Source organism: Argopecten irradians, chromosome 14, assembly GCF_041381155.1.
Source record: "Argopecten irradians isolate NY chromosome 14, Ai_NY, whole genome shotgun sequence".
Taxonomy (NCBI): Eukaryota; Metazoa; Mollusca; class Bivalvia; order Pectinida; family Pectinidae; genus Argopecten; species Argopecten irradians.
Window position 1 is genome coordinate 25,758,693 of NC_091147.1, and position 143,856 is coordinate 25,902,548.

Here is a 143,856-nt window from a genome sequence, read left to right on the forward strand (position 1 = left end):
CATGAAAAGTAGGTTTAAATTGCGGTTACGATCTCCCGTTGTTCATGCGGCCGCCTTAGCGCAGTTGGTTAGCCAGCCGCTCAGTGACACGAGGGTCCCCAGTTCGAAGCACATCTTGTGGGGACGAAATTTATTATTTTTTTATATAATGCATTTTAACAAAATGAATATAAAACAGATAACTACGGTGGCTGATTTGTGCCATTTCGTCTTTTCGTCTTTTCGTCTTTTCGCCCCGAAAAGACGAGAATTAAGAAACCTTAATTTTCGTCTTTTCGTCTTTTCGCCCCGAAAAGACGAAATTTAACAACTTTAAATTTCGTCTTTTCGCCGCGAAAAGACGAAAAGACGAAAAGTCAAACACGAAAAGACGAAAGTGATACACGCTAATTAGCGACTTTGATTCTCGTCTTTTCGCCTTCAAAATTCTCGTCTTTTCGTCTTTTCGTCTTTTCGCCCCGAAAAGACGAAATTTAACAAACCTTAAATTTCGTCTTTTCGTCTTTTCGCCCCGAAAAGACGAAAATTAACAAACCTTAATTTCCGTCTTTTCGTCTTTTCGTCTTTTCGCCCCAAAAAGACGAAATTTAACAAACCTTAATTTTCGTCTTTTCGTCTTTTCGCCCCGAAAAGACGAAAATTAACAAACCTTAAATTTCGTCTTTTCGTCTTTTCGCCCCGAAAAGACGAAAATTAACAAACCTTAATTTTCGTCTTTTCGTCTTTTCGTCTTTTCGCCCCGAAAAGACGAAATTTAACAAACCTTAATTTTCGTCTTTTCGTCTTTTCGCCTTCCGGTCTGGTGTGGAAGTCATTTTGAAATCTTTTTATCTTAATATTGACTTAATTGTTCAATATAGAAGCATCAGTATGTTTATGATAACAATCGATTTATTACATTGATAGTATTACAAGTATCTTCATCAATAACTAAGATTAGAAGTTTTAAAACAGAAGTCAACATGTTTGTTTACAGCAGTTACGTAGATTTCTCACACGTGGCATATGCCACGTGCCACTAACAGATTCATCATTCCGCAAATCCTTAAGCGTGATTGATACATTTTTTTAAAATTCATTAATATCTTATTTTTTGTGTTCTAATCGCCCTCTTTAGCAATTACGCTTATCAAAACATTGCCTATATGTAAGGACCATAATGAACTTAAGATGCTAAACATAGCACTTACAGGAGTTGCCTCCCCTACACAACTTGGAAAAAAAAAGTTGTCGGCGGGTATTATTTGAAAGCGTTTGAACCACGGATAAACTTGTTAACAAAATAATTTATGAAAGACAACTCGTGAAGACTTTGAGTTAAAGGAAGGACTTATACCAAGAAATTGCTCAAATACAGTTAATTATAACAGTCAATCAGTAGGTACAAGGTACTGTGTATTATTTGAAAAGACATTTTGACTACATACATGACATGGTCTTCATCATAATTTTACATTAGAAATTACATTATAATCTCCGTCGTATATGATAGATGACAAAGTATATCTGTAATTTGTATTTTTTCGGGGCGAAAAGACGAAAAGACGAAAATTAAGGTTTGTTAATTTTCGTCTTTTCGCCCCGAAAAGACGAAAAGACGAAATTTTAGGTTTGTTAATTTTCGTCTTTTCGCCCCGAAAAGACGAAAAGACGAAATTTAAGGTTTGTTAATTTTCGTCTTTTCGCCCCGAAAAGACGAAAAGACGAAATTTAAGGTTTGTAATTTTCGTCTTTTCGAGGCGAAAAGACGAAAAGGCGAAAAGACGAGATTTTTGAAGGCGAAAAGACGAAAATTAAAGGCGCTAATTAGCGCGCTTCACTTTCGTCTTTTCGTGTTTGACTTTTCGTCTTTTCGTCTTTTCGCCGCGAAAAGACGAAATTTAAATTTGTTAATTTTCGTCTTTTCGGGGCGAAAAGACGAAAAGACAAGAATTAAGATATTTAATTTTCGTCTTTTCGGGGCGAAAAGACGAAAAGACGAAATGGCATAAATCAGCCACCGTAGATAACCGATTTATCGGTGCACAATTTGGACTTGTCACACTACAATATACATATAAAATATGAGTACAGTCGATACTACCAGTATGGACACCTATTATTGGTTAGTTAGCGATCTTGTGTCCAATGTACAGTGAGTATGTCATGCAAGTGACTAATAGAATAGATCACACTCTTTGGGGTGACACAGGAAAATCTAATTCGGGGGGGGGGGGTGGGGTGGGGGGGGGGTTAGATCATCGTGAGTTGTCAAACACGAGACTGTACACCGAGTGCTTTGCAGAGTTGAGGTTTCCTGTCGTAGGCCTACACAAAAGAGGGTGAAAGATACTTTTTCTCTTACGCCACGCTGTCTCTAATAGGAACGGGTCAGCAGTGCAAGCAATGATGTCCTAACGTGACCTGAATAAATCGTCGTCGTCATTGTGACGTCATTGAATTTGTGTCGAGACGTAATGCAACTGTTACCGCTACGTTGGGATAGTTGTATCGCGACGTTATATTTTTTTTATCCGAAGGCGAGATAGAAAAATCGATAAAATTAATATCATATTATAAAAAAAGAAAATCCCAGCCAAGGCATTAGCTGATCACTTACAGGTAACAGATTTTATTAAGCTTTCCTTTAGCAACCATGGAATATCCTTGAATGATTTAATTTCATTTGTTACGCTCATTTCTATTGCTTAGATCTTTGACATTATTTTTCCATAGACCGAGAGAACTGTATGACGTCAAGTATACAAAATGGTTTCGCGGGGAATTTTAAAAGCGGCAGTCATTGGTCAAATTGAATTATTGGATAAGATATCACTGTGCCATATCTCAGTTTGTTTTACTGTAAAAGTAAGTAAATTCACAGAATTTATGTCTAATTGAGATATCCTCAATTGTTGAGATATGTGTTGCTCCTGCTGTATGGCGACAGCTTCTCTTCAATTTATTGACACAGAAGTAAAATAAAAGTAGAAGTATGATTGATTTTTGGTTTGTTACGTTAGTTACGTATCCGTGTAAATGTGTGTGTATGGGTTTTTTTCCTAAATTTAATTTGTATTACTTCTTCTGACTGCCGTAGATGGATTCATAAATTATGTAAGTAAACGAAAAAAAAATTGACGTGGCTCTATTATATTATTACACTATAACGTATAAATTTACATTGATGATTTGTCAATACGTGTAAAACGTATTAGTTTTAACAATTGAAATGAGGTTGGGATAGGACACATACAGACATATATCAAACTTTATATCACACGATTAACTTTTGAGACGACCCCCGTCAGAGTTCACATTCACAGCTCATTCTCACATTCGCTAAGTTGGTGGAAATGTCTACTAAACTGTATCTGATACGGCTAAAATAAACTATCTTTCAACGCCTTGGGGTGTGACAAATAAAAAAAATTCACCCTCTTTGGGATGAGACAGGAGAATCTCAACCCGATGAGTAAGATTCTTCAGTTGGCAAACACGAGGCTTTGCCGAATCAGCTTGAGAATCTTATCCCGAGGGAAGGAGATTTCCTGTCTCACTCCAAAGAGGGTGAATGCTTCTTTTTCTCTGACCATATGTGAGTACGTACAAAGATCTCGTGTAGCTTGTCTTTAGCCAAGGTGTAATAGAAAAAACCCACCCCGATATATTTACGCATATTCCTCTCCGGTGTAAGAGAAAGGAGAATGTCAATCCGAGGGAGATAAGACTTCTTCAGTTGTCAAGATCGAGGCTTGCCGATTATTTGAATGCTTAGGAATCTTAATCACAGGGTTTAGAATTATCTTATATCACTTTAAAAGATGTGAAATAATTTATTTTCTTAATCTGTTTGCTTTGTTTTCATTGCATAAATACCATCCTCGATACTTCAGGGGTTACTATTGCTACCGTTATATACCGACAGTAGTAGTAAGTCATGGGGTATCGAGGATGCATAAACAAAAGGCAATCTTGACATGACACATTCGATTTCATTGGCATGGCGTCAATACAGTTTTGGTCGTGACGTTATGGTAAGCTCTCGACAAGCTTCTTTTTGCCCCTCGTGTTGAGATTTTCTTGTCTCACTCTCAAAAGTATGAACAGTTGGACTAAAAATTACTCATGTAGCAATTGATTGCAGTACCTAGTCCTGAGATATGTTTAATATTTATGTATGAAGAAATACATTTGTACCTCAAAATAATGCAGAAGTCTTACATTTGTCAATATCCTGGCGTTTTACCGGAAATTAAAGAAGCCATTGAAGTCTTCTTATATTTATGCATGACAATACAGGTGTTCTGTAACTGTCCGTTCTAGCAGCTGTGAGTTAGCTGGACTACAACCTAAACACAGTATTTACAACTACGTCTACAGATCATGGTTTTGCTATTCACTATGGTATTCATGGCTTGCTGGTGTGATCCCTGCTTTGAATCGGAGGTAGGTTTCTCGTATCATATCATACATTTACAAAGTAAAGAGATATTTAACCTTGCAGTTAGGTACTGATTGTGACGTCACTTGTTTGCGAGCGAAACATACACCTACCACCACTGGGACATGGCACGAAAATTTTTAACCAACAGTATACAAATATATATTATAGTATCAAGGGTATGAACTCGGCGGTCGAGTAAAACGAACCTATTTTTTTAAAACCTTGATTATTTTAATAGATTGGCTCTATACACCATTGACGTATATCTAACCTTAAAGAGAAATAATTTATCTTTCCATTGAGTGCTTGATGAACAAAATTGGCCAAGTATTGACGAAGTTATGGCTTGATGAAATGGGAAATTTACGAAAAATATGCTAGGTAGACATTTCCCTGTCCGGTCGAAATGTCGTCTCGCCTCTAATGGGTACCTTAAAAACCAAGCCAAAATTACAAAATCTACGCCTGTAGGGGTAAACAGTACCTATAACTGTGTTCATCCACACTCTCCTTTGGAGGTGTCATGACCCGTACTTTGTAGAAGCTCTATTTTAAACATCGTGTGGCTCACTTACTTTAACCATCACCGCCATGTTCATTTGTTCTTCGGAACGCTTCTCGATTTTACACACAAGCACAACACTACATAATTTGCATAATGCAGTCACGATATGTAAGCTATTTTAATAATACAGTAATAAATTTCAGCAAACTTTCTACACTGTGGTCTTTGTAAAATTATTTAGTTGCTTAGTCTCTACTGTATGGCCGGTTATTTTCGCTGAAGTGATATTTTCGCTACTTGCAATGGTAGCAACAATGTGATCCCGAAAAAAATTCAAAATGACGGATTTTCATATAAGCTTATAAAATTAAACTTGGTCGCGACAATTCGATCAAAAGCGCTTTAATTTAATTTTCTTGTTTTTAATTCATTTCGCGAAAATATCTGGCTGTAATATTATCGTTTGTGGTAACATGAATGGCATTACTGTGAAATAGTCAATAACATTATAATTTACCTTTGTTTGATTGTTAGGTGATTCATCATCTGGTGTCCACGGCAAGACTAATATATTTTGAATACTTTGGATGCAGTTGTATACCTCTCTGATTTCCGACAGTAGATAAACATCATAGTAAAACTGAAGGCAGCTCCAGGGAACAAATCTGAACCGATCACAGGCCTGCAAAACAAATTCTATGAAGACTATAGCGAGAGCGACGCCCAACTTCGAAGCCACACAGTCAACTACAGTGTACCGTTGCACAGCTCTTTTGATTTACATCAAATGACTAAGATACCTGTTCTGTTTTGTTGCCTCCAGTTTTACTATGAGATTGTAAAGGGATGTAGATATCGTGTGTGAACGAAACCCCTAGATTATCGAGGATGCCCTCGAACATGTACATTTACTTCGTACAAGAAGAAAATCAGCAATAGTTCATTTTAAATTGTATTTGTCTTTGTAACCATGAAATAAACTTAAAATAACTCAACTGTCTTGTGTAATAAGTGTACATTATTGGATACACCAGTATAATGATTTTTTTATTTGTTTTCATCCTAAATCCGAAGCCAATATTGTATAATTCCTTGATGTTAAGAAAATAAGAAATAGCAAACATCATGTTAATAGTTAATTTTACTCTATAGAATTACAATTTAGTAATAATATTTATTTCTCTAAGTTGTAAATAGAGGTTACCCAATGAGTGGTTGTTGAATATTGAATTCATTCCACACGGGTGAGACTGCAGAACCAAATGATTTCCCTATATACGATATGTTAACGTTTGCCATTGTCCAGGTTAAATGAAGCTTTCAAGTCTGGTCACCTGTCAATAATTTTGAAGAGTGGCATCTCGCATACCTGTGAATAAAAAGAAATTAAGATTTACCATCTTGCTAATCTTTTATGTGGGGGGAGCCATCTTATGTTGAATTCCGCACCAAAAAATGACCAAAATATTGATGAAATTCCAATATTGATTACTTCCCCCCTGTCAGAAACATACTTGACAGAATTTTCAAATTTCTTAACATATTTTACATCTACATGTATTGCCCAACCACACATTAAACATTTGAAACTGATGCGCCCTGAATACCCAATCAGCAGGCTCCGATCAGGCACAAACTTGTGCCCAAAAGGGGATTACCAGGAATATGTCCCTTTTGATATTTGTTCGTGATTATGAATTGTTGGATGTAACTATTAGGACAGTTATATCATCCTTGATACTCCAGTGGTTACTGCCACTGTCGTTATATGACACCGGTGAACTAAGTCACAGTAAAACTGAAGACAATTCGGAGGAGAAAAACCTATTAAGTCACTATGCCAACGACATTGATAGTAACCTCTGAAATATCGAGAATGTCGTTATACGCACCCTACAGTAAGAATTCCATAGACAAACTGAAGCTTCTGTGAGTAACAACAGATTGCAGATGTAGTTTTGTTCTTTGATATAAAAATGTACATCAATAAAATCGAATATCAGTAAATTTTATGGCTTTGATGTTTGGCGTCACTTTCTGTAATCTTCAAAGAAAGTATCGGTAGACCTGTGATTGGTCAGGAATTTTTCTAAGAAATGTCTTCAGTTGTTTTGCAATGACATAGTCCAGTGTGGATTTAACGACAGTGAGAGTGAGTAATCCCTGGAATATTTGTGTTATTTCCCCCCTTTTTTTTTTTGGGGGGGGGGGGGTAGGAAAATTTGTTGCAGTAAGAAGAGTTCTACTGAAGAATAGCTAATGAACCTAAACTCCTCTAGACAGGGTAATGATATATTGAAATATTAAAGATAGAACATAATAGAGGTAATAGTACATGCTTAGGTTATTTTCAATCAATAATGATTGACATAACAGATTGCAATTTTCGTGCTTTCGAAGAATGATTTAAAATCTTATAAGGTTATTAAAAAGAAATGCTCCAAAGATCTTTAAAGTATTGTGTGAGAAATAAATATGAATAATGAATAATGATATATAGAATAAAAATGATGCAAGACTAATGTAAATTCCTTTTGAAAGTTTGTGTTGGTTTTTACATTGTCAGTTTAAGGATGTACTCCTCTGAGAAGACAAAATCTTCTTGTATTTTTTCTCATATAGATTTTTGGAAAAAGGGGTTCATGCCATAAAAGAAAACAGAAGAAAAAACATATGTCCGTGTGCTTGTTTTCGAGCTATTGTCACTCAAAGATACCTAGTTGAGAAAATATTGGATTTTATGGGAATTTTGCCGTTTTGACCATATACACAAGAGATTAAAGTCATAATTTCTTAATGAGGTGTTTGATATGTATGGATGTTTGTAGAATTTATATTCCAGTAGTCTTCTTTAATAATATACCAGTTTTGATTAATAAGACTAATATTTGTTCTCAGAATAAGAACATATGCTACCCCTACCCCTTAATTTTGAGCTACAAAATGCACCATTTTCAGCCATTTTTGCCAAATTTAACCTTGTATAGAAAAAGTTCCGGTATTAAACTTTTGTTAATATTTTGCATATCAACAGGGAAAGGGTTGTTCTTTCTAAATCAGGCAGAAAAATGGGGGGTCCGTGTGCTTACAAAATTTTGCTCCAATTGCATATTTGTTATTTTTCAGTATTTTAGAGTAAAAAATGAAAGTGCTCAAATTACAATTAAATGTCAAAATAAAGAGACAAAAGTGTATCATTTCACACATTAATGCTCAATATTTTGATAACCACGAACCCAGTAAAGATTTACAGCAAAAATTAGCTCGATACAGCTAAAAATACAGGCGCAGTGAGGAATTTAGCAAAAACAATTTCAGTAAAAAATGGTAAAACTGTGGCTCTACTCAAGGCGAAAAAAGACACATTTTCAAAATGGCCGCCAAATGGGCCATTTCTTAAATTCTCCGTATAAAAAAAATCTACTTAAAATAGAAATGTGATTTTTTGACAAAATTTGCAATTGGCAACTTGCTACAGATATTGATATATTTTAATTGAAAATCTCATAACTTCTTTGATCTATGTCGAAACGAGACTTCAACGGGACTGATACCTCAGAAGAATACAACCTTAATGTGACCAGGAGTGTTGCGATACTTGGATATCTTCAGCGGCATGTTCCAGTGATATCATTATACATGTAGCACAAAGAAAGGGCAAGAGTTCCACTATACAAGAACACCCAACAAATACAGCGCAGTCTCTGCATGCTACACATAACATACATTGGAGGCCGTTTTTGCCATTAATTAATCCAACAATCAAATATTGCCAAATCCAGTGTCAATCTGTCAATGTTAACAACATAAGGTGAAGTTGAAATAAATGTTCAACAATTTTCTCTCAAGGGATATTCCATTAAAACATCTAACCCAACTCAGGATATAAGGTAAAAATATCAATACCCCTAATTTCAATTTACAGACGTTAAAACTGGATTGGAATATTACATTTTGTTGCAATGGAAATACTAGTTAATATTTTAACGGAATATCCCTTTGTATAGAATATACAATATCTGCAGATAAACAAGAGATTGTCTTCACAGATTTACAGATCAAGTGACTCTTTTAGACAGATAAAACTTTTAACTTATCATTTAACATTCAAGTATACCATGCATCTACATCAACTATCAAGTGAACAAATCTACAGACAAACAAGTGACTGTCTTCACAGATTTACAGGCGAGTGACTCTTGAGTCGGATAAACTTTTAATTGATCATATAACATTGAAGCATATCATGTATTTTTCCATCAACTATCAAGTGAACACATCTGCAGATAAATAAGTCGTTGTCTTTACAGATTTAAAGGTCAAGTGACTCCGGCCGGGTACGAATTGGTCCCTTTGTGTCGTAGTGGAGCACTGCCTCCGAAAATCACTCGGGCATAATTTTCTATACTTTTTTGTAGGTTTCCAATTATTTTTTGCGTATTCATGCATTTACATATTATTTTTATCCAAAACAATCATAACTATCATTCTTAATATCTACCGTACCGCTCACAAGACGTCAAATTCACAATTTGTGGACATGCCATATAAATTCCCTCCAGAAAGACTTTCATATGTATTGTGTAAAAAAAATAATGCCTCGATGAGAATTTGATATTTTATGTGGTTCAGTTTTGTTACCTAGTAGGTAAGTGATAACAAACAAGTAAAAATGCAAAGAAATGTTTTATAATGGTTTGCATAATCATTTCTATGCTCCATTGGCAGTAATAGGCACCAATTAGTCTCTAAAGACGACACTATTTTCTGTCAAAAAGTCTTTTGAGCTACAATATTGCAACTAATCAGCAGATAACCCTTTACCACATACAAACTAGTAGACTGCATCATCATGCTTCCATTGGGAAAGTATACAATGTTCAACGCGAACATTGTTGCAACATCTGTCAAGTGTAAGCACCATCTCAATGGCACTTTGTGAGGTTCTCAGTCTGGATTGATAAGGTTTTTAAAGTTGGATTTGTTTAATTTCATGTTAAAGTTGCTTTAGAATGAATCAAACTACACCTTGATGCTATCATTTCCGATTATTATTCGACATGAGGACTTCAAAAATTAATAAAAACGTCCCTCTCTCTCTCTCTCTCTCTCTCTCTCTCTCTCTCTCTCTCTCTCTCTCTCTCTCTCTCTCTCTCTCTCTCCCTCTCTCTCTCTCTCTCTCTCGTCAGTCTCTCTCCCTTCCTTCTATCCTTTCCTTCCCTTCTCCCCCTCTCTCAATTTCTCTATCTTCATCTTTTATCCATCCATTCACTTTCTGGCTTGACAATTGAACGCCATCCTGTATATATTATGTCTATAGCTTTATACCCCAATAAAATATAACTTCAGGTGGCACATATATGTAACTGCGCTTACTGTAGCTTTTCATAGATGTTTCCTTTTTGTGTACGACATGCACATGTACATGTATTGTGTGACAAGTTTTGATATAAATTATTAAATTCTATCTCGTTTTAAATTACCGTACTGCCGCTTATTTTGGCGGGGATGATATAAAACCTAAGATTACTACTCATTGTCGTTGGCAGTCAACATCAACAGTGATAAATATACGTGAGGTCAAATGTCATACAAACTAGTCCTCATGGTTGTATGATCTCATCCTCGATACTCCAGGGGTTCCGATCACTTACGATCTCTACATCCCTGAACTATCTAATAGTAAAACTGGAGGCAACAGAGGAGTATGGAGGATGGTGTACGACATGTACATGTTTTGTATGACAAATTTTGATAAAAAATATTAAATTCTCGTTTTAAATAACAGTATAGTCGGTTATTTTCGCGGGGATGTTATTTTCGGATCACTCTTCCAATTGCCATGATCGCGAAAGTTTCATCCGCGAAATACATTGTATTAAGAATTTTTTAGAAATTGTTGCAATACCTAATCTATAAATATGGCTACAATTTCAAGCTTGGAATAAAATATTTGATCTGTTAAAAGATTTAAAATAGGGAAGATTTCGACCCGCGAAAATAGCCGGTGATACCGTAATGAAAAGATAATCAATATGACGTTTCCATGGAAACCATTGATTCAGACCTTGTATGTTACCTCTGTAGGACGTAAACCGTGCATGTATCATGAAATCTGGTTTCATATTAATTGATGTAAAAATGTCTCAACTGCAAGTAGATATCCAACTAAATCTTAAGTTAAATCTCAACTTAAACATTCATCTACATCTGGGCCCGGCACCATAAAACTTTCTCAGACATATTTTTTACTCAAGTCTATGTTAAATCATATACTTGAGTAAAAAATCTGTCTGAGAATAGTTTTATGGTGCCGGGCCCTAATATATAATATTAACTTGCTAAAATGGGGAAGTAATCACCTCAGGCATGAGTTAAATTCTGCAATGTGTGCATACATTCAGAAATACATTGAATCAACAGGTAGACTTTAAAGCTATTATTAATTTTAATTTTGAAGTAATTTAATATATTGATAATTGAATTGCACTTAAACTGCATTGAGACTATATTTACTTCTACTTTACCCTTTACTGTATCATATATTTTGATGAGACTTGCATTGGCTTTATGACAGATGAAAACGTGAATGTGAAAAACTGATTAATCCCTTTTCTTTATGAATTGAATGTAAACTGAATATACATGCATATATATATAATTGTTTACTCCCTCAATGTTGCTCATACTCCGTATATTTGTGACTGGTTAGGCACTTAGTGGTAAAACACTATGGACATTTTAGTGCTCCCCAGTTACAATGAGTGTCCGGAGTGAGAGTGACATTGGGAGATTAAGTTTTGAGTTTTAAGTTATAAGCTATAATCATAATCAAAGTCCAGTTAAGCTAAAATCAGAATATGTTGATTAAGCAAATACTAATCAATTAATACCACTATTAATTGAAGTTTAATATAACAGGAAGATATGCATGTTATTCAACGCTATAGGTAATATCTTCTAATTATATATGTAAATAACTATCTATTAGTATTTTCAGTAATACGTATGATTTGTTTTAATCCTAAAAATGATTTGATATCATTTTATAGATGTAGTCCAGTGCAAATATGCTTTAAAAGATGTAATATGTTTCTTAATTGTATATATACATTTTGTAATTCATGCATGCAATCATGTGGAAAGGGTATATATAGGCTATGCCTGCTGTCCGATCCAGAATTAAATCTTTTGATTTAATTAAAATATTTTGAAATGAAATGTAAAAAAGACAAACACTACAAGGCTAGTTGAGTTATCGCCCCTTTTCTGAAGAATAAGAGTTTTATCTTTTACTGGAAAAGCAATTATAATAGGATTATAAAACATTTATTGTACAAAATAATTCTGATGTTTTAATGACCACCATCCCTTTATAAGCACATGTAGGTAAATTATCGAAATTTGATTTGAAATGGATTTTCGTAGTGCAATGCGCACTTTATTTCCTCATAGGTTTGTCATACATGCTACGATAAGTGTACTTAATGTGAATTTCCGTTTTCCGCCTCTTGTACATTGTAGCACTCAGAATTTGAAATTGGATAATCGATATCAGGCTGACATATTCTCATATATCATGCACAATATCTCTGTTTTATAGTAAATATCCCGATTTTTTTAAATAATTTTTTAAATTTCGTATTTTTCGAAAAAAAATCAAATGACAGTCATATATACTCATCAGTCCATCCACAAAATACAAAAAAAAATGTATGACAACATCTATTTTCATTGAGGTGGCCCCCTGTGATATCAGGACGTTTTTATATACCTCGCCCTGTCCCAGCGTATTGTCACCAACACATTTAAAGTGTTAAGATAACATGTTTTACTGGGGTAATCACCAAAGAAGTCTTGGCATGAAATTCATGATATTGGCTATTCTGCTCGTTTCGGGTAAATTTAAGGTCATATTTTTAACCCGAAATTCTCATCCTCTTCTGGTTAATTTCAGGTTAGAAAATTGTGTCTGTGAAGTTATTTTTTTGAAAATCATACTTGATCATTTCCTTTGCCGATGTATTGCCTTCAGTTGGTAGTTTGATAAAATTTTATAAAATGTATAAAATCTCTATCCCTTTATCAAAAGTTTATTTCAACAATGTACAAAACCCGATAATGATATAAATTATACATGTATACTGTATATTAATGTCGCTTTTTATGTTTAGCAGTTTAAAATTGTTGGAGGAAAAACGGAAGGTTACCATGAATCACTGCCATCTGTAAAGAAATAGCGGATGATAAATAAGGTGTCCCAGTAAAATAAGTTCGTGTTAACTGGGTTTGAAATGTATAAGTCATTAGATTTTTTTGTAACACCTCTCTCTCTCCTACCCAATAAATGGAAGGTTTCAGTGAATTATTGTCATCTTTAAGGAAACAACGGATGGTAACTATTGTGTGCCAGTAAAATAAGTTCGAGTGTACAGGGTTCAACTGTATTAATCATTGAATTCTTCGTTGTAGCATCTTTTTCTCCTATCCAATACTTATTGGTTCAAGCTGCAGACACGAAAATGAAAACAATTGGAATTCGTTTAACATCATAGTGCAAATGTACTTATTTTTACGGTGACAAATTTTAGCGCAAATACGTTCTTTTACAGTTGAGCGAAAATATTAATTGGCGAAATCAATCACCAACCAGCAGACTCCAAAACATTCACCTCTCTATGAAAACCTCTGCCCAAAATAGATATCTATATATTTTTTTTAAATTTGACATTGTGGTCCATGGTCACATGAAAGCGTTAAAATAAAAGGACCGCTAAAACAGGTACGTCTATAGTGGGCTAATTGTTGATGTTTACTTAATATCATTGGAAGTATATCTGAAATGAAAACATCCATAGAATTCGATAATTTATTTGTTTTATGTATATACCTATTGTAAAATTATATCTGCGTCATTTGTATTTTGTGCAATCAACAATAAAATAAGAATTCATATTAAATAACCTTTTTTAGTCTCCGTATTTATTTTCTACTGACAAATAGATATAAAAAAATGAGGAAAAAAATATTGGAAACATAATTTCTACGCATTATATCTCGTGTCAAAGTTTACAAATAACATATATATGTACGAGACAATCGGAAACATAGAATAAAACAAATATATTTTTGAATGACTTATTGTTATTTAACATGAATAAAATAACTAAAATATGAGAACTATTTTTGTGACGTCATGGAAAAAAGGGCGGGATTAAGCTGTCATTTAACGGCTTGAATAACACACGGTAAACGACTGTATCATAATGTAAACAGATGATAAACCCAATTGAGCAGTTCCCCGTAAACGCTTTGCGTTTACGCAATTTACCTCGTTCGCAGGTATTCGGCCTCGTTGAAAGTCAGGGGACTTGCTAAGAGGTAGTAATGAGACTCCGTGCTAGCGATGTCCGATAGGGATCTTTTAAGCCCTCCTTACACCGATTAGAATTTGAATTCCGGTTGCACGTGCTTCATTGGGTTCATCATCATATAAACTAAAAAAAGTAAGAGGTAATTACTTAAATAACCATATCGACAATGTGTGTCGTGTTGTTAGGTATGGGTATCCATAATGTGTGTCTTGTTGTTATATATGAGTATCCACAATGTGTGTTGTGTTGTTATATATGAGTATCCACAATGTGTGTCGTGTTGTTATATATGAGTATCCACAATGTGTGTTGTGTTGTTATATATGAGTATCCACAATGTGTGTCGTGTTGTTATATATGAGTATCCACAATGTGTGTCGTGTTGTTATATATGAGTATCCACAATGTGTGTCGTGTTGTTATATATGAGTATCCACAATGTGTGTCGTGTTGTTATATATGAGTATCCACAATGTGTGTCGTGTTGTTATATATGAGTATCCACAATGTGTGTCGTGTTGTTATATATGAGTATCCACAATGTGTGTCGTGTTGTTATGTATGAGTATCCACAATGTGTGTCGTGTTGTTATATATGAGTATCCACAATGTGTGTTGTGTTGTTATATATGAGTATCCACAATGTATGTCGTGTTGTTATTTATGAGTGTCCACAATGTGTGTCGTGTGGTTAGATGTGAGTGTCCACAATGTGTGTCGTGTTGTTATATATGAGTGTCCACAATGTGTGCCGTGTTGTTATAGATGGGTATCCACAATGTGTGTCGTGTTGTTATATATGAGTATTCACAATGTGTGTCATGTTGTTATATATGAGTATCCACAATGTGTGTCGTGTTGTTATATATGGGTATCCACAATGTGTGTTGTGTTGTTTATATATGGATACCCCACAATGTGTGTCGTGTTGTTATATATGAGTATCCACAATGTGTGTCGTGTTGTTATATATGGATACCCACAATGTGTGTCGTGTTGTTTATATGAGTATCCACAATGTGTGTGTGTTGTTTTATTATGGATACCCACAATGTGTGTTGTGTTGTTATATATGAGTATCCACAATGTATGTGTGTTGTTATTTATGAGTGTCCACAATGGGTGTCGTGTGGTTAGATGTATGAGTGTCCACAATGTGTGTCGTGTTGTTATATATGAGTGTCCACAATGTGTGCCGTGTTGTTATAGATGGGTATCCACAATGTGTGTCGTGTTGTTATATATGAGTATCCATAATGTGTGTCTTGTTGTTATATATGAGTATCCACAATGTGTGTTGTGTTGTTATATATGTATCCACATGTGTTCGTGTTGTTATATATGTATCCACAATGTGTGTTGTGTTGTTATATATGAGTATCCACAATGTGTGTCGTGTTGTTATATATGAGTATCCACAATGTGTGTTGTGTTGTTATATATGGGTATCCACAATGTGTGTTGTGTTGTTATATATGAGTATCCACAATGTGTGTCGTGTTGTTATATATGAGTATCCACAATGTGTGTTGTGTTGTTATATATGAGTATCCACAATGTATGTCGTGTTGTTATTTATGAGTGTCCACAATGTGTGTCGTGTTGTTAGATGTGAGTTCCACAATGTGTGTCGTGTTGTTATATATGAGTATCCACAATGTGTGTCATGTTGTTATATATGAGTATCCACAATGTGTGTCGTGTTGTTATATATGGGTATCCACAATTGTGTGTCGTGTTGTTATTATATGGGTATCCACAATGTGTGTTGTGTTGTTATATATGGGTATCCACAATGTGTGTTGTGTTGTTATATATGAGTATCCACAATGTGTGTCGTGTTGTTATATATGAGTATCCACAATGTGTGTCGTGTTGTTATATATGAGTATCCACAATGTGTGTCGTGTTGTTATATATGGGTATCCACAATGTGTGTCGTGTTGTTATATATGGGTATCCACAATGTGTCTCGTGTTGTTATATATGGGTATCCACAATGTGTGTCGTGTTGTTATATATGGGTATCCACAATGTGTGTTGTGTTGTTATATATGAGTATCCACAATGTATGTCGTGTTGTTATTTATGAGTGTCCACAATGTGTGTGTGTGGTTATATGTGAGTGTCCACAATGTGTGTCGTGTTGTTATATATGGGTGTCCACAATGTGTGTCGTGTTGTTATATATGGGTATCCACAATGTGTGTCGTGTTGTTATATATGAGTATCCACAATGTGTGTCATGTTGTTATATATGAGTATCCACAATGTGTGTCGTTGTTATATATGAGTATCCACAATGTGTGTCGTGTTGTTATATATGGGTATCCACAATGTGTGTCGTGTTGTTATATATGGGTATCCACAATGTGTGTCGTGTTGTTATATATGAGTATCCACATTGTGTGTCGTGTTGTTATGTATGGGTATCCACAATGTGTGTTGTGTTGTTATATATGAGTATCCACAATGTGTGTTGTGTTGTTATATATGGGTATCCACAATGTGTGTTGTGTTGTTATATATGAGTATCCACAATGTGTGTCGTGTTGTTATATATGAGTATCCACAATGTGTGTTGTGTTGTTATATATGAGTATCCACAATGTGTGTCGTGTTGTTATATATGAGTATCCACAATGTGTGTTGTGTTGTTATATATGGGTATCCACAATGTGTGTTGTGTTGTTATATATGGGTATCCACAATGTGTGTTGTGTTGTTATATATGAGTATCCACAATGTGTGTTGTGTTGTTATATATGAGTATCCACAATGTGTGTCGTGTTGTTATATATGAGTATCCACAATGTGTGTTGTGTTGTTATGTATGGGTATCCACAATGTGTGTCGTGTTGTTATATATGAGTATCCACAATGTGTGTTGTGTTGTTATATATGAGTATCCACAATGTGTGTTGTGTTGTTATATATGAGTATCCACAATGTGTGTTGTGTTGTTATGTATGGGTATCCACAATGTGTGTTGTGTTGTTATATATGGGTATCCACAATGTGTGTCGTGTTGTTATATATGGGTATCCACAATGTGTGTTGTGTTGTTGTGTATGGTATCCACAATGTGTGTCGTGTTGTTATATATGGGTATCCACAATGTGTGTCGTGTTGTTATATATGAGTATCCACAATGTGTGTCGTGTTGTTATATATGAGTATCCACAATGTGTGTTGTGTTGTTATATATGAGTATCCACAATGTGTGTTGTGTTGTTATATATGAGTATCCACAATGTGTGTTGTGTTGTTATATATGGGTATCCACAATGTGTGTCGTGTTGTTATATATGAGTATCCACAATATGTGTCGTGTTGTTACATTTGTGACAATGTGTGTCGTGTTTTATAGATGAATATCCACAATGTGTGTCATGTTGTTATATATGGGTATCCAAAGTGTGTATTGCGTTTTTATATGAGTGTCCACAATGTTATATATGAGTATCCGCAATGTTATATATGACTATCCGCAATGTCTGTCGTGTTGTTTCTGCCACCACTCGGTGCTGCGACAGTTATATCCTCTTCTATGACATATTCTCTTATTAGCGCTTTCTTGTTAAATCTTGTTTGTAGCGCCATCTGAAAGCAGAAACAATTTTTTTTTATTTTTCTAAACGTTTACTGGTACAACTAAATACTATAAACATGGACATTTTCAGTTTTCAAATGGTTTGCGGTATGACATATTCGTATTCTGTCTTTATACATGAAAGAGTTAGCTCTCTGGCAGGTAGTTATCCATTGTGACGTCCCTGTTTTGTGGGCGCAATTCACGTCCTTTTCTCCGAAAAGTATGACACAACGCTTGTAAACGCATGACGTCACAACCAATGCCTAACCGCAAGTGCGGTTAATTCTATAAATATAGACATGTAGGATTGTTACTGCCCGATGACTTACATATTTAGATTTGTATGCATGTACTTGTTGCGAAATAATTTATTTGCAGAGATATATTGAAAGCGAAATAAACTGTTTTTTACCACACGAATATACCCACTTTGACATTATACAGTCAGCGTTAATACACAGATAATACACCACAACATCTCTGAATAACATTATTTGAGCGATGCACTATTAAAGCATTTCCGATTTACAAGAAAAAATTACAAAACTTGAATTTCCATTTACGTTCATTCACCTGTCGTCCAAATTGTATATATATTCTTAACATGAAGTTTACCATTTAAAAAGGTATGCTGCTGTCATTGGAAATGGGTATTAGCTTATCTGAAAATCAACATGGCCACAAGCTATCGGTCCTTAGTAAGTATAGGGGAGTAATCTCCCTTGTTTCAAAAGTTGGCTACATATTGTTCCGGAGAAAATAATAATATACCTAATTTATTGAAATGCTACAACAAATCTGACCTTTATACCAGGTATTGTAAGTTGACCCATAGTCTCCTTGTCAGCGCCAAATATCATGGCATTTAAAGCCCCTGTAATATATAAAATTTGATTAAGTTCATCACATTCTTTTATTGTTTCACATTAACTAGTAAATAATATTGACAAAAGGCGAGTTAAGATACTTAAAGATAATCCACCGCTGACAAATAGTTTTTTTAAACAGGATCAGAAAAAAAATATTAATAGAAGCTGATGTAAAGTAAGAAACTTTTGTAACTGAAGAAAAACACTAATTCGTCTGCTCATGCTTCTTGCGATGGAGCATCTTTAATTTATGTATACCCCAAAAACCAAATTTAAAACAGCTAACTCGTTTTCTTGTTTATATTTAAAATCGCTTTTTTATTATTTGAACCGCGTTTATAATAATAAATACAGCTATACTAAAATTAGGTGTGTTACGACCCCAATCGAAAATCAAATAATGAAATATAAGGATAACTGAACTTATAATTAGAACGTATATTCTTCTAAACACTTGACAATAGAGAGTTATTTATCATAGAATACTCCTGATAACCAGTAACTTCGTTTGATGTGCTATCTTTGCCTACGTAATAAAACCTGGAGCGATATCCATTGGGTTGAAATTCATTGTGACGTCATGAGATGACGTCAATAAACAATGACGCGACTTCAGGATTCGGAGATGCCGTGACAAAATAGCGATCTCCGATAATTTTTTTCAACACATTTTGACGTTGAAATTAATCGAAATGTAGATTGTTGTAGCTATATGATAAAAAATATCTTATTTGGGTTTATTTCATATGATATTCTACCAAACATCAAGTTAAAATAAAATATGAAATTAACACTCATTGAATATCCATATTTTCAAGTCTGCATAAGCATAATCACTGTTTTAGTTAATTTTCATATGCGCTATATTTTTTTTAGATTTTACTTAAGCATTATCTCAAATAATTAACATCATCTGTCCCTGACCAAAATTATCTTCCTTATTATGATCGCAAAAATTTAGTTACGGGTTTTTTTTTCCATAAAATCCCATTTGAAATGAACACTTGCTTTTAAATGTTCCGATATATATTAGTCTATACAATGTTCATCATGGTATTCCGTCTTTTTATACTCAAGAGCTACATTTTGTACCCCCCTTGTGTGTAAGTGTATATCCATTGTGACGTCATTTTTTGTGAGCGAAACTCTCGTCGTTTTCCCTAAAAGTATGACGTTACGCTCGCGAACACATGACGTCTTGATCAATACCTACACAGCAGGGCAGATAGTTCTGTAATATACAAATAGAAAATAAGTAACTAAAAGTGGTAGAAAAATAGGATAATATACCTTGTAGGGGAGCTGTTATACACTGTCCCAGGATTAATCCAAATACAGGTTCGCCTTCGTGTGTGACGTTTTGTATCCTGGTATAGAATTACACTTCATTTAAGCATTGAACTGCATTCAGTTGGCAATTATTGGCGTATGAATGGCAACTGAACAGTGACGAATTTAATGAAGCGCACTATTAACGTACAATAGTTTCTCCATTCTATTTCGTCTCTTCTAAAAACCTTTAAAAGACATCTTGTATATATTATGTATGTTGTAAAACTAAGGGCTTTATACAACCTTGTGCCAAATAATTAGATATAATAAAACTATGTTTAAAATTTAACTATCGTTCTTTTCTAGTATCTTTATTACATAAATAGTATCGAACTACTCCGAACTAGTACTCACTATTACTATGAATATCTAATTATATAATAATGTATATAAAAACGGAAAGACAATGCAGATTGAAATCACAGTTTAAATACTTTTTGACCAGAAGACACTCTTCCAGGTGAGAAAGTGAGTGAGAACGTTATGCATTTTATAATCTGTCTTTGGACAGCTATATATGAAGTTAAATTGTTTCAAATGAAAAAAAAACTGTTGATTTACCTATTTATAAGTGGTATTATATTGATGAGTAAAAAGACCAGAGGATAAAAACGTAAAGCTGATATATCATTGCGCATCTGTGACTTTTTCTGTTCTATATCCGGGTCATACGTTCCATGCCAAGTCGACGCCTGGTGATCGAAACAACACAAAAATTAAGTTAACTCATTCATTCCTGAAAGACACATTTAGGCTCTTCTACATCAAAGGCTAGAACAAACCATTATTAATTTGCAGGGGTGAATATATTGATTGTGTACGTATTAGTAGCAGTCAATTATGTAGGGTTCACGTTATAATGTATAATATAAACTCATGTTGCCGTTTGCAACACTACTTCTCATTGGTTAAAACAGTTGCGTAGTAATTTATGAAAATAAAGGTCCACCAATCGATGATTATATCGGTGATCTACGTTTACTGTAAACCAAACGTTTTTTTCACGTGCGATTATGTTTCTCGTATATCCGGATGTCGAGAAAATGACGCGAAAAGATTACAAACACATATACAGTAGAACCTTAAGAGTTGAAATCACCAAATTAAAAATCGAAGTGAAAAATCACTGCAAAATAATTTGTTTAACAGTAAATCTTAAAGATGCTCCACTGCAAACAGAGCATAAACGACTCTCATCATTTGATCAATAATTTTACTCGTGCAAATATTTAAGCATTAATATATCTTCCTATGGAATCTATGTTCTATATAACAGCCTTGACGACAATAGTATTGTCTGTAAAGCTGGCATCTATATAGACCATAGATTCCATAGAAAGATGGTTTTATAATATATTTACATTATTAACTCATTCTGGGGTTTGTGCACTAACATTATCAAAGTTAAACCAGGAAAACGGTTTATCAACGACGCTTTAATCTACAAGATTGAACAGTCATTTTGACGGTGACCAGGCAGTTGACGTCACAACGTCAACATTAATGACGTCATAATGGCCATGTTTTGGGTGTCAGTTATACCCCCATAAACTTCACTTTGCCTTGGTAAATTTATATAGTAGAAGTGGCAAGTGAATGTAAATATGTGTCTAATTCACCCAAAATATGATATAAAATCCATTCATTTTGTTTTTGGTTCATGTGCAATAATTACTCTATTCCATAAATGACATAGTGCCGTGGACTTTTATTTGGCAATTTTTTTTTTATGTAAAATAGGAAGCTCGCATTTTTCAATGTTAGTAATGGCGTAGTGGAAGTAACATTTGTAACTGAACAAAAATACTAATTCGTCTGCCCCTGTTTTTTTGATAGAAAAATACCATTCGTCGGTGGATCTCCTTTAATAGGGATAATACAATGTCTTGAGAATAATATCTTAAAGATGCTCCACCACAGACAAATGGTATTTTTTCACTATCAAAAACAGGAGCAGACGATTGAGTATTTTTCTTCAGTTACAAAAGTTACGTATTTACACCATTAACACCTTTGAAAAGTTTGAGGTTCTAATTGTACTTCAATGTAAAGATATGAAAAATAATTAATTGCATCCCGAAAAAATTCCGTGGCACTATATCCTATATGGAATGAAGTACTGATTGCGCATGCACCAAAGGCAAAATAAATTATTTTATATTAGTTTTTGTGTTAATTAGACAGATATATACACGATTACACACCAATTATTGTTCAAATGATGAATATCATTTATCTCTGTCGGCGATGGAGCATCTTTAACAATGTCAAAAGGTAGAGTAACTATGAAGAGGTTTGTTCTTACCTTTTTGTTTAGCGTGTAGACTATATACAGGTATGCTATTATCATGAAGAAGATACCAAGGAAAAGCGGAATATACCACCTAAAACAAAGAAACTGGACAAAATACCGATGGAATACACAACAGATTAATATAATGTCAATACTGGAACTAATTTTACAACCGAGTTGTTAATAGAGAATACGGAAGACAATCATTTGATAAATTCATGAACATTGATTATTTCAAATCAACTATACATGTGTATTTTTTTCTTATGTCTTTGGAACTAATTCCTGTGCCATGTGATACCTGATGACTTTTATGCTGAACTTTTCCGTCTTTCCATATTACAGAGTTATCTCCCTGGCGGGTCGGTATCACTACTTTTCCGAAAAGGTTGTTAATTTTTAAAATGGAAATATATGTAACAATGTATAAAATTTTGTAGAGTTGAAAATGTTGTCAGTTTACTGTTGATAATACATTTATTATACTTCTGAACAGTTCAATCAAAATAAATTACATGTTAAATTTTATAACGCGTTAGGTTTCCCACCGTCGATCTAAATCATCGCGTGCTAATTGACTTCCACTGCGCCAGACGGCAAAACAGTGAATTGAATTTTCTGCTAACATAGTTTACGCAGGAAAACTTGCATTTATTTGGTGTTGTAACTTCATCTTATGGGTTTATCGATATACACTTCTGAATTTATGCTTGTTCTTAAGAAACATCATGTCTTTAACATATCTTAGATATTAAAAGTATCGATCGATTGAAAATATGCAGTCGGTACTTTTTTAGGACACGATGTTTGCGCGATTTCACTCGGCGCCGCTGTAGTTTCAAAACTTTGATCTGCAAAGTAAGAAGTCAGTGATTGGTGCATCACACAATTACACATTCTAATCTTATCGTGAAATTTGAAGAACTTTAAATCGCGATTTTTACCTGCAAGAATTACCGTATTGCCGGCTAATTTCGCAAGTCAAAATTTTCGTGATTTGCATGAAAAACGGAAAGAATCAAATTTTTACAAATCATATTTTCGCGATATCGCAATATCAGGATATTTAATATTCGTGTTCTCACTACATGTCCCCGATGTCAAATTATCATCAGCTGAATACCTACAGGAAGACGGAACACTTAAATAAAAACTGAAGACTTACAGGAAGAATAAACACTTACAGAAAGAGTCTTACCAAATCCCACGCATCAGCGATCCAGCTGTCAACAAAGGTCATCAAAGAAATACATTTATATCAGTTTCCTTCATAACAAAAAACAAATAAACAAACAATCAAATAAATAAAATGAAAAGACTAATTAAAACTGAAGGTTCAAATCCTCGCAATATCCTGATAGGATAAAGCATATTTCTAGGTCAGCACATCTTTATTTCTCTCTCATATAATGTCAACTTAAAATTTTATACGTCGTTTGAAATATTTAAACGATGTTTATTTTTTAGATAGAAGGTTTATGGATATAATGGATATATTATCACCAATCTTTATAAAAAAAATGTTGCAAACGATTTCTTGCTTTTATCTATTTGGTGATACCCGTCCAAGTGCTAATTTTGATATAGCTAAATGAGAGAAAATGAAGGTGAAGGATGGAACTGTGTCAAGTAACAAACCAAAATACAAATGAAATGTTAACCCTAGACATGCTTATCAATTTTACTCAATAAAACTAAGTATCGGAATACATGTATCTAAATAGCGCTTGACATAATGACTTTTTTTTTTTTGAAAAAAAAAAAAAATATATTCAAAATATGCGTGTAAATAACAATGTTTTTCCTTTCACAGAAGGACTTCCATACCAATTTCCACATTTTAATTAATTGTTTCAATTATGCACTTCCACCACTTTCACATTAATTACATATACAATCATTGTTTGTACACATTTATTCAAAAAAAAAAAAAAAAAAGAGAAAAAAAGTTACTTAAGTGGAGGGGAGTTCTTAATTATAATAAAATTTTAATATTCGTTTACAGTAATGACATAATGACTTAGTCCATAGACTATGTACGTCTGTGAGGGCTTTGTCAAACCTGTCTGAAAATAATATATAACATAAAAGATCTGTCATTAATTAAAAAAATCGAACGACTTGATCCAACCAGTCAAACAGAACATAGTGGTACAATACATTGTATAATGAATAAAACCATGTCTAAGAAAGTACGATGCATCCTATTGGTATTTATTCAATTTAATATGTACATTGGACATACTCTAAATTCATTCTTACGTCGCCGTGACCGAAAGTACTGGACAGAGGTTTTCAAAATGGCTTTAAATGGTACATAGATAAAAAACTATTTATCATTATAAAGTGTCTGTTCATACATACCACCAAGCACCTGCAGGCCCATACCGTCCGGCAAAGAGAGGAACGAGGGCAATCAATAATGGTATTCCCCAGCAATTAATGCAGAATATTCTTTATGGAAACAGAGAGTAGGAAAATGGTATGATAAAGAATATTCTATTTAAGCATTGGTGTCGCCTTTTATTAATTTCATCGGGGTATGAAAGAAAATTTGTATGCAAACTGTTATTTTGAGCATAGAAGCATATAGTCATGTTTTAATTATGCATACATAAATTCGCGTATTTACATAATATCGCGAACAAATGTTCTTACTAATTATCTTATTTATAAATTCATTTATATAAATAAGCGTTTATAAATTATTCGCGACATATGTAAACTCGCAGTCGAGCTTACTCGCGACATTGCGTGAAAATTCGTATGTCGCATTAAAAGTAAAAAAAAATACATACAATGAAACTCGGTTAATCCGAACTTTAAGCCAGCTCGACAAAACTTTCGAGAAATCTGAGCGTTCGGTGCATATTTTTGACATTATATATATCATAAAAATACTATGCCAGTTGTACACTACTTCAGTTTTGTATACTATAAAGTTAGCTTTGGCTTACTTTTCAAACTTCTCCAATGATTCCATCTTAACGACATTCCAGAAAAGATTACATGTTATGTGCACATCCCATAGTAACACTGCCCAATCTGCAAATACAGAACTTTGGTAATTATGCTTTGGATAGGTTATGCATATTTAAAGATGCAGGCCTGTGACTAATCATTTGCTTTCCTGAGCTATCAATTTTCAAATTAAAACAAAAATGTCTTCCACTTAGTCACCCAGCACCAACAGCACATTCAGTCATCAACAGGACGAACGGGCTCCAGCAAGACAATTCTGTATGGTTTACAGAAAAACATGGTCAGACGAATCCTGGGGGCTAACCAAACCTTAAGTTCCAGGGGTTACGATCAGTTACGACCAATACGACCTGGAATATTGCATAACATCACTGATGGCTCTGTGTGCGTTACGGAGTGAGCAGGTAGTTCGTTGTTTGGTGGACATTAAAATAATTGTATAACGGTACAATATGACCACGCGGCTTTGAATTTAGTTCTGCTGTCTCTGTAATCTTCAAAGGAAGTCTCTGCAGGCCTGTGACTAGTCATTTGCTTTCCTGAGCTATCTTTTTTCACTTTTATTATGACATGTTCTAGAGGTGCAGAGATCGAAAGTGATTATAACCCCTGGAAGTCGAGGAAGTAGGAATATCGACAATGATGAAAAGTAAAATGTTGTTATCATGAAATCGATATAAGCATGTTTGTGACAAACATTTTATACTGTATCGTTAATCAATCACAACGATGGCAATGTCAAAAGACTGAAGAATATCTTCTTCATCATTTTTGCACACATACATTTTATAAAATAGATTACAAACATTGATAGCATCTGTGAACCCGTACCATTTCAAATAATGTAAAACAAAATGGTATATAGAAAATAGGACAAAATGATACCGGCCTGCTGATTGGATAAAAATGAGTTGATGGGAGTGATCTTCCAATCAAATTTACTTTTATGTTAAAGTTAAATGAACCATATTTTGTATAGTCATGAGTATATTAATAAGTTAGAGTTTTTAATGTATTATTCACCACCGTAAATCATCAGCATTTTGAGAATAACAATACTTAAAATACATACATGTAGGTCTTAATTTAACAAGTACAGAGAAGAGCTCAAAATGATGTTTGGCAGTATTATATTAATATTAATAATAACCTCCAGTGCAATGAAATGAATATGTACGGTTAGACTATAAGCCAGGTTGTGGTCTACAATTTCATGTCACATTTTAACAGTATTGTTATTCATTGATTTAAGTGATTTACGCATCATTTTCAATCTAAACATACATGGGGTATATTTTTTTTAGAAAATCACAGTGCATATTTTTTTTTCTGTGTTGCATATTTTGTAACTAGTGTGTATAGGGCATCGCATATGTTCGCCTGTCAATTTCAATGATTGAATTCAAACAGGTGCAATTAATCAAACTTTGTCGGTTTCAATAGATACCTATATGGAAAATAGGATGTCAAATGTTCAGCCCAGTTATGGCACATATATCTTTAAATAATTAAAAAAGACATGCGTAAATATCACCATAACATATCTATAATAAATGTACTTACGGAAGTAAGTGACCCAGAAACCTTTAAACACACAGGCAGGTCCCAGTGGGTAAATGCCCCCCTACAAGAATGAAAACAAAATCTAATCAAATTGGAGTCACATAAAATTACGACAATAAGAGTTTACGACAGTTCACGGCTGTCTTAAATTGGTCCCTTTGCGTATTATAGAGTTGCGGGTAGGTATCAATTGTGACGTCATTGCTTTGTGAGTGAAAACCATGTCGTTTTCTCCGAAAGCTATGACATTACACTCACACTAACATGACGTGATAATCAATACTTACATACAAAGACAGATCAATTTGTAATAGGCAAATACGGAATATGGATGAGGAAATGTATGTTTAAAAAATGCATACGTTAAAAGGAGAAACAAATAAGAAGGCATCAATCAGGATGTGAAATAGGGACGAAAACAGCCATAAACATAATTGGATTGACGTTATACAGTGAAGTATATTTGATTTATTAACACTAACATTGTTCTTAATCATACAATGTACGTCGATAAGAAGAACAATTATTTGTGACGAGTTCGAATCCAATGTTCTCATCGATGCACTGACCGCTTGTCAGGTTTTTCTAAGAGTACTCCGACTTTTCACCACGTCCTGTACATGGTACGTCCTTAAATAACTCTGAATGTCCATGGAATTTTAAAACGTTCAAATCGAGTCGAACCAAACGCAGTTACTGTAAATTAAAGTTTTATGATATAGCTGGCTTAGTGTGTTTATGATATCTTATGGAAAAAATAAAACTAATATGTTATTGTTGCTATCACATATTATTCTGTATTTGCATATTACTGAGTGTTCTGCCCTTGAAGGCAGGTGTACATATGTAGATTATGACGTCACGTGTTTACGAGCTTAACATCATACGACGTGATTTTCGCTTACAAAATAATAATGTCACAATGAATGCCTTAGTGCAAGGGAGATAACAATGTGATATGCAAATATGAAATAGTTGATTAAGCGAAAATTTTGTAAATACAGACCATTATACAACAAAAAAGTATTTACCATCATAAATGAAATGGCGTGGAAGAAAGCAGACACGCTGAGATATACAATCATCCTCTGAAATAAAAATGAAGATATTAAAGCGTTAACCTTCCAACTAAATTACTTCTGTAACCCAACTTATTTTTGCGCCGAATTATTTTCGCGTTTTTCTGTCCTACGGCTTATTCGTGGTGACTTAATTTCGCGTGTTTCTGTCCAACGGCCTATTCGCGACTACCTAATTTCGCTATCTAGACTCTTGTTATTCTACTTTAAATTTGATATAATATCGCGGTGATTTATTTTTCGCGATCTCCGATCACTGGTGACATAGGCGAAAATTACTCGAACGCAAAATAACTTTGTATACAATAAATTTACTTAAAGTGTACTTAAATTAGCGTACTTGCATTTTAGCAATTTGAAGTGGTGTTGTCTATAATTGTTACCTGGCGAAAACACGTTTCACGTGTTTATTACTAGGTGTATCGTGTATTTAGAATGACAGCCCGGAAATAAGTTACTGTTGTTATTTAAATTTATACAAGTAAGCTTGATAGGTGCGGTGATTTTCGTACTCACGAATCAAGAAGAGCTTTTAACATTAACACCTAAATAACCAAAAATAATGGGAGTTTCAATGCTTAGTATGTATTGGTTTTGATTTAAGAAGTACAAATAAGAGCTGAACATGAATTTGGCAGTACTGCCAAAAATCATCGTGTTTACCTATACAGTGCAGTGAAATGAGTGCATACTGTCCGACCATAAAGCCATATTGGTGTCTAAAATTTCGTTTCACATTTTACTATTATTATTATAAGTAATTGTAAAGTGCAGGTATGTTCCCATTTTAACCTACAGAGGGCATAAAAACAAGAATTTAACAGACTAGAATTTCTGTGTTTTAATTATGTTCATAAGGCATCATAAATATTTGTCTGTCCGCTTTTTACAGCTAATGCATCAACCTTGATAGTTTTCAATAGTTTACTGAAGAAAAAAAAGCATGTCAAATTTTTCATGTGAATCTTACTAACCCAAGATAAGTATAGATGTATAGATTGGCTACTGTGTTGTGGTGGGGGTATATATACAAACACCTGCTTACAAATTTAATGTCAGGAAGAATATATTTTTGTTTTGTGTGTGATTGTGTAGGCACAGACACAGGTAGTATTCTCAGGTATAACATACTTAACCTCCCCTTTGGCCATCAATATTTATTTCTGATGTAATTATAGTTTTACGAAACTTAATGGGTTTTTTTCTCGGACCTTTAAGGGTAGGGGAGAGGGTTCTTTCATGCCAGCTTATTACCTGTACGAAGGCCGCATATCGCCGGAACAGCCATGTCATGGTCAGAACAAATGAACTGTAATATAAAGGAAAGTGGATAATGAGCGAAAACTGATTTCAACAAATAGAAAGGTGGTGTTCAAGCTGATTTTAAAAATCCGATAGGATTGCCCACCGCCCAATTTCCTTTAAACGTTGCATATCGATAATACTACTACATGTATTTACATCCTTAAAATAAGACCACTTTTTCCTTTTTTCTTATTTTAAAAAGGTCCAAAGGGCCTGAAACATTCGTGTTCATTTCCAATATAACTGCATTCACAAATATGTCATCCTTTCTAAATTCCTTTCTAATCTATACATTCTAAATTTGTTATACATAAATAATTTGAGTAGATCGTATGCGTTTTTAACGGAGTCGTTTTTTTAGATTTTGAACAGAATATTTAGTTTTTAATAATTATTTTAACAAAAAAAACAAAAAAAAACAAAAAAAAAACTTTTTTAGGAAAATATTGTTCATTTTCACCTCATTTCACCATTTTAAAGGGAGTGTCCCCAATTTTTCCCTGCATTAAAATACTCGTAGGACATTCTTTGTCTATGTGTAAATTGGTTTCAAAATTAAATCCGGGAAAACAGTTTTTGGGTGATTTATATATAGCGAGTGTTGGTAGCAACAGAACTCTGTTTTCGTTAATATACATAGCTATGCATCTCTAGATTAAGATTGTAGCCTTTGAGGTGTTGGTATTCTTCTTAGTTTAAACATATTTTATTTGAAAATCAAATGTAATTCTGTTTCGCTCTTTAATCTACATAAATTTTATTTCGAACAGTTTTTATCTAATTAAGAGGGAAAGATAATCACAAGTTGTATCCTTTGAGTTTGGGTTATGAATGAAAATACATATCTTTTTAATTATCATTTGATTTCTGATATTAAAGACCCACTACATTTCCGGAGCAAAACATTTAAGGTTTGTTAAAAAACGTTAACAATGTCAGAAAATATATACCGATGGCTTAAGATGACGTTACAACACCAAACATATGCAAGATTATCTGCGTGACATATGGAAACCGTGGAGTGTCATTTTGCTGTTTCGCCGTCTGGCGCAGTGATAGTCAACTACCGCGCAGTATTTAGGACGACGGCGGGAAACATAAGACGACCCGCGTTATGAAAATTAACATTTTATTTATTTCAATGAAATTGTTCAGAAGGTGATGATATTTGTAGTATTAACGGTAACTTTTGCGACTCTACGAAATTATCGATCTCATTTTACATTCCCATTTTAAAAATTAAAGCTGTTTCGGAAAGGTAGTGGGCCTTTTAAAGAGAAACCATTTGTTTCACCCAAGAGCATATCTAGTTGTTAGGCTTTTTTGTACTGTTAGGGAAAATGCAAGAATAAAAATACACTAATTTGATGGAATAAATGTGAGTGTACAAAATTCTATTGCTAATTATTGTTTTATTTCGGTACCTATGGTCAATTTGGAATTTGCTGTCACCTATGACAGATTTTATTTATTTAGAAAAACCTCTCTGGCTACATTTCAGCCTTTGAAATGCTATCTTCCCCGGATTTTAATTTTTTTCATGGCATGTTTCTAAAATGATTTAAAACTGTGAACAAAATCGATAACATGCCAAATATTTGGTGCAAACCCAATACCCTTAATTTTTATTCTGTCAAAAATTTGACATATTGTTCTTAAAAAATCTATTTGTATTCAAAATAATTTAAAAAAAGTATATATCGTTATAAATGGGTATACAATAAAGATTGAAGTATCTTTCATTAACAAAACTGATAATGAAGATAAAAATATGTTCAAAAGGTGGCCACAAGGGGTCCCCTTGATACATCAGGCAAATTAGATAAAACACATATAAAAGAGTTATGTACCTAGACCTATAACACTGCAAATTTTGCAGAAAAAGTCGGAGCGTGGGTAGATTTTTTAACCTTGCCTTTGAATTTGATTTTCCTTTTGATGTATGTTGATATAAAAGGCAATCATGATAGATTAATAGAATATATATATACGCCTTTTGGCGTGTGGGACAGAATCTTCAGTTGTCAAGCACGAGGTTTGTTGAGTGTTTGACAGATAAAACAGATAAAAAACTATTGTCTTACTCCAAAGTTAATTAATGTTAATTTCTCCCTTTCCTGTTTACTATATTACAAAGATATCGAATCGTTGTCGTGACGTCATTATTATCGGTTCCCTGACGTCATGAATAGTTTGACACTTATCTTTAATCTATAGTGATGTATGATAATCGCACAACGGTGAAAATCCCTGGTCAGGGTAAGGAAAATATGATGGTAATTAATGACTTCAGCGAACACAATAACTAAAAAATGTTGGAAATGCAGATCATGATATTGTAATTTGTAAAACGTGAATACATGATGAACTTTTACACTATGATATATATTTTTTTACATTTCATCCATACTGGGGTTAATAAGGAATAAGAATGATGATGTTTATGATATGGTGATAGATTTCTGTCATTTCGTCTATTCGCCTTTTATCTTCGTTATTTACTTACGCGACAACTTCGGTTGTCACCTTAAATTATCTACGCGAAAACATGAAAAACCGAAAAGGTGAAATGGTAAGAAATTAGCCACCATATGATATATGATATATTTACCTTCCGATAAGAGACAACACACCGGAAATTCCTCGAGTGTAGATTAGAATGTCCTGTGAGCAGAGAAAACAAAGTTTATATAAGGTTAACAACTAGAAAACAAAATAATCGCAAATGGTGAGACATAGCAAAATTAAAAGTGGAATATACATATATATCATACATACATATATGCCTGCGTAACGAGAAGAAAATGGTACAATACTGTAAACCTCTGTATTTGTGCGTTTACAATATTCCGCCTCTTTATTATTTTCCATAAATCGCGATCAATGGTTCTTACTGACTGCACTCAGATCTACGTTGGTTTTGGTTTTTTTTTTTTTTTATTATTATATAATTTTATTGTCATTTTTTTCATTATTATTATATTTTGCGCGTGTGCGTCTGCGTGTGTGTGTGGGTTTTTTTTTCGCGAAACATTTGAATTCGCGTTGCACTTTTTTCATGAAATAACGCGAAAATAGGTATCTCGAGAAAATTATGTTGTTCACAGTATTGAATCTACCGATGTACCTAAAAAGGGCATAAAACTAACGAATTGATAGATATTTAAATCGTACGGGAAAATATTTGATAGAGGTCAAAATGGTATAAAAAATGAATGGTATGAAATGGTATGTTCTATTATTAAAAAAAAGGATTTAGATAACAGCTATATTGTCAATAACTTCATAGTAGCAAACACCATAGAGATAATAATAAACATAGAAAATATGTCAGAATTACTAGAAGTAGAAAGTATCAGTGAGCCACTGAGGTCATGACTATTTATAGAGAAATAACGGCAGCCATCATCATCTCGTTTTTGATTTGTTTGGTATAGTTTTCGATTGTGAAATATCCTATCAAACTTCATATTAGTTTATGTAGGCCTATGTTTAATCAGGAATAAAAACTACTGTATCTGTGTTTATATTGATGCTGAATCATTTTGACCAGAACATCCTGACAGGGAGTGAGCATGTAACTCAAGACTTTCAGTTATGTAACGGATAATAAAACACGTCTGTATCCCTTTATAAATGAAGAAGAAATGTTATATGTTAAGGTACAAGTAAGTCATTCCTTAAGACTAATAACAGAGATATTACGTATCATTATGCACCTAGTGCAATAATTGTAGTGTAAGTAAAAAATAGTTTATTATTCATCTGGCTGGGTAGGTATCTCTTCCCGGTTTGAAATCGTTATCACCCACAAAAATAACCTGACTCTACCTTACATTAATCCATTCGTCGATCCGCCTTAATTAATACGTGTGTATGCACATGAAATCAAATATAGATCAAGGTCGATTTGTTTTTATTCCAACAGTTTGTTCTCTCATGCTTTGGACAATTGATGTTAAATTAATAAGATCCAAACAAACATATAATAATTCCATTATTTTTTCAATACACCGTCAAGAACAAAGAGTCATATTTATAAACAGTTGTCATTCTACACACACATATGTGTTTAAATACTCACACAGTACTGCGGCGTCCGTGGAAACAGCAGACAATAGTCAGAGGAATTTCCAATGGAACTGTTACCCGCCATATTTGTTTACACTGTCGGCTGCTTCTGGAATCCGAAAACGGGCGTAAAAGGCTCAAACAAATCTTCCGGGTTTGGCCATTATTTTAACCTTATCAAATCGGATTTTGTTGTGGTTGAATGGACACACCATGTTGGTTATGTGTAGTTAGGTATATTTCACACACATGAGTACATGTGTTTGTGCGTGAGGTATATAACACAGGTGTGCTGCAAACATTCATTAGTAGTACAGCAGGTAAAAATAACACTAGGGATACACAGCGGATTATCGATTTTCCTCTTACTCCTCTGATACCATAGAAACAATTGCTATTACGTTGTTTTTATCGCAGATTTAAAATCAGAAATTATTTTATGTAAACAAACATATTTTATTAGTATTATACGCTCTAATATTTCTTTTTAAATACAATATAACAAACTGCAGTCGTTTGACTTAACGTATATCTCGTCGTTTGTTTACAACATTATAACCACTTGTCAACTATATGTAGCTGGCACTGACCGCCGTATGTTTTCGGGAATCTCCACCTCATCAACCAGCTAGCAGATATGTCCTTAAATGACTATTAATATGAACCCTTTAAAGATGCTCCACCTCTGACAGAACATAAATGACATTCATCATTTGAACAATAATTGGTGTTGACTCGTGTATATATATGTCTAATTAACACAACAAATAATATAAAAATAATTTATTTCGCCTTTGGTGCATGCGCAATCAGTACTTCATTCCATATAGGATATAAACTTGAAGAAAAATTAGAAGTTCAAACTTTTCAATGGTGGTAATGGTGTAAAGTAAGTAACTTTTGTAACTGAAGAAAAATACTAAATCGTCTGCCCCTGTTTTTGATAGTGAAAAAATACCATTTGTCACCGGTGGAGCATCTTTAAACAAACTAAGCCAAGTCCAGTTGCATTCTACTATGGTCATGTCCGCATGATCATGAAGATTTTAGATACTGTATAATTGAATTTATTCTTGAATAAAAAGTGTATATAAATGTCTTCGTCTATACGTGGACGAAGATGAAAAAAAATATATATATAAACCTTCAGTATTACTATGAGATAGTCCGGATATGGATATAACGTCATTGATAGTAACCCCTGGAGTATCGAGGATGAACATAATCAGATGCCTTGGCAAGTGAAGATGTCGATTTAAAGTTATTGTTATATCGCAGACTCCTTACAGAGCAATGTGTATTTTGGTTTCTTATATTCTATAATCAATTATATTGATTTAATTCATTTTTTTTTTATCTTTGGATAAAGACTGACCGAAAATGCCTGACTCCGACCAGGTTACTCGCCTCAGATCCCAGTGTAAGTGTGAAGATTCTCCACCATCTTCAGCGCATAGACGATACCCAGCATTTGAACAATAACGACTATGATGTATAAGCGTGTCTTAGTAACACAAACATTGCATATTCAATGATTTATTGTGCTTTTGGTGCATGTACAATCAGTACTTAATTCAATATACATGTACGACATAGTGCCATGAATTTTTTTCGGGATGCAATTAATTGTTTTTTGATATTTCTATCTTGAATTCAAATAGAAAGCTAAGATTTTTAAATGGTGGTAATGATGTTAAGTAAGTAACTTTTGTAAATAAAGAAATATACTATTTCGTCTGCCCCTGTCTTTTATACAAAAATACCATTCGTCGGCGGTGGAGCATCTTTAACTTGAGGAAACCCATTTACTTAAAATTCTTAAAAGAAAACGTGTCTAAGTTATGGGGGAAACTTCAGTTAAGACATGTTCGAGTAACTGAGCCTAGTCTCATCAATATTCCTTACTTCAGAAAAATCGCTTCCCTTAATATCCTACATATTAAAACATCATAGAAGTTAAGGAGTAACTTAAAAACCCTTCCTTGATTTATCCTCAATACTTCATGGGATAATACTACTCTCGTTACATCCACCCCAATGCAATTGAAATACCGGGTATGTTTGGTATTAATCAACAAAAGTTTATTTGTTTCGAAACAAAATCTGTGTTTGAATAAATGTGAATTTGAGTGAAAAAAAAATTGACTAAAAGTTTACAATATAATAATGTTTATTCCTGTCAATATGAATGTATTACATGTTTGTTCTTGTTTTCGTCGTATTGTTGTGAGGGCCATATGTAAGATTAGTACTGTACTAAATATGTAACCCTCGTGAAATAAAGTTTTTTTTTATTATTATTATTATATGTCATAAAGTTCTTTGATGAAAACCAAAAGAATGGAAAGACGGTACATTTTGGTTGATTGTATGGCTTTGCAGTTGGTTGTCGCTCTCTACATGATCTTCAAAATAAGACTTTGTAGGCATGTGATTGGTCAGTATTTTTCTCGCAATGACATAGTCCAGGGATGGATATAGCGTGAGTGATAATAACCCCTGGAGTATCGAGAATGCGTTGAAAATGGATAATATATCATGTGAAAATCAAACTCTATCTGAATTAGTAAGATATGATGTTTTCGACACTTTTGGCACTTGACTAACAACATATCTTGATGCAAAAATCCGACGGAAGTACAAAAACACAATATTAACAAATTTAAATAAGAGGGAAATATTTATTTATACAAGAAAAAATATATAACAAAATGTGCTGTTTAGAAGAAACAGTAACAAATGCAATGTAATGTTATTAGCTCTGTCATAGTCGAAAATGATGAAATAATATAAATGCATATGATCACGCCGTGTTGTCACCTCAGCACTACATACGCTGACGGCATTGCGTCTATTCGTAAATATATTTATTATTTCACTTTCATCAACCGTTCCAGACGTGTAGTACAGTAAAAACAGTCTGTAAAGGACACCAAAGGGACATCACAAAACGCTCTAGATTTTTTTCTGTTGAAATTTGACATAACATCATTTAAAATATTGTATTTAATATTATATTGATTTTGACAATATTATTTAATATACGTGTGATTAAAGTTACAGACTTCATCAATGTCAATGATAATAGATCTTTATTTTATTGTTTTTAACAAAATGAGCGACTTCTATTTGTAAAATTATATATATAATTAAATCCGTAATGTATTTGTGCCTTTTTGTGTACTTTATTATTATGAAAATTCTGCATTGCAATAACATATTTGTATTTTTTAAGTTGTTATTCTTCAGTTGATGTTTTAATGATAATTACTTTGAGTATTTCGAATAACTTTGATGTTCAAATTCTACTGTATAGAAAATAGTTCATTTTCCTTGACAGCGATAACATGTATCATGGTTGCCGTAGTAAATATCATCATTTAAAGTTAAATGGAAAATGTTCTTTGTGGTTTTGCTACGCTTTTAAACAATTTTGTAAAACCACTACTAACTATAAATGAATTGATTTTCAGAATTTTGTTAGGTTACTTACAATACGAGCATTTTAATTATGTTTTTGGTTTAAACGCGCTTTCATATGAAAATATTGAGGTAGATTCAGATATTTTCTATATAGTCAAATATTTGTAAAAAGCATTTCTAAGAGTGCTCTACCTAAGTGTGTCCTACATGTAATTGTGTAAAGAAAACTACATAAAGTAAAGATGCAATTTTGTTCCTAACAGACATTGGAGACGTTGTAAGTAAGTATATGTTTGATTTCGAAATACAAGAAAATGCGTTGTTAGTTTAATAAGATAAAATTTTACACGACACAATGACAAGATTGTATTTGTAGATATCATGTGCAAAATATAAAGTTTCCATTCTAATAATAATCACGTTAAGGAATATAATATATCATAATATGTCGGTTAAATTGTTGATGGTGGTAAACAATAACTAAATCAAAGCTTATAACGGACGGATAAAGCAACAATATATACCTTGAATATGACACGAAAGGAGCATTCGACAAACCTCGGCCGATTCCGGAACCCCGAGTCTAATTTGTAGGGTACCGGAAACGGCCGAGATTTACCGAATGACAAAAAAAGAGATGAACTATAATCATCAAAGACTCAGTATTTTTCATAAGTAAGCATTCTGCTCTACAGAAATACATAACTCGTTACCATTTTTGCGTGGACTACAAAATGTAAAAGCAGAGCCTTTCAGATAAAATACAAAATTCAATTTACATAATAATAAACACAATATTTAGATCTATTATTTCCAAAGGCTACTAAGAATTTCAAAATCATCAGACACTGTAAAATTACTTTGGCAGTGATTTATTTTATCTCATAGAAATTGTGTCATTATACAAGTTGTATTTCTTAGGCCATTTTTGTTTTTTTAATCAAGCGTCCTTTAACAAACCATATTGAACCTTGGGTAAAAATTCAACCACCACCAGAAGTAATTCTTACAATTGTCTATGACGATTTTACGATCTAAATAAAGAAGTGAGATAAAGTTATAGCACTGTTACGTCTACATGTCTTATACATAATATTTGAAAATACAAAATAAATTATAAAAAATAGTATTTGAGAGTATCTCATTTCAATAGGTCATGGTAAAAAAAATATAACGTCCACGCCTGCCAAAGATCAAAGGTCAAGGTCATGAAATAGCTATATAAATTGATTGTAAAAGAGATAGGAGTACATAAGTACATACATATATATCATAAATCCTATAAATCTCTAAACACCTACTCTTTAGGTACATGTATATGGCTATTTATACAACTAAGTGGCGTAATTCGCCTCAGACATCGCATATCGATTGGCATAATTAAAATTTAATAATGAAACAATTAAGGCTACATGTCTCTACAAGATGTGGATAACCCATTGACCACAATTCAAGAAATATAACAAATAGATATATTTCCTTGAGCTCCCAGGAGGATATGGTGCATGCTGCACGAAAAATTGAATTTCGAGGTTAATATCTTACCATTCAAAATAACTACAAAATTGTGACCATTTGGATGAATAATGTTCCAATTTCGAAAGAACTTGATCATACTCAGTACTTCACTGTTGAACAATGATATGGTACCGTGGGTGTAGATTTTGGTGAATTGTTCTCATTTAATTCAACTTATTGAATATATGCAAATTCCATATTTTCAGAAACTTTTATTTTCCAGAAACTCGAATAAAAATGTCCTCTTTCATATGGAAAAGTTCCGGGAACATCACTTGTTTCATAACATGACAAATGGCTGAAATTGGAGTCAATGCGTTTGACCACCATCAAGTAAAGACACAGAATGTCGTTAGTCTTAAAGCTGTAAGAACATGTTGGCAGAAGTCTTTAGTACCGATAAGTTTTGTAAGCCCAGGGTGTCGACACGTTCGAGATGACAGGTTCGACTTTGTAGCTGATTTTTGTGTTTGTAATAGGATCAAGCTTCAGTCGAGTAGCGTCAGCCTCGATTTGGTGAAGGCGATCATCCAGATCAGTCAACAACCGCGCGTTGTGGTAGAGTTTGGCTTGATCTCGGACGTTGTTCTCCAGCGCGCTCTTCATTTCAAGTTCTTCTCGCTTCAAGTCGGCAAGGGCCTTTGTTGCCCCGACGCGTTTCGCCTGAAGTGTTTTGTGAACCTCCTCCACGTGACGGGGAACCCTCGCGAGATCGTCATACGGATACCGGTCATGGTAGACAACGGTTTGTCGAGAGGGTGCGTAGAACTCAGAGGAGACAATCTGTGATGTCAGATAAGGAGAGGAAACTCTTGCCGGAAGAGACGGAATATAGGAACGATAAGGAAGCAGATCTGTGTCAGAGATGTATGGTTTTGTTAAAGCGTATTTTTCGACAAGGTCAACCTCATGCCTCTTAGGTAAACTGGGAATAGCATCACGTTTGCAGACATAGGCATCTGCCAAGCCGGTAATGTCCAAAGAAACAGGCTGATCAACATATGCCCGCATGTTTGTTTCTTTACCATGAGTTCTTCTGATTCCTTTTCCCCACGCTTCCTGAATAGGCGTATTGAGGAGGGAGTCTGCTATCCATCCATCATTACACTGTCGAAGGATAGAGATGAACTTCCGAAACGTTACCAGACTTTTCGTGCGCAGGATGGCCATTAAAGAAGTAACTTGTAGGTAATCAGACTGACCCTGCAAAAGTGAAAAAGAGTCAAGGTCATATTGCTGCTGGTTTTATATTCATTATTGATACTGAGTTGCGATTTAGACCAAGGATAGACAATACTACTTATTCCGTCTTAGCATATTACATATATACCTCACTTGTGGCTAGGTATCGATTGTGACGTCATTATTTTATGAGCACAATGCATGTCGTTTTCTCTGAAAATTATGATATAACAATCAATACCTACTCTCAAGGGGAGATGACTTTATAATACGCAAATACGTAATATCTATATTTCTCAGTATTCCGGGGGTTACTATTAATGTTGTCGGTTGTGAAAGTTGGCCCTGGAGTATTGAGAATAAACCTTCCCATGCTGTGACGAAATGTCGTGTTCATTCGGTAAAGCCAATTGGACCCAGATTGGGTGTGCGTCAGTAAGATATCACTATAAAAAGGACAAGACTTCGACTATTGCATGGAGACACAACACGATCATACCGCAGCCTCCCAAAACATCTAGACACATGGGAGGTCACATATAAATGAAGTACACAAGGAACATAAAGCCATCTAGATCCTTGATGAAGCAATAGCGGATCCAGAGGGGTTTTGAAGCTTCAGAAATCTCCACCCACATCACGAGAAAAGCCTTAAAATCACGTATTTTAATTTCACTATTTTTCTCGTGGAATTAGGAACGCCTTATAATAGTTATCTTGGTCCCCATTGTAAAAGATCCCAGAGCGTGATCCTTAATGGGGTGTTATCATATCCCTATAAAAGGAAGTGGCAATTGGCAATTATAATATGCACTTTAAAGTTATATGTGCCATAACTGGGCAAACATTTCGTCATGTTATTTTGTCTCCAGCAAATGGAAAATAATTGCAATAGACAAACAAACAAGCATATAAGGTGCTTTATAAGCAGTAGTTACACCACAGAATTTATGCACTGTAAAATCCTTTCTTATCAGTTATGTACTGTACAATGCATGTTTAAATGGAAACATACCTACAGAAATCACTTAACACTGTTAAAAAGATGAAAAAATGTAGACCACAAGATGGCTTCATGGTCTGACCATACATGTATGTAGTCATTTCACTGCACTGTAGATGTAAATATAATGTTTTTGGCATCATTTTCAGCTCTTATTTGAATCAAATGTACGGTAAGTATTTGGAAAACTCGCACAGTCAAAAAATTTTGTGTTGAATAAATTGTAAAAAGATTTCGAATTTTTGATTCGCGAGTATGACAATTACGGCACATGTAACTTACGATTAGCGACTGTCTTGTATAATCGTTTATGATCCCAGCCTCATAGAGCCTGTCCACCATCATAACTGTCACCACCAGGTGGCGCTTCAGGAACTCGATGTTCCTGTCAAGCACTAGCTTCACGCGCGGATCTTCCATGGTGGAGAAACAAGAGTAGGTTAACTTCTTTACGGATGAATATTGCACTCAATGATCCTGCAGGGCCTTTCTGTTGCTTAGTTGTCACTCCTTTCTGCAAAACAATCAATAAATTTTGATAACTATTTCAAAGATTTAATGTGTGATCATTGCAGTTACAAGATTATGTAGATTAGTAGCATATTATTATTCTATCTGTTTAAATATGTTTACTCCTACAATTATGTATGTTGAACACCCCGTTCACGTATGTGGACATAGAACGTATCAGCAAGTTCCATTCAAATTATTCTAACTGTTTCTTATTGTCATTTTACAGAAATAAAATTTGTAAATCGTGATTGTTTTGCAAGTTTTGAGGCTAGACTTTTCGCATAATATGTAGACGGGAAAAAAATATTCTGACGCAGGATTATATAGTTACTTTCCACCATATTGGATATTGCATGGTCATACTACCGCACTTTACATATTGGATATTGCATGGTCATAACCGATCTTTCCTAGAGTTCATTGCGGTCATTTGAATGAGGGGCGCAATGAACCCTGGGAGAAATTGGGTGCACTATCTATTGTACCATTTAGCGAACCCGTTTCATGTTAGAATAGCCAGAACGTTCAACTAAATGAAATACGTGTACGCTGGCTGATTACGATTGTCATATTTTTTAACTTATAAAACATCGATATTTCCGCCAATCTCTGGAAATTATACGGAAATTTCTCGAGAGTTTGCAATTGACCCGATTGTATTATCACGTGCTACCATATTGCTTATCGTCCTCAGTTCTATAGAAAAGACACAAAAGGGTGTACCATTAATCTTTCTTTGAATAAATAATTGAAGCTCAAGTGAAATTTGTTTGGAAGCAATGGTGTATTAAATGTATATGCCATTCAGTGATTTTAATGATCCCTACAGCCACAGACGCCCGGTTTCTTTAAGATTTACATGTGTGAATTACTTGTACGTAGAACCCGTGTTCTTACAGCGTTAATCTATATGAGCTTTATTCCTTGTCTTATTCTATATAATTCCCAATCCATAAGCTAAATTTAGCGCTGTTTGGTTTTGTTTTTCAAAGACACATACAACATATACTTTCATGTATGCAACACAATTTTTGAAGACGATATGAAACAATGCTCTATAAACTTGCTAACGAAACTGAATCAACAGCTCTCGGTCCACAGGGATCTGAGAATTAGTTACAGATTATCATTACCCATCAGAGTGCCTATTGATTTTTATCATTTTTATCTAGAGCTCTAAAACGTCTAAAATGGTCTTAGGGGCATGATTATGTAATCTGTAACTAATTCTCAGATCCCTGTGTCTCGGTCTACTAGTTATGTATCCTCGATACTCCAAACTTTACTGTCTCCGTTCTATCCACCCCTGTACTTGGTCATAGCAAAACTGGAGGCAACAGAACACCATATAATTTGGTTCATTTATATACAGGAAAAGAATCAAATAACGATACACCACGTTTGACTGTGTGGCTTTGAAGTTAGACGTCACTTTCCCTGTAATAATCTTTTAAGTTTTTGCAGAACTGCAATTGGTCAGGTATTTTTCCTGAACTGTCTCCAGTTTTACTAATACAATATGTATATAGTCCAGGGGCGGATACCGGTATAACGTCAGTGATAGTAACCCCTGGGGCATTGAAGATGCTAGTAATGTCGGTATGATCTTTCTAAAGCGTGGAATTTGGCACGGTGTAAATCGAGCCATCATTTATGTCGAATAGTATTTTTTCCCTTTATATTATACAAATGTACTACCTATTATTTCCTTTATAACAGGGTTATCTCCCGTCTTTGTATATTACAGAGTTACCCCCTTGTGCGTAGGTTATGTGACGTCATTACTTTCGCTTGAAAAGTCAATCGGATCCCCTCGGAGAAATTTCCGGTAATCTTCGGAAATATAAAACTTCCGAAGATTCACGGAAATTACTCCGAGATGTCGCCATTGTGGAAAAGTATGACTTATGACATGTGCATTTGCACAAGTAATTGCTTATGTAAAAGGTTTCAGAATGCAAGTTTGGTTTTAGGCCTATATTGTTCTAAGAGGTACTTCACTTTAACAAATCTCTAGTTCATTTTTTATAGAATGAAATTAGTTTTACTTAAATATTTTCATTTTTCAAATGAATGGCTGAATACTAACTCGAATATATTTACTTTTTAGTGGTCTATACCTATATTGAATACATATGACCTTGCCACATATTTCAATAATCTTAATAACTGACAGTTATTTGAATAAAGAATTTGACCTAGATATACATGCATTATCCATTATAAGAGAGTCAAATAGTTATATATATATATTTAAATCACCTGGCCTTTCAATGCCAAATATATTCCTAACAATGTCGACGTGACGAAATCTCAACGATCAATGGCTTTTGTCTTTTCAAGGTCTGACAGCCTTAAATCTTGACATACAAACTAGTACCTGTACATAAATCTACATGGTATACCTGCAATCATGACAGTGTAGGTACATGTATATACGGTGTGTATACAATGTATATATGTACGTACGGTGTAAATAGCAATCGGATTGCAAAGTCATTTTATAACCAATTACTATTTTATAAGGCTTTGAGGTTGACTGGATTATGAATAAATGTCGAAATTTAGATAAAAATATATTTATTTTTAGCCAGAAATATGCCACGTTATCTTGATATATTTTTACTTGAATGTTTAAACTCAACAAAATAAACACAGCGCTAGTATTGTTCAGGCAGGTGGTGACAAAATTATCACAATACGAAATTATCTCATAGAAAAGGAAATACATAAAATGTTTCCATAGTAACGGTTGTGTATACGTAAATAATTCACTGTATGAACGTGTGTGTACATGTTTACGTCACAGGAATATACAATGTCTGATAAACTACCCTGCAGTCGCTGAAAGCAATTTAATTTAACATACATATTCGAAACGGGCGAAGAAATATATTTCACAATACATTTCAAAATACACCATGATTTACATACATGTACTATACGTAAACATGAAACCTTGTATTCGCGCCGGATTCAGCTCCATTACTAGATAGTCTAGAACAATACCTGTACATCAATTGCACCTGCTATCGGTATATACCTAGTCGCTTATAGTACCTTACCTCGATTTTAGTAGCAAACTCCTATTTACATGTATATTCCGGGTAATTTCACATCCTATTTTGCTCGTTGTCACCAAACATTCCAAAGAAACTGTCACGTAGTCATTGATCAGTAACCTACTAGAGTCAATAGACCTTGGCCCAGGGAAAATCAATAGCTTATATCAATACACAACTCGGGTCTACCCCTATACGGCATTGTCAACTTAACGCAGCGTTTGAATACAGAACATAATATCATACAACATAGAGCATTGTCAGCTTAACGCTTGGTTATAGTTTTCAGTTTAAAAAGCCTCGCAAGGACAGTATTGTCAACTTAACGCTGATTGAAATAGACTGAATAATATATACACTTCAAAAGTAATGTTAGCTTAATTAAAGACGGATAGTATACGTATATGGCACAGAAATATCTGTATGATTTTCCATGCGTTTGATAGTTTCAATACTCAACATACTGTAAGTACTAAAATATGAAAGAAGACTTAAAACAGTACGTGTACAATATTTATTCTGTTTCTACTTACTTTTCATAAGAAACAAAATTTGTGCAAGATCTATTGGTCCTAATAAAGGTCATCTAAACACATGCGTTTGGCTCTATGGATATTTATCCCCACCTCTCTCTCTCTATACATATATGCAATACTGTGACATAGTGTTACATATATCTAGAGGAAAATATCTATAGAGCCAAACGCCTATGATCTAACTACTCCAGGTATATAAGTATATTTCTACATATTCATTGTACATTCATACAAAAGTAGACTATCACAGGAAAACTTTATCCTTACAAAACGTCTGTATGATGGTAACAAAAGCTAACTTTAATATACCCCTTTACTTAAGAACGTTAAGATAAGCTGTATGTTATAACGATGAGTAATTCACAAGTAAAGAAAGTAATATTGAAGAAAAGATATACAACTCAATACCGTACACTTTAAACATCAATTGAAGGTTAGCCAAGTGGCACCGTGGGTATATACTCGCCTTATAGCTTTTTAAAACAAGTACAATCCTATTTAAAGACCCCTCGTTATCTATAGATGGTTCCATATAGATAAGTGATATATCAGTTTAGATATTGAGGCTCTCTAAAAAATATGTTCAATAATGTTATGACGTATCCAAGTTTAGGTGGTGAGAAAAGGGCAGAGTACCGGGAGAAAAACCACCGACAAACGGTCATACTGAAATATCAAATGTTTGCAAATGTGTGTGTGAAATCGGTATGATCATACTCTACATAGTAAACGTCTAAAAATGGTCTTAGGGCACTATGGTGGGTCCATAATTATATAAACTGATATGTTAGAGTTACTTCCCTTCGTTTCACTCCAATCGCATTATCTCGGAGAAATCCGACAATCTCCGGAAATGTATCCAAAGCAGAAACATTGTTATTGTATGTTTCTGTCCAAAGATAGCCGGAAATTTCTCAGAAATGTACAAATGCACTCGGAATGAAACAAAGAGAAAAAAAAATTATATATAGATCACAATCAATCAATTGTAATACTGAATTTTATTAAGATACCGGTTTTACTGTTGAGATCATTTGAATCTAAAGGCAACATTTATATGGAGTATTACTATGACTCCATGAATACATTAGTCCTTGCGTTTCGGAAGAATAAACGTCCTGTGTTAGGCACCAGTAATATTAATCAAGTGAAAAACGGGATAAAGTCAATTCTAAAAAATGATCCTAAGGCGAAACTGAGTTATATTACAGAAAATGAGATGTTGATCAAAAACTGAAGGCTATATTTTACAATACGGTACATTGTAAATATCGAGTAAATTAGCGGTAACCTTATGTTGTTGACTTAATAAATGATTTAAAGAAATGTAGTAACCATGTAGCGGTCACTGATCATGAAATTCCTATAACATTATTTCTTTAAATGATCGCGAGAAATATGTATATGAGACAGGTTTCCTTTAAATATTATATACGCTACATGTAGAATTTCCGCCGGCAAAAAATGTAAGTTTTCAATGTTAAATACGTTGTGATAATATTAAAATATAGGTAATGTGCCATTTATGATTCTAAACCGCTTTGACGTTTTGTGTCAGGGTGTCTTGTATACACATGTATTATGGATAGGGATTAGTCATTTTGTTTGGCTACTCAATAAGTGGAGGTCAAGGCCATCTCGTTTACATGACGGAAAGTACCGAACGTTCCCGATTAATTCTTAGCTTTAAATAGCGTTACACGGTTTATAGTATTCAATGTGTATATTACCACAATAAGTTACATATATAAAAAATACATTATGATATTCTAATTCTATACTGTACAATTACAACAATTAAGTTCGGTACTGTTCGGAACCTCCTAGATATTCCAGAGGTTACTATCACTGTCGTTATATCCACCCTGACCCACCCTCGATATTCTAGGGGTTACTATCACTGTCGTTATATCCACCCTCCCACCTCCCAGGGGTTACTATCACTGTCGATATTATATCAGGTTACTATCACTGTCGTTATATCCACACTGACCCCACCTCTATATTTCATGGGTTACCATCACTGTCGTTATATCCACACCTCAACCAACCCTCGATATTCCACGTTTTAATATCACTGTCGTTATATCCACACTGACCCATCCTCGATATTCCAGAGGTTACATCACTGTCGTTATATCCACCCCAATCCACCCTTGATATTCTATGGGTTATGCATCATTGTCGTTATATCTACTTCAGCCCACCTCGATGTTTCATTTCGCCGTTGTATCCATCAAAGTCATTTTTCCTGGACTGATAACGATATTTTAAGCAAATGAAAATGCTTGTTACAGATAAGATTGAAATACATGTACTGTACATGTGTTCTACATATATATCAGTTAACCTCAAATAAAAAAGAACTTATGATGCATGTGAAACGTTGCGGATGAAATTACAATCAGCGAATGATTCGAGAAAATGATTAACCGTAATGAGAGAAAAAAAGGGCTACAATGTACCTTTAAAGTACATATGCACAAACCTTGACAGGTATTGAACGTAATTGGAATAACCTTATCCAAATACAGATATAAATGGGCAATCGGCCAGAATCAATACAATACCGACTTAGGTTAAACAGCCAAAGTCAATTTGTATTGTATTAAGACTTACTTCAAATAATACCGGTGCTTCTATTATAATATTGGGGAAAGTGTATACGTCCTTGTGAAATATAGTCTAACTTAAATCGAACAATAACAATGTGTATAATTCACATGGTGGACATCAGGTTGAAAACATATATACCGATCTGTCGACTAATATGTACTTTAAAACCATCACCCTCTTCTAGAACTGTGGAACAGAGAGAGCTATCTCTTACGGATCACCTGGTCTGAGTTATCTCCCTTTTTAAATTTCAGTATTATTTCTGTCGATATCAGCAGCATATTTTACTTTATATAGATGCTCTGATTTTCCACTATTCTCGCTGGCCACTAATAGTCATATACTCGATCGGGGTTTCCATTTTTAGAAGAAAAAACAAACAGAATCGATATTAATTTGCGCTTGTGGAATTAATTGCCTAAATGTTGATTTCGTCAGGGTGGTGTCCTATGTTCATCGTTCTTCTTGCAATCAACACGCACATATAATCTTTTAAATATTTATCATTAAAAAAACTACATATCTACAATATGATATAAAAATAAGGACATTCCATTCGGTCCATATCATGTTATACTGTCCTGGTAGAATAGATAATGACCGAGTGCGAAAATTAATTGATAAATCTGCGATCACCGTTGAAGTGCTAGGCGAATTGAACAGCTGTCTGTGACAGTCTTTTTCAAAAATGTAAACTATATTTATTAATGTTTATTGTGTAACGTTTGTTTGTTTGATTGATTAACACATTTAACAGCTAGGGTGTGATTTCAAGTTCAATGGTTAGAGCACATAGTTAGCGAGCCTTAAACAAATACAATTGGGCTTATTTTTAATGGCTTTACTTATATATAAATAGAATGACAATTTTAAGTGAACAAATTATGCATTTTTATACTTTAAACTTATCTTCATCTAAGGGTTGATCATCTTCGATATTCTAGGGATTACTATATATACAGTCGTCATAGCAAAACTGAAGTTCTCGTCTGTGACAATGGATGAACAGTTAATTTGGTCCTTTGGTATACACCAAAGAATCAAAAACCGATACATTGCAGCTGACTTTATGGCTTTGAAGTTGGGCGTCGTCCTCTGTTAACGTCTTAGAAAGTTTCAGCTAGCCTGTGATTTCTCATGAACTGCCTTCAGTTTTGTTATTATATCCCAGGGGTGGACATGACGATAGTGGTAGTAACCCAAGGGGAGTAACGGAGATGAGGCTAGGGCTGGCCAGGTCATTATGAAATTACATAGTATATATGAAGTTCTTTGACAGACATATATTTAGAAATAGATTTTTTAGAATAGATTGTTCTGTTTTGAAAACAGGATTATATAAATATAAACCAGACCGGTTTTACAAGATCCGGCTGAAGTATTGACAGACGATTTCGTACGATTTCCTGAATTTCCTGCTTTTCTTGTGTGTCATATTACATATTGACATCGACTGCTACAGTATATATATGACAGACTGATTTTTAATATGCTTGCACACATGGGTAAATACATTGCACATCAATATGAAACCGGGTATCATTTCATGTTCGAAACAAACTGGGTTCTTTTTCGTAATTTTATTAAAAATGTCAAAATTACATAATTTAAAATTTAATGATAGTGACTAGTTGACTAAGAGCTGTAGTTTTCTCCGCGTGGATATGAAATATTCTATAAAATACATGTCACAAAAACGTTATTTTATAGTTGATATAAAAAAAATAAAAAGTTTATTATCATGGACATGATAAAATCATAATTTGAAATATATTTTCTTAAAATAACGTACTTCTACTAGCCAAGGTCATGTAAAGACGGCCTCCGATATATGAGGTATGATGCGTGTCATCCTCGATATTCCAGGAGTTCCGATCACTTACGATCTCAACACCCAAGGACTCGTAAGTGATCGGAACCCCTGGGGTATCGATGATGGATGCGTGTATGAAGTGCGTGATTTAGGAGACTGCAGTATTTTCGACATAAAATTCATCAGAATGACATTCTGCATCGATATGTAAAAAGAAATTTCGCAAAATCTAAAAAAAAATAAATAAAAATTCGTGAACTTTGACCCCATAACGAACTTTTTTGTTTGACCACATGGTGAAAAGCCCTAATAAGAAGATTCATATCGATGACCTAAGATGAGGTTACAACACCAATCAAATGCCAGATTCCTTGCGTTATCTATGTTGTCAGTGAAGATTCATTTCGCTGTTTTGCCGTCTGGTGCAGTGATAGTCAACTAATTATATAACGAGTGGTGATTAGTACGACGGCGGGAAACACAAGACGACCCGCGTTATGAAAATTAAAGATGCTCCACCGCCGACAAATGTTATTTTATCACTATCAAAAACAAGAGCAGACGATTTTGTATTTTTCTTCAGTCACAAAAGTTACTTACTTTACACCATTACCACCATTGGAAAGTTTGAGCTTCTATTTTTTTTTCAAGTATAAAATATGAAAAATAATTAATTTCATCCCGAAAAAATTCCGTGGTACTATATCCTATATGGAATGAAATACTGATTGCGCATGCACCAAATGCAAAACGAATTATTTTATATTATTTTTTTGTGTTAGTTAGACATATATATACACGATTTAACACCAATTATTGTTCAAATAATGAATATCATTTATGCTCTGTCGGCGGTGGAGCATCTTTAACATTAATCTTTTTAAATTTGATTGTTCAGAATGTGGTAATAAGTGTATAATCAACGGAATGCTAATTTTTGCGATTCTACAAAATCATAAATCCCGATTTTCATTCCCGTTTTAAAAATTAAACTCATTTCTGAAAGTTAGTGAGGTTTTAATGAAAATATTTATTCACGATTTTTTTTTTGAAATCATAGAAGGGAATGATCTAAAATATTGAATTATAATGTTATGGTGTCTCATCGGTTACCGTCTTATCACAGACGTCTTGATATCCGTCTTTGGAACAAGTAATCAATAATCAGCATGTCCGGATCCCTTATCCCCCCTTCCACCACCTCCTCCCTCAACTCCCAACCCATATCTTACTGTATTAAGTCAAGTGTATGTGTCTGTTACCCTTCAGCATGAAAGAAAGTATAAAAGAGAGTAAAATGAGAAATTATAATAGATAAAACGTTGACTTGTGTGAATGTGTGCGTGTGTGAATGTTGATGTTAATCATGTTTTAATAGCATGTACATTTTGAAAATCTTTGAATCAAAAATTAAAAAAAAATACTCTAGCCTACCTCTATTTTACTATATTTGTCGATGTGAAGAGGTAGAGTTGTTTTTTTCCAAATCCAGAAGCAGACGCCTGTCCTTGGGTTTAATACAGCAGTTTCTCATATTTTATATAAATTATGTGATATTTGACATCTTTGACAAGATTCCTTATAAAATTTTGCGTTGTATTTCTTGGCTCATTATATATAGCTTTAAATTGATTCGAAAAAAAAGCTAAATTTTACTTTTAGTACTGAAATTACTTTTGCTCCCAACAAATAAATGCACTTAATCTTGGTCCATTTCTACAATATTTATGACATATGTGCTGTGGTCCAAACGCTATAAAGGAAACTCAGCATATATCAAAAGTGCAACGGTCGACGCATGTAATACTTTGTGTTACCCTTCGTCCAATCCGGATCTTGAGTTCCGTTCCCGGCATTTGCTCCGCCCATTAGTTGACTACTAGAAATGTCAATAAGCTTCGGTCATGTCGGTGTATTTGAGGCTTGTGTATCGGAGCTAGCACAACAAAAATGTCCTCTCAGTGTTTTTACCTCGGATGTATCGTCGTTTTTGGATTAATGACTTGTCCTGCCGCATATTTCAACATGTATCTGGACTCGGCGGAGACATTCAGACTTCTAGGTAAGTTGTGAACACAAGTTTGCTGCAGATGCAAAACATCATGTCGGGCATTTTGTTTTAGAGATGAGAGTAGATGTGTGTGTGTGTGTAACATTGTTTACGACGGTTTCATACTATTCATGCCTTCTAAGATATCACTACAATTTAATGATAATACCACAGTTTCCACTTTGATGGTGCTTCATTTCCCTTTGTTTTCCTTATGGGTTTTATCCATATTTAATCCAAATGAAGCGACGGCTATCATGAAAGTTCTCCAATACACAATCATGTGTATTGCCCTAGATTCTCATGGCAGCTTACGTTTTTCTATCTATTAGTCACACTAGAAAACCCCACACATACAAACTTCCTCTGTTTTCTGGTTCTTAGATACGTTCAACATTTGAAAACAGTTACATAAAATAAAAATTAAGGAATTTTCCGGATGAATGGGAAGTAGAAGTAATTTTAATTAGGCTGAACACACGCAAATGGAATACACATGTGGTACTACACGTGTGGTACAAATGCACGTGGTGCATTTAGTATCATGTTAATAGTTCTAATTTGGATGTCATTTTCGTTTTTTGTACTGTATAATAGTTATTTTTTATATACCAATTAATATAAAAATGCATTTAGTATATTGTATAACAATGTATGGTTTAAAGTATTGAGCAACATTTTAATACAATGTTTAAAATGTCTCAATACCCAAATTACAATATACTTGAAGAATGTATATGTATACATATGTAACGACTTGTTTTGCTTGTTTATTATCATTAGCATAGAGTAGAATGATAAAATTAATTTGTTTTGCTCTGGGTTCGACTGTGTTAACTTGCAGATTCCTATGTCTCGCTATAATATTGAGTATGGACAATGGACGACATCAAATTCATTTTACAGTTTATTAACATTTAACATATGAAAAGTTGACAACAAGAAAATACCCGCGTGGCTCAGTCGGAAGTAGTGTGTAATGGACACTTTTGTTGCTAGTATTCTCACGTTTTCGCTATCAGAATTAACTCCTACCCATCAATGAAAGACCGAGCACGTGGCGCTACACACCGGGCCGATTATCGATAGTTTAACCTTCAATTTCACAAACACCGTTCTCCAGCGAAGATTCTCAAAATATCTCCTTAACGGCTAACCCCGAAACTCACTAACAGAGGCTCCCACTCTTTTCCAGCCTACCAACGGTTCTCAACACAAGAGTGAAAACTTTTAATTACTATCGAAACCCGTCTAAAAGCGAGACATGCCAAGTCCAACATTGCACAATTTCACAAGTATTTCAAACTCAAAAATATAGCAAAAATATCGACTGACAGCGAAAAATACACACACAGTAATGTTGATGCATTTCCATACTATACGATAACAGCGAATTAGGGAAAGGATGAAAATTGGCGCAGTCCCGAGATCTCGTGCCCAGCAAATTCCTGCCAAAGTCTCGGTTAACGTAATTTCCGGAAAATATAGCAACGAAGCGCACCACAGCTTCGTTACACATAGATAGTGTATTGCAAAGTGTATATAAAGGAAAGTGATGGTATCAAATGATAAATTAGGTAACTGAAATATATTGCATTCTTTCTTTATAAATACTGTATTTCACACTTGTCTTAGGCAAAATGCTTTTATTAAACTGATGAGTATATATGCTATTTTCAGAGCATCATTTGTTGTGACAGATGTACTTGTATAGATATATTAGATAATTTTGAAAGGTCCCTATTGAAATTTTTACCAATTTATGGATACCAAAATGTCATATGATAACTTTGATTGTTTGCAAATGTTAACACTTGCTTTGTTTTGAATGATTGGTTCAGAATTTAATGAATTCTGGGGCAACTTCATTTGTCAAACAAATATATCAGTAACTATTCTGTGGAATTTCTGATTGACTATTTGAGAATTTTTTATGTTAGAGTGTAGTCTATAAATCTTTTTAACCATGGATGATGATTATCATCAATTTATCATAATGATAATTATTTAAAGATGCTCCATCGCTCTGACAGATATGGTATTTTTCTATATTGAAAGAGCTGATCCGCGAGGATTTAGTAGTTTTCTTCAGTTGCAAAAGTTACTTACTTTACACCATTACCACCATGGAAAAGTTTGAGCTTCTAATTTTACATCACGATAAAAATATCAAAAATAATCAATTGCTTCCTGAAAAAGATCTGTGCCACTATGTCCTATATGGAATGATTGCACATGCACCAAAAGCCAAATAAATTATTTTTTATTATTTTTGTGTTAATTAGATATACATGTATACATGATTAAACCCCAATTATTGTTCACATGATGAGTATCGTTTCTGTCTGCGGTGGAGCATCTTTAATATTTTATTTTTTTGTCATTGAAAGAACTTTTTCTCTATTTTCCATATATCTATGAGAAATTGATAAATGTTTGTACATAAACACTTTGACTAACTCTAAAAACCAGAGTTTTTAAGTCGCTTATTCATATTTTTTCATTGAGAAAAGATTCGAATACCCTGCTAAAAAAACTTGGGTTGTACAACTTTATCAAGCTAGAATTCTGTAGTCTTGAAGGGTTCTTTCTCCACATATGATAGTTCTGAATTCTATAGAAGAATTATAGCCCTTGAATTTTAACTAGGATATGTATTACAGGTCAGGATAGACTGTTAGTGTAAGCCTTAGGTACATGTCCCCTTGTATTGTCTCTGTATAAAAAGATTTCTAGTGGAGACCTATCCCATACATTTGTACACCCATACAAATACAAGGGGTCTTGAAAAGAATCTTCATTGTTGACGATCCTTTTTTAATGTTGTGCCTCTCTGATTGTTGAAGTGCAGGAGTATAATATGTTAAGTTTCTGGTATGATATTCTATTGATAATTTATGTTATTGAAGTTACACAGTGTACATATGTCATGTTACCGGTTAAAGTACTAAAAAGGTGTACACTTACAGCATCTTTAGAAAGACCGACCACCTAAATCAAAATTAAGATTAAAATTTTAGACAAAAAAATATCATGGCTGTTATGCCCTAGCTCTTACAGTTGTTTTCTATATTGTTACTTTCAACAACTTTGCAATTTCATGTACCGTATGTAGTGTAGGTGTTTGGTTTTCTGCATTCATGAACTAAAGGAGGAGATTGGGGGGGGGGGGGAGGTGAATGAGGGAGTTGGGTGTAGGAACAACATCTTTTATTTTCTTTACACATGTCTTTATAAGTCATTTTTTTCATGTGCCTTTTTAAGTGGATTTGGTGTTTTCAATGCCCAGTTTTTTTGTACATGTACTGATTTGTAATTTCATGATAAACCCACTGAGTTAGAGTCCTGAGTAATTCAATAATTGTACTTCCATGTTGTTAGTATGTACAAAATGTGCCTGTGGATTCATTGTTGAAAAATATCTGGCGTTTGAAATTGCTACAATTTTTAGCGTAATAAACCGAAAAAGCTATAAATATAATAGTGATTATGATGAATGACTTCCCTCTAAAAAAGATAATACTATGTCATAAACAATGGTGAAGTAAGAAAATGTTGACACTTTTAATTGAACAAACAATTTAAAATAACAATTCTAAGCCTTTTTTGCGGACCTTTTATCCAAGAGTTACGACACATGATAGCTAAATTACAGTAATTTGAAGATGAGATATGTGAATGCATTATGGATTCGGACAAAAGTGTTTCTATAGGGTGACAGTAATAGGCCACAGAACATTAAATTCTCTGTTGGCCGGCTGTGTGGATGTGCAGCATGTCAACAATACATTTCAATTAATAAACACTTAGAAATTGCTGAATACATTTTTTTTGCATCATATAACAGAACTTGTAGTCTAGATTTACCCCTAATTAACCATAATATTTTTCCTAAACTGCTCTGAAGAGTAACTTCAGAATTTATTTAAAAAGTGACAATTAATTTTCTTCTCCATTAGCTTCAGGGTGGTTTTATTTCTATCTTTAAAATGTTATATGATAACATAATTTATTCATATGCAAGTATACTGTTTGACCTTTAAATAATAAACCTGGTTATAAAGTTTTAAAATGAACCAAATCGTTGAGTATTTATTTCATTTTGTGTGAAAAAATGATTTATTGTCACAGCTATATGACAATGGGGCAGAATGTACCTTGTACTTACAGAAAAACTTATCTGTCACACATTGTGCCGGTCAGGAGAGGATATAATGGGAAGGAGCTTCCTTTATGCGGGGGATTTATATGCAATTATTTTTCTAAACTTCACAATCGTGAAGAAAAATAATGTAATGGTGATACCTATATGGCCGTTTGTCTGGTCTGCACACGCTGGCTTCCTGGGCAGGTACTTTGACCCATTTACCCCTGCAAATTCAAGATGAACTCTTCCTGCCTTTAAATTAAAACAGTTCATATGTGTCTCCAGGGGTCAATTTGTTAATTTCATTGAACTGGCGAGCATTTCTGTTTCTCCAATGATAGAAGATTATTTTTTGTTCAAAACTCTTCATTTATATATTTTTATTGTATTGAAGTTTTCTGAATGATTTTGATTTAAAATTTGTCTATTTAGTAGTTAAGCTAACAAGGCTTTCAACCATGCTGTTTATCATGATGACCTTCTCAATAGATAGAGCTCCGGTAATTATATTAATACGGATTGTTGGTTAGCTTGTGTTTATAATCAATGAGTTGTTCATTCTAGTCTGATAATAATCTGTTAATTGGTTCAAAATTTTTAAACAGAAAAATCTGCTAGTGGAGATTTTGTCGACAGATATATCCGAACAATAAGACTGCATGGCCGGCACCAGGTTCGCGTTTGATCATTTAGTGTAGCCGAGATTTGACTGATTGAGTTTGTGCAGGAACAATTCAAGCTTTGCAGGTTCTTATATACATTTTGTAGATCATGTTGCGTTGTGGCATGGAGATCAGATATGTATAAAGGCTGCCTTGATTATTTTTTATGAGGTGTGAAGTTGGGCCGGAGAAGACAGTTCTAGATTTTGTAAACTTGAGCTACTTACTCTGTGAACTGAGCATCCATGAGTTGGCCATTTTGAGTTGGGTTCCCTTGAACATTTGTTGTAGCTTTTGGCTACTTTATAGAAATACATGCAAACGACACCTGTCATATGGAGATATGTGTGCACCTGCATAAGCATTGAAGGTTTAAATTTGGAAATAAAGGTTTTGTTGTTGGTTTGTTGTTTTCTTAGGCTTTGTGTCTTATTATCAGTAAGGGTATGATTTACACATAATTAGCCCATTAATTTAGTAAAACATGCAAGAAATGTCGGAATCAATCGCTTGTGTTTGTTTTTCGTTCATGTTGTTTCAAATAAAGCGTCTAAACTAATTGAAGAGCGTATAAACACTATGTATTTGAACCCAGGACCCTCCGAACACTAGCTAAGGGCTCTTCCGACTGAGCTACCTGGTCACCGATGATCGACCCAGTCCAATCCCGCTACATTATGTAAACGTTCAGGGGAGTATGATTTTATTTGTGAAAACATAAGCAACCTGAGAACATGGCAACACATGAGCCTGTAGAAGATTTAGTTTGTACGATTTTCCTGAAAAACGTACGCTATCAAATATAATCTATTTTAATCAATCATCGATTGCTTACACAAAACTGATGATTGATCATAAAAGTTTAACCGATTCCCAACACTACTTTCTTTGCATATTACAGATTTACCTCCCTTTTGGGTAGGTACCATTGTGATAGCATTATTTTATCAGCGAAAGTTACCGGTGCACTGTTTTCTCTGAAAAGAGCATGATGTTACGTTTGCTTGCAAACACAGTGATATACAAATCAATACCTAACTGCTGGAGCAGATAACTAATTGTAATATGCAAATACGGAATACAGATGTATTTGAAAAAATATGCAATAACTAACTGATCTTTATCCATAAATATGAATTTTTGTAATTATGCTGGATCGTTATACTGTAGCTTACAATAAATCATTTTCGACTTGAATTGAAAAATTATTGAAAATGTCGGCCATGCTTTGAATGCTGATAAGAAGATTATGTTATAATCAAGTTATATATACCGGTAGGTCACTTCATGAATGGGAGAACTTTTGTGTCTAGAAAAAAAAATCATGAGAACACATTTATACTTAAAATATTGATACATACCCAGTGATTTAAATTTCATTATCAAGTTTGATTAGAAATCAAATCTCCTTTTGGTGTGTGTATAAATATTTGACTTTTGAGGCGTTACTTTTTCATTTTCGACTAATCCATCTCACTTGTATAATTGGTATGTAATGAAAACGTGGCAAGTTTTAATATCCAATGATATCGGTTTCATTGAATTTAAAATGCATGCTGGGAACAGCTGTGTAGTAAATGTAAAGGCATGCTTCGACAGATTACCATGCATTCTTTCCATAACAGCCAATAGCATTATATATTTGAAAAGCAAAATAATAAGAAAATCTTTTTTTCCCATTGAGAGCTTTATCAGATGAAAAAATTATATCATAAGAGAAATTGTGAAATTATTTTCATAATCAAGTTGTCCTTGTATGTTTAAACAGAAAATGTTGAAGTACAGTCAATTTTGCCTTTAAAGACCACCCAATGGACAGAGGAAATAAATTTTTCTCTTACCCCAGACAAGGATATCCACAGTTTTACCGGTGTGAGATTTTTTCTATCTCACCCTAGGGTAAAAGACAAGCTACACGAGATCTTTGCACGTGCCCAACAATTGAATGACGTCATGACAACAGTATCATGACGTTGCGGTAATAGTATTATAACATCAAGACAAGAATGAAATGACGTCACAAAGACGGCGAAGACGGCGACTCATTGAGGTCACGTCATCCTCGCTTGCATAAGTGACACGTTTATTAGAGACACAAAGTGGAGTATGGGCTAAGAGAAAAAGAATCATTCACCCTCTTTGGGGTGAGACAGGAGATCTCAACCCTCAGGATAAGATTCATAAGCTGTACAGAGGTGGTCACTAAGGCAGAGTTTACTGTACGTAGTGTTATTTGTATCCTGTACAATACCTTTAGATTTTAGGCACTTCAACTACATCTGTCTGTTAAATTTACCTCCCAGAAATGTGAAGTTGTTTCTGTAGAGGATACCACTCTTATGGCAAATTATACTCAGTAAAAAATGAAGGTAATTATATTCTGCTTGTCCAAAAGAGAAAAAAAAATCTCAACTCTTGAAAAGAACACTACTGTTTTCTAATTAGTTTGAAAGTGTAGGACTGTCTTAAGAAAGTTCAGTGTATGTTGTACTTTTAGCCTTTCTTTTTCAAGAAACTTCAATGTACTTGTAGTAAGTTATTACATATATTGATTAATGATTTGAAATGTGTGCAGGGTTACATCTGCTATATCTTAAACATCATAACGTCACTGTCACCTGTGTGACACCTGAATGTTATTGTCACCTGTGTTATACATGAATGTTATTGTCACCTGTGTTACACCTGAATGTTATTGTCACCTGTGTTACACCTGAATGTCATTGTCACTTGTGTTAAACCTGAATAATTCAATTTTGCTTGTTACGAGCATTTTCATTGGCTTAAAAATTTACTTTATCAGCCCATAAAGGAAAAAATGGCGTCACCGTTTGTAACGTCGCTTCTGATTGGCTGAGATGACGGCGTAATAATTTCATAGACAAAAGAGTCCCAATATAAATTTTAAATGTTGAAGAGATTATCTTTAGTAAATTGAATTATAAGGATTAATTTGAATATATTTTTTATGTTATGGAGATATCACACAAAAATCTGAATGTACTCTCATCATAAACCGCATGCGGTTTATTTAGAGTACACTCAGATTTTTGTGTTATATCTCCATAACATAAAAAATCTATTCAAGTTAATCCTTAAATGTCATTGTCACTTGTGTTACACCTGAATGTAATTGTCACTTGTGTTACACCTTAATCTCTTTGCCACCTGTGTTAAACCTGAATGTTATTGTCACCTGTGTTACACCTGAATGTTATTGTCACCTGTGTTACACCTGAATGTTATTGTCACCTGTGTTACACCTGAATGTTATTGTCACCTGTGTTACACCTGAATGTTATTGTCACCTGTGTTACACCTGAATGTTATTGTCACCTGTGTTACACCTGAATGTTATTGTCATATGTGTTACACCTGAATGCTATTGCCACCTGTGTTACACCTGAATGTTATTGTCACCTGTGTTACACCTGAATGTTATTGTCACCTGTGTTACACCTGAATGTTATTGTCACCTGTGTTACACCTGAATGTTATTGTCACCTGTGTTACACCTGAATGTTATTGCCACCTGTGTTACACCTGAATGTTATTGTCACCTGTGTTACACCTGAATGTTATTGTCACCTGTGTGACACCTTGATTCAACTGTTACCACTTTGACACTTGAATTCAACTGTTGACAATATTACTCTTAAATTCAACTGTTGACAATGTGACTCTTAAATTCAACTATTATCAATGCAACATCTAAATATACTGTTACCAATATGTCTCCTGAATTCAACTGTTACTGATATGACACCTGAATTCAGCTGTTATCAAATTGATACCTGAATTCAACTATTACCAATATAAAACAAGAATGATATTGTTTGATATCCTAATTTAGACGTGGTAATTAGTCTGTGCTAGCTATTATGTTGCTAGTATCTTGAGGAAGTGGTAAGAACCAAGAGCTACAGGTCGACTTTCACGCAGTAGACAGATGCCAACAGTTCCGTTTTATAACACACACACTATCACTTGTTCCTGTTTATTGTAGAAGATTAAGGTCATATGCTGTTCACAGTAAAATGAGCTAGGATAGTTAGGTGAGCATTGGTGCTGGGATGAAAGAGCTGTTGAAGGATGAACATTTGTAGTGGTTAGGTTGAGGGTGAAATGGAACCAGAGAAAGACTTCTGTTAGTGTTTTGGGGAGCTTTTTCCAGATATATATCTAACCTATAGCCTTGAACAGATCAAGTGTTTTTATGTAAAGGAAGGAACTTATAAGGAAAGATTTACCTGATGGTTAAAATTGCAATTTCAGAGGGTACTTTTCTACACAATCTGTATGCTATTTTAAATGTATAATTTACGGGTAGCCCAAATCAGGCTGTACCACAGCCAGGTAGTACCGGGTGTAGAGGAGAAATTAGAGCAGTGAGAGTGGGACTCGAACCTAGGACCTCTGCACACGTAGCCGGATGCTCTACCGGTTGGTACCGGTTCTATTATAGTATTTTACACATGTACTCCTCCCTGTTTTCTCCAAGTCTTCGCCCCCAAAGACTCAACTATTCACATATCCCCATATGCTAATTGTAAGGGTGGTCCCATGGCTTGGTTGACTAGCTTGCCAATTTGCTCAATTATGTAATAAGAAGGGAGGAAATAAAACAGCTAGACCAGGGTTCAAACCCGAAACCTCTTTAATATTTACCTGGAAGCTCTTACTGGCTGAGCTACCTCCATGCATATGGTCACCAATGATTGATTCAGTCTAACATAGCATCAAGGTCAGAAGTTACAGAAAGAGAACTGAAGCGAAAATCAATGTTGGATTTGTTTAGAGGTATATATATGTTTAATGATGAGGGCGGAAGTTATAAAGAGAGATGTTGTATGTTTAGTGTTGTGGGCAAAAGCTATAAAGGATCTCGTATGTTAAGAGTTGAGAGTTTTAGCTGCAGTTATATAGTACAGAGGACGGGAGATTTACCTCAGGCTGAACATTTTGTGTTTTAAGGGAGAGATGATTTATTTCTTTGGCCTTGAGCAAGGGCCCCCATTATCGCTAATACAATACCCGCTTGTCATTGATGAGTGTGGACTGTAAGTGTAGGCAGTAGAATTCAGCAAATTACCCCAGATAGTCATCTGTTTCTCTGTTAGAAAAACAAACTTTGGATGCTGAGTGTACAGTAATATACTATTATGTCTGAAGGTCATACTCACAGATTATGTCTGAACTTTCCATTGTTGAATAGCTGCCAGTATTATCCAAATGCATTACAATTCAAGTTAATGACTTGTGATATTGACATGAGATTGTATATTTGAAAATCTGCATATCCAAATAAGTTATGTATAATTTCCTAATGTATAATTTTCTAACCAGCTAGTATTTGGTGCTGAATTTTTTCGATCTCACTGAAAAGTTTGTTGAATTCATGTTTTATAGTTTTAAGAAGGAAACTGATCTGTTTCTGAGTCTTACACATTCCTGTCGAGTGCCCCGACTAGAAGTAGAAATCGAACCCGGGTCTCCGGCGTGTTAATCTACGGCTCTACCCACTGAGCCAAAGAAGCATGCTCCGTCAGCTGAGTGACAGAGACCGTATTTAACACTATGTACAAGTCACACCGACCCGCTCCTTTTACATTTACACTTATTTCAGTTTTGGAATGTTATCTGATTAGGAGATGATCATAGTTATGTCGTAATTAAAGCTACTAATTATTTGGGAGGGTTAGTTACTCTTTAAGAACTGTTAATGTGCTTTAGTCATGTTTGAATTTATCTCAACTATACACTAGTTTGATAAGTTGAATTTAGCATCATATATTAATTCATTTACCACCAAAGACACATTTGAGCTCTTCCAATTCAAATGATGTGAATTTTCAGGGGTGAATAAGTTAACAGCCAGGGTCATTTAAGGACATGTCTGCTGTCAGGGTGAGGAGGTGAACGAAAGCTGGAGTTACCTAGGAAAAACTACCGACCTGCACTCAGTTTCTGACAACTGCCCCACATGGGATTCAAACTCATGACCCAGAGTGTGGACTCAGGGCTTGATCAGGACATATCTTAACCACATAACCACACTGGTCCACTCAGCTATACACCCTGTAGTAATCTATATAGTATATATATACTTCCATTAGGTTTGAAATTATTATCATTAGTTTCTGTTCAGTACAAATACAGTATTTGACTCAATAAGTGCCCTTTATTGAAGTAAGTAAGGGGGTATGTAATAGAAACAAATTGGAACTAGCCTTTCATATAATTATTCTATGAAGTAAACCATGAATCAATTTGCAAAAGAAATCAGTAAGGAAACCAATAGAGTTTTAAATATTTTCTGTCTGAATTTAATTCGAAGGAAGTGAAATTGAAGCCTTAAAAAAGGGGGAGGGGCTCTTATTGGTCGAATACGGTATCCACTAGTTCACGAAATAACATCTTTTCAATAGCCTCTTATATTTTGAGTTGAATATTTTGAGTTGAGAATTGGGAAGTCTTCATTATTTTGTTCCAAAAATGGTTTGTGAAATATGTTAAACAGTCACTATGGTGAGAATTAGTTTTCCTGCCGCAACAGATGGTCGTATCATGATCACCATACGGAAATTAAACTGTCAAAAATGTTACGATTCATAACAACTATATATAATGTCTGTCTTCATGAGAATGTAATGGAATCCCTAAGAAATAAATTAACTGCTAAGAAAAAAAAATGTATGAAGAAGCTAGGAAAAAATTTGTTGAGTTGTTGAAAAAAAGTCTGGCATCCTAATTTGTTATTCTGCCTTATAGAGTTTGTGGTGTTGTATAGCCATGGCTACAATACAGTAACCAACAGTACTGACACTCCAAGAGTCAATTCATCATGTTTTTAAAAGCTGCTTGGAGCTTTGTGATGTGTCAATATATGCTGTAACTCTGGTAGTGACAGAAAATCATTGAGGTTGGAAAATAGAGTCATTGCATTTTGTTGTCTGACAAATAATGTTGTAGGACTTATAGAAGATGGAGTGTGATTATATATTCTCCATATATTGATTTGTCTTAAGGATAAAGAATGTAGACCATAGGAAACTATACATTGGAATCTTTGAATACTTCAGAGCTTCATCTTTGTATATTACAGAGTTAACTCCGTTATGGGTAGGTATCCATTGTGACATCATCGTTTTCTGAGCAAAACTTGCACCGTTTTCTCAGAAAACTATTAACTGTTAGGGCTGATAACTCATCTCTAAAATATGCAAATAAAGAATTGCGACAGATTACAAAATACATTCATTAATTAATATTGATCTTAAAGTCTGAGAGGGGGGTACCGGTACATATGCTTAAACTTCAATCTGTGGTCAAAGTTAAGTATTCAATCTGCAGTTCATTTGAATGTTGATTTGACACTTGTAGGCTGTGAGTATCACTATAAAAGGCATGCATTTATTTTTTATTCAATGAATTACGTAATTAAGCTCAGCTACAAGTTGCATGTAAATAATTACTACATACAACTGTGGTATATAGTAATTGTTTACCTGGAAGTTGTAGCTGAGAACCACTTATAGTTAATATTTATCACTATTATGGTATGGTACCTAGACGTTAGGCTGGAGCTGTTCACCCCTGAAGACTCATTTAGACTCTTCTAAATCAAATACTAGACCAGTTCATTTTCACCTTCAGGGGTGAATTAGTTATAGGCTATACTAGGTATGCTTTAACTCTTTAAAAGATATTTGAAACCTATCTAAAAACAAACTTGTATAACATCTTGATATAAATAGCCACAATTTTATATGTGAAGATCGAATTATTGGTAATTTTGCCAACTTTTGAAATGCAAGTTGATGAAATGACCATGTGACAATATTAGCATTGGCCAATCAGATCCTGAGAATATTATGAACAGTGAAGTTCTTCTCGACTTGTTTTCATCGATGTGAATAAATTTGCAGATGACATCATCATAATGCATCTAGATACATATTATTTAAACATGTACATAAAGATTTCAATTACTCTCTATCACTTATTTGTATATCTTTCCTTCTATTTTTGCTTCCGCTCGATATCAAAGTGATTCTTCAATGTCAAAATGAACACAGGTGAATTGTGGCCTTTCTGTGTTGTACACAACAAACATATGCTCCATTGTATGTCATAATACAGTTAAACAGTTTCTTACATCCTTGCTTTTAACTCAGCTGATACATAATCTTGTTTAGGACTGGGAACTGTGATGCTAGGCTTGGGGTTTGCTAGATATTATCTTCAGCATTGCTACAGCACCTATTACAGTATCTACAATTTTAATGCAAGGACCCATCTTATCGTCACAAATGTGATGCTTTCAAACTTGATGGATTTAACTTAATCAAATTTATGGGAAAAGTTGAGGGACTATCAGCTTCTTTGCTACTAGTACAGAAAAACGGGCAAAACTTGCTGCTAATGGTCCTAATAGACCTCGACTAAATTCTTGACTTAACGACTTATGAGAGGTATTTTATGATAATTCAGATATGAGAGCGTGATGTTGAAAGTGGCAAAACGGCACTCAACAGGACACAGATAGAATAAACAATTTTACAGCATTAAGAATTTCTGCAAATTTTAACTTATCTTTTTGAAAATCTATTTCTGTCAAGATTACGCCGCTATTTGCAGTAAATTAGAAGGCCATGTGGCCAGTTAATTACGCATGTATTTTGTGTGCATGTGGCAAATTGTTATGACGGGACTATTTAAGTAATACATGTACTGCATTCTATGTAGCATTTAATTGCAGAATATAAATCATAATTTGTTAATTATGCATTTGCATATTAAAGAGTTATCTACCCTTGTTGGTTGGTAACTTGGTATAGATTGTGAAGTTATGTGTTTATTAGAGTAAAGTCAGCGATGTCAGTAAAAATGACATCATAGGGATACCTGCCTGCAAAGGAGGTAATTTTGTAATATATATGCAAAGAGGGAATAGGTCTATCTAGATATTTGTATGTTATAGATCTATAAATATTGTTTTAGGACATTTAGTTTCTCTTATTGCATTGTGGGTTGTAGTAGATTTGTGTCTCGTTGTGATAGCAGGTGTTTCCTACTCTTTATAGTGCTGCCATATTGAAATAACATTATTATCTGACACTCATTTCCATTGGTTAGAAGTTTGAGGTTATTGTTGCATAGACTGAAAGAATTGTATATATATTGAGTATTATGACTTTACTGTGTTGGTTGTGGTGGTTTAAAGTCAAGATTTAGGTTACAACATCTACTTGAGACTTGTTAGCAACCATGTACTTGTTACATTCTCCTCCTTTCTCAACACAAGTCCATTCCCACACCGAGGTAAATGCTGACCATATCCAGGCCTCCAACCAAAAGATTATCAGCTCGAGATGATGTAAGGTTTGTTGTTGGGTCAGTACAATAGTACTGGCCTCAGGATCATGAAACAGACTTAAAGTCTAAAACTGTCTTAATTTTAAATGTAGCCAATCAAAGATGATATTACAAAATGTTATGTCATTTTTGATTGGCTAATTAGCAAAAACTGAAGTCTAAGACAGTTTCAAGATCATAAGGTCCTGGCGATTTTGAACAGGCTTAAAATCTTGATTCTAGACTTAGCAGATCAAAGATGATGTAACAAAATATTACATCATTTTTGATTGGACAAGTCATAATTCAAATCTTAGATTGTTTCATGTAACCATGGTGTTAGGCGACAGATATTTTCCAAGTTAGAAAATCCTTCACAAAATGGCCGTACTAGTTAAGAATACTCCTGTAGGAGTTTCACACCAGGTAAACTTCTGACAAGATTTAAACACTTTGTGTTATTGTTTGTAGTTTCTTACCCAACCTAGGCCCCTAGGGATTTACAAGACCCCCCAAAAGGAGTTCAAATTGGACCTCATAATGTCGGGCTTATACATGTAAATATCAAATATTCTCAACTTTCTGTTGTCAAATGAATTCATTGGGTTCAAACATTTTAACTTCATCTTTGAAAGACTGATTTCTTCTTTTCGGTCTTTATCAAAAATCGATCTGGTTTGAAAATCTGAAGAATAAAATTGAGGTATTTTTTTTTCACATTTAAATCCTATAGGTTGTCAATCTAACTATGCTTTTGAGTCTTTAAGACGGCTTTGTACTATAAGTAAAGATTTGTGTGTAGACGTGGACAATAGATTATCACAGTATGATGGGTATTATAGTTGTCAGTCTTAAAACTCGCCCGGGTGACACGTTTTGACAAATTGCTCGTAGACTGGAAAATTTATGTTGGGTTGTAATGTCAGAGATAGCTTCCGGACAAGATTTGTGGATTTCTTGTCTAAATTTTTTTCTGAAATTCTCATCAAAGTTTTCAGAGTGTATTCACATGTGGTTATATTTCATCTAGGGAAATTATGTCAACTTTCAGAAAAATCAGGAAATTCTGTAAATGTAAAACACTTGTGACCAAGAATTTATCAAATTGTTTTCTCTTGATGAATTCCACTTTATTCTGGAGGCAAGTTACTTGTACTAAAAATCTGCTGTTTAAGAATTCTGCATCCCTGACCTGAATAAAAATTTAAAAGCCTGCTATCACAAATTTGATAAAGAATGAAATTTAGAACATGTTGAAGGGAAATTGAGTGTTATAAGCCATTCACCCCTGAAGACATGTTTGGAATCTTCTAATTCAAAGACTGGAATAGTTCATTAGGAATTCTCAGGGGTGATTAAGTTAATATACTGATCAAACCTTTAACTTCTTTCACAACGACCAAGATAAATGAATAAATCTTTAATGAACAAGGAAATTTGATAAATCTTCAACGAACAAAGAACGTTTATAAATCTACAATGAACAAGGAAAATTTATAAATTTACGATGAACAAGGAAAGTTTATTAATCTAGGATGAACAAGGAAAGTTAATAAATCTGGTTAAGCTTACAATACATACAGACTGTGGAAGCTTAAGTATACATGTGATTAGCTGGGAGGACCATTGTGCTCACTCATGTTGGAGCATAATCATTGGGTACAAGACCACTTCTTCCCCTCCCTACGGCATTTTACTCCTAAAATATTTAAACTACTGCTCAACTATTGTAGGTTCTATCTGTTTCTTTAACACTTTAATACTCTGTTATGTGTAAACTGTCCAGGCTTCAGATTCTTATTTATATCTTTCCGGACACACTCTGATGTTTTAAGTACTTTTTACCTATATACACAGATCTATATACTTGACAACCTGACAACAATTCCCAAAATAATAAAATCACCAAAAAGTTCAACTTTTACATTTTGATCTTTATCATATGTCCAGAGCTTTTTCAGGGACTCTATTTAGGGGCAGAGTATACGTACTATATATGTAAACACGTTCATATTGGTGATTACATAAATCCATGATCAAGGGCTATTGTACATACATATTTCATGTAACTATTTGTAAAACTTTTAAATTTGTGTTCAAACTCTAACGTATCTTTATCATGAAATAATAATGGTTGTGTATATTTCTACCATCCTTACAAAATTTTGGATAATTTTTCATAGCTTTATGACTCAGAAAATGACAGTGTACTTATATATTTATATATGATATAATACATTCATCCCTTTAAAGAAAAATATAAAATGACAGAACATTTTTTATCGAAATTGTTGTATTTTACACATTAATCAAGATACATGTTGACATTATCTATAAGCGGGTATATATATCAGGGAGATTTCATGTGATTAATGGTTTGAATTCATGACAAGGCATATATGTCTTCTTATCTCTACACCCTCTGCTGTTTATTTCCACTCTGACCAATGATAAAACTTTGATAAATATCAAACAATCAGCCTGTCACTTACAAATCCAAAATAAAATCAATTCGTTTTAAATGTCTTATCTCTGAATTTTAAACATTTTGAAGATTATGATTATGTATACCGAGTGACACTCATGTATGTTTTCTCAAAAGATGAGAACGATTTACGTGTTTGAAATATGTAGAATATCATAGTTGTTAGAAAAGAAGCGCTTTAATATATGACAGTATTGAGCTTTGAGTAAACATTATGTTTACAAATTAAGGCTCATGGAATTGAGGAGGGATGCAAAGACGTACAAACAATGTTGTAATTTAACAGAGTTGTTGCCCTTTGTTTGTTTCATAGATATGAGTTTAGTTTCTTGTCAATACCTGTCAGTTTATGCACACGTAACCAACTGAAGGTCTTTAGTTCTTATTTCTGTAATTAAATGGCTTCCAACTTTTGTCTTCACTCAGAACAATTTATTGAATATGTTTCTGGTAATTTATAATCAATAGCAAGAATATTGAAGTTGTAGTACAGCCCTTCATGGGAATTAGGAGGCTTGAGGTTTTTCTCCGGGTACTCCAGCACCTAAACCTGGCACATTCTTAATGACCCTTACTGTTAATGAAGTAATAGACAAAATAGACCACAAAGGGTGGTCGGGTGGTGTAGTGGTTAGGATAGACCACAAAAGGTTAATGGTCACCTGCCCGATCACTTGGGTTTTCTCCGGGCACTCCGGTTTCCTCCCACACTAAGATCCCTCCCGCGCTTACATCCGGGTCATCGAGAGTGATTTGCATAAATTGTATAACTTTAATTGTTTCGTAATCGATGTAAAATAAATAAAGTTTATATTTATAATTGACAAAATTAAATGTAAACCTATCACATCAATGATTTGCTACATTTGGTTACACCATTGGGATTCTTCTGTTTAAGCCTAGATTACAGATTGTCGTATTCATAATGTAAAATGAAAATCATTCTTCTTCTTCATGACAAATGCATTTAGGATTCACTTTTACCATTAATTTAAAAACCCAATTTAGAAACAATTAGGCTCTGAAACATTTATTGGTACAGTACATTTCGTTTTGAAAGGATTTCTGAAAATCTACTTATGAACAAAATCCAGTATATCAGTATACTGATGCTATGAACTGTCTGCAAAATATCAAGATGATTATGATAACAGATATTTTGTGTTCCTTGTCTTGTTCGTCTTTCATCTACCATGTCAGAACACACCTGATGTTTTCACTTTCTGTAACACTGAGGAACAAAAGCTGATGGCTATTAAGAGAACCATAACCATTTAAAGGTGGAACCATTCTAATGGGAGGGATACTGTTGAGAAAGGTTAACCACACTAATGGGAGGGAAACCGATGATAGCAGCTCTAGCCTATGTAATGGAAGGGATGCATGGATGCAAACCTTGGCTGCTATAGAAATGAGTAACCCTAGACAATGTTCTTGTGATGTTGGCTATGAAATCTAGTTGTCATCAGGGATGTCAAAACACCACTCGTTCACACATATCTTTCGTGTTAATTGGAAGACAAGAAATTAGGAGAACCACTCTGTACATCTTTTTTACCTACTTAAACCCTGAAGACTTGTCATTTTCGCAGACTTGTATTAATGGAGTCGAACTTTCGGTAACAATATGATGAGTTCTCCATCTAGAGAGACGTGTGATGGTGTGTTTGTTGAATTATCAGAACACCAGTTTTGAAGTGTTAGTTGATTTGACTTGTATAACATATAGATTGAGTTCTACACAGTGAAATATAGGATTTCAAGGATTTCGCTGGAAATCCCAGCAAGTTCTTTACATGGATGATGATGCTCTGAACTCTCAGGACCTTTCACGATCAGCTCACTGAAATTACTAATAATGTTTGTTTAGTTCTTGAAGGCTAAAAGTAATCTCTGAAATAAATAAGCAGTGCAATATCTCAAATACACCAGGCTCATTGAAGTTTCAAGGTCAATGTAGTTCTCTGTGTTTTCATAATACAGAATATCAAAGGCTAAAGAACTGTTTGACCAATATTTGCATGCCCCCTCACAATATAAAGTGGATGGTGTGTGGGAGGATGGAACATGAGATATATGTTTTCTATTTATACAAATTCAGTGAAATCACATTTGCTTTATTGCCCCCTCCCCTCTCTCTCCTCCCACTTATATATATATAATCCCCCCTACCTCCCCCCTCTATCTTCCCCCACCTCCCATCTCTATTTCCCCTCACTATCCCCACTACCTGTATAGACAACAATCGACAAACTACTCCTCCTAAACTATTGAAGGAATTTCAATAAAATGTGTCAATATAGTCATTATACAGTATAGATACAGTAAAATACGATTATAATGAACCTTATGGGACCAATAAAATCACTATGTTATAAGTATAATTTGTTATATACATATTGCAGATATATTATAATAACCTTGACAGGGAATGAAAATTACTACATTATATAACCATGAATTCATTGTAAGCGTGTTTTAGTGTATATCTACATCAGAATGAAATACCTTTTTCAGAGTTTTGTCCCTTTGTTTAAAAAAAAATTTGTGACATTTTATTTTCGCGATATCCTTTTGCCCGCAAAATACAGGAGAATTAATCGCAAACAAATGATGCTGTTTTATGATATGAGTCTTAAGCTCAGGTGTTAACTTTTGCATATCTATATTAACATGTTATAGGTTATATATAAAAAAGATTTATTAAAAACAGTAAAATACTATATAAGTGACATGCTTTCTATCTTAAAGATTCTAATCATTCCTATTTGATGCCAAATGCCAGAAGTGTTAGGAAATAAGGGGGAACCAATGGGATTCACGTGTGTGTGACGATGTGATCTTTAAGGATGAAATGAAATATATCGGATAAAAAACTCAATTAAGATCTCATATTAGACTCCCAGTATGACAGAAATTATTAGTAAAGCTCTTTATTCACAATACTTACAATTACAGTTTGAAGTTGATGTAACCAAAATAGGCTAAAATCATTGAATTACCTGTTTTTTTTTGTATTTGTTCAGTCAGAGATATTAGATGTTGAAGGCAATGCTGTACTGGATTTGAATATCTGCACCTGGACACTTGTGTTAAATTTACACACCTACAACCTCTGACAGGCTATTCAGTTCTGAGACTGTCATTTTCAATGATCATGCATTCCTATAGAGAGTTATGAATTTCAAATGTTAATTCAAACTTAAAATTCAGCTAGAATTTCAAAAAGAGTAGCGGATTATAAATCACCTTATGATAACTTATTCACCCTGAATGTCTTCAAGGGTGTAATGGGTTAATGCAAATTAAAAACAAAATTGTGGCATCAATTTAATGGATTTTCTCAAATGAACTTCTTTGAATACTGGTCAGTATTATACAAGTGACAATTATACAATTTCTGCACTTTTCTTATGGGCAAAATTTATTCCGCAATCTTCATGAATGTAACAATTGGCAAGCCATGCATGAACTAAGGTGATACAAGGACGGCATTTGGCAGACATATGTTTGCGCGTAATATTAATTTTTGGTAACATTTGGTAAGATATAGATACCGGTATGAGATAAATATTTACATGTATATCTGATGATGTATGTTTCACACATGGTACTGAATTTGAAATTTTACTCCACATTATATACCCTTATATCCCTGTAACGATCCAATTTTACCATTTTAAATCAAGTTTGCGTTATCCATAACTGGAGGCAAACCTGACAAACAAAGTGAAAGATATTGACTTTATGCCTATATAAATTATAATAAATTTGTTAATTACAAAAGCAACAGACATACATGATGCACATTACACTTGAATTAATTACAATTTTCAAGTTTACATCAATTTTATGGATTAGAGTCCTGAAAATTAAATGCACTGCATGCACTGCTACTTTAAAATAGTTTTAGTCCTGCCTAGGTGTTGATTAGTCTAATTATGGCAGTTAATTATAACTCACCTTACAGATTAACTCATTTACCCCTGAAGACACATTTAGGCTCTTCTAAATCAAAGAATAGACCAGTCCATTATAAAATTTCAGGGGTGAATGAGTTGAAAATCTATGTAATAATTGAGTTATTTATGTTTGATTATTTTGAGAACCCCAACCACACATCTTGACCCTAATTAAAGCATATGATATATTTTGAGCCCCAAACTCCCCACCCTACCCCTCCCTATCTCTCCGTCCTCCCCCCTCCCCCTCTCGCCATCCCCCTATCCCACCCACCTGCAGTGAATGCAATGTGTAAAATATAATCAACACAGATCCTGCAGATTACAATGAAGAATTTTGCAGGCAGCTTTCTTTGATGAGTCAAATCTTAATTTGCTATTGATTTTTATATTTGTTGTATGGAAGAACCGCTGTGCTCGGATGTATAGGCTGCGTAATGCTGTAATTCTGTCGTTATGGCTTCGGTCCATATCACCCAGGCGATGATATTCCAAACATGTCTTAATCTTAAACAGTAATTTTATTGTTTTCCTGGCAGACATAATATCCAATCCAAAATGAAAAATGCATGAAATGAAACCAGAAATAATTGAAGGAAGAATTCTGGAGGCATTTACATCTCTCACCGAGTCGATACTGCTGCTGGGCAGCTTGCTGGGGTTTTCGGTGAGCTCCCTTGTACTACACCATCAGGGGACAACACATTTTGCTTTGGGGGGAATTAGCTTATCTCCCCTGATGGTTGAGAGTACCAGTGTCCATGGCATGGTTAGTTAATTAACCATGATTTACCAACACAACAAAGTTCCTGGTTCCATATTTTGTTTATTGTAGGTGACTGCCAAAAGTTCCGAAATATTAAATTACAATAATTATTAAGCTCTCCATGTTCTCTGACTCTCCACTCCTGATTGTCCTTCACTCTCTCTGTTCTAACTCCAACTCTCTACTGTTCAACTCTCTAACTTCTATATTAATCCTATTCTTCATTATAATTAAACTTGTCCCATATCCTAAATCTCATTGGCTAATTCCTTAATTAGGCAATGAATGGGTGTGGTCTGACAATTTCAATATGGGCGGAGCTAAACAATCATCAATGACAATTAATACTATTTACCTTGGGGGTACTCAACTGGTCCTACAAGTTCTGACCCAACAGGTGTTGACAATAATACCATAATTAACTCTATTGAGTGACATGTGACAGATAAATGGGTAACAATAAAAGGATAATTCTGTTAGATAAGCCTACAATAAAAGTGTCCATAAGACTTCCTACTACATCAAAAGAATCTCAAACCAGATTATTCCTAGTTTTGTACTGATCTACTTAATTACTTCTAAACTTTCTAAATACAACAAATTCCTAACATTTTTTTACTTGTGAAACTCTCCCCTACTTCACCTAGATTTGTCCCAAATCTATAAAAAAAAATGTTAATAAAATGATATGATATTATACAAGTATATACTTTCAAAAAAAATGTAATATATTAAACAAAAAAAAATGAAATTATTTTGGAATAGAGCAAAAATTTTATATTGAACTGAATTGATTGGTCAGACCAACTCAAATCCAATATGTACACATCAAATGAAGGATGACCAGTCCAACATAAGATGAGCACAGACCAAATGAATAATTTGATGAATTTTTTTAAATTGATATGAAAAGCATATGAGAATAGCATCAAAAACTTTATTCTATTATTGAAAAAAAAAAATCTTAGCAATACCTAACATATGTTGAAATATCATCTGTGTATTTCCTTTATAAAAAAAAATAGCTTTTTACTTTGTATAAATTTAACCATTTATATCTCTTACAGTGAAACTATTCAAAAGAAAATCATCAAACATTTATCTTACAAATTATATCTATCCTATGAGATAGTATAATATCAATGTAGCACATCTGTCTTGCTAACACATAAAGGACTGGTATTATACATTTTATAAAAATTCACACATACCAGTATTTTCTCTTTCATTCCACACTATGTTTTTAAGGCTTATTATAATATTTACAACAATCAATTTAGCCATTTCCTTTGAGAAAGAAAATTTTTACGTATATCATATAATCTCTTACTATTTACAACATTTATATACCATTTTCAAATTCAAGTGAACAACATTGATATCTTGCGATATTGGCAATACATTGTACATTGTATATATTATATCAGCCTGGTAAACGTGTAGATATTACTACACTCAAAGTTAATTCCTATGAATGTCTATATACAGTTCAATAAATCAACAATCAATATAACAGATTAAAGTTTCAGTTCACAATACAGTTCATCATTTTGGCCATAATCACTGTCTTCATTATCTCCTTATAAGCGTATTCAGTATAACACAATGCCTTAATAGTAGTTCTCTATATATATCTTTGTCGTTACTTGACACTAAACTCTGTAACAGTTTTTCTCTATATTCGTCATCTCTTCACGTTAAACTTAAACTTTTCTTTAAATATACTGTTAATGTCACCTCCTCCTTGGGTGCATGTTTCATTTCCTCTTTTGGGTGCATTGTTTCACCTCCTCCTTGGGTGCTTTGTCCACCTCCTTGTAGGGAGCATCATTTCACCTCCTCTTTGGGTGCATCGTTCACCTCCTTGGGTGCTTTGTTCACTTCCTTGGGTGCTTTGTTCACCTCCTTGGGTGCATCGTTTAGAGCTTGTCTTGCTGTCACTTCTGAGATACTGTGCTACATCTTACATCTCCATATATAGCATTATTATACACACAGTTAAAGGTTCTTCTTATCTCGTAGGTTTGCTTGGTTTTTACTGTGCTATATATCACAAACGTCAGAGAGGACTGCTTATACATAACAATGATAATTCACTATATCACAATATCACAATTAATGTCATCCATATAGAAAACTTTTTCTGCTGTATAATCTCAACAACAATATTTCTGTCTGAATCCAGATTTCTCAATGTTAGTTCCAAAATGACAGTTTCTGTTTATACTGCACCATTACATATATTTGCAAAAATTCTCAAACGCACATGTGACAGGATAACGAAAGTATCATAATAAATACTTTTACTTAAGACTTGTAATCTAACTGATAAATAACTGTTTGTTAACAGTTGAAAATCATACATGTAATTGCAATTATTGCCAGAATTTCTTCATACAAAAAATGTATTGTGTGTACCTATAACTTTACATGTACTAACTGACTATGTACTTAGATTCCCAGATTTTACTAAAAGTAAAAGAATAACAGTGTATTTACATACTAAGTAGTGAAAATAGTTTCTTTATTTATGGCTGATTATGAGTTATCATATTGTGTTGTCTACCAGCAATTTAAGGTTCACTTAATGTGTCCAGCTGGCTCCCTCGCAAACACTCTAATATGAGTGGACAACTCATAAACAGATGGAAAGCCTTATTCTTATAGCCTACCTAATATTATCCTATGTGTGTCCTAATCTTTTTACATACAACAAACTTTTTGAAGTGCTTCTTGGAGATTTACAATACATTTTGGATCTACACCTAAGCTTGCAGCTTTCCACCGTGGGTGAAGATTTGAGTTGTTACTGTGAAATTTGTACTCGATGGTATTGTAGGATGGATCCTTCACTCCAGAGACTTGTGTCCACTTGAAATGGTTGTCTGGTCTTCTGTATTTTCTATGCAGTCTTCGTTGGTCCCAAATCTGCTTATTCAGATTTATTAAGTCTTTATCCATCCTTTTGATAAAGTATGTCAGTAAGAGCTTTGGTACTGTATCAATGGGAACAAAAGAAGATTCTTGTCTTGTAGCAGAACAATATATTTTGGCTTTCATTGGTCCTGGAGACAAATGTAACTCTGTGACTCTAGCACATAGATAACAATCGGACATACCGAAGTGATTCATAATATTGGGATGCTTCCTTGGGTGACGTGTTCTGCTGGCAATGCTGTTTACCAGTGGTTGAAAGAAATGATTTTGTTGCAAAGGTCGTTTTCGAGCTTTTCCTGTCATATTCTTCTTTTCATGGAAACTAATCCTCATCTCTACAGGTATCAAGTCTGCTATAAGCCAAGCACTGTGCATTGATCTGTCCTTATACTGAATCCGATACCATAGCTTGTCTCCTGACCTCTTTGAACAAATGATTCTTTCTATTTGGTCAGCTGGCAGAGGGTCTAATTTGACATCTTTTACATTATCTTTCTTTACGGTTTGCTTCTTTAACTTCTGTAGAAGTTGGCCGGGGTTATCCTTTCTTGCTGAAGAAGGACCTGCTTGGTTATCTGCTCTTGGAAGATTCTGCTGTGTTTGTGCGTCGTCATTATCTGTATCAGATTGAGATTCTGTATCAGATTGCGATGATGCTGGCAAAATATCCTCGTTTGGATTCTGTGGCTCATCTGCCAATTCTTCTGCGTTCAGTTCAGCTTCATCAGTTTCATCCTCATACTCACGTGGAGGGTTTGTCGGGCGTCGAGCAGGATCAAAATAAGGTTTCAGTCTGCATGCATTAACAAGAGATCTGACTTGTTTGTTATTTGAACAACGTCTGAGTTTGAATGTGTTGTTCGGATAAGCAGCCTCAATATTGTATGGTCCTACCCATTTCCGGTGAAGTTTTGGAGCGTGTCCTTTTGGTACTTGTGTACAGTATAGCCATACTCTGTCTCCTATTCTGAATTTAGTTTCCTCTGCTCTTTTATCATGCTGTCTCTTGTAGTTTTGCTGTGCAATTTCCATATTTTCTTTTGCTAATTTCCTTGAAATGTCTAAATGTTTCAAATGTTGAGTGAGTTGGTGCCGAAATTCTGCTGGTAATGTTTGATTTGGTATTAATGATGCATCGATTGGCATTCTCATGTCTTTTCCAAATAATAGATAAAATGGTGAATGCTGTGTGGATTGAGTAGCAGGTGTCATGCGGTACGCCATCATCACAGCTGGAAGTACATCTATCCAGTCAGTCTGTTGTCCTGTGCAGTACGTTCGCAGTCCTTGCAGTATTACACTATTCATTCTTTCACAAACAGCATTGGTCTGAGGGTGGTAGGAACTTGTGTATACACGCTTGATTTGGAACATCTCGCTTAAAGCTTGAACTAAAGTTGACATAAAGTTCTGTCCTCTGTCAGACACTAGCGCTCGTGGTGCTCCGTACCTGGTGAATATTTCCCTAAATAGAATTTTTGCTGTTTCTGCTGCACTTTGTGTTTTCATTGGAAAGGCTTCGCTCCATTTTGATGCGCTGTCGACGACTAGCAGGATGTATTTGTAACCATCTTTGGTGGTAGGTAAGCCTCCAAGAATATCCATGTGCCATCTTCCAAAAACTTCATCTACTGGTAAAGGTTGAAGTGGGACTGGTTTACCATGTACGTCTCGTTTGGTTTGTTGACATAGGATACAGGATTGCACATACTGCTTGATTTCTTGGTACATCTTGGGCCAGAAGTATTTGGTTCTTACAGCTTCATAAGTTCTTTCTTACCTTGATGTCCTGCCATGGTACAGTCATGGTATCCTTGTAAAACCTCATCTCGTATAGCTCGTGGTACTGCTAACTGTTTGATGACTCTTTCTGCCTTTGGAACGTTGCGATATCTTTTCTGATGAAAATGATGCAGAATCCCATCAATGATTTCATAGTTATAGCTCTCTGCTACCACTTTTCTGGCTAAATCCTTATCTATAGGTACCATTCCATGAACTTTGTACTTGATGATGTCACAAAAGTCTGGGCATTGTTCTTGTAACTGTCTTAATGCTGGTCTGGTCTGTATTTCCCAATAAAGATGCTCCTTGTCATCATTTGCTCTGTCATTTGTCACATCGTCTGCAGACACTGGTGATACTATTGGGTGTGGTGTTTGATCTAACATATACTCTAAAGTAACAGCTACGACTTCTGAGGTATTTTCCTGTGGCGATTCAGTACTTTGGTCAGCTGTAGCTTGGGAAATTTTAGCTGTATATGGAATGCCTGGAATCTCTGGAAGTTCAGCCTCTGTATCTGGTGTTGACTGCTTCTGTGAATCCTTGTGATATTCTCGTCTTGAAAGTCCATCTGCATTTTGGTTCTTAATCCCTGCCCTGTGTTTAATAGTGTAATTGTATCCCTGTAGTTGCAAAGCCCATCTTCCTATTCTGCTATTTAGATTTTTAGACTCCTGTAGCCACTTGACGCTGATATTGTCTGTATAAACGGTAAATGGAGCAGACTCTAGGTATGGCCTAAACATGTTTACGGCTTCTACTAAGGCTAATGCCTCCTTTTCGTTGATGTGCCATTTCCTCTCTCCTGTATTAAGAGATCGTCCTCCATAAGCAATGGCATGTTCCCTCTTTCCAGTTTCATCTAGCTGTCCTAAGATGTATCCTATCGCCGAGTCCGAAGCATCTGTTGACACGATGAAGGGTCGACGAAAGTCGGGAAACGCAAGAATAGGTGCAGATACCAAACTTTGTTTAAGGGTGTTAAAAGCTACCTGACATTGTTCTGTCCATACAAACTTGGAATCTTTGTGCAAAAGTGCATTTAGTGGAACTGCTATTGTTGCAAAATTTTTAACGAACTTCCTATAGTAATTGCACATGCCTAAAAATGAACGCACTTGTTTTGCTGTTTTGGGCTCTGGGAATTCTGAGATTGCCTTTGTTTTTGTGTAATCTACACTGATTCCATCTTTTGACAAAATATGGCCTAAATAGTTAACAGTTGTGGCAGCAAAATTACATTTAGCTGGTTGGAGTGTTAAATTTGCCCTAGCAAGTGTAGAAAATACTGTATCTAGATGTTGCAGATGTTCTTCAAATGTTTTACTAAATATGAGAATGTCATCAATGTATACCAAGGCAGTCTTGAAATTCATATTTTGAAGCACTCTCCCCATCAAAGCTTGAAATGACATTGGGGCATTTTTCAAACCGAATGGCAACCTTGTGAATTGAAAGACACCTTGATGTGTAACAAATGCAGTTTTGTGTTTTGTTGCTGGATCTAAAGGTATTTGCCAAAAACCACTTGCTAAATCTAATGTTGAAAATATTTTTGCTTTGGAATCGGCAATTGTGTCAAAAATGTCATCTAGACGTGGTAGTGGATAGTGCAAGTCATCTGTCAAAGCATTTAGTTTCCTAAAATCAACAGCAAATCTATATTTTACTGGCTGGTCTGGTGACAGTGACTTTTTCTTTACTAGCACTACAGGAGAATGCCAACAGCTGTCAGACTCCTCTACAATACCCTGTTCTAACATTTCTTTTGTAATCTCTTCTATTATTTTCATTTGTTCTGGTGTGCGTCTGTAATTTGGAGATGAAACAGGTCTAGAATTGTGAGTGTGTATGGTGTGTTGTGTTAAATTTGTTTTTCCAATTTCGGATAGGTCTTTTGCAAACGAATTTCTGTGTTTTCCTATCAGAATGAGCAGTTGTTCTTTTTGTGATTCATTTAAGTCACTATTTTCTAAAGAAATTCCTAAATCTTTTGCTATTTCTATCAGGTCAGTCTTACTAACTGGTGACTTTTGGTGTGTCTTTGTATGTGATGGCTTCATCTTATCATCTAATGTGGTGATGTTGTGATCTGCTAGCTGTGTGAAATGTGTGCTACTGTGGTGTGTCTTGCTAAGGAGATAGGTGTATTGGTTGGGTTAATAAATTGATATATACCCTGGTTGCTTTGTACTTTCGAAATACATTTACTCCCTATAAGTTTTGCCTCATACAGATGTTCTGCTGGTTCTAGATACACTGTTGTGCCATTGGATAGCTTAGGAATGATGACTTTAACCGTGGCTTGGGTATGAGGAGGTATTGTAACATCTTCCTCAACTTTAGCTATAGCACAATGTGATCTAGGAGCTAGGGGTACTGAAGCAAAACCATCATGTAGAGTCAAGACATTTTCTGTAAATCTAATCTCTGCATTGTTACTTTTGAGAAAATCAATGCCTAATATGATGTTGTTGTGTAGTCTTTGAAAAACATGAAATGTGTGTTCTAAAATGAGCCCATTCAATTTGATTGGAATTTCAACTTGACCTAAAACTGGGTGAACCTCTCCACAAACACCTTTTATTGAAAATTTACTACTGTTTTGAAGTGGAAGTTTTGGGAATGCTCTTTTTAACAACTCAATAGAAATACATGAAATGTCTGCACCAGAATCAACTAAAGCTCGTGTTGACTGGTTTCCTACTTTAATATATATTGTATTACCAACTAATGGTGTGCTAGCAATTTTTATGTTAGAGATACTTGTTGAGTTTACAGTAATCTTCCCACAAACACTCTTTCTACAAACAGAATCTAGTTTTCGAATTTGACCCATGTTTAAAAAAATGTATTTGAAATCTGGCAGTTAAAAGAAAAATATTCAAAAATAAGTAAGTCTATCAAAAAAATATAGACTTGTTTTGTAATTACATGTATTTTAGAACAAAAATTCAACAAATAATATCAAAATTAGAGAAATGAGAAATCTTTAGAATACTGTCACATGTGCTAACGAACTCAAGCAAAATGTAATGGTACTCACAGGATCCCTCGCTAAGCTCTTTTGTTGACGTTTCTTGTAAAAGTGTTGAATTTCATGGGTGTTGGTCATTGCGTGGTCGTCTGTTTTCTCGTAGAGTCACTCCATAATCAAATCCATTTGCTGAGGTCCGAGGTCTGGGTCGTTGCGGATTCTCTACCAATCTCTCACCGAGTCGATACTGCTGCTGGGCAGCTTGCTGGGGTTTTCGGTGAGCTCCCTTGTACTACACCATCAGGGGACAACACATTTTGCTTTGGGGGGAATTAGCTTATCTCCCCTGATGGTTGAGAGTACCAGTGTCCATGGCATGGTTAGTTAATTAACCATGATTTACCAACACAACAAAGTTCCTGGTTCCATATTTTGTTTATTGTAGGTGACTGCCAAAAGTTCCGAAATATTAAATTACAATAATTATTAAGCTCTCCATGTTCTCTGACTCTCCACTCCTGATTGTCCTTCACTCTCTCCTGTATTAACTCCGACTCTCTACTGTTCAACTCTCTAACTTCTATATTAATCCTATTCTTCATTATAATTAAACTTGTCCCATATCCTAAATCTCATTGGCTAATTCCTTAATTAGGCAATGAATGGGTGTGGTCTGACAATTTCAATATGGGCGGAGCTAAACAATCATCAATGACAATTAATACTATTTACCTTGGGGGTACTCAACTGGTCCTACAAGTTCTGACCCAACAGGTGTTGACAATAATACCATAATTAACTCTATTGAGTGACATGTGACAGATAAATGGGTAACAATAAAAGGATAATTCTGTTAGATAAGCCTACAATAAAAGTGTCCATAAGACTTCCTACTACATCAAAAGAATCTCAAACCAGATTATTCCTAGTTTTGTACTGATCTACTTAATTACTTCTAAACTTTCTAAATACAACAAATTCCTAACATTTTTTACTTGTGAAACATCTCAAACTGTCGGAGCATTTGACCAATACTTAGAAGGAGAAGAACAATCTATGGTTTTATGCCCCTTTTTGTCCCTAAACCTTGTCAAACTGATATCAAACCTGTTAATACATGATAAGATCGATGCATTTCTTATATTTCTGAATAAATTAAGATATTTATAGATTATTTTACCTGAAGTTGCAATGGCAACTATCCTAAATATACAGTTGATTTATGTAATATATATAGTGTCTTATTGCCTGAAGTTGGTAGTTTTGCTACAAGAACTCTGGGTTTTTGTACAAAATGAAAAGCATGTATGTTATATGATGATGTTCACCCTAAAAAAAGATTCTAAATATCTAATGTATCAGTGTAAAGAATTAGGCTGTGTGTCAAAATTTGTTGGCCTTGAACTTAACATCAAAGTGTTAGTTCAGTGATGTTATATGTGTCTTTAATCAAGAATAGATAGTTCCATGCAAAATTGCAAGATATCACTTAATGCCCACAATGTACACCAGAAAACCTCAGAGCTTTTCAGAGACAGAGATTCAGTTAGACTAGGGTCCTGATATTTCAGGATGGAGGTAATGTCCAGAGTAAAAAAATCAGATAAAGCAATAAAATGGCAGATCACACAAAAAAATCCCTTACAGTCTTTGAGGGTTGTCTTCATGGCATGACGGCAATAAATGAGCACCACATTTCCTTATAGATAGATAAAATGGCACTATCTTGGCCAGATGTTGCCACAATGTAAGATTATAGCCCTTGTTTTCTCTCCTGTTACAAGCACCCAATTGATCCTGATCATGTGTGTGCATGCTCTTGTTCTTTATAGGTTACCAAATGTGATCGCATTAACCCCTGAAGTATACCTGGGTTTGGTCCATCGTTATTTCTTCCATTGCAAGATAAATTCAGTTTAATGTCGTTATCTGAAACTTGTTTAACTTGAAGACTCGGATCCATTTAAGTTTGAGATTTGGTTTTGATTCTCTTCAAACGTTAGTGCTGTAAGCATACATTTACTTACTTAACTACCATTATGTCACAATTCAACATTTTAGCATGTATTTGGAAAAAAAACAAAAAACTATTGACTAGGATAAGGATCAGAGTTACAATAGTAGTCTTGACATGTTACCACAAACTTTCCACCTCGCAAATTTGATTTTTCAGCCCATGCCATCTCTAGTATTGTGATAAGTAACTGGGAGCAATATATTTGGTTGCTATGGACAGGTTCTGGATTAACAGGGATTAGACAAGGCTCGGTTTTGACAGGTTACACTGTATAGTGAAAGAGTATCATTGCTATTATTACATCTGAAAATGTTAAATAGAACCACTCACTGGAGTGAAAACTATGTTGGTGGTTCTATAAATAAAGAAGGCTGTATTTGGGTTGGCCTTGCTGTGCCGTTGACACGTTTATCAGTCAGCATGGAGACAATTCTACACGACAGAGATTAGGCTCATCTCGGTAAACATTGATGAAATACTTTAATGGTGGCCACTTAAGATAAAACCATATGACTGACAGCTCAGTCGATTAAATTGAAATGCGACATCATTTTTCGAGTGACCTTAGTCCTGGTCACAAGGGTGTTTGTATGCTATAGGGATTATCATTTCACAAGTCAAGTGTATTTTTTTGAACGGTAATGATAAATTCCTGTTTGCTGATAAAACAAAATGGCTCCTCCATGTGAGTTGAGATTATAGTGACTAACCATTGTTTACCAAATAGTTTTGATAAGGACACACTTCCATTTAAACAATTCAACTCCTTCTTGAGCTACACCCGAGACAACTTTATGTTAGAAATTTTTCTTTCTCGCTGGTCTCAATCTCTTGAAGTCACAATTTTGAGGCCAACAATTTGGAACAGTTTCAAGATACATTCAATAGGTCATGTTTTTCACATTGTATAGTGGGGGCAGAAAATTAGCAATTCAAACCCAAGACCATCAAATACTATCAGTTGTGAACAGAATATATATAAAAACAAATGTAGGTTTGAACCTGGCTGAATACTTGTAGATGAGAGCAAAAAATGCACAGACAAACTTGGTTCCAACCGATGACCATCAAATACTAGCTGGTGGGAGTAGAATATGTTCAGCCAAATGTGGGTTTGAAACCGGGGCCCCTGAATACTTGCAGGTGGGATCAGAATAAAACAGGCATACTAGAGTTTGAACTGGAACCCCCAATCACTAGCAGAATGGAGTAAAAAATGTGAAGTTAAATGTGGGTTTGAACATGGGCCTCCTATAATATAATAGCAGATGGAAGCAGAATACAGCAAACATGGGTTGAACTCGCCTCTCTCCCTTAGGTATGAACTCGCCCCCCCCTCTCTTAGGTAAGAACTCGCCCCCCCCTCCCCCCCCCTTAGGTATGAACTCGCCCCCCCCCCCTCCCTTAGGTATGAACTCGCCCCCCCCCCTCCCTTAGGTATGAACTCTTCTATTCTCTGAATTAGAGCAGTTCAAATGTATCTTCAGGGGTGAATTGGTTCACAAGTTTAAACATATTTTTCTGTGATTAATCTGGTTTAAAATTGTTTTATGTTCATCATAATTTCTAGATAATTGTAAAAGCATTCTTAATTGTCAAATTGAAATTTCAGACAAAATGGAATGTGACTATCTGGAATTTGAAACAAGAGGCCTATAATTGCTTTAGTGCATTCCATGTTTATTTTCTGCCCTTTCTGATTTTGCTTTGGTTATAAGAACCTCATGGTATGTTAAAATGTGGATAACTGAATTTTTCGAAATGTTCTTGTCAGTTCTTATTAAGGGTGATTGTGAAAATTATAAAGCTCGTTCAGAGAGTTGTTTATAGATTTGATAATTGTGCACTATGAACAACTTTTGTCACATACATTATTATTCTCGATATTCAAAAATATGAAGTAGAAAAAATTATATTATAATTGATAATTGATTAGATAAACATGTTTGATAAGTATTTAAAAACAAAACTACAAGGGGGGGGGGAGAGAAGATTCAGGAGAGGAATGGGGAGAGGGAGGTGGGCCAGGTGGGTGGGGGATGGAGGTAGGGGGGAGAGGGGGTGAGGATACCATTTACACCTCAACAGGAAACTTGTCTTGTTTCTGCATATTCTCACACATTTTACTGCTAATGCAGTTATTTCCTATCCATCTTAATCCCAGAATGTTGTAACACATATCACCTGTACAGCCACGGCAATAAATTAATTAATCTATCGCAGAAAAATCACCCTGATTTATTCCTCGTTTAACTATTTTAAATTACCAACAATCACATTTCATTTCAAGGTTGACAAGGTGTAGGTTTGTGTCAGTATTGCATTGCATCGGGAAGGCTATACACACAAAGAATGGTTAGCTTAAAGTTTCTTAATTTAGATTTATTTTTCAAATTATTCTGATATTAAAATGGTCCAATTGTAACTTGATGTAGATTAATGGGATGTATTTTATTGTGTATGTATAAAAAAAATAATGTTTTGTGAAAGTTAAAGCTGAAAATATAATTCTGAACATTTGACATTTTGAGAATCAAGTTAACAATTTTTTTTTCTTTAAAATACCCAAGTAATTGCCTTCCCCTAGGGATAAGATATACCTTTAGCATGATCGCAGTCTTACCTTGCAGACTCCCAGCTGCTGCTAAAGGAATTCCATTTAGGGAAGAAGTCAGAGGGTTCAGAAAGGGAGATTATGTCAAAGGGATAATCGAAAGTGTGAGATGCAACACATTTATTTTCAAGATATTAACATCTTCATAATAGAACGACTTATAATCTCTGGTACAGATTAGGTATATGGATTTGATAGAAACCTTCCTGAATTCTGACAGCAAATGTGGAAAGTTAACAGATTAAATAATCCCTATATAGAATTTAATTAAAAATCTGTGAGTGCTGGGAAAACTGGGGTCAACACAGGTCATCAAGGTCAACTGAGGTAAACTTGTATCAGGATTGGGGTGAGAATATCATAACAAACGCTTGGCAGCCAGAGATATGGAAATTTTTAATTAACAAGCTGACGAAACTTACCATTATAGGATGGTTAGCTTTTAGCAATTTATAAAAAATATTTGAAGTTTGAAAAATCGATTACCTAAGCGAAAAAAAAAAATACTGTCTAAAACATCAGCGAAACATCTGATATAGTTGAATGCAAAACAGAAACTTTCTAAGTTTGACGGAATCTTCGACGCAGAGAAAGAGATTCACGATTTTATGATTAAGCTGACTATACTATTTAACAATTTATGCGTTGCAGAAATTAACAAGTAGACTCGTTAGGGTGGGTGGGCAGCTTTTAACGGTTTTGCAGATATCTGCCATCTCCAGTGACAAGCCAGAGAGTTTGACAGGAGATGATATTTTTACTGGCTATCCTGTTTTGTTTAAATCTTATTAGCCGTTTTTCTGCGTACTAAAACAAATTCATCAATGTTTTCAGTTTACCCAGTACAAAATCATGATGCTGTTTTCCTGTTAGGGTTTAATGTCAGTACATGATGTCACTAATAAGTCGTTACAAACCTGTCAGAAATACGAGACGTGTCACAGAATTGTAAATTTCTTTCACAGAATATTTAAAGTGTTGAAGATTATTGCAAGATTTGGAGCCATGTCACTATTGTAATAGCTTGATTATACTTTTCTCTAGTAATAATTTGTGTCGTTTTTATTAATAAGCAAAAGATAAGCAATTTATTTAATTCATAATGTGTAATTCATTATAATTCTAATCCTGTGTCATTTAATGTTTTTAAGCAATTTATTTAATTCATAATGTGTAGTTCATAATTATTCTTTGAATATTTTTGCACATTAATCCAGCTGTGTCATTTAGTTTTTAAACAATTTATTTAATTTGTTGTGTAATTCATAATTATTCATTGAATATTTTTGTACATTAATCCTATGACATTTTAATGTTTTGACCATTAATTTAACATGCTGCATATGGCAATGACAAAAACATCTTTAATTTATGAGCAAATGATTAAGTCATTAATTAAGCAATAAATTTATGAGACATTTACTGAATATTTTTCCACAGTAATCCTAAAATATTTTGTGTGTGTTTGCTGGTCATTTGAGAGCAAAATCGTGATCATGGTAAGTCAAAGTTCTCCGAGATTAAACTTAATCAAATTTAATGGCTTGTAGTCCTAGAATATCGAATATCATCAGTGACTGGACATAACTTAATTATGTTTGTTAAAATATTATTTTTATGATAAATATCTGTACGATATCAGATGTTTGATACTAAAAATAAAACAATTGATTGATTTATCCAAGAACACAACTGACTATACTTTTATAAAAAAATAGAAAAATGACAGAAATTCAGAAAAAAATATTTATCAAGAAAAGAGATAGAAATCAAGAAAAATGTGTGTTGTATAAATAGATGTCTATCACTCTGATGGGGATGGTTATTTCAGTAGAGTAACCACAGTTTGACCCAGTGCCTTTAGAACTCAAAGCAATCTGTAAGAATATGATAAGGAAGATACATTTTAGGGTCCTTAAGTTCATGTTTATCAAATCACGGGGGTGATATCCGAGACGACTAATATTTATTACATTGATTTAATGAGTGAACACGAAAATCCTCGGGCCATTTTTTTGTTTTCGAGAGTTTAAATAAGTTATTAAGTGGTGTTTCATTACAGAAAAGACTGAATGATTCATGGCGAACCTTCTCAAAAAAATAAGCCAGTTTGTCTAATATTTCAACATTCTGACTATTTCAATACAGCTCAATTTCCTGCTAAAGTGCATCAGTGTGTTGCACTGGTACATCTGAATCACAGACAACAGGCTGTAATATGTAGTCAGGGTAATGAGTATTGTTGGTTTTCTTAAAGTACTTATAATATCTTTAATGATGTAAACGCGCCTATAGATTTGTAGATGAATGGGCATAGTGATTAAGTCACTCGCCTTTCACCTAGCCGGCAGGGGTTTGATCCCTCACACATAAAAGGTTAGAGGTCACCTGCCCAATCACAGGGATTAATTTTTTCCAGGAACTCTGGTTTTCTCCCACTTACATCCAGGCCATCAAAAGTGGTTGTTATTATACAAGATATAAAATCAATGTAAAATTATTGTAATTCTTGAATTGTAACGTTAGCTAGAAGGTTTGGTTCAAGAGTAGAATGGTAGAATTAGTTTGTTTATTAAAGATGCAGAAATTATTTTCTAAAAGTACATGCATAATATGCAATGTTTTGTCTTTAACTCCTTTTTTTTGTGTTGCTTGTGGTAAAATATCTAGACATCTTAGCCACTTGACCAAAGTGGCCCACTTTGGTCAGACGTTTAAAATATAAAAATGATATGGTGTTTGACCCAATAAATTCCCAGGGCATTTAAAAAATTAAAAAAAAAAAATTAAAAGGTGCTCAATTAGAGGAAATTGTTGCAAACCTATACAGTCTTGGTCTTATCCTGGTCTTATCCTGGGTATTTGAAATGAGGCCTTAAAAAGGGGAGAGCCCAGGCACTTAAAAGGGACATGGCTGCTTATTGGGCTGAATGCGGTATAACAAAGTAATACCTAAAGGTTTGTTATAACCATGATTTACTGATGATGGTAACAATTATTTCTCTGGAAATATTAAAGAATCGTTATGATCTGTAAAAAATGGTGGGTGGGAGAGCATGCTAAGATGATATTAATGTAGACATTCTCTGAGGAGTTCCATAAATAGGAACATGCCTACATTCAATAGATTTGAAATTTACTTGAAATGTAGCCTCTTGGGGAATGAAAAAGCTGTTATCTGTTGATGGACCAGCTTTTGAAGCATTATCATTTTACAGGATATTACAAAATACATGTTTATTTTGAATCTGTTGTTGATCTTTATCTCTGAGAAGCTTTGACATGTAAGATTGTTTTGGACATTATTTGCTGTGTAAAGTTATAGTACTCATGCATTCATTTGAATGTTGTATGAATTTCATTTGATAATAAAAGATGATATCTAGATTTACCCTTGTAAGCATTTCTTTAGAACTCAAAAATGAAATGTACGATTCCTCCGCGACTTGGAGACTGGAATACGGATCTACATTGGTAAGGTTCATGATCTATAATTGAATTTGTCTGAATCATATACCTGGCCTTTCATCAATTTGATTACCAGTAATTTCATTAGACCCAGATAGTCTGCGGAAAGAGAATGTCACGATCAAGGGAGGAAACTCTTTAAGAAAATGAATAGAATTGAGTCAATTGGACACTGAAAATTGATTTTAATCAAGTTTATCCTTTAACACCTAGAACTAAAATGTGTATACCATTTGGAATGTTGAGAAATTACTTTTTCTGGGCTAAAGGATAGTAGTTTGTGATAATTATAAAGTGTTACAAACAACAAAATCCTAAATCATAATACATGTATTGCATTGTCTATCATTTTTGGAGTCGAAACAAGTATATTTATGGTATTTTCTAGTCATGAGGTATCAATTCTATTTACTAAAGTCTTTTGTGCAAAATTTGAATTGATATATGCACCTGTACCTACCAAAGTTTCTTACGTCCAGCAGAAAAAGCGATGTAAAGGTATGTTACAAGGCATGTTAAGTTGCAGTATAAATGGACAAGTTGAAATACAATCAAAATTTATTGCCAGTCGGGGGAAATATTATCAGATCATTTGTCAAAAAATATTGTCTCAATTTCCAAACCCGGGTGGTTGTAAACAATGGCCAGAAAACACGAACCACATACCTCGTAACTTACATAAGGCTTGTGCTGTGACATTGAACATATCATTATCTAAGTACCAAGTGTTCATTTTCACAAAAATCCTGATAGCCCGAAAACCTCTGTCTAATAGCATTGTTAGCCATACTGTGTTAAAGATCCTTCATGTCTGGCTTTTAAATGGGAAACTCAAATTTGAAGACGTCCCTGATGTACGGTAATTCTGATCTCCATCTTTTCTTCATATGTGATTCTTCAATAAATCTATATAATACCTGTTTGAATGTTCAAGATGCTGTTAATTCGGCTGACCAGGTAATGGGATTTTAGTGAGGAAAATATAGATTTAAAGCATTATAGCTTTATTGGTAACCCTGTAGCCGTAGACTTCAGATTTACGGCCTGTTTGATTTCAGGGAAGTCAGAGTGCAGGTAATTTAAGAGGAAAACACTTACAGATAGTTGTAGTAGGGTCTGGCTAGTGTGCTTGTAACATGCAGAGGGTATTGTGTTGATGATCCAGCCACACACATGCCTGATGGCCGTGGGGCACCAGACAGGGGTTATTTATAGTAGAGAGGTCACCTAGGGGATGCTGTCTGTCGTATCAGCTATCATGCAAACAAGTGATTATAACATTTGATAGACCATAACTTTTATGTGTGGTGTACAAATTATGGATAGGTGGGAGGTAAACTTCACGTTTAAATCTAGTAAAATATTTTTTAAGTTATTTTTTTTGAAGATGCAGATATCAATTATTTGTTTATCTCAAATGTTCATTACTTATATGAGAAAAGCTGTTTTTGGTAAAAAGAAATAAAAAACGAAAAAAACACATAAATAATTACTGGTAACAGGTTTATTTTAGGGAAATAGGAAAGAATTCTGCCATTGATAGCTATTTACACCTGCTAAGATATCAAATTGTCCTCTTTGCTGTACTCTCTGGCGCTTGTTGACCATTTCTAGTCAATTAACAGCAATGTAACATGATTTGTCTTCTGCATCTAATAGCCAAAGCTCAGTAATAGGTTTTGCATTTCAGTTGATGACTATATATATGGCTTATTGATGGAATTCACATTTGAATGATTGCTTTTAATGGGACCCTAATGTAGGAAATACTGATGTCAGATTGTGTCAAATTCCTCATCCTCATATTCCTGGTATTAAATATTTCATTTGTCGTATTCAACCCAATAAGCATCCTACTGTGAGATCGCTTATTATATATATGAAAAAAGGACAAAAGAAAACAACCCAAAAAGCACAAAAACAATGGGATGATTTATAGGACTTCCCTTTCTCAAAATCATTGCACTAAATAAACTATCAATCAATTTGCAAATGAAATCAAATAATTAAAAAGTTGGTTTTCATATCTTCATTCAGCATTTAAATCACAGAAAAAGAAATTCAGGCTTCAGTGCTTTTAGTGAGAGGGTGGTTATTGCGGCAAAGTTACGTCATCTATTGCATGAAACTAAGACACAATGTTTTCCTGTCGTAATTTGCTCTAACGAGCTGAGGGTTTTAATTGCTGACATATCAGTATTTTCCATAATATTCATGTATATCAAATATGTATTTCTGCTCAGAAGGGGAGATAACTCTGTATTATAAATGATAGAACTTAGAGACTTGCTCGAATTCATTCATGCGCAGTTTAAGAAATAAAATCCATCTGCAACAATAAATTTCGAAATCCCAAAAATATGTCAACATGTTGAAGGCAGTAATCTGATATGTAATTCATGTGTAAAATTATGTAAATTTAAGGTATATTAAACCCACAGAGAGGACATTAAGCGGGCCTGCAATATAAATTATACATAAAATAATAGGAAATGTCAAAATACTTTCATATAAATTGTGCAAATGGGGTCCGCACTTGATGATATTTGGCTGCTATAAGCTATTGTTGTAATACAGGTGATTTTGGTATGGCAGTATTTCACAACAGAAAATTGCTGCAGTATACAATATTCTGTGCTACTGAGTAACCTCCCTTGATGAGGCAACTGTAAAATTCAGGATTTAGATGATGTCTTAAATTACGACAGCAGCCTTATTTCTTGTTTAATTACCATATTTTAAATATACATACAAGGTTTGATTTGATTGACAGGTTTTTTTACAAGAACTCTGTTTTTTTTTTTTTTTTTACCACCAAGACATTTGTATCAATAGAATAAAAAACATGTCTAGCTTATTCCTATGATTGTTTCTACGGGAATATACTTCCGTTTTTAAATACCGGTAATGAAAGTTCACCTAAAATAAGGTAAACATTTTTATTTCTAACTTTTGTTTTTGTAAATTGGCCAAATTACCATGAGCTTTTGTTGTTGGAAATACTGATACTAAATCTGTAGATACAAGAGATTGAAGACAAGCTATAGATGGCCTGGTTAGCTAAAATTATCTTGGCTCAAATCACAGATTCAATGTTTGTGTAGCAAAACTGATTTGTAGAGTGAATCACATTGGATTCTAGATAATCAGATTTAAGTTGTTAAGACAGAATCATGGACTCATGCTTAATTGATACCTCTAATGCAAAATAGACCACTAATTAATTACAGAGTTGTGGTCTTCCAATGGGAAGCCAGAAATTGTTTAAATTCTTGGTGAAATTTTTGTTTGTGGCTCCATTCTTCTGTAAACAAATTAAGTTTAACTCTGAAATCAGATTAAAGCTATCAACAAGTCATCAAGTGCATCTACTAATATAGCAAACGAAGAAGCCTCAGATCAAGGTCATCAAGTGTCAGTAACAAGGGGAGATAACAAACAGAAGGAACAATGATATGTATAAAGTATTTTTGAAATATAAATTTATAATGAATAAAAATCTGAAAACCAAGAACCAAAGGTGGAAATAAAATATAATGAGGGTTAAACATAAAAAAAATTGGGTTAAGTTTTTGACCTTCATTAATTAAATAATGTTTCTTCTAAGTGTAATGTCATTTTGTCTTCAGCACAGAAGGGGAGATATCTGACATTAGATGTAAAGGGAGATAACTGTTCAATATCATGGTGAAACGTTAGTACCTAATGATATTATTTTGTGTATCTCACCTGGTCCGAAGGACCAAGGTGAGCTTATGCCATACCGTGGCGTCCGTCGTCCGTCGTCGTCGTCCGTCGTCCGTCGTCCGTCGTCCGTCGTCCGTCCGTCCGTCCGTCCGTCAACAATCGACTTCTTCTCCATAACCGCTGGTCGGATTTCAACAAAATTTGGCTGGTAGCATCCTTATGGGCTACTAACTGAAAATTGTACAAATGATGGGGCTGACCCCCCAGGGGCCTGAGGGGCGGGGCCAAAAGGGGTCAATTTGGCTATTTCCATATAAACGACTTCTTCTCTGAAACCAAGCATGGGATAGCACCCATAATGCAATAGTAGCATCCTTTATAGGGTGGGGATTCAAAATTGTACAAATGATGGGGCTGACCCCCCGAGGGCCTGAGGGGCGGGGTCAAATGGGGTCCATTTGGCTATTTCCATATAAACGACTTCTTCTCTGAAACCAAGCATGGGATAGCACCCATAATGCAATGGTAGCATCCTTATAGGGTGGGGATTCAAAATTGTACAAATGATGGGGCTGACCCCCCGGGGGCCTGAGGGGCGGGGCCAAAAGGGGTCAATTTGGCTATTTCCATATAAACGACTTCTTCTCTGAAACCAAGCATGGGATAGCACCCATAATGCAATAGTAGCATCCTTATAGGGTGGGGATTCAAAATTGTACAAATGATGGGGCTGACCCCCCGAGGGCCTGAGGGGCGGGGTCAAATGGGGTCCATTTGGCTATTTCCATATAAACGACTTCTTCTCTGAAACCAAGCATGGGATAGCACCCATAATGCAATGGTAGCATCCTTATAGGGTGGGGATTCAAAATTGTACAAATGATGGGGCTGACCCCCCGGGGGCCTGAGGGGCGGGGTCAAAAGGGGTCAATTTGGCCATTTCCATATAAACGACTTCTTCTCTGAAACCAAGCATGGGATAGCACCCATAATGCAATGGTAGCATCCTTATAGGGTGGGGATTCAAAATTGTACAAATGATGGGGCTGACCCCCGGGGGCCTGAGGGGCGGGGTCAAATGGGGTCAATTTGGCTATTTCCATATAAACGACTTCTTCTCTGAAACTAAGCATGAGATAGCACTCATAATGCAATGGTAGTATCTTTATAGGTTGGGGATTCAAAATTGTACAAATGATGTGGCTGACCCCCGGGGGACCTGAGGGGTGGGGTCAAAATGGGCCAATTTGGCTATTTCCATATAAACGACTTCTTCTCTGAAACTAAGCATGGTATAGCACCCATAATGCAATGGTAGCATCTTTATAGGGTGGGGATTCAAAATTGTGCAAATGATGGGGCTGACCCCCCGGGGGCCTGAGGGGCGGGGTCGAAAGTGGCCAATTTGGCTATTTCCATATAAACGACTTCTTCTCTGAAACCAAGCACGGTATAGCACCCATAATACAATGGTAGTATCCTTATAGTGTGGGAATTCAAAATTGTGCAAATGATAGGGCTGACCCCCCGGGGGCCTGAGGGGCGGGGTCAAAAGTGGTCAATTTCCATATAAATGACTTTTTCTCTGCAACTTAACATGGGATTACGCTCATAATGCAATGGTTACATCCTTATAGGGTTTGGATTCAAAATTTTGCAAATGATGGGGCTGACCCCCCGGGGGCCTGAAGGGTGGGGTCAAAAGGGGTCAATTTAGCTATTTCCATATAAACGACTTCTTCTCTGCAACTAAGAATGGAAGAGCACTTATAATGCAATGGTAGCATCCTTATAGGGTTGGGATTTGAAATTGTACAAATGATAGGGCTGACCCCCTGGGCCTTAGACGGCAATAGATGCGAGGTCAAAAGGTCAATTAGGCTACTATTTTCATATAAATTACTTTGTCTCTGAACCTATGTATTGGATAGCATATTTGTATGGTATCAATAGCATCATTGTATGGTTGTGATTCAAAATTAAACTTTGGGAGTCAATTTTGCTTATTTTTCTAATTGTCTGAGTCTTGTGATAATTACTAACAAAAAACCAGGTGAGCGATACAGGCCCTGAAACGTTGGTTCCTAATTATATTATTTTGTGTATATCATGAAGGTGTGACTTGACTGTAGGATTAGTGAAATGTTGTTTTATTACTTTTGATCCTGTTTGTCTAATTCCATATGAATCCAAGATATACTATAATCATGTAAGGGATTTAATGAAGTTTGAATGTTTAGGTTGTCAGAGAGAAAGATGAATATAACTTCCATTGATGAGGTCTTTACATAAGTGTCAAACTTGGAGGTAGAAAAATGTATGTTTTTACATCACAGCTGCCTGTTAAAATGTGTCATGTTGAAATTGGCTGGGTCTGGCAACATTTGTCAGATTTTATCAATATTATCAGAGCCTATCAAATCAATTTATACTTTAATATTCTACATTTGGCGGAGGGGATGACAGGGTACAGCCTGCTGAAAAGAAAATTACCACACCAGTTTGATAAATCTGTTTGTAGAGAATTTATTTTCTGGGTGTCAACACGCTGACTGGCTGATATGTACACTGGCCGGTCTGTCAGAGCCAGACTGTGGCCCTCGCTGACAGCTAGTACAGATTGGATTTGAATCGGAGGGCATAAACCTTCACAGATTTATGTTATAAAAATGTAACATTTAGTACTTGTCATTGAGATAATTATCTGAAAGTTTGTTAAAGTTTCTTATGTAAATGTTTCAATAAATCAGATCTGTCATACGTTTTTTTGTTTATTCATAATCGTAAATGTTTATAGACACTATCTTCAGACCGATTCTAGAAATCTTCATCAGATCGAAATTTATTTATTAAAATACCATGTCAAGAGTGATATGTATGTAATTTAATTAGCTGACTGCATGCCAATTTCCAAAAATATCCGAACATATATATATATAAGCATCATTTGAAAATATATCCAAAATACATCCCGCAATTAAAAACGTAATTGTGGTCTACTATTATAAATTCTGGCCTTAAACATTATCAGAAACTTTTATTTTGTCAAATGAAATTAGAATAATGTCAAATGATTGAAATAGAAGACTACCATACCATATTAGACCAAATAAAACACCAAGTGCGGTTAAAACAAAATGAAGTACCAAATTTGGGCTAACATTTTTCACAGAATCATTGCACAGAGTAAGCCATTAATCAATTTACAAAAGAAATCAAATAAAGATATCTTCACCATTTTTGTAGTTTAAGTCTGCATTTGGCAGTGAAAAAAGAGGCCTCAAAAAGAGAGAGGAGTGCTTATTGGGACAGAGGCGCTTATTTAGTCAAGTCATGATATATATTTTTTTATTTCTGAAATATTTCATTATTATAATGCAGTTGTATTCTGTCTTTGCATATTACAGAGTTAGCTGTATCCATAATAAATGTAACGTCATTATTTTGTGGGCACCATGCATTCACGTTGTTTTCTCCGAAACGTATGATGTTACTCTCGCAAACACATGACATCACAATCAATACCTACGTGCAAGGGCAGATAACTCTGTAGTGTGCAAATACAGAATATATATTTGTTAGCACCAAATATATTTCTGAACTTCTTGCAAAGACAATTTGTAACCATGGTCATCTGTCACAAATTTCTTGGAATCTATTAAGTATACCAAGTATGTCCACTCTGGCTTATTGAATCTGTCTGAAAACTTTACTGACACTGTAACAGTAAATAAATTTTGATTTCTTTAGGTCAAGGTCACTATTTTCTATCAATAGAAGATTAGAAGTGAGTTGTACTGGTAGAGTGTATTTATGGCTAATTAGGCCCACAGTAGGAGTCTGTTCTAATGGCACACATATGTGGCTGTTGGTTTCCTCCAGGATAAGTTTATGATGAAGCAAGGATGGATGAAGATTTATAATGAAGTTTAAACTGATGAAGGAGAACCTGACCACCTTAAAAGTTGACAAGATAACATTAAATTAGAAATAACATTTTTTTTCTGTGATTTATAAGTCAACATATTTCATAAGGAATTTCTGTCTTGAAATCTACGATGATTTTTATGTCAGTTTTGGGACATAAAGTGTGTTTTCCTTGGCACATGCCTAGCTGTAGACATTTTGGCTGGCAAGTCACATTGAAAGGTTTTCGCAATTTTTTCACATTAAATCATAAATAATTGTGGTAAATCAGGGGAGTATTTGTCAACGTAAAACTTGCAACCGCATTTTTTTTTCTTAAACTTTCCCTTCCTTAAAATCTGTTTATTTTGGAAAAAGGCTGTATAACCTAAACTAAAGGCAGATAATCCAAAGGGTTATATCAGAAGAATCAAATATGTTATAAAAATCAAGGAAGGAGATACTAGAAACACTCAAGTTTAAAGAATCAATTAAGGATCAGTTGGGTTGTAAAAACTAAATTAAGGGGAGATAATCCAAAAGTTTAACAAATCACTGAAGTAAGGGGAGACAATTAAACTCAAGGCTTAACAAATCACTATGTTAGGGGAGATAACCCTAAGTTAACAAATCACTGAACTAGAGGAAAATAATCCGAAGGGTTAATAAATCACTGAACTAGGGGGAGATAATCCTTAGGGTTATTAAATCACTGAACTAGGGGGAGGTAATCCTTAGGATTAACAAATCACTGAATTAGGGGGAGGTAATTCTTAGGATTAACAAATCACTGACTAGGGGTAGATAATACTAAAGATTATTAAATCACTGAACTAGGGGTAGATAATGCTAAGTATTAATAAATCACTGACTAGGGGCAGATAATAGACAGGCCAAGCAGCACATTGACTTAGCTACATTGACTTGTTGGTTTACAGATATAAAATAATTACACTAAATTAAAATCATATCAGGTTCAAAATAATTAATTATAAATATGTCTAAATTATTCAGCTCGTTATTCCAGAATAAACCACAATTTTAGTCGCTAATTCAGGGAATACACCCCAATTTTATGGTTATGAATATAACATGATTGCAGACAATTAAACATTGTATTTCCTCTTACCAATGTAAAGGCAATAAAACATACAAGTTTTTAACTCCGAGCATGTTCCGTGATTCCCAAATATTAATTAAATCAATTAAAATAACTAGAAGGTGGTTAATGAACTATTTGTTTATCAGGTGTTTGGTTTTTTACCTGATATTTTTTAATGAAAAGGCCAAGGATTTGATAACCAGAGGCTGTATTAGATTATACTTGTTAGCAAAATAAACTTTCCCAGGTTTCGATTAAGTATTGACTTAAAGCATGAAAACTGAGACTAAACTAACACAATCTTTATCATAGCGATATTTGATTTTCATTTTAAACACCGGTGTGAATTCATAGTGTTCTGACTGGTCATATTAAGCTAATATTATATGAGTACCTAAGATATTGGTATTTTCATTTTAAGAGATTTGTTATGTTTGTTGGAGATAGTCCGAACTTCTCCCAATTAAATTCAGCTTGGCTGATATTGAGCCAATATCACGCTTGCGTAAACATTTTCATTTTGGAATTTATAACACATGGGTCAGGTTGCCTAAGGCCTAGCTAAGTTTAGCCAAATATTATTGTAATTTTTCATGTAAATCATAAATATATATTTAGCTATTTACTGCAGTATTTCTGGCAAGTGCTCAGAAATGTGATAATTTTGTGTTTCATTTTATCAACTGTTAAGTCTTCAAAAGTCTATTTATGCACATACAGGTATATGTTTTTGTGTTCAAAGGTTGGTTAAATATCAAGAAATTGAAATGTTGTTTTGACAATATTTTGCAAAAACATGTCTTTTGTGAATATTCTATTTTGTTAGCTGTGTTATTCAAAATATGAAATTTATGATTGCAGGCTTTTTGCTAATGAAATTATGGTGCTAAAATATGCTCTGTATTAAAAACAAAATATGAAACTTTTGAAATTGTGACATAGATAATGGGGCATCCTGATATATACTATATAGGCTACCTAATTGCATTTGAAAATTTCAATTTGAAAAATACAAATTTTTTTGAAAAATCATGCTTATTTTCTTGCTTATTTTCATCCAATTATGTAATTCCCAAGAGACATTTAAGTTCTGTAATTGAAGAGCCCATTTAGTATTCCTACAAACACTCTCTCTTCAGAAAAGAGAAACAGGGATATCAATCTCTCTGTGTGTTATTGCCACAAACTGTCATAGATTTTGTTAAATTTGAAGTGTCTTGTTGGCCTGTCTTAACTTAGCTCAACATTTAACTATTAGCATATTGGTATGAAATCTGAATGGTAAGTAACACTTTGTTTTGAAATGCACATGTATGTCTTTGAAATGCACATGTACATCTTTGAAATGCACATGTACGTCTCCATGTTTACTTTCTTGACGACAAACAGGAAATGCAATTGGAGCCGTCATTAATTGAAGTGCAAAATTGCACTTTCTTGCCAGAAACTTCAGACTCTGTTAAAATATAAAATTACCACTTGAACATGCCTATGCACATTTATACCCAATAGACAATAAGTTATAATTGTATTTATTATATACAACGCTAAAACTTTCTTACAATTCATATGCATGTACAGTGAAAGCTTTCTATAAATAACATCCAAACGGCAGTGGGAAAATGGTCTTTATAGCCAGGTGGTCTTTATACACAGGTTGAATTTTGTTAAAAAATTGGTCATTTAGGATCGACCCAGGTAGGTTATACAGAGGTGGTCACTAAAAGGTTTGAAATGTGGTCTTATTAAGCAGGTGGTCTTTATACAGAGGTGGTCACTAAGGCAGGTTTGTAGTGGTCTTACTGAGCAGGTGGTCTTTATACAGAGGTGATTGCTAAGGCAGATTTTACTGTATTTATTGTTTCCATGAAAAGATCCTGTTATAAAAGGTATGATATACCTGGTAGTGGATGTCCTGATTGAGCTCTCCTGACCCGTAGATCATATATTACAGGTAGTGTATAATCATTTTTGTAAATATTACAATCCGGTAGGTCAACAGCCACAGGAAGTTTACATATAAAATAAAAAGGTGTGATAATTGATTCATGGCTAAGGAATGTGAAGTTTTACATCAAGTATCTGTCTGTATGGCTGAACCGGCTCAAAAAGTATATATCATAGAGGAAACCAATTGTCACGTCGCACTCCTTCCCATCCCATCTTAGCCAGTCCACTCCGTCTCATCCCATCTTAGTCCGTCCAGTCTGTCCTGTCCCATCCTGTCATACCCGGTCTGTTCAGATTTAATATGGAGGTGGGAATATGTGTTGAATGAATGAATTTAATGAATGAATGAATGAATGAATGAATGAATGAATGAATGAATGAATGAATGAATGAATGAATGAATGAATGATGCATGAATGAAATGGAATAAATAATGAATGGAAAAATTGATGAATGAATGAATGAATGAATGAATGAATGAATGATGCATGAATGAATGAATGAATGAAGGAATGAATGAATGAATGAATGAATGAATGAATGAATGAATGAATGAATGAATGAATGAATGAAATGAATGAATGATGAATGAATGAATGAATGAATAATGAATAAAATAATGAATGAAGAAATGAATGATGAATGAATGAATGAATGAATGAATGAATGAATAATGAATGAATGAATGAATGAATGAATGAATGAATGATCCAATAACGAACAAATGAATGTTAATTTATTTATTTATTCATTTATCATTGAAAATAATTTGTTTGCTATTTCTTTAGAGTACACTATTCCTTGCATTCACTAATTATTGATATTGTTTCTCCCCAGGTATAAACGCTGAGTTGTACTATGTGAGGAATGGTATCATCAACGACTACGCTCTGTCATTTGAACTTCTCATACAGCCCAATATAGACAAAATCTACTTCACATGGCAAAGCATTCGCCAACAGGTAAGCAATGCTCTTTTTGTTACCGAGAAATACAGGGATTTAGAACATTTCAGTCGCATGTACTGTAAACCAACTATCTTTTATGTGCGTTTTTCTTTTGCGAATTTTGCAACACGATTAAAACACAAAAATTTATATCCATGACCTAATATCTACAGCAATTAAATTTATATCAATTTCCATTCAATTTTTAGCCAACCATCATCATAATGCCTAGCAGTTTACATCGTTCCTTAAATCTGAACATAAATTGTTGTTTTGTTTTTTTCAGATAATGTTTTACAGTCTAAAGACTAATACCTCCAACCCAAGGGCAATGTTAGCTCCTGTCGCTAACATTAGTAGTGAGGGTAAAGTACCCACCACTCTCTCAGGTAAATCACGTATACCACAGTCCCGGGGGTTGGGCGGCTGTGTGGGGGTTAGGGTTAGAGGATGTACTTGTGTCTCATTTCTTATGTGTTTCACAGAAGGATCAGATCCTGATTTCTCTAAACAAACAGGAGGTTAAAATGGACGTCAGTCTAAAATTTTGACTTTTTAAAACCAATTTGAACATTTTCAGTTTCTGTTTTGAATTATTCCATTTTTGCTTATTATAGAGTTACATCCCTTTAGGGTAGGTATCAATTGTGACGTCATTATTTTGTGAGCAACTCACATCATTTTCTCTATAAAGTATGACATTAACCTCTGAAACACATGATGTCACAATCAATACCTACATGCAAGAACAGATAACTCTTTAATATAAAAATATAGAATTTTCTGCCCTGCATTGCTCTATTTTGTATTGATAGTGTTCCATGTCAAGGTTCCGTGTACGGGTCTTCTAAACAGAGAGGTCCACTTCCTAATACAGATGGAGGTCAGCATTTTCTCTGTGGTCAACAAAACTCTCATCAACATCCGGCGCAAGAAAAACTGCCAAGTTGGTATGTATCCTATCATACAATACAAGAAACTGTTTTGAAGGTGGAATTTGTCATCTGGTTTTGCAGATATGTCTTTTTCTGCACAACAGTTTTTCAGTGTTGAATTAGGAGAGGGTTGGGATGCATATTCTAGTTGTACCATTGTTTGTCCAGAGTCACTTATCATAGTCTATAACTCTCATTATATCGGGAGTGGGAAGACTGGATGACGTGCCCATTGTTGATATAATGTATCTTTTCCATTAATTTTGTTTCATTATATACATAATCAAATTTGATTTTCACCCTCAATACAGCATGGAATTGCTATGGAAATTTAGCACCAATCCTTGGTTTAACAAATATTAAAAGTTCTCCAAATAATGCTGATGTTCTTGGCTTCATTTCTTAAAATTCAATTTTTTTTCACTCAGACTTTGCAAGAATACCGACTTGCTAGCTTACACATCTGACATGATTAGTTTATCTCAGCTTAGTTACTTTGGTCTTAATTCGTTTAGTCTCGGTATGCAATCAGCTGCAGTTTAATCCACATAAGAGATATTTATAGAACCTCCTAAATTATAGATATATAATTATACCTTTCCCTGTGAAATGCCAGAGGTGCAAAGTGTCTCCGTCTGAAATGTCGTGCCAGTGATTATACCAACAGTTACTTCAGCAGAGTACAGCATGCTGAAGTCTTGTAATAAAATCACCCATGTCACAATCCCACTCGGGCCTTGAAAATAAAGTTAGGGTGAAATTATTTAACCACAACGTTAAATCCTTGATTATACCCACACCCAATTTAAGAAAGGGGGGGGGGGGTGTATACTGGAATTGGGTTGTCGTTCGTCAGTCCGTCCGTCCGTCTGTCTGTCTGTAGACATAACTTTGTCCAGCAAACTCTTCCTAACCCACTTCACAGATTTTGATAAAATTTGGTACACAGAACCCTGACATAAAGGGGAATTGAGTAAACTATATAAGGTTCTGCAATGGCCCCTATTAATGGAAGTTATTACTAAATTTGTGCAGGGGGAAGGGGATATTGGTCATCCACTCTGGTGACTATTCTAGTTTCTAATTTTATCTGACAAAAATCCTGTTTCTCTTGAGAAACAAAACATGCATTTCTGAAAAGTATGCAGACATCATTAAAATTTGATTATTCAGCGGACTTTTGATGTGGTTTAGGTACATGTTAGGATCAGTTGATATCCTGGACCACCATCGGGCTACCATCCTTTGTTATTAACAGTGAGCTTGAAAGAGTCAGATGAATGTCATAGCGTTGTACCATAATTAGGTTGATGGTATTCATCTTCACAGAAATTTTCATGTATCCTAGTCCAACTTTATGTCAAAATATACAAAAAAATAAATAAATAAATAAATAGGTAAATAAACAAAATAAGTTAAAGAGTCATCCCATTTGAATTAAAGAAATAAAAACTAGCCTGGATATTTTCCACTCATTGTAATTATATATCCAGCTTTTAATCTGTTTATTGGTTTGTTTGTTTGGCTTAAAATGTTTTTCGGTGGGGTAAAGCTGGAGTACCCAGAGAAAAACCATTGACCAGTAGTTAGTACCTGCATGGTCACTGCCTCTATGTGGGAATCAAACTTGTAACCCAGAGGTGGAAGACTTCTGGTAACATGTCGGGGCATATCTTAAACAACTCAGCCCCACCAGGCCCACCACCCAAAAAAAAAAAAAAAAAAAATAACTAAACAAAAGTTCTTAGCATCCTAGCTGTTAGAATTTTACATTTTTCGGTTATTTCCATTTTTTACTCCTCAGAGTACATGTTATAATGTGTAAAGGGCATAATAAAAATTTACCATAGCAAGCTGATAAGAATATTCCTACCCTTGCAGATTTAAAACGCCTAATAGTGCATGGGTTAATCCATAATGGTGTTTCATGCTGATAAGTTAATTTGTTTCTTATAAACAAATTGACGTCTGGTTCACATTATTTTGTGTTTTGAATAGTTTAAAGTTCTTCTCATTTCTATAAAATCTTTTAAGTAACTACAGATTATATATTTATGTATACTGTTTACTCAAATATACGATTGTTTTATGTTTTTGTGGAGGTTGAGTTAAAACAAAAATTACAGCTTTTAAATTGTTTTCCTGTCGGTGTTTTTCCTAAAACATACATTAGATTTAAAACAAAAATTACAGATTTTAAATTGCTTTCCTGTCGGAGTTTTTCCTAAAACATACATTAAATATTACTTAATTTGAGGTAATATTGATTTTGTATGAAATATTTTGTTTGAAATTCCTCTTGAAATAAATCAGAAGATATTTCTTCCTCAATCTGCGATGTAATCAAACATGCACAATCAATACCATGACATGATAATAGATAAAACATGAGAAGCTCCGCCTCACTCTGTCTATAATCTTACAAACATTCAATAAGGGACTGGATCTTTTTCCAGTCAGACAAGTACACATGTTTTATTAGATACAGTCAGACATTATCTAAAATCTGATCACGAGGGTCAATTGTTTTTTGTGACTTTTGCTGGTTTTAACAGGTCTCCGATGTTGAAATACACAAATTCTTTTAAGACATAGTTACTTGTCTGTTTCCGCTGATTAGGGCTGGATAAAGCCAGCTTTATAGGTACACTGCTCTAGACCCCTAAGAGGTGCTGAGGGATGCCATTGATGGGGTATAGATAGCTTCAGGTTTGTTTTCCAGTGAAACTCAAAACCACTTCAAAAGCCCTGATACTGCCTCCATGGTGCATGAGTTTGAAGCCTAAGGTCACACCAGGTCAAAGTTCAACAGAGGTCAAACAGGTTCAGATATTACAGGAGTACTATTTCCTAATCACCCCTCCAATTGCACATGGACTGGTTCCAATAAAGCATTTGGGTGTGTCTTATGTTTATTGAAGGGTAGGGGAGGTGTAGTTGTTTGGATTATTTTACCTGCTTGGAAAATCATAATATGCTACTGTGGTTTTACATGCAAACAGGTGCTAGGGGCAAAACCACTGAATGAACTGAGGGTTCTTATGTCATAAAAACCTGCTGAACTCAGAGAATTGATACACAATTCCAAACGATGGGACATGGGTTTTATTATAGATTTCATCTGATGGTAGTTTTATAGGTTTGTTTTTGGTACATAACTATCTTTACCTTCATCAAGTGTGCCAGGGCCATCAAGTGGCGGGTATTCCAATTAAGCATATACCACTAGCCCTCCATGCACGTACCTTTGGGTTCTGAGTTGAGTTTGAAACTCATGTGGGTCCCCAAGCCGATCACTTCAAATGACCATTAAATTAGTTGGTGGTTTTGTGTGGGTATTCAGGCTTCATTCCACCTTTTTGATCTTCATCAAGTTTCCAAGAGGCTTGCAAAAATAAAAAAAATTTTACCACTAACCCGCCTGATGTACCATTGGGTTCTGTGTTAAAGTTCAAAACTCATGTCAGGGCCTGTTACCGATCACTTAAAATGACCATTGGTCGGTGGTTTTTGTCTGGGTGTTCAGGCTTCATTCCACCTTTTGATATCAATCAAGTTTGCAAGAGGCTTTCAGTAGTGGCCAAGTGGTTAAGGCATTCCAACATATTATACCACTAGCCCTCCTGATGCACCTTTGGGTTCCGCATTCAAGTTCGAAACCCATGTAGGGCCTGGCACCGATCACTTAAAATGACCATTGGTGGGTGGTTTTTGTCTGCGTATTCAGGTTTTATTCCACCTTCTTCTGACATCAATCAGTAATACTAGAATGGGACAAGTGTTTAATTAGATCATCATCATTTTAAGATTGAAAATAAACCCAGGAGAACTTGAGTTGATGAGATTGGATTTTGAAAAGTGCAAAATTGATATGTCGAGTACTGAGTGTACTGAGTGTAACATTTCTATAATCACAATGGTATCTACGAGAGGATTCTTCTGATCACAAAGTACATTGCTTTAAAATTACTATGTGTAAATCAATTGCAGTGTGTAATTCAAATGGTTAGTTCAGAAGAAATTTTAGTACGTAGCTCAAGATAAGGAACAAAACTTCAAAATGAAATCTCTATTCACCAGATCATCAAATAGATTACTTCTGATCTTGATAAATAACAAGGTCAGAAAATGGATAGATTAATACGGTATGATGATAGAATTGGTGTGATAAAGAATTTTCTATGATAAAATTGGTACATATAGGTGATTTAATGACGAAAATGTTTGAAATTAGTGTAATGTAATTTTTCTTTTTTTACTTTTTTTTTTCTTTGCTTATTTAGAATCTAAGTTAATGGAAACGTGAAAAATGCAAAAAAAAAAAAAAAAAGGATATCGTACTGATGTAGCTATAGACTGGCCACCAGTCTTTAGAATATCAAAAAAAATCACTAAAAGTTGACTTGATTAGTTTAGTCTCTACTACATGCTTAAGTTTTAAACTAGGGGGAGATAATCTATTAAAAGAACTTTGCTGAGAAAGTCTTATCAGCAACTTAAAGTCTGGTGGACAGTCTAATGTAGCTGGCATGTTGCAACAATAAATGGAGTATTAATCTGTAAAAATGTTCATTTGAGAAGAAATGTATGTCAAAAGAATAACAATATTAAATCTCCCACTAGATTTAAACATGTCTTCAATAAATCTCGTCAACTTGATAAATTGTGAAAGGAGGTGATAATTGATGATTTATTATGGAATTCAAGTATATATCAAATCTTGAAGATGAATAAAGAAAATTGATAAAAACAATTTGTTGGCTTTTAAAAGTTTAAATCATTATAACATTCAACAAATAAAAATCTAAAATGTAGAAAAAATAGGAAATTTGTAAACCATGCTTTGAAATATTAGAGGCCATGAAAAATCTTATCACTGTTTGGAGATGTAGGGCCCAATGTAAGGGGTACCTGTCGTGTTAGGATGGAAAGCTGCACCGAGAGCTGCGGATGCTGGAAGATGGTATTTGACGAATGATAATCAAATTAGCTGTTTGAGATAAAAGAAATAACTTTGTCAAAATAGGTGATGTATCACTTTTCAACAGAAAACCTTTCCTACAGTAAAATGTCTGTCTGAAGATAGTTTGTACATTCTTGTAAGTTTTCAGATTAGAAAACATCAGCTCGCTGCAGTAGCTTAATGTATATGTATTTAGGCTTACACATTTTGGTAAAACCACCATAACTCACAGCTGAAATAAACACCTGCCTATATTTAAATGGTGTATATAGGGTAAAAATATTGTGAACAATATTTTTGTTTATTTTTACAATTCATATTGTACTTTATTCTTTAGGCGAGCTTGGAAGAAATTTCGTGAATTACGAGCATTTTAATAAAAATTTGATTATAGATATTAAAATATTAAACAAAGTAAAAAATTTGATTTTGTTGTCTTTGATAGCTGTTTGTTTTAGATTCTTTGGACCTATGTAATAGTCCTAAAAGAAAAAGAAAAAAGTAGCAAACTTTTTGCGATTTTGATAAAGGATATAGACAAAGTTAAAACTGTAATTTTGTTGTCATTCTTATTTTCAGTTTTTTGAGCCTTTGAACCAACAATAAATAATCCAAAAAGGAAATAAGAAACAATTACATTTTTTTAAGATCCTGTGATATGGTCCCGACAGAGTGTTCTTATTTTATCCTACTTCTCTAACATGCCATCTTGAGAACTTCTGATCTAGTTTCTTTTTTTATGAAAGATCCATGGGCCCTTTTTTTTATCCCTGTCTTGAAATGTGGGTAGGGACAATTAGACATAAGTGTTATCCTACTTCTCTAACATGAGAGTCGAATAATCACTCGTTTTTTTTACGGTACAGTACTGTATAAGACACAAGAGTATCCCTGATATGTTTGCCAAGTAGTATTAGTGAAGTTTTGACAAACATTAATTTTTTGTAGTTATAGATAAGTGTTTTTTTATTTCACCATAATGCTGAAACTTTTCTTTATATAAAACTCTTTCTAACTACTGATAATAAACCATTGACTCCGCCTGTTTACCTGTGTCCTCTCCTGTCCTGTCGTGTACATCCCTCCGTCCTATTATATTCCATCCTGTCCTTTCATCCTACTATGATAAATGAAGATGGAAGTATTTACGGCTTACAGACATTTCTAGTTTTGTTTTTTTATTTCCTCTTTCTAACTCTCCGCCTTTCTCCGTCTCAATTATTTCAAAGTCTTTGAACTTTCCTAAATGGCATTTTGGTAATTTGAATCCTAGCTACAGTTTTCAGTAGTGGCAGTTCACAGGTAGAAAAAGAGAGTGAAACTGTCAGCTGAAAATTTATGAGGAATGTTTGCTACAGGCAAAAAACAAGCAAATAATAGATTTCTCAAGTTTTTCTGTGACTTGCAAAAACGTTTTCGGTAATAGGGAAAGGAAGAGTCAATTTCTCATTTAGGTCTGTCTGCTTTCCTGTGTGGGTTTTAACAGACGCAGTATACTTAGATAAATGATTGTCCTTTTACAAGTCTGTATGGTTCAACACAGCTAGCATATAAGTTCAGAGAATGAATTAGTCTTAATTGATAATATGGATATCTTCATTTTACTAATTACCTGCCCTATTCTATATCTGCACTCTATTCGACTACTAGGTTGAAATTATAATGGGTTTGGTATAATTGACTTGGTTAAGTATTATGCGGTCTTCAAATTTGTTAACTGTAAGTTTATAGCTTTTTCTTTTCAAACTTTCCCACTGTATAGCCTGGGATGGAAAAAACGTTGTGCTGTAGTACGAAACTTGTTTCAGTTTTTTCGTACAAATTACTGTACACTTGTAAAAGTTTGTGATAGAATGGCTTGTCATTTGTTGTATTGTTTTTCGGAAGTTATTCATAGATTTTTAATGTAGATGTTTTTATAGCTTTAACCGTACAAATTACTGTACACTTGTAAAAGTTTGTGATAGAATTGCTTGTCATTTGTTGTATTGTTTTATGGAAGTTATTCATGGATTTTTAATGTAGATGTTTTATTTTGAGAAGTGCACACCTATTCAGATCATAACAAGCTCTAGGTTTTGTGTACTTTTCTTGAATTCAGCATCGAGAAAACAATTCACATAAGGATACATAAAGTAGAACCTACCATATTAACCTGGTGACCTCTGTATAAAGAACACCTGCTTAATATGACCACATTGTTTGGGTCACAGAATGGCAAATTTCAACACAATTTTACTTGTGTATAAAGTCCGTAGGGCTATATTGTCTTCTTGGTGGTCTTAATGTTCTTAAGGAGATTTAGATTTACAGTTGATAAAAAAGTAGATTCTTTTAATTGATGTATTAAGGATGGTAAATTGCTTGGGAGGTTTTAGACGATCATGTTGACAGTGCTATTTCTATCCTTTCTCTTCCAATGAAATAAATGAGGTAAAAAATGAAGTATTAGCTAACAAACATGTCTATAGCAAGCACAATGTGCGAGAATCCAGTTATTCCGAGGATTATCCAACGTTCTTGTAATTATCGTGCCAGAGTTGTACAGGCCCAGTCGCTAAAACCTATCAATGTGTCAACCCACTGTCTGATTGGCCGATTTAGTGTCACAGACACCCATTGACCTAATTAATGGCGACTCGTTGCCATGGCGACAATAAACAATGAAGCAGTAAATCCGACTTGATTCCATGTCCAAGTGTAGGCATTAATTGTATGATGCTATCATTAGGGAATTATGTAAGAACGAGCCCTACAGGTATCGCCATGTTGGACATCAACGCTGCTAATTGGCTCATTTTTTTATTAAATTTTTTTTTCTCTCACTTTCTTGGCAGATTTATTGGTTTGTTAAAAACTGTGATATATAGCTAGGATTTATAAATTGACAGAAATGCTCATTTGACATGTAAAATAGATGTTTTATAGTACATGTATGTCATATTATTACAATTTCAGTAGAAATTCAGAACACACAATGCCATGTTACCGTATTCGACCCAATAAGCGCCCAGGGCTTTTAAAAAATTGAAAAAAAATGCAAAGGTGCTAACAAGACGAAATTATTGAAAATATATACAGTTTTGTGTAGTTTTGGTCTTTATTTATGCCTGGGCAATTGAAATTGAGGCCTCAAAAAGGGGGAGGGGCGCTTATAGGGACATGGGCGCTTATTGGGTTGAATGCCAGGTTATTTATAACAACTTCAGTTAAGTATGATTAGGATTATCAGTAACGATGTGGTATGATGTGTAAGTGATTTGGAGGATACTAATGGCCATAATATTGAAGGCATCTGGAAACTATTTAATGTCCTTGCATTTGGGTTGCCCCCCCACCCCACCCAACCAAAAAAAAAAAAAAAAAAAATAAACAAAAAACAAAAACATCCAAGACATCCTTTACAAGGATCAAAATGTAATACATGTATAGAGATTAGAGGCTGTTACGGTATGGTATATATACATGGAAACAGATTTTTGAAATTTAGATAAAACCTGTCTGAATCAAAGGTTAAATAAGATTTTGAGCCAATATGCCACATGTATTGCTATTTAGAGTTAATTTGGCTGGGACAGAACCCTTTCTGACTTACATTACATTTTTAGTTACATGTACAATACATTTTAAAACGTTTGTTTAAATTGTTGTCCTAACTGTTTATATTTTGATTCAAGCATGTATTGATAATTGACAATTATTTTGCACAGATTCCTCGATGTCCAGACCGTTTCTACACGACCAGCCCCTGGGATCTGGAGGAGTCTACCCATTTACCTCACTACCTCCCACTAAAAACACCACTGTTAATCAAGTCGCCAAGCCAGGTACGATATCTAACATCATTGACGAGGTAATTAACAGCATTAAGTTTACTCTGGCTGGCAGCCGCCTAGAGGCCGGAATAGATACATCAGCTACGTACTAGTTAGTGAAAACAGGTTAAAACAATTAAGGCTCCTGTATTTAATAGATTATCTGTGTAGGAATGATGTCACCTGGTTTTTGTGTTGTCTGCATGAAGGCGACATAAAGGTATGATTACATTGGGGTCAGGGTCAGTGCTATGAATTGATATCGTTAGTGTCTGAGCAACAAGGTTACCAACTTTCCGTGTGCAATTCCAGCAATGTCTCTACTTCCCTTGTGTTAACAAAGCTCTAACTTCATGCATGTATATCTTTCTTTCCAAATGGGCTGGCTTCCATTGGAGCAAAGGTCAAAGGTCAAGGTTATTGACACTAAAAATAAAAAGGATATTTGCAATTTTATTGCTCAATGGGACTGTTAAAGGTCGAAGTTCATCATACATCATGTGTCTCCTTAGGGAACTATAATTATGAAAAGTGAATTTATCATTTAACTGGCTGGTTCTGTCATGTCATGTGACTATTTCATAAATATCGTAAGACGATATTGTGACGCCATATGTATTAATGACGTCATAATCAAAACATGCAAACATTGCAAGATTGTCTCGGTAGACAGAAACATCAAATACAAGTCTAATTTCGCCACTCTTTGATAAAGAAACGAAATTGATAGTTTCGTCTTTGTATATATATAGACCAAGAATTAAGAGTAAATTTCTCGGTCAACAAAGATAATTTATAGCTGAATTGTATACGTAGTCACCAAATTCAGAAAACGTATTCAAGGATAGTAATCGGAGTGAAGGGACTTGGATGCAGACAACACTTATTTTTATGGCACTATGTAAATAATCAAGTCACAATCATCTAAATGCTTGATTAAGAGTTTAAGGAATCTGTCATTAGTAATTCGTGAAAAATTTCATAGCTGTCTCCCTCTTAAATTGTTCAAACTCTTGTGGAAGATAAAATCATAACAATTTATCTACAATTTTTTCATGACAAAAGAAGTTTACACTTTAGCCCGCAATTTTTGAAACTTGTCTAATATAGATGTGGAATGTACTTATCAATCAAATTATTTTGAAAATATAACTGTTTTTTTTCTGATGTAATCTTTGTGCTGAAATTGTGAAGGAGATAAGAAACATTGGTTCTGTATAATTATCTAACTGTTTCAGAGCCTGCTGGGACACATACAATGTCCACCCACATTTTCTACATTGCTGTCGGCTGTGCATGTGCTGTAATACTTCTCATCGCCCTAGCAGTAGCAGTTTACTATCTCAATACACAGAAAAACAACAACCGTGGCTACAGCGACAGAATCAAATACTAGTGAGCACCATTTTATAAAAGTATTCTGTAAAAAAAAATTATTGTTTTTTCAAAATGATTGGTAATTGATATGAATCGGTATATATTATCTGGGAGGGGGAGCTCATTACCTATATACAGGGTTTCAAGTTTGATTCCCACATTTGACAATGAACAGATACTGATAGTGGTTTTGTTCAGGGTTCTCCGGCTTTCCACTTCCTAAACCAGACACATCTTGAAATGACTGGCTGTTAATAGGGTGTAAAACATAAAATATGAATCTATGTTAAGTCAGTGGTCAGGTTTCATGGGCTGACCATTTGGATAGGGATATGCCATATTCAACCCAATAAGCGCCAAGTCGACCATATAAGCACCCAGTTGACCATATAAGCGCACAGAGTGCTTAAAAAAATGAAGCAAATAAGGGCGCTTAATGGAAATAAATTTGGACTAGCCATTCATTAACATTTTTGTACAGAGTAAGACATTAATCAATTTGCATAAAATATCAGTAAGGAAACCAACACAGTAAAAATATTTTCAGTCTGCATTTAATTTGAAGTAAGTGAATTGAAAGCCTTAATGATGGGGCACTTATAGGGATTCGGGGTGCTTATTGAGTCAAATATGTTATATAAAAACCAAAGATTATGGTCAAACCTGTCTATAAAGATAATTCATTAGGGACATTATACAGAGGTGGTCACTCAATCAGGTTCTACTGTATATAGTCAACAGATTTCTTAATTGATTCAAGACCCAGACAACAAAATAAAATTCAACAACTGAAAATTAATATATGACATACAGAGTTGTCTACCTTAGTCCATTATCGGAGTTACCTCCCTTACCATGTATTTCATCTTTCTATGATTATTATATCCACAGTGATAATACGAGTAGTTCTCAGGCCCTGACCAAACAACAGAGCCAGTCTTTCTTACGGGTCGAGACTCCAGTCGATAGTAGTATAAAGGGTTCAGGTAAGGTCAAATCTGATTTAAATTTGCCAGTTTATATTGTATTTTTTGGAAGGCTATGTACAAATGACTTCAGACGGACTTTGACATTTCATAAGACTTTTTTCTGTAATCATGAACACATAATCGAAAAAAAATTAACTTCTTACACGTGATAAGTGGAATATTTTTTGCAAAATTAATCCTAATTCAGCTGTTTATTCACAACCAATAAGGTTATAAAGAGATGCACATGTATTACATTTTACGGCTGCATAGGTATAAAGAGACTCAATTTGATAAGAATTTCTAACATGAATTCATAGCTGATTGTCTCCTGTTGAAAAGATCTCTATTCAAAGGATATGTCAGTCACAATGACAAATGTAAAAAACTCTAAGATGAATATTGGCAAAGAATTTGTGAGATAGACAGTATGAATGTATATATTGGCTATAGAACCTATAAATATCTATAGATTATAAAACTATTTTAGAATAGCACAATAAATTGTGAACCATTTATTTTTCAGTGAGGAATTGTTCAGTCCTTGGGCCATCACCTATACCAGAGTTAGTTCCCCCTGAACCTAAAGAAATTTTAAAGGAAATTGCAATCAGTAGAAAAAGAATATCTTTAGCAGAAATGTTATTAGAAGGTATGTACAAATAAGTGCACTGTATGGCAACACACTATGACAGACTATATATGACCAGAACTGTAACAGAACTGGATGGTGTCAATCAGTGACGACCAGGTATCTAAATCTGTAGCACATCTGGCTTGTTTTCGGAGGTGCCGGGTTTGAGCGCAGGTTTGGTCACTACCTTTTCTGTCAATCGGAGCTCATCGGATGTAACTGTTGTACATTAACATCGGATAAGACACAAGAGCATTCATTTTGAAACTCAGGGATTATTTTCATAATAAATGGTTGCGATCGAGGACACAACCCCTCAAAAAGAGTCAGTTCATTGATGCTGTATGTTGTCCATCTGGAAGGAAAATTGTTACATTCAAGTTCTTAATATAGGAATATAGAAATTCAACATTCCGATAACTATTCATTTTCTTATGTGCATGTAGGATGTCATTATGTTTTTCACATCGGAGGTAATGTTTTTCATCCGAGGAGTTCCGATTGCCTTTTGTCCTTTACATACACCATTAAATTTAGGAATGTAGAAATCCATTTGAAAAAAGTAAGAAACATTCAGTAGATTTATGAAAGCGCAGGAATTATAGAAATAAAAACTTGCATATTGTTTAGTTTGAGTTTACGTTAAGTTTTTGTTGATGTGTAGATTTTCTCCATTTGTTGTAGGCACATTTGGTAAAATCTACCAAGGGACACTACTCAGCGAGGGAGACAACAATTTTGGAGCCGACCAAGAGATTATTGTTAAAACTGTTACAGGTACGGTATTACTTGATCTATACATCATATCACAAAAAACCTGGTTGAGTTTATATCTTTGTTCGAAAATCAACCTGGGATCTCTGGTTTACTGATTTGAAAATATTTTAAGTTGAGGAATTCACACATTATTTCATCAAGAATTAACTACAAATTCAGTGCTTTTTTAAAACTCAACAAGAGAAGGAATGGTTGTTTTGTGAAATACTGAGTTATCATGGATGATTCCACTTTAATTGATTTAAACTAAATAAGAAGTTACAAAATGAAGCTCATGAAACTTGATAATAGGTAATTTTCTTAATTATCCTCCTTAATTTTATCGGATTTAATCAAATTCACTTGAATTTTGTCCTGTCAACAGTTTTGGTCAGAAAATCAGATCAGACTCATTACGATTTTTCTACTTTGGAGTTATCTCCCTTTCTATTACCTAACCCATCTGATCTGACCAGATTTAATTTATGAGTTGTCTCCCTTTTTCCGACCAATTTATGAGTAATTATCTCATTATCTGCTTTTACAGACCAGGCCAGATCTGACCAGGTACATTTATTCCTGACGGAGAGCTGTATGATGAAAGGTCTTGTCCACCAGAACATCTATCCAGTCATCGGAGCCTGTGTTGAGGATCAGATGTGTCCCTATATTATATATCCTAATACGACCGAGGGCAACCTTAAAAAGTTTTTACAGAAGTGTGGTGTTTCTGATACAGGATCCCACTGTGTAAGTCTTCAACCCTTTAATAATGGTGCTCTTAGTTTCATCTGTATTCAAACCAATTACTATCTTAGTTTTATCAATATTTCTTTGATACCACAGGGGTTACTTTCACTGTCGTTATATCCACCCCAGGACTATATCATAATATACCTGAGGACCAACCTACCTTCTCATTCGTTCAGTTTTGCTATGAGATAGTCCAGGGGTAGATAATATGACAGTGATAGTAACCCATGGAATATCGAGGATGTTACTGTTATAGACTTGATAAATTATCAGGTATTTATTATTACATGTTTGTTACCTTTTGTAACCAAAATGTTATGATTTATAATTATGTTACATTTTGTATCCAAAGTGTTATGATTTATAATTATGTAACATTTTGTAACCAAAGTGTTATGATTTATGATTATGTTACATTTTGTAACCAAAGTGTTATGATTTATGATTATGTTACATTTTGTAACCAAAGTGTTATGATTTATGATTATGTTACATTTTGTAACCAAAGTGTTATGATTTATAATTATGTAACATTTTGTAACCAAAGTGTTATGATTTATGATTATGTTACGTTTTGTAACCAAAGTGTTATGATTTATGATTATGTTACATTTTGTAACCAAAGTGTTATGATTTATGATTATGTTACATTTTGTAACCAAAGTGTTATGATTTATAATTATGTAACATTTTGTAACCAAAGTGTTATGATTTATAATTATGTAACATTTTGTAACCAAAGTGTTATGATTTATGATTATGTTACATTTTGTAACCAAAGTGTTATGATTTATGATTATGTTACGTTTTGTAACCAAAGTGTTATGATTTATAATTATGTAACATTTTGTAACCAAAGTGTTATGATTTATGATTATGTTACGTTTTGTAACCAAAGTGTTATGATTTATGATTATGTTACATTGTGTAACCAAAGTGTTTATGTATTTCAGACATTATCCACACAACAGCTAGTGTATCTAGCCATACAGATTGTGAGAGGAATACAATTCCTCCACAGACAGAAAATTTTACACAAAGACATAGCTACCAGGAACTGTGTGTAAGTAAACTATAAAGACAATGTTTTCTACTCTGAAAAGGTTTCTTGCTTATAACTCATACACGCAATCAGCTTTCAGAGCATTCAGAGTAACTTCAAGTAAATATACCGCTGTCGGAAAATTGAACTGTGGGCCTCCTTTCAAAATATTTTTTTTTTAAATAGGACATTTAGTTGAATTCTAGCCTAAGCATGGAGTTGCAATATTATGTCCAATTCCCGGGTAAATGCTCTTCAGAAACAGCTTAAATGCAAATGGAGGAATTGTAAATAAATAAGATACAGTAGACCTGTGATAATCCATACACTGACCGTCCGCATAACTCACCATCAGGACGAAAATGGCGTGGAATGAGATTTTTGTCTCGCCTGCAATGCAAGGGCGACACTTAAGTATCACTATGTCGGTGTCGGCGTCGGTGTCGGCGTCGGCGTCGGCGCCTGCGTCCTGGAAATGGTTTCCGTGTGATAACTTAATTATTTATTGTCTGATTTCAACCAAATTTGGGATATTGCTTTATATCAATGAGATCTCAGATGAGTTCGATAATGGTCAAAATCTGTCAATATTTGCAAGAGTAACGGGACTTTAAAATCGTCAAAACAGATAAATCAACGGTTTCCACTCGATAAATTAAATATTTATTGTCCAAATTCAACCACATTTATAAATTGCTTTATATCAATTAGATCTGAGATGAGTTCAATTATGGTCAAATCCATCAATATTTGCAAGAGTTACAGTAAAATCGTAAAAACAGGGTTTCCGCTCGATAACTTTAGTATTTATTATCAAATTTCACCCAAATTTAGTGGATTGCTTTATATCAATGAGATCTTAGATGGCTTTGATTCTGGTTAAAATCCATTAATATTTGCAAGAGTTACGGGACTTGATAACTTCACCTAATTATTAACGATGTCGACTGTAAATAACTATTTTTTGTGATGCTGTGCAGACGACACATCCACTTCTGTGGAATTCTTGTCGTTATTGACCAATTTGATGGAATTTGGCAGTCCTGCAAATTTGGCTGTACCAAATATTTGCAGTTTGGACAATTTGGGCTGAAAACACTATAGTGACCAGATTATCGCAGGTGAACTAAAAATAGATTTATATGGTCCATGTTAGAATTTTTAAAGTTTCAGTAATGGTGTTTTGTGATTTTTGTGTTTGTAGGATAGACAACGACTTGGTTTTAAAGATTACAGACAATGCTCTGTCACGTGACCTGTTTTCCGGAGATTATAATTGTCTGGGTGATAATGAGAACAGACCAATCAAATGGTTATCTATCGAAGCTCTGCTGGAAAAAAGATTCTCAACAGCCAGTGATGTGGTAAGTGGATATGGTCAGAGACAATGGGGGTATAACATATTTGACCCAATAAGCGTCCCTGTCCTTACTAAATTAAAGTATTCTCCATTTTCGAGGCCTTAATTAAATGCAGACTTAAACAATAAAAACAGTATGTAAGGTTTACCTGTTTAATTAATTTTGTCTTTTTATTTATGGTTTACTCGGTGCAATCATTTGGTGAAATGTTAGCCCAAATCAAATGTCCTATTAAACATCCCTTTATTTATTCTGTCTTTGCATATTACAGAGTTAGCTCCCTTGCGGATAGGTATCAATTGTTATGTCATTATTTTGTGAGTGCAATTCACGCCGTTTTCTCTGAAAAGTATGACGTTACGCTCGCAAACACATGATGTCACAATCAATACCTATCAGCAAGGACAGATAACTCAATAATATGCAAATACGGAATAAGTTAGTCCTGAGTATTATTAGGTTGAATACGGTATGTTATTATACAGAAAAGGATAATTTCTTTAATTGATGGATAAAAATGAAAATGATTTTTCATTGAGAATTTATTGATTGAACTTTCATCATATTTCTAAAAATATTGTTTGATTTCAAGATTTCAACATTTGTATTTACACTTAAAAACAAATTATATGTATGGCAAATTATAGGTTTTTGCACGCACAGAATCAATTTCTGTGTAAGACTGTAAGTTCATTACTAAAACATTTTCTTTCAGGATTTGTTTAATATTTTCTCAAAATGTCTAACATTCAATATTTCATTTCTCTAGCACAGTAAAAACCCTTTGTTAGTTCCTATTGGTTGGTCCCAGGTGTATTATTAGAATAATTTTGTTTACCAGAATGAAATTATTTCTTGATTATTAAATGATTGTGTTTCAGTGGTCATTTGGTGTCACTTTATGGGAGTTGATGACCGTTGGTCAACAGCCTTACGCCGACATAGATCCGTTTGAAATGGCGGCCTACCTTCGTGAGGGTTACAGAATAGCTCAGCCAATCAACTGTCCCGATGAACTGTAAGTCCCATATTTATTTATCTAAACTGTACCTTTAATATTTTCAACTAGAAATTACTGTAAACCAATTATGTACTTTCTTTCTCGACTAGGTTAATCTGCAAAAGTTTTGAATCGATATATTCCACAAATTCTTGCACCATTAAATTAACGAAATAACATCTCCATTCAATTTTAATACGCAAAACTGGAAACAGAAGTTAGGTAGCGGCGAAAGAAGGCTGGTTTACAGTTATGGAAAAGAGAGTTTTCTCTGGTTAATTCATCAAATATTTGACAAATGTGTTCATGTCTGATTATAGCTGTTTTAGAACATATCATATTCAATCCAATAATTCACTCTCAAATCATATGCACACTGACCATATGAAAATCTTGACCATATTTACGGGAGCTTAATAATATAAGCTACATACCAAAGTTATAGGTAAATGATCATAGCTGATGCACTGGTTTCTTTCTTTAAATTCTTCTGCAAATTGATTTATGACTTACTCGTGAAAGATTTTGACCATCAACCCTCGGCAAGCCTTGGGTTGACAAGCCAAAATCTTCCACTCAGGTTGAGATATCCCTGTCCACCTGACAGGCCCATGTAAGATTCTATTAATCAGTATTCATTCGCTTAAGAAACTTTAAAAGATATTATATAATGTGATATTCTCAATAAGCAAGTATTACAAAGTGAAGGGAGATTCTTTTAACTTCGATTGATTTCACACCTTATATATATACTGTTACACTGTAATGGTAATGGTTAATTTCCGTCACATTCGCCCTTGGAGACACATTTAAACTCTTCTTATTCAAAGAATGGATTAATTCATTATCAACTTTCAGGGGTGATAATGAGTCAACTTCAGGAAAATTGATGAAAGCGGTGCATTAATGATCAGCAATTGTTCTTTAAATAAAAAATAATAATAAAAAAAAAACTCTGAATACAAATTGATGTTATTTTGTAGATTTTCTGTGATGTTATTTTGTAAATTTTTTGTGATGTTATTTTGTAGATTTTTTGTGATGTTATTTTGTAGATTTTTTGTGAAGGCAAAATCTCTAATTATAAATTTTGTTATTTTGTAGATATTCTGTGATGTTACTGTGAATATAAATTTTGTTCTTTTGCAGATTTTCTGTGATGGCATGTTGCTGGGCCGGAACTCCGGAAGAAAGGCCAAAATTTTCCCAGCTTCTAATCTGTCTACAGGATTTCTACACAGCCCTGGGACAATACATTTGAATAAATTCTCAAAATTAACATTACAAGGTTCTGTCTTATGGCCAGTGCATTTGTTCTTAAAAGGGGCATGACTTTGTATTGTTTCATGAATCATTTTAGTGCTATATTTATTGGAATGTCTCTTGTTATGAAAATCTGTGAAATTACTTGGGAGATTCTGTCCTGTTATAATAATTTTTGAAGGAGTCAATATTTATAATTGTGTGAAGTCAATATTATCAGGAATAAACCAAATAAGCTGAGATGGTTAGGTCAAAGTTGAACTGGCCTAATGTTCAACATGTAACCAGAGTAAGTTTTTGCTCTACTTACACTGTCAAATGGCAGTTAGCATATCTGATAAATTTTCAAATACAGTGGAACTTGGTTGATACGAACTCGGTTAATTCGACAACTCGGCTTAATACGAAGTACTTTGACAGTCCCGGCAGATTTTCCTCTTTATAGTTGTTTAAAGAACTCGGATAATTCGAATTCGGAAAACTCGAAGAACTCGGATAATACGAAGTAAATTTTGGTTCAGAATGACAAAAATCATACATAAAACGTTTGTATAACTCGAAATGAGATTTTTTTGGACAACGAGATCGCCAAAAATGCCGATTTCTTTTTCATACATCTGCCCGTAGAGCGGCTTTTCAAAATATATATCTAGATTTTCTTGTTATAATTTTGCAACTACCATCGGTGATTTTGACATCTCTCTTTTTCGCATCGTTTTACGACATGAAACTAGTCTATATATCCCAAGTAAAGAGATAGTCAGTAGACATGAGAACTCGCTTAATTCGAACACTCGGATAACTCGAAGTTTTATCTCGGTCCCTTCGAGTTCGTATTAACCGAGTTCCACTGTATTGTTTTTCTATATATGTGGTATTAGAGAAACCAGCTATTATCTTCATAATTGCTAAAAAACCTACCGTATATTATTGCCAAAAATAATTACATATATTTGTGACAAACTAGGATTCCAAATGCTGCTGGAAATTAAGTCAAATTATTTGGTATAGCAATGTGACAATCTAAAATCTAATTATTTTGAGAGAGATTTATATACAGAATGGCTGGTGCCAGATCACACACATCCTCTCTTACCCCCATTTATTCTGCGCCTAATTTCTACTGATCAAAAGCCAATATATATGTAGTGAATTTTCTCTTGATAAAGTCTTATTTGGTAAGCACATATGATTTGCAAGGAAAAACAAAAATTTTGATTTTCACAGACAGATTTCTCTACACCTGTCTTCCCCATGATTGCTTATTTAACAAAGAATATGATTGTACCGGTAAGTTTTTTTCCTGTAATCAGGAGCATTTCTTAAAATTATAGGTTGGAAACAGTTACGTCGTTGCAAATAAGATATGAATATTTAAGATAAAACCATATGTGAACCACTGCCATGATTCTTTAACTTCAGTATATGTATATCAATATGCATCTCACACACATTAGTATTGACTTCAATTTAATTCATTCACCCCTGAAATTTCATAATGGACTAGCCGAGTCTTTGTTTTAGAAGAGTCTAAATGCGTCTTCAGGGGTGAACAGGTTAATTCAATATACATCTTTATCTCATTGTAGTTTCCTTCCATATAAATATTTCATATCCCCTTTCTAATATAAGAAACCAAAGTCAAGAGTTAAACATTATAATAATTCTTCTTAATGTCTGTAATTTTTAAACTTTGACAGATTTTGATTACTTTGGTATCTTTAATTACCATTTTGCCTACCGATAAGATATTAAAATTGTGTAATTTAGAGGTAATTCCTATTTTATTTGTTTCTTATTTTATCTACTAACAAAATTTCAATTGTCATATTTTCTTAAATGTCATTGTGAAAGACATCCCACATCATCATATAAAAATGAAGGAAGGTACTCAAAACTCATCTACGGTACACTTTATCTTCATGATTGTGAAATCATACATGCAAAATTTCCTTCAAAGAAACACATAAGATGCATTTTTTTTTTAATTATAGAATATAATTAACTTTTCTACAAAATGTATTTTTAACAGATAATTAATTTATTTTGATTAATATTACCATATGCCATATACAAGTATCTCTGTCAACAAAAAATTGTGACAAAGCCGATGCAATCTGACGACATATGTATATACAAAATTAACATTTTGAAGTTATATTGAAATCCTGAATATATTATCACTGAAAGTTTTTTGTTTCCATATGATAAGCACAATACAATGTACAAAGAATTTGAAGTCTTCCAGAAAAGGTTTCACACTGCTGATTCTCTGTATAAAATGTTCAGCATTTATCTGATCGAAAATTTTTAACAACTTAAGAATGTGACTTTACCTCAAGTCAGTTGTATTCCATTCAATATACGGATTGTCTCCCCTTAATCGCATTATAAAGGGCAGTTACTTCCATACTTAATAGCATTACATTTAATTTGGTACAAACCCGCAATTGGAATAGCGAATTTAATAATAATTATATACTTTGTAACGTAGCTATCAAAACTTGGCGTTGAGTTATCCAAATCCCTGGTTAATCCCCCTCTATTGTATTATTAAAACCTCATAATCCGAAACCTGCATGCCTACAGACCAAATATGATGGTCCAAAAGAGATCCGGTTTAGAAAAGATATACTGTACCATAAATGTGAACCAAGATGGTAGAAATTATGATGTTGAAGGGTTGATGAAATAAAGTTTATACGTCCAGTATTATTAGATCAAAACTTCAATGAAATGAATCAAAACATTTGTAAACTGTTTTTGTTTCTTAAAACGTTGTGTCTTCCTTATTTAGTTATTTGATGATTTCTAGCTCAAATAACATTATGTATTTGTGACTAAAAGTCGTTGCAGTTTTGTGTGAATGTGTCTTTATTGATTCATCAACTACTGGAGTCACTCAAACCATACATGGTAGTCTGTTTAATCATATACATGTATAAAAGTATTCATTATTTCTTTAAAGATGCTCCATCGCCGACAGAGCATAAATGATATTCATCATTTGAACAATAATAGGTGTGTAATCATGTATATATCTGTCTAATTAACACAAAAACTAGTATAATATCATTTATTTTGCATTTGGTGTATGTGCAATTATATATATAAGTACTTCGAATTCATTCCATATAGGATATAGTGCCACATAATTTTTTTGGGATGCAATTAATTATTTTTCATATTTTCACCTTGAATTAAAATTAGAAGCTTAAACTTTTCTATGGTGGTAATGGTGAAAAGTACAAAACTTTTGTGTCTGAAGAAAAATATTTAATCGTCTGCTTCTGTTTTTGATAGTGAAAAAATATCATTTGTCAGCGGTGGAGCATCTTTAAATCAAATCTGTACATTTTTCTCAAGAACAAAAAACAACTCAAGTCTAGCTAGGAATATTTCAGTTTTATGTTACAAGTACAAAATATATGTCGCAATGATTCTAAAAATAATATGTCTTCATTTTTTATTCAAATCCTATATGATTAATGGTTAATTAATCATGTCATTTCAGCCATTGGTTCATACAGATCACATCAATCCATTGAACATTTAAGCATCCATTTTATTTGTTTACAGTTAATATTTGTATACAATGTACCATGATGTTCCTTTTGTTTTGTGTGTAAAAAGTGCCAAATATTTTTTTTTTTCAATCACTAGGAATGTAAATGCATATTCTTAGTAGATTTTATGATTTTGTAATGTTTTATTAAGTTGTATCCCTAGGGACAGTAAGCATTAATTATTGTAATAATAACAATATGTCTGTAGATTGATATGTCATATTTAAAATGTGCTATGAAATGTAACCATTGTCACTAATATATAATTACATGGTATGTATGTGTATTTTACTTTTGTTATGAAGAGTTATCTCCTCTTGTAAATCAGCATTTCAACACTACTAGTCAGCTTGAGAAATTATTTTGTATTTGCATATTACATAGTTATTTGCATTTGAGCACATGCGTCTGCATCTGGTTTTGGAAAAATAAAATATAGGATATTTTATTTTTCCATCGAAACCAGATGCAGACGCCTGTGCGTTAGGTATTGATTATGACACCTTGTGTTTGTGAAAGATGTGAATTTTGCTCACAAAATAATGACATCACAATGGATACCTACTTGCTAAGGGAGGTAACTCTTGATATGCAAAGACATAATATTTCCATCTTGGATTACAATGTAACTAAAGCCACAACCTATAATAAGACTGGACTAGGGCAATCATCTGAATACATAATGTCAATCTCGTTGTGATTAAGTACGGAGCTCATTCAGTAGACTAGCCAGCCGGTGTTAAAAGGTCCCAGGTTCGAATCAAAGTCACACTGCATTTTTCTGCTTCTTGTACAATTGTGCACTGTTAAAGTGGTTGTAACCAACTAAATACATGAGAATGTGACTATAGTGTGTGAAGGTCCCTAGACAAAATCAGGGCAAACCAATGTGTGTTAACAAGAGTAGGAAACTCTTCATAACAAAACAAAGTGTACGTCTTATGAATGTCTGTGAAACACATTTTGTCAAAAATCACTTGTTTAAAGAACAAAGAGATCACATTAAAATGAATACCCTTGTGACTATGTTAAGTGTATCCAAACTAGTTTGTGCTTGTGTAAACTTTACTTTGGTTTTTTCCAGAATCAAAAAGGATGTTAACATATATTGAAAAATCATCACCTGTTATCCATGGTTGATTGCAATCAACTTTGGGTCTCAGATTTTGACATGGAATGATACTAAAATGAACCGAAAGAAAATAAGTTAAAACCCACCAATAAAAATGAAATATTTTCCACATTATCGGCTCATTTTATGAAAGATCCTTGAAAAAAAATTTAGAAAGGTTGTTGAGGATTTATTACAAGGAAAAAAGTACTTGAAATTGAAATGAGGTTGTTTTGAATGTTTTTTTTTTTTTTTTTTTTTTTTTTTTTTTTATGAATTTGGTGTTTATATGGGAGTACAATATTGTTGGATAACCACAGGTAATCTTGCTTTGTTTGTTTTAGAAGGCAAAACAGGAATATAGTTTTCGGTATCCGGGAATGGCAGTACAGATTTTGAGAGTGTTTAATATTGATGTGCAAGTGACTTTAATTTGCTCTGAATGTCAGTGCTTTAAAAATTTTATGTTTCGACTTGATTTTGCCAAATTTTATATATCATGTTTAATATATATATATATATCTATACATGTTAATGTGTTATATAATCCAGTAATGTACGGAGTTACCTCCACCTTAAATACAAAAATAGTATTAATATCAGTTTCTATGATGAATTTGCATCATTTTATATATAATCCCATGTATATGTATATATGATTTCTATAATATAATACATAAAACTCATGCATTATTTTTTTTCTTTTTCTGTCAACTAATTTATGAGTATAAATACGGAATAAAAGTATTTGAAATATTACTTTGATGTATTTGTTACTTGTTGTAAGTCAATGAGATACTGTAAATGGACTTATTTTGAGGTAGTTTTATTTTAGCCGTTTTCGTGCTGTCTACGAAGCGATAATTCATGCAAAGAGCTAAATTTTGCATAAAAGTATTTCCAGTATTTAACCACTGAATTTGGCTAATTTATACCTGCACTAATAAATCACAATTTATATTTATTTTTTTTGCATTTGTACTCAAATTTGACTGCAGTAAAATAAGTATTTTTACAGTAGTAAAAAGTGAGGCAATACATATTTATTGTTAAAGCTATTCACCCCTCTGAAATTTTGTAATGGCCTATTCCAGGTCTTGAAATTGAAGAGTCCAAATGTGTCTTCAGGGATGAAGGAGTGCAATCTTGACATTGCACGAAAAAGATATCAATATAAGCATCATAAAAAAATCTTACATGAAATGAAAAATTAACTTTATTTCATAACTACAATATATTGAAGAATTTCACCATCAAAATGTGTTGAAAAATTCAATAAGAGGTAGTTCCTGGCACAGCCAATGAAAATCACCCCAGGTTATATATTACACTAGTGACATTTGCAAACATGTAAAGCGGATTAGAGTGAAATATTACAAAAAAAAGAGAAGAAAGAGGATGCTGACACTTTTAAAAGGTTTCATTTTCTACCTTCTCATCAGTTCTGCTCGTCATTTGAATTATTGTTGAGTTCATAAGGTCTTTGGTATCAACACCAACACATCTGGGTCTTTTTCTCATCTTACAACAAAAACAAATTTAGTCCTGCAGGATACAGATGACAAATCTTCTTACTGCATGAATCTGCTTTCATGTTCTGATCAGCTCATGAACCAGTTAAGCATCTGTGCATATTTAGGTAATCATTTTGATAACTTATGGGCGAGTACTGTACCAGTTCACCCAATAATCAAGTGACCACTGGTCAGTATTTGACAAATCTATTTTTAGCATTCGTCTTGGCTTAAAACTTTTGGCTGTAATAAGATAGTACAAAGCAAAACAGCTAGTGTCGGGTCGATTTCTTACTGTAATAATCAACAATATCAATAATAGTTATGGTGGTTTTTAACATCACGTTTGATTTAGGCCTATACCTACCGTCGAGAAAGTCCCACCTTCTGGTGATTGTGACATCATATTCTGACGAGAATTTGTGACATCATATATAATTACAAGAAAGTAGGACTAATCAACAGTAAATCGTACTTCATCCATGTCATTTTAGGATCTTGATTATGATCACATCACAGGGACTTGTAACGTAGGTTGTGAGAAAGTCTGCTGTGTATACATGTGTACTATATACTATATAAAAGTCCTAACGTAGGTTGTGAGAAAGTCTGCTGTGTATACATGTGTACTATATACTATATAAAAGTCCTTTTATATAGTATATAGTACACATGTATACACAGCAGACTTTCTCACAACCTACGTTACAAGTCCCTGTGATTATAACATAAAGCAATCAATCATGAAAGGGGAGATAACTCCTATAATGTACTATCTCTAATCCAAGAAGCCAAAACATTTACATGCAGACGAGTTGATTCATGGTTTAAAGAGCTGATTGCCAACTTGATTATAAAGACTGAATGCTGTTTTATGGACACATACATATATATTCAAAACCAAAGATTTCAAATCAAGGTATTAATTAATCTTATGAGATGGCAGTATGCATGTCAGCTATATTCTGAAGCATCGCGAAATGAATTCATCTCCGATCTAAATGGACATGTTAGCAGTTTTAATTTGGTTTATAATAGTTATGTCCTATTACCAGCCAGGGTCATTTAGTAAGGACTACTTTGCTTAAACATTACCGGAATAAAGTGGTTAAAATGTTCTGACTGGTAAGCACAAACCCTTCACCTCTGGGTTGCGAGTTTGAATCAAATGTAATATAAGGACAGTTTCTAGGTAATGAACGCTAAAGTTGGTAGTTTTTTCTCTAGATACCCCACCTTTCCTCCAAATAGAACATGGCATGGATGACCTGGACAACCCTGGCTGTTAAAAGGATGTTGAAACAATCAGATTGGGAAGGCTCCTTTAATTCAGAGTACAAAACTTATTCGTATTTCCTCTTAGGGGAAAGCATAACTATAGCTAGCTGTTACCAGAAATCTGTAACAGTTCTAACCAATTCACACAAAACAATGTCAAATAATGGTATTAAAAAAACAACAGACACAAACATTGTAATTTAAAAACATTTAATTACACTTAAATAAAACTTTTCATGTTAATTTAATGACCTGACTTTCTGTGTCTACACAGTAAAACAGTGTAGTACTTAACAATATCAACGTGGAATATATAAGTTTGACATAAACTTAATTCCAGTATCTCTCTAATTCATTCATTATTAACCTAGTCAGCCTCGTGGTGGAAAAATGCATAATGACCTGGACACCATCGGTTAACAATGAACAGACTAGAAAAAGGCTTGAAGCCACAAAAAGACACATATTTTCTCTGCGACATTTGCTGTTTTGGAAAAAAAATTAGGAAAGTCAACCATTTTTAATCCAAGAGACAATGAAAGTTGATAACAATACCCAATGTCAATTAAAGCAGGTGAACACAGTGAGGAAATCACCTTTCATCCATAACCATGACAAAACACATAATGAATGTTCAATGATAATGACGACACAATGATTGCGAAGGATGAGAATTACGATGCGTTCTGAGTTATGTCCGTGGTCCTTTTGCCTTGATCCCTAAAGAATGCCTAAAGTCATGTATTGTCTGTTGTTGTCGTCGTCGGAGTGGTTGGTCATTACGTCATTCTGATGCTCTGGATGATCTGGAACACCGCTGTAATTAGAAACCAACGCACAACGTTGAAAATCTTTAAAATGAAAGCATATTTAAAATTTTTTTGTTCATTCCCATTTAAGAAGTTGGATATACCCGAGAAAGTTCATCATAAACATTCAATTTCTCTTTTTTTCCCCTTGTTTCCTCTAATATATTGACTAAGTGTACATTGAACCTGTTCACTTCTCTAAGACATACTGATTAACATCGGTCTGTGCTAAGAAACAAAACTTATTAACCAATTCACAAGGGGTATATCAACTGCATTTGAATGATTTATTGATTTTTTTAAATAATTCTTTCACAACATTTTTAACAAATTTATTAAAGACACATACCTGATCCACACACGACAAACACGAATAATGCTAACAGCCAGGGACCCACTGGGTACTTCTCTTCTGATGGTTTCTGAAAAGATAAAAATTATTATTTCAATTTAAAGAATATTGAATAATAATTATATTATTTATTTATAAACAGACAGATATTGAAATTATCCTTTATCTTTTTAGCTTAAAGGCATCTCCTGATGACAGAAAGCACCATCAATCAAGGATATGTGTCAATATGTCTCAAGGCATTATTTGCATGTCAAGCAATGAGGAAGTTCTATAGAACTATGTACCACACCATAACTCATCGACTCAGAATCAGAATTTTAGACAATGAAAATTACAATCATAATGAATATCTATAAGCTAGGATACAACTGATCCTAAGCATTATGTAGCAAAATTATAATAATGATGTTTTAGTTTAGCAAAGTTCTTAATGTCCGTTGCACAGTCAGTAACAATCTATACTTTTTTAATATTACAGTTACAAAATGTTCATTCCTATAGAATAATGTTATATTAATCACATTAAAAAAGATTCAAGATAGTAATTACCTAGGCAAATGAGTTATTAACTTTTTATTAATCTGTTCGACTATGCCCAGTCATCATTTGCCTGTCATGAATTTACATGAGCAGACAATTAACTAACATTTGCCTGCTGTGCATACATAATATATGAGATGTCTGTCTTGAAGTATTTTTAATGACACAATGTTCCTATTGTTACTTCATCTGGCTCTTGCCTGAGCCTAGGCTGTGTAAAAACTAAGTAACAGAGTTGATATTTTACACCTCGTTAAATTGATGATCAGTGTGCATAGCCATGCCTTATTTATTCGTTTATTAACATAAATGCTATAAATAAAACAATTTATATGTTGAAAATTCACCAAAAACATTTGCACCAGGTAGATGGGTACACAATATGTTTGACTTGACACGTCCCAAAACCGGGAGCGTCAAATCAGGTGTGCAAGCGCACAATTTTCTCACCAGTGTCTTTGGAACGTTCCCTCGAGTAGTGATGTTTTTACTGTGCTTGTCGCTAGCAATTCTCATTCTCTGTTTTGCAGCCATGATTTTCTTGTTGCTTCCTCCGGTAAAAAAGATGAAATGTTTTAGGGGACTCGTCCGGCTCAAGCCTAGCAGATTACACGTCAATATTGTGACACGTCAATATTGTGAAAAGGAAGTTGACCGGTTTTCATTCAATTAGTTCGACAAAGAAAATAGTGCGTAGGTCGTGTTATTGTAAACCACAATGATCTTAACGTTGATTTATCTTTTATATACAATCTTGATAAAGATAGAATAATTGATTTAATGAAAAAAGTGAATGAAATAACTCGAAAAATATCAACATGAAAAGACTCGCGTATTAATATTTTCTCGACAAATCGTGTGATCAGAACGAGACTCTTCGCGATTTATTCGGCCGTATTAAAAAATGCAGAGGAATTCCGATTAAACAAAAATGGCGCCCCCCTTGACACGTGAGTGAATCGCGATTGCTTATCATCGATTCATGTCATGTAGTCCTTATATAGAACATATGTTAATTTGTTGTGACAAATTTAATGTAACTTGAATTGTAGTATAACTGAAACACTTTGCTGTAGTATACAAGACAATTATCGTGATATTTCTGGACATTTCGGTACCATTTAGAAGAAATCAACATTTTCTAACACTTTTTATCGGCGAGGTGTTTGTTCGTCTAATACGATTAAAACTTGTCTGGTACTGGTATTAAACCCCATTTTTAACAAACTTCAATTATCTTATATATTGAGATTTAGACTTTAAATAAAATTTTAAAATATTCACAACTAAATAAATGATTATGTTTTGAAATGTAAACATTGCACATTTTATTTGCAACATTCAGCTTGATTCAAGCTTGAAAGCTCTCCGGAAAGCTAGTCAGGATATATGTGACTACTTCATGCAGTTTACAATGAACCCCATAAAATTGTATATTCAAATTATGCATGGTTTATTATGTATAAGAACAAGGAAAATACACATACATTTGTATGATTCCTGTCAAATGCCTGACTAGGAATCGAACCTGGGTCTCCGGTGTGAAAACATACTGCTCTACCAACTGAACAAAAGAAGCATGCTCTGGATCCATCTGCTGAGTGACAGAGACCGTATTTAACACTTCGCACAAATCACACCGACCCGCTCCTTTTACATGTACAATTAACTAGCATCTCCCTTGATAGTCCGCTAAACCTGCCTATATTATTAGGCTTTTTAAATTTTTTTTTGCCTAATATATAGACTATATATTAGGCAAAAAAAAATTAAAAAATTAAAAAAGCCTAATAATATAGGCAGGTTTAGCGGACTACTCCCTTGACACTAGAACCAATAATCATAGTGGAGCTTGATTAGAAGTCAATCATCAAAGGTAGCTCAGTCGGAAGAGCATTTGGCTAGTGTTTGGGGATCCTGCTACACTTTCTCCTCTCCTGGAACAAACTTGGTGCCCAACTACAGTGGTGGTATATTTAAGGGTCTTCTATGTTTTAAAAAGTGAAGACTAGTGCTGAAATGGTTAGAAAAAAATGCCAACCACTTAATAAATATAACCGTATATAAACCAAACGGAAACTGGATAACCGACTTAAACTCTAGTTTGATCATTAGAGTCCATCATCAGTACCAAAAAGCCTTGATAGCTTTGCTCAGCATTAAGGGAGTGAGCCAGGGCAACTGGTTTGGCTGAAAAGTATTATCTATAAGAATCTCTACTCATGTTTTTCAGTTCGAGGTACAGACGGGATATGGATGGTAAATGGGCCACCAGATATTGGTTCAGCTTCACAGTTCCAAGGGTATGTGATATGTGACTGTATACATACTTTGATACTTTGTTCTTGCAAACATACATGCTAATTATATTGTTCATGACCTGCAAGATAAATACATGCATACATCTGGGTATATATAAAGATGTCATGTACTGTCTTTGCTAGCAAATACATGCACACCTGGGTCTGGCACCATCAAACTTTCTCACACAGATGTTTTACTAAAATCTATGTAAAATCATATATATAATTCAGTAAAAACATCTGTCTGAGAATAGTTATATGGTGCGGGACCCTGGTATATAAATTTTTATAAGGAATTTTAAGGTCTAAAAGTTATGTATACAGTGGACCCCAGATATTCCTGACAGCGACAGTCCGAAAAGCCTCACGCGCCGGACAGAAATGTTGGGGAACGGATTACAGTAACGTATATCGACCAAGAACACAAAATTTGTCAGTCCAGAAAATTTATAAACCGGACCGACGGTTTAGAATCTGTTTTTTTTTTCACTTAACTGGGAAGGGGCCTTTTTTACCTATTCCTTATTTTGGGAAAGAAATTGGAAAATTGGGAAGGAAATTTCCAGGTTCAAAATCTATTTTTTGGGAATTTGGCATAAATTTGAAATGACTTCCATTGGGAATGGGGCCCATTATCGGCTCCAAAAAGCCCCTGGAAAAAGCCCTGAGGCTGGAAACAATGGTGTCCAGCTTAATTTATCAAGGGTTCACTGTATGTATTATTTTCTCATTAAGTCTTGAACATTAAAAAGTTGGTACCTGCACACAATAGATGTAAACAAACATGTAGACGAACACGTTGTGTTTGTGTTATTTCGGACTGAAGAAGGCCCTATAGTGGCTGAATATATATTTCATAGAAATGATTTTGATTTTACTTTGAATTTATTTTGGCCTTTTATTTCGGATTATTAATATACTAGCTTTATACCGTTTTTCCTCATTATGATTAAAAAGTACATATTGAATTTTGTTTTGGCAGGGAGAAGTCACATTGTCGGTGCATGGTCTTCAGTGATGATGGGTCACGTCTTGGTTGGTGTACAGAAAATCAGTCAGTATATTTAATATATACTTAGAATCCTTTTGTCAAATAATTGAAACATTGATGTTATATAATTGATAATAATAGAAATTTACTTGTATTTTTATTGCGCGTGCCGTATGATTTTGTTTGCTCCCATCCAAATTGAGTGGAGTATGTTTTGGCGCAAGTATGTTCCTGATACATGCAATTTTACCGGTAAAAATACTTAAATCATGCTCAGATCAGAACAATTTGTTTTGCATTTGGTTTTAATAGTGAAATAGTAATTCTGTCTGTGCTAAATTGAATGACTAGTTATAGCATAAGAAATATTATAATACTTAAAGTGAATAGTCGGGCAAAGAAAACCAGTCTTAATGCGTTCATTGGCCTTCCAAAAGTTCTCGCATATTAGTACGACGGTCAAGTTCTGCTTAGTTTCCCAGTTCTGACCATTAAAGTAAAGAAAAGTTGAAAGCATTGAAAGCGAGGCTGCGTGGAAATGTAGCCACGGACATAGTGAGCCGGGAGGACGTTTTAGAATTTCCATACTTTATATTAATTTTTTCGTACGCAAACAGATTTTGACAAGAGATTTTATTTTTCCATTTCATAAGAAGTTATACTGGATACATTCACACCATTTTTACCGACTTTAGCCATCCTTGCCCGACTGTTCACTTTAAAACATTTAGGCTAACCCAATAATTTTGTTTGGTTTAACACATTTAGGCCAAGCTTATTATTTTTTTGTTTAATACATTTAGGTCAAGCTAATCATTTTGTTTGTTTAATACATTTAGACCAAACTAATTAATTTGTTTGTTTCAGGGCCATTGTTATCAACACAAACACTTTCAAAAAAGTGTTTCAACTTGACATCAACAAAGTTGTTTGTATGAAATTTTCACCTAAAGCTTCTGTCCTGGTGCTGTGGCAGAATTATTCAGGTAAAGACATTTATACAAAATCGAATGACAAAAAATCACAACCAAAGGGGAATTCACAACCTTCATGAATGTCCAACCCTCAGCAAGCCTGGGTTTAACTTGGACATTCATGATTATGAATTTCTCAAGATAGAGAATGATTATTTTTCTCCCACATACAATATATAAAACATCCTCGATACTCCAAAGGTTACTATCACTGACGATAAAATATCCACCCCAGGCTATCTCATAATAAAACTGGAGACAGTTCATCAGAAAGTAAACTGACCTATCACAGGCCTGCAGAGACTTCCTTTGAAGATTACAGAGAGAGTGACGCCAAAATTCAAAACAACACGGTCAACCGTTATTCCATTCTTTTGATGTACGTAAATCTGTTTATTAGACTTATTTAGGTTCAGAATTGTAGACACAAATTCAATCCTGTTTAGTTATTGCATTTGATATCGATCGTTTAGCTGTTTCTCAAATATTCACGTGTCGATCTAACGTAAACAAGAATCTAATATTGGAATATTTTTTGTTATTAAACAATTAAAATCCATTTACAACTTCGAAAACAATTACTTGTTGTTCGTTTTAAGTGTAAATAATTTATGTATTTATCAAGTAAACGAAACGATATCTATTTGCCTATTCACATACATATGTGTGAGGTCAAACGAAGGTGCAAAATGTCATCTCCGCCTATTCGAATACTCCAGTTATTTGCATATTTTCTTCTGGAATATGACTTATTCAAATAAGCGGAATCCTCTGTATACCAAAGGACAAAATTACCTATGTTTTCTCTTGCCTTCAGTTTTACTATGACATAGTCTAGATGTTTAGATGTAATGACAGTGATGTTAAAGGCCCAATATATGTAACTTTTCATATTTTTTTTTGTAATCACAAACATATACAATGATCGAACATTGTATCAATGACCTAAAATAAAGATGAAAGACGTGTATTATGACATTATTCTGTGCAGATAAACCCATGACATCGAAAGGTCAAAACTTGTCTTGTAAACATATCTGCCAGTCGAGATTGCAAAACCAACAATTACCAAAGCGTTTCGTATCTAGACCTACAGCCTATATCGATGGGGTCACATGATATTTTCCAGAAATGGAGAGTTTCAGTGAACATATTTGTATCGTTTCAGTTTGTATATATTGTGGGCAACATTAATTATTTTCAATAATTTTATTATAATTTATTTTCAAAACTTCCTGGCATTAGTCAGCTTCTAATGCAGAGAGAACGTGGTAATTTTCTTGTAAATGTTTGTGATTACAAAAAAACCTGAAAACTTCATATATTGTGCCTGTAACCTCCGAAGTATCGAGGATGACAAAAAAGGATAAAACATTAGTCTCAGAAGACATATTTTCACCATGACCAAACATCAAAATTGATAACCTTATTGACATATATGTCATGGTAAGGTCTCATGAATTAATGGCTTCATTTGTGGATTCTTTTTCAGTATTATTTTATGTCTATTCTGTGTTACAGTTAATGCAGAAACCAAACAGGGGAATGCCAATCTTCACCTATACGATACGTCCACAGGTGTTCTGCTCCGAAGTTTTATACAGAAGAAACAGAAAAACTGGTCAGTTAGCTAGCAAAACATTCTACAATGAACAATCTTGATAAATTACTGTAAACCACTGTGTTTTTGTAAAGATTGTGAGATATTGATTTTCACGTAATTTCAAGTTTGAGCTTGAAAATACAAGAGAAACAGAAAAACTGGTCAGTCAGCTATCAAAACAATCTTTAATCTTTGTAAATTACTGTTAACCATGGCCACTGTAGTTGTGCTTTTGCAAGAATGTGAGATACCGATTTTCTCGTAATTCAAGAGAAGGCTCATATGCAAATTAAAATCTCTTTGAAATGTATTTTAAATGAATGTCATATTTAAGTATGTTTAAGAAGTTCATGTTTGCTGTCTTACAGGGATCCTAACTGGACGAAGGATGAGGGAATCTGTTGCAGAAATGTTAACAATGAACTGCAATTTTTTGAAAACAACAAATTTGGTAGGTACCGATAGCCATTACGTAACATATGTGACGTATATTCCCATATATGTAGGCACTAATTTTACAAGATCTGTTGAGTTACTGGAAACAAATATTTTTTTGTATGACCTAAAGAGAACAATGATAATATATATATATAAATGATATCTAATGAAGATATGACACGAGTTGTAGCAGTATAAAATGATTCAAGATCTTCTTAAATTTATATTTAATATATATAATTTTATTTATTCAGACGAGATCAAAATAAAGCTGTTGATGCAGAAGATATCAGAGTACAGTCTAGCAGCCTGTGGTCCTCCATACATAGTGGCTGGATATGTCCCTGGAGTTAAGGTAAGTGAACACAGGCAGCAAAATTGTTGACAGGATACCAGTACTCAATGCAGATAAAGTACTTGTTTAAAACAATACCAGTTTGAAAAAGTACTAGTACTCGTAACAGTTTTAGGGGCGAGGACCATGTGAAAAGAAATCCATTTGTAAAGGGGATTTATCACATAACTAGCTCGCCCAGCCATGTCATACAGCCATGTCATAAATATCGTGAGATATGTGTAGTAACATTATTGTGACGTCACAATTAGTTTTGATGTCATAATCTATATATGACGACGCATGATTGTCTCGGTAGACGGAAACGTCACATCCGAGCCAGATATCTTCTGTTTTATATGGAGATGAAATCTAAAGTTTCGCTTATATTTCTATTAATAAAAGTTATGTGATAAGTAGAATCTTACATTCATGACTAAAGGCTCATGGCATATCAAATTATTGAACTCGTTTGATAAATTTCATATCACATAGCCACTCATGTATTAAGATCCTTTATTAATGAATTTGAAAGAACAGGAACTTTCGTAATGGGTCAATCTAGTCTTTGATTTAGAAGAGTCTAAATGTGTCCTCAGGGATGAATGAGTTAAAAAAAGTCCTACATTTTTATTTGATAATGAAAAATACATTGACTGCATAACAATGTATCTAATTTCTTATATGATTACAAGGGTTTAAAATGAAATGAAATCTGTATATTTATTATGTTGGACAACTAGCATATTTCTTCAAAAGTATCAGTTTCGCTTAAATACTGCTATTGTTTCACACATACTTATTCTGGTGCAATGAAATTTTAGCACAAACAGGTTTAATGATGAATTCACACAAACACCATTATGATAAAGATACACATGTATAAACAATACACAGAACACATTACTGGGTAGTGCAATTCTAATTCAACAAATTCAAAAGTGAAATAAGCTTCAATACAGCTGAAATATGTACGGTAACTGATTTTGTAGCTACACATTTGGTACATTCCAGGGCCAGCCATCCTTCGTGAGAGTGTACCAGTACCCTAATTTTGGAGGCCAGCAAGCCGCACTAGCCAGTAAAAGTTTCTTTAAATCGGACTCGGTGGTGATGAGTTGGAACTCCTTGGGCTCGGCCCTATTAGTTCTGTCTTCCTCAGAAACCTCTGATCAGAATTACTATGGAGACCAAGGCCTCCATTTTATATCTACCCGCGGTGAGGGCTGCCTTGTTCCTAGATGTAGGTATTATGAAGATTTCTCAGACATAGGTTTCCTACGTGTCTGACGTCAGACAATTGCTTTAATTTGGAATCATAAAATTAAAATGATGGGGATCCCAGTTAGGGACTGATGTGAAAAGTATATAGATTTTGAAAATTGTGAGCAAATTAAATGAACCAGAAAAAAAAATTAATATTTTCAAGATTATGAAAAAAATGAGCAAATCAAATGAACTAGAAAAACAATTGATATTTTTCAAGATTATGAAAAACATGATTGTAGAATGACATATACCTGAGCAATAGTATATATGTAATTAGAAAGTTTGATACATTTCAGCTAAGAATGGTCCTGTTTACTGCACTGAATGGAGTCCCAAGGGAACCGACTTCTGTGTTGTGTATGGATGTATCCTTGATATCAGTCATACTAACTGTAGTTTAAATACTCTGTAACAGAACAAAATGATTGTACTGTAGCCAGTCTAGTTCTATCTACAGTATTTGAAATATAATAGCATGATGATACACCCACTTTTGAATAATATTTCAGCTGAATAGCTAAGCACCCTGTACATTTGTATATTGTTAAATATCATGCTTTCTGCTCTTATTTGATTTAAAATTCTTAATTTGATTGGAACTTTTAACTCATTCACCCCTTAGGACACATTTGAACTCTACTAATTCAAGGGCTGGAATAGTTCATTTTGAATTTTCAGGGATGAATGAGTTAATTTTACACTGCATTTTAGTAGTCTTCGATGATATAGAAGGTCATCAATTATATATGTATTTTATGAAGATATTTTATCAATTATTTTCTTAACCATCTCTCAGTCATGCCAGCGAAGGCCACACTATATAATCTCAAGGCAGAGCCTCTGTTTGACTTCGGAACTGGACCTCGTAACTCAGCGTTTTACAATCCCCAGGGATCCAATATCCTTTAAAAGCAGTTTGGTCTTATATCTCTGCAATATTCATAATTCAAATCAAAACTTTGATCAGATTTACATTGGTTCAAAATTAGATCAAATTTTGTTTGATAAGATTTGCATAGCTACCGGGTGAATTAGAATGCCTTGATGAGGGGAGATCATCTTAAGTGACAAGTAAGATTCAGGCCTCAAATTTCTATGAGAAATTTTATCAGATTGGCATTAGGTGAAATTAAATCAAATTTAGTTTGATCAGATCTACATAGCTATGTCAAAATGCCCTCACTGATAAGGGAGATAATCTGAATGAAAATTAGGGATTAGGCCCCGATTTCTTTGTTTAAAGATTCTCCATCGCTGACAAATGGTATTTTTTCACTATAAAAAACAGCAGTAGACAATATAGTATTTTTCTTCAGTTACACAAGTTACTTACTTTACACCATTACCACCATTGGAAAGTTTGAGCTTCGAATTTTACTTCAAGTTAAAATTTCAAAAAATAATTAATTGCATCCCGAAAAAATTCTGTGGCAATATATTCTATATGGAATGAAGTACAGATTGCTCATGTACCAAATGCAAAATAAATTATCTTATATTATTTTTTGTGTTAATTAGACATATATATACATGATTAAACACCAATTATTGTTAAGTGATGAATATCATTTATGCTCTGTCGGCGGTCGAGCATCTTTAAACAATGTGTTGTTAGGTTGAAAACTGAAAAAAACATATGTAGACTGTCCATTTTCTCTGTAATATTCTGAATTAAAAATTTGTATTTGATCAGTTTGGTTACCAGGATAAAACTCTCATACCGTATTCGACCTAATAAGCATCCAGGGTGTTTAAAAAAAAAAAGAAATAAAGGAAAAGATGCTTGATAAGACAAAAATATTGTAAACCTATACACTTTTGGTCTTTTTTTATGCTCGGGCAAATTAAATTGAGGCCTCAAAAGAGGGAGGGGCACTTATACAGACATGGGCGATTATTGGGTCGAATACAGTGATTTCAAACAAGGAGAGATAGTCAAGTCGTGGAATTCTTACCAAAAAAAACATGGGAACTAGTTGACTGACACTATGATTTAATGTTTAATAAAAGTGAGTGTTTTCTTCAGCATATAATAAGGATTTATAAAGAGACAGGAAAGTATTGTTTTTATAGTTAAAATAGTCTTAACAACAATTCTGTGGAAATAGGTCATTTGGGAATCATAGACAAAGTTTTTATTACTCAGGTTGTCATTATACAGAGGTAGTCACTAAGACAGGTTTACCTGCAGGAAGCCTTTGTATGACTGGTCGTATCATTACTGCATCTCTAAAATCTTCCTTAATGTTCCACTCCTCTGCCTGGCTGGATTTGGAAATCTCCGTGGTAACCTAGAATTCTGGGATACCAAGCAAAAAAAACTAATCTGCCAAGCTCAAGCACCAGACACAACAGTGTTCGAGTTCCACCCAGATGGAGAACACTTTCTCACAGCGACCACTGCGCCACGGTTACGTGTTGGCAATGGGTATGGTCATACGGTCCTCTGATCCCACTTAAAGTATGGTTGACCTTGATAAGTCTCACCTTTCAGTGGCTCTCACAAAAATCAAATCAAAATGTGACATCACAATCACAGGAAGGTGGGACTAATGGGCTGTAAATCTTACTTCATCTGCATCGTTTTGATATCTTGAAATTGACGTATTGAAACAATACATTATAATTTGTGTTAAAATTTCAAGAGTTAATTTTAAAAAGTTAAAAACCTTGAGCCTGTTTCTGAGTCCTCTGCATATTAGTGTGCTCTTTGTAAAAAAATTAAATTACCCGGTGTATAAAACTGAAAGTATTAAAGGTTGTTTTTATTCACCGAGGATTACATTTCACCACACAGGCAATATTTCTTTATGTGAATTTTTTTTCACGATAGATAATCCTAAAAGGATTTTATTTCTGTTTCCACAGGTACAGAATATGGCACTTCACTGGTTCCCTGCTGCAGCAAATCAATGTTGACGCAGAAAAGGAATTATGGGAGGCGCGGTGGCAGCCTGTTCCCGCGGGAACGTATCCAGAGCGAGTCCTGAACTACAAGGCGGCACAGGCGATGGCCGCAGAAGTGGCTCCACTACCTGGTGGTTCGTATTTTCATTAGGTTGCTCCCTACCGGTACCCAAGGCAGGAAAGCATCAGAGAGAAAAATGCTAAAATGTGATGTCCTTGCGGTGGGGGGCTTTACCCAATGTTCTCTATGAAAGTCAAATTTGAACCAGTAATAATTTCAGAAACAATATCTTCATTACTACCATCAAAGTTAAGTAGTATGTATGGTTTTTGCCTTTTTGGTCCCAAAATCTGTCAAATTTTCAAACCTGTTATTTAAAGTGAACAGTCGGGCAAGGATGGCTAAAGTTGGTGAAATGGTGTGAATGTATCCAGTATTATTTCTTTTGAAATAGTGTGAAATAAAATCATCTCGTCAAAATCTGTCTGCAGTACGATAAAACTATGCTTATTTAAAGTCGGGGAATTCAAACGTCCTTCTGGCTTCATATAAAGTCTGTGGTTACAATTTCCACGACAGCCTCGATTTGGTCAATGCCTTTCAACTTTTCTGTTAACTTTAATGGTCAGAACTGCGATATACTCGAAGCGAGAACATTGACCCGGTCCTACTTAATATGTGAGCAATCTTTTTGGACAAGGCCAATGAAACGCCTTTTAGAACCTGGTTTTCTTTGCTACTTGGACTATTCACTTTAGTTCGATTACAATTGTTGAATTATAGGCAAAAACCTTCAAACTTCGTGCAAAATCGCATCACTATAAAGACAATCATTAGACGTCATATATGACATCATAAACAATTTAATTGAATTGATGCTCAACCGCTGACAAATGTTTATTTTTTCACTATCAAAGAAGGAATCACACGATTTAGCTTTTTTCTTCAGTGTTACTTACCTTTACCATTTACCCACCTTTGAAAAGGTGTAATTTACAAGTCAAAAATATATTTAATTGCATCCCGAACATGGCACTATATCCAATTGTAGGCCAGCATCAAAGGAAAATAATGTTGATCAATTCTGAATTTACTCAAAACACCAATATGACGTTGGAGTAAAAATGGATGGGTACTACACTGTGTCTTGATTTTTTTTATCAAGGCCAGTAATATTGATCTTATATTGATGAGTGTATACATTATTTCTTAGAATACCTTTTTTATTTTTTTCAGATTACAACACACCAACATACTGAATTATTACAAAAAATATCAACCCTGCTCACTATGATATTAAATAACATGGTATTTGATCCATATTTTATGCAAGACTTGTGATTGTTTACCTTGCAGTAAAAGCGGGAGTCTATCGTCCCCCACAGGCCCGAGGTACCGCACCGTCTTTTAAACTACAAGAATATGAAGCGCCATCAGACCCAAACAAGAAACAGCCAACAGATTCTGGTACAGATTGGTTTGAAATTAAAATTCTGTATTTAATATTAAGTTTAGCAAATACTTTCAATAATAATTTCATTTGTTTTAGATCTTTGCTTGTATTGGTTTTGGTTTTACGTTCAGGTAAAGTTTTGTAACTTTCGTTATATCCTTGTGTATTTTCTCAAGTAAGTATCAGTACTTCTATCAGACTGAATACAACAGGGAATGTCGGGTGATGTAGTGATTAAAGTCACTCACCTTACCTAGCCAGCCAGAGTTTGATCCCTGGCAGGGATGTAAAAAGGTCCAGGTCACTTGTCCCCTGATCACATGAATTTCTCCACCCAAAAGATGAGATATTTTAATCCAAGTTAGAGTATATAATAAATGCTTTTTCAGAGGTTAAGATATTTGTTATGGCCAATTGTAGATCAGTTTCAGTGTCTGAAAGCTAGTGACATTAAATTTGTTTTGATGAATATAAATGTATGGTAATTTGATTGTTTTTGACAGGTGACAATAAATCTGCTAGTAAAAACAAGAAGAAGAGAGACGCTAGAAAGGCAAAGATGGCTCGGGAAAACGAGGTATGCTTGGTTCACAATCTGGTTATATTATCTACATATTGTGGTAGTAAAATCTTGTTTAAGGGCCTCTCATGCCAGAAGATGAATGCTATTAAGATATGATTGTTGATTAATTACAGGCTAATTCCATTTTCTTTATATCGTTAATTTTGCAGTTATTTTGACCTCACAAATTTATCATTACGCTATTAAACTGGTTCAAAATAAATTCAATGTTAAAATTTGTTTCCACCAAAATAAAACAATTTACAGGTTTGATGAGTTAGAATATAACTTTGGGGAAATGTATGGATATAGGATTTGAGGAAGCAGATATATGTGATTTTCAGGTATTGCTTTTATCATTTTGACAAGTTTTCATATTAAATATTATTGACAATCTCACTTGGTGTTCATATTTGGCCAATAGGTTGCTAAATTTCTCCGGGCAGTCAAACTTTCCCCATCTTTCATGTATTCCGAAAGAACTTGAATTTGAAATTGAACATTAAATGTTTTCTAGAGTGAAGCTTCTGGTCCGGCACCTCCTGCTGCATCCAGGCCTGTGTCAGTCATGGGAGCCGTAGTCTCACAGATGGCCTCTACCGGAGACCCCGAGAAGGATAAGAAGGCTCGTAATATCAGGAAGGTAAGTACAACATTATTGATGACTGACTTCATAGTTGTAACACAAACATATTCCGTCTTTGCATGTTACAGAGTAACCTCCCTTGCGGGTAGGTATCCATGGTAACATTAGTAAACACTTAGGCCGTTTTCGATTATACGATTTGACTGGTTGGACCTAGTTGTTCGTTTATTAATTAAAGAGCCGACCTGGTGATTTTATATTGTTTTCCGACGAGCCTTGACAAAACCCTCACAGGCCTGTATTAAAAATTGCAGGTCCGTCAGGATTTATACTTGAAATAATGTACCTTTAACCAACGGTCGGTCGAACCGGTTGTTCCGAATAAACGAAAAAGGCCTTAGAAGAATCTATTAGGTCATAATCAATACCTACCCACAAGGGCAGATAACTCTGTAATATGCATATAATACAGAATAGTTTGTTATATACACCAGATTGATATTTTTTGTGTTTTTAATTTGAAAAAAGTTAAAATGGTTTTTTTAAATATATGATTCAATCATGGTTCAATATTTTGCAGACTAATTTTTTGTTCATTACTCTGTTCCACAAAATTGCAAAAATATCTTCTCCTTGAATATCACTGGCTATACATTAATTAAATTAGCCCATACAGGCAGGATTTGTCTTTCCTTTGCTAATGGAAGGCTCAGAATTCCGAGGGTACAAGTTATTTATTTATTTTTTTCATCAAAGCTGGAGTCCACCTTATGTGTTCATTGAAACTCTAATAGAATAAACCTTCAATGTATATAAAACAGGTAGCATATTTAGCTTTTATTCTGTATTGTAACTTCATAACAGTGGTGTATTTATATCATTTCAGAAACTACAAGCTATACAGAAACTCAAGGAACAGAAAGCTGCTGGAAAACAATTAGAGATTAACCAGGTATTAATTACTCAAACACAGAATCTTTGTTTAATACTGTATTCAACCTAATAAGGGCCCAGGGAGCTTAAAAAATTAAAGATGAAAGGGTGCTTAATAGGGCTAACCTTTCACAAAAGTTTTGCATAGAGTAAGCCATTAAGCAATTTGCAAAAAAAAGTCGAATATAAACCTACATGATTTTCACAGTTTCAGTCCTATTTAAGTTAAAGAGAATAGTCGGGCAAGTGACTGTAAAAATCGGTAAAAATGGTATTAATATATATATCCGGTATAATTCTTATGAATTAGAAAAATAAAATTTCCGTCAAAATCGCTGTACATGCGAAGAAAATAATAATATCTATGGGAATCCTAAAAGTCCTCCCGACCGGCTAAGAGTGCAGTTTCAACCTTAACGCATGCGCACATCCACCACTCTCCGTAGTAAACAAAAACATGGCTACCGTAGTTTGAACCAAAGGTTTCCGCCAAAACAACCAACTGACTCACCTAAAATGCGAAAGGCAAGGCAATGGAGCAGCGACAATCCCAACAAATGACTCGGGAAACATTACGACGCATGGAGAGGAGTGTATAATACAACTTGTTATAGTGAAGAGAACAGTTCAAACGAGCACGCGGCGCTCCGTACCGCTACTGTACGTACCATAGGCCTACTACCCGGTACTCCCTGCTCAGCACTGTTAGTGAGCAGAGTCTTCGTATTTTGATCATTATGTAAATAGTCCCTAGCAGTATTTTTTTCATAAATGAGTGGTCACAATATGTGATCACTATATGTTTGCATACCCCTGTTACCCCTCATCCGTCCGTAAAACGTTAACCCTGGGGGTAAATGAAGCCTGCTGGGTTCTTATTTCGTGGGCTTGGGCCCTATCTTTAGTGGTTAATGAAGTGGCCCATGTATATTTTAGTAAAATGTACGTCCCGATGTAAGTTCAGTGTAAAACAGTTATAACATGTAACGCTCAATAGTGTTCTTCAAGATAAGTCATAATCGAATAGCTAACCAAGTATTTAGTTATTCAATAATATTATACAATATTATGCCTTAGCCATGGACTCAAATTTTATACCAGATTCTGAAGTATAGCTAGTATAATCGCAAGGGATATTATAAATTTTGTACAATTTTATTTTCTGTAAGCATGTTCTGGAAGTCAGTGGTTAGACACATGGATGCGTTAGCGAGTGTATATATGATTTAAGCATAAGTAGGGTTTAATTTGGTTAAAGTTTTTGTATATGTTATACTGTGTCCTGATTATATGGACACATTATACATAGTGTACGAATTGTAATTTGTTTTAGACTCTATGTTGCTTTGAAGAATATATTTGGTGAGTTACACCTAAAGACATTATTATTTCTGTTTGCAGAATAATAAATTAGGTGTCTTGTTATAATTTATTACAAACATGTATCCGCAGGTGGTTCATTGTTGATAAAAAAAAAAAATTATGACAATACTAGAAACTTTACGAGTCAGTTGAAATTTACTCTAGTGACTTTCATGCAATATGCAGTAACAAACGCAGTGGCATAACAAGATCCCATTGTA

The 143,856-nt window shown here is 34.1% G+C and overlaps 4 protein-coding genes across 6 annotated transcripts in view; 2 read left to right on the forward strand and 2 right to left on the reverse strand.

Moving 5' to 3' along the window:
* Window positions 1–17,518: 17,518 nt before the first annotated feature.
* LOC138308052 (cyclic AMP receptor-like protein A) lies at window positions 17,519–33,695 on the reverse strand. Of its 3 annotated transcripts, XM_069248996.1 has the most exons (13): window positions 33,408–33,694; window positions 31,935–31,987; window positions 29,273–29,327; window positions 27,971–28,027; window positions 26,940–27,000; window positions 25,352–25,439; window positions 24,759–24,848; window positions 23,579–23,617; window positions 22,407–22,485; window positions 20,663–20,793; window positions 20,060–20,136; window positions 18,704–18,774; window positions 17,521–17,908 (listed from the first exon to the last, which is right to left on the reverse strand). In XM_069248996.1, the coding sequence occupies exons 1-13, from the start codon at window positions 33,477–33,479 to the stop codon at window positions 17,780–17,782; spliced, it is 1,002 nt and encodes a 333-aa protein (XP_069105097.1). In that variant the 5' UTR covers window positions 33,480–33,694; the 3' UTR covers window positions 17,521–17,779. The 3 variants fall into 3 exon arrangements, with proteins under 3 accessions (XP_069105099.1, XP_069105098.1, XP_069105097.1); XM_069248998.1 differs by lacking the exon at window positions 29,273–29,327 and having other exon boundaries at window positions 17,519–17,908; window positions 33,408–33,462; XM_069248997.1 differs by lacking the exon at window positions 27,971–28,027 and having other exon boundaries at window positions 17,520–17,908; window positions 33,408–33,695.
* Window positions 33,696–36,061: 2,366 nt separating this feature from the next.
* Window positions 36,062–44,248, reverse strand: LOC138307229 (uncharacterized). Its single transcript, XM_069247867.1, has 3 exons — window positions 44,099–44,248; window positions 40,803–41,034; window positions 36,062–39,538 (listed from the first exon to the last, which is right to left on the reverse strand). Exons 2-3 carry the CDS (start codon window positions 40,938–40,940, stop codon window positions 38,726–38,728), a joined length of 951 nt encoding a protein of 316 aa, XP_069103968.1. The 5' UTR covers window positions 40,941–41,034; window positions 44,099–44,248; the 3' UTR covers window positions 36,062–38,725.
* Window positions 44,249–50,946: 6,698 nt separating this feature from the next.
* LOC138307806 (tyrosine-protein kinase RYK-like) lies at window positions 50,947–120,047 on the forward strand. Its single transcript, XM_069248697.1, has 14 exons — window positions 50,947–51,122; window positions 99,770–99,894; window positions 100,166–100,268; window positions 100,695–100,829; window positions 109,488–109,604; window positions 110,831–110,987; window positions 111,861–111,955; window positions 112,464–112,589; window positions 113,256–113,348; window positions 113,875–114,077; window positions 115,034–115,143; window positions 116,327–116,486; window positions 117,365–117,501; window positions 118,633–120,047. Exons 1-14 carry the CDS (start codon window positions 51,011–51,013, stop codon window positions 118,742–118,744), a joined length of 1,785 nt encoding a protein of 594 aa, XP_069104798.1. The 5' UTR covers window positions 50,947–51,010; the 3' UTR covers window positions 118,745–120,047.
* Window positions 120,048–128,781: 8,734 nt separating this feature from the next.
* LOC138307113 (eukaryotic translation initiation factor 2A-like) overlaps window positions 128,782–143,856 on the forward strand; it is a 21,865-nt gene continuing 6,790 nt past the window's right edge. The window contains exons 1-16 of the mRNA XM_069247743.1: window positions 128,782–128,869; window positions 130,153–130,222; window positions 131,205–131,276; window positions 132,081–132,199; window positions 133,709–133,808; window positions 134,159–134,241; window positions 134,483–134,583; window positions 135,577–135,805; window positions 136,128–136,196; window positions 136,628–136,729; window positions 138,085–138,259; window positions 138,700–138,872; window positions 140,096–140,206; window positions 140,696–140,769; window positions 141,272–141,397; window positions 142,227–142,292. Coding sequence (XP_069103844.1) covers window positions 128,851–128,869; window positions 130,153–130,222; window positions 131,205–131,276; window positions 132,081–132,199; window positions 133,709–133,808; window positions 134,159–134,241; window positions 134,483–134,583; window positions 135,577–135,805; window positions 136,128–136,196; window positions 136,628–136,729; window positions 138,085–138,259; window positions 138,700–138,872; window positions 140,096–140,206; window positions 140,696–140,769; window positions 141,272–141,397; window positions 142,227–142,292 — 1,689 coding nt within the window. The 5' untranslated portion in view covers window positions 128,782–128,850. The remainder of the gene's footprint in view (window positions 128,870–130,152; window positions 130,223–131,204; window positions 131,277–132,080; window positions 132,200–133,708; window positions 133,809–134,158; window positions 134,242–134,482; window positions 134,584–135,576; window positions 135,806–136,127; window positions 136,197–136,627; window positions 136,730–138,084; window positions 138,260–138,699; window positions 138,873–140,095; window positions 140,207–140,695; window positions 140,770–141,271; window positions 141,398–142,226; window positions 142,293–143,856) is intronic.

Excerpts from the sequence above, each read along its gene's own strand:
- LOC138308052 (XM_069248996.1), bottom strand. The coding sequence starts at position 33,479 with ATGGCGGGTAACAGTTCCATTGGAAATTCCTCTGACTATTGTCTGCTG. Across the intron at positions 24,849-25,351 it reads TCATTGGAGAAGTTTGAAAA|AATATTCTGCATTAATTGCT; the intron begins GTAAGCCAAAGC and ends GTTTCCATAAAG. Across the intron at positions 23,618-24,758 it reads GGGCCTGCAGGTGCTTGGTG|CTGGATCGCTGATGCGTGGG; the intron begins GTATGTATGAAC and ends CTTTGTTGACAG.
- LOC138307229 (XM_069247867.1), bottom strand. The coding sequence starts at position 40,940 with ATGGAAGATCCGCGCGTGAAGCTAGTGCTTGACAGGAACATCGAGTTC. Across the intron at positions 39,539-40,802 it reads ATACAAGACAGTCGCTAATC|GGTCAGTCTGATTACCTACA; the intron begins GTAAGTTACATG and ends TCACTTTTGCAG.
- LOC138307806 (XM_069248697.1), top strand. The coding sequence starts at position 51,011 with ATGTCCTCTCAGTGTTTTTACCTCGGATGTATCGTCGTTTTTGGATTA. Across the intron at positions 100,269-100,694 it reads AGTACCCACCACTCTCTCAG|TGTTCCATGTCAAGGTTCCG; the intron begins GTAAATCACGTA and ends TTGTATTGATAG. Across the intron at positions 110,988-111,860 it reads AGCGACAGAATCAAATACTA|TGATAATACGAGTAGTTCTC; the intron begins GTGAGCACCATT and ends TTATATCCACAG.